This window comes from Erythrolamprus reginae, chromosome 1, assembly GCF_031021105.1.
Source record: "Erythrolamprus reginae isolate rEryReg1 chromosome 1, rEryReg1.hap1, whole genome shotgun sequence".
NCBI lineage: Eukaryota > Metazoa > Chordata > Lepidosauria > Squamata > Dipsadidae > Erythrolamprus > Erythrolamprus reginae.
Window position 1 is genome coordinate 308,506,142 of NC_091950.1, and position 121,896 is coordinate 308,628,037.

The 121,896-nt window shown below is 39.3% G+C and overlaps 1 protein-coding gene across 1 annotated transcript; it reads left to right on the forward strand.

The window, feature by feature from the left end:
- The first annotated feature begins 53,131 nt into the window (after positions 1-53,131).
- On the forward strand, positions 53,132-118,177 carry RSPO3 (R-spondin 3). The gene is made up of 5 exons (XM_070739687.1): positions 53,132-54,191; positions 96,413-96,604; positions 98,036-98,182; positions 99,632-99,820; positions 116,711-118,177. The coding sequence occupies exons 1-5, from the start codon at positions 54,092-54,094 to the stop codon at positions 116,893-116,895; spliced, it is 813 nt and encodes a 270-aa protein (XP_070595788.1). The 5' UTR covers positions 53,132-54,091; the 3' UTR covers positions 116,896-118,177.
- The last annotated feature ends 3,719 nt before the right edge of the window (positions 118,178-121,896 follow it).

Here is a 121,896-nt window from a genome sequence, read left to right on the forward strand (position 1 = left end):
AGCCTGAAATCCCCAAACTCCTTACCTGCACGCTGATAAGCTCGCAGGGTACTAGGAGCTACCGATAAGGCGATCGCCCTGGAGGCCTCGTCTCTCCAGCTCTCGAGAGCCCGCCCAGGCTCCACAGGTGGGCTGGAAACACCTCCGGCGACTCTCGGGCCCACGGGGCCAGGGTCCGAAACCTGGACAACTGACCACGGGACAAGGCGTCAGCCACCCCGTTATCTAAACCAGGGACGTGCCTAGCCAAAAACAAGGCGTTCAAAGACAAGGACCTGTGCACAAAATGGCGGACAAGCCGCATCACCCTATCACTCTTAGAGGACAGGGCGTTCACAACATGGACAACCGCTAGATTGTCACACCAAAAATGCACAGTCTTATCCCTGAACTGCTCCCCCCAGAGCTCTAAGGCCACTATTAAGGGGAAAAGCTCCAAAAAAGTTAAGTCCTTAACCAATGAACAGGCACTCCATTCCGGAGGCCAGGCCGACCAGCACCACTGGTCACCTAACACTACCCCAAAACCGCAAGTCCCTGCGGCGTCGGAACACAGCTGCAGCTCCGCTTCCAAAAGAAGCTCCTGCCGCCAAAACGACAACCCGTTAAAACGTTCCAAAAACTCCCGCCACACGCAGAGGTCAGCCCTGACCCCTGCACATAAGCGGGTACGATGGTGGGGCAAACTTAGCCCCTTCATCGCATCATACAACCGGTGAGAAAAAGCCCTACCGGGCACCACTACCCGACAGGCAAAATTAAGAATCCCAGCCAACTCCTGGAGCTGCCGAAGAGTAACCTTCCTGCAGCCCAGGACCGCCTCAAGCTTGGACCTGATTTTAATCAACTTATCCAGGGGCAATCTGGAAGATTGCTCCACTGAATCCAATTCAATACCCAGGAAGGTAATCCTGGTGGCAGGGCCTTCGGTCTTCTCGGAGGCTAAAGGCACCCCCAATTGAGCACAAAGGGCTTCGAAGTCCCGCATCAAAGCAAAGCATTGCTCCGATTGCGCAGGCCCGGCCATCAAGAAATCATCGAGGTAATGAACGACAGACCCCAGGCCACTCCGCCTCCTGAGCACCCACTCGAGGAAGGTACTAAAGCTCTCAAAGAGGGAGCAGGAAATAGAGCAGCCCATCGGCAATGCCCTATCCACGTAAAACCCACCCTCGAAATGGAAGCCCAGCAGCTCGAAGTCGCCTGGGTGAATGGGGAGGAGCCGAAATGCCGACTTAATGTCGCATTTACCCATAAGGGCTCCCACCCCACACTCCCTAACCATAGCCACGGCCGCATCAAAGGATGCGTACCGGACGGAACAAAGCTCGTCAGGAATGAAGTCATTCACTGACTCCCCTTTTGGAAAAGACAAATGGTGAATCAACCTAAATTCACCACTCGCCTTTTTGGGGACCACACCTAAGGGGGACACACGAAGATTCGGAAAGGGCGGCTCCGGGAAGGGCCCAAGGACCCTGCCCTCAGCCACCTCTTTTCGAATCTTAGCCCGTACAATGTCTTCATGTCCGACAACCGACCTGAGGTTGTCGGACATGAAGGCCCTCCTAATACCCACATAAGGGATCCTAAATCCCTCGGAGAAGCCCCTCAAGAGCAACTCGGCTCTCGGGCGAGGGTGGTAGTCGATCAACCAACCCTCAAGCACAGAAACATTAATTGGGCTGGGCCCCTTTTCCCCCAGCTGGTGGGGGAGGTTTTCCTGGACCCCCGCCCTTCTTCTCCGCCCCTTTCTTGGGGCGGGGACAGACTGAAGCCGCATGGGACCCCCCACAATTCCCGCAGGCATGCTTGTACTTACAAAAGGGACGAAAACACGCCCCTTTTGCAGCAAACTCATGACAAGCGGGCGAGGCCCCCTTGCCAGCCACACCAGGAGTCGCCTTGGCCGGCGAAGCCGCGCCGGGCTCCTCCTCCATAAAGTGCCCACTATCCGTGCGCTCACACCCTTCCTTCCCGGACATATGCGTGGCCCGGAACCACAGGTCCGGGACCACCATATCCCACGGCAAGTTGGGCTCCACAGACATCCTCATGCGGAAACCCTTATCATAATGGCGCCAAATGGTGCCCTTATATTCAAAGTGGGCCCTGGCAATTAAGTCTATATACTTAAACATGGCAGAGGCCATAGCCGGCTGCCGTTGTATCACTACCGACCCATAGGTAAGAAAGGCATACAGCCAGGAGCTGAAGCATTTCGTTACCTTGGTCTTCTTCGTTTTCTCCCCCGGGACAATCTCTTTCTCCTGCTTGGGAACCTCACGGTTCAAAAGCGAAAAAAGATCGACGTATTCGCCCCGCCAAATAGCCTCCTTGACCGACGGGTGAAGGTGGCATCCTAGAGGGGTGGACGGCAGCCCGCACGGTATGGCCCCCGCCTTAATACAAGCGAAGGGGTCCCATACCGAGTTGGCCGCCACACCAAAAACACCCGCCCCATGGGGGTAGGGGAAAACCGGGAGCGGGGGCATGACAGGAGGGGCCGGAGGAACCCACCCCCCTGCCCCTGGCACCGCTGGTGTCCCCGCAGGACCCGTCCCAGACACCGGAGCAGCGCTGGCCGCCGGCGGCCCCGGAGGAGGTACCGGCGGAGCCCACACCTGCCCACAGGTGCCCGCGGGGGACCCCAAAAAGCTGGACCCACTCCCGACCCCCGCCGGGGGAAAACCCGGGGCGGGGGGAGGAAGAAAAGACAGGGATGTGTTGTGTGGTGCAGCCTCACCTGCCCCGTACGGGGTTGAAGACATCCACGGGGGGCCCAATGGTGCGGGGCCCGGGAAAGCCGCCATCGGCCCTGCAGGGGCCTGCCGTCCGAACGGAGCCGGCTGCCCAGCCTGGGCCGCCGCCGGGTCTCTCCCCAACGCCGCGGGCACTTGATTGCTGGCCGCTCCGGGGACTGCACCGCTCCTCCACTGCTCGAGCTCATCGAGCCTCTCCAACACCCTGGCCCAAGACATAGCAGGAGAAAAATCAGTTTGAGGGGCAGGAGGCAACGAGACCACCCCCCCCTGGTCAGGGACCACCCCCGCAGTCCCCTCCCTGCTGGCCCGGGCCCGGGCAGAAGGCCTAAGGGCCCTTCTGGGGCGCACCGCTGGCGGAGCCATCGGAGTAGTGGCAGGCCTCTTCTTAGGAGCCATCACACTGTTCCTTGTATGCAATGAGCCACTAAAACCACCTAGGCCGAAACCCCCAGCACGAGTGGCAGGCCCAACTCCCCCACCGCAGGGCCCAACCTAGAGCCTAAGAGCCCCAGCTACCCTTCACCCCCTTTATTGGGAATAATACTAATTATAGTTATATAACACAGTATTTATTGATTGATATCTTATCACCAAATGGCAAGCCTCCCTGCGCCGGCAGGCCTCAAAGGCCTGCAATCCAGGCACGACAACCTCCCAAGACCGGGGGCCCAGACCAAACACCCCCCACCACGCCCTCCTCCCAGCCGGGAGGAGGTTACCAGTCCCCCTCGGGCCCGAGGGGGATCCTGAAGACTGCAGCCACGCGAAGAGGAATAAGGCCACAACGTCGTCTTGCAAGGAGAAGAGCCGGATAACCTCGTTGCGCAACGAGCACAGCACTTTTCGCCCCCTCGGCAGGCCACAAAATGGCGGCCGCGACACGAGGGAGACCCAAAATGGCGGCCGAGCAGCACCAAAGAAGTGTCTGCTCAGGCAACCAGGTCCGGGCGAAAAGGCTGTTTCCCGGCCTGCTGCCCCTTAAATAGGGCCAGCAGGCCCCGCCCGGACCTGACGTCATGCCCAGCCACGTGGGCAGGGCATTCCCGGCCGAAATCTCGTCTCGCGAGATTTCGGCCGAAAACAAGATGGCGGCCGCCATCTGAAGGGTCCGAGTCTGCCCGGCCCTTCAGCAACATCGCCGTGGGGCCGGTGAGTCAGCCGGCGTTATTCCTCACATCAACCGAAACTACAAATTTTCTCCTTTATGTGTATCAATTGGCATCAAACTGGATTTTTTTTGAGGGCCAGATCAGCATTGTAGTTCATTGTGGGGCAGCCATGGAGGGTGGGAGACAGGCTGGATGCTTCCTGCAGCACTTTGCAGGCCAAAATGGAGCACAGGGGGAGTGCACCCCATTTTGGCTTCCAGAGGCACAACGGGCTGCTCCTTTGCTATTTCCAGGCTGGTACCATGGGCCAGATTTAAGCATCCTGCAGGCCAAGGTCTGCAGGACTTGAGTTTGACTGTGCAAAAGGATTTAGACTTCAATTTTAGTTTCTGATGACTGTATAGTTACATTCATATCATGACCTTGTCAACCATTCCTTTGAATTAATGTAATGCCTAGTTACTAACATCACAATCCTCATTTAACATACTTGGAAGTAATATGAATCCAGCGACCGGTTAAGTCCCACAGAGTCGGCTTTCTCCAGGTCGCGCCAACTAGACAATGTCATTTGGCGGGGCCTAGGGGAAGAGCCTTCTCTGTGGAGGCCCCGGCCCTCTGGGATCAGCTCCCCCCTGGAGATTCGTGCTGTCCCCACCCTCCTTGCCTTTCGTAAGAGTCTGAAGACTCATTTATGTCGCCAGGCTTTAGCTAATTAAACCTTAGCCCCTTACTAATGAATGATTGTATGGTTGCTGTACAAATGGGGTAATTGATTTTAATAAAACCAGGGATTTTAGATAGTTATGTAATTTTAATGTAATTAGATTTAATTTTATTGTAACCTACTGTTTTTTATATGTTGTAAGCCGCCCCAAGTCTTTGAAGAGGGACGGCATAGAAATCCAATCCATCCATCGATAGATAGATAGATAGATAGATAGATAGATAGATAGATAGATAGATAGATAGGTAGGTAGGTAGGTAGGTAGGTAGGTAGGTAGGTAGATGGGTAGATGGGTAGATGGGTAGATGGGTAGATGATGGGTAGATGGGTAGATGATGGGTAGATGGGTAGATGGGTAGATGGGTAGATGGGTAGATGGGTAGATGGGTAGATGGGTAGATGGGTAGATGGGTAGATGGGTAGATGATGGGTAGATGGGTAGATGGGTAGATGGGTAGATGGATAAATAGATGGATAAATAGATGGATAAATAGATGGATAAATAGATGGATAAATAGATGGATAGATAGATGGATAGATAGATGGATAGATGGATAGATGGATAGATGGATAGATGGATAGATAGATGATAGATAGATAGATAGATAGATAGATAGATAGATAGATAGATAGATAGATAGATAGATAAATAGATTAGATAAATAGATAAATAGATAAATAAATAAGGAAGGAAGGAAATGGTGTGCCATTGTCTTTTTCTGGGATAAAGTCTAATGTAGTTTTCAGAAATCTGGCATTTTCCCATTCAATATTAATCATGTCCCATCCTACTCTTTGAATAAAAGGTCAGCTGGTTGCTTATGCCAATTCCAAGGATACCAAAGGTATTGGTAAGAAATGCCTCGTGCTTGTTAGTCAGCACATGTACTGTCTACAATAGGGAGCCGAATGATAACTTGTCAATCTTTTAAAGATAGCATTTGCGATACGTTGTGTTTGGGATACTTTTTGAGGCCATGTTAACATATCCTGAATTCTTGATGCCACACCTATGATGAATTTTCCCAAACAGCATAAATGGAATTCCTCCCGCACTTTTGTTTTAAGGGTCAAGTCCCCTTTTTTGCGATGCCCATGCTTTAGCCTATCAGTAACATTTGTCTTGCTCATCACCAAAATATGTATGCAGCCATTTGGTTTTCTCTTAACTTCTTGTTTTACCTTAAGCTGACATTCCTTGTCATCAGATTGAACACGTATGTTTATTCTTTTTGAGCCTTATGGAAGTGGATAACGGTACTAATATAGTAACGTATAATAAAATGAATAGAGAGGAAGAGATGAAATAAAACAGAACTGCCTTTCAATACGTCTTCAGAGAAAATGGGATTCTTGAGACCAGGTCTGCTTTCTGTTCCGAGTTTGAACAGTATAGCATTTGCTGAATTTCTGCCTCTCCTTGGGAGAATTGGACTGTAATTTACCATTTGTGAAATCTCTATAAATTATCCAAAGTAGATGTTTATGCACAATAAATGTCATGATTCTTAGTTCTCTTTCCCATAGACATTACAGGTTTAGTATTCAATTCAGCAGAACCAACTAAATATGCGTGGCTCTCTTTTTCTCTCTTGGTGGTATAAGCCTCTCTCTTCCTCCTCTCTCTCTCTCTCTTTTTGGTTCTTGTCATAATGATCTGCTAAATACTGAACCTTTAAAACCTGCCACCAGAGCAGAACTAAATATCATTCATCTTTCCTGTCATGCCAATGGTATTTTGGGAAGTAAATGATGGTCAGAAATGAAATATATCTTGCACTGTTTATTTTCTTTTAAAGACACCATCTATTGGAGGCTGCTTGCAGAGCTAGAATTATGAAGAGGTGAAAGATGGATGAGTGGTGGGAATGCATGAGAGAAAATCAGAGATCCATAGAAAAACCAGTTCATCACATTGTTTTGTAATTCATCACAACACCATTGACATGCCTTATTAGATAAGGTACCTTTGTTCTTTTTTTAAAGCTTTTCCTTGAAATTCGTCAATTCTAACAGTTAAATGATATTCTACTTTTCTGCTTATTTAGAATATTTGGAACCTTTATTGTTTGGTATTAGTTTTGATAAGTTGATATTAAAATATGCTATTCAGCTTCAGACTGGATCTCAATATTTTCATTTCCTGTTCAAGGAACTTCCTAGACAAGGAGTGTAGAGGAAACATGGGAAAGGAAACTAGCAGGTAGAGATAATAAATAGTGCAAACAACCACTGAAGATGAGAGGGAAGAATTGAAAGCCAAAAACAAGTTGAAATGATTGTGCAAAGTGGCAGATAAAGCACAGAGTGCAAGGGTAAATAATTTTTAGTGGCTAAAATTTTTTGACCCTCTAAAAAAATTTTAGCCACATAAAAACACTTTTCATGTTTATTCTTTTGGTCACTTGGGGCTGCAGTAAGCAGGTTAGAGATATCAGGATATCTCTGGAGGAAACATAAGTACATTTTTAGTTCTTCTTTGAGACAGGTGGTTGTTTGTTTAAATTGTATAGTTATATTAAGGCTAATTGAGACTATTTATATTTTCCCCTTCAAACCTCAGATGTATTATCAAAGTGAAGGTCATCACAAAATCAGAGGCTTGGTGACTGCATGGGTTGCTAATTATTTGGGTCCATGGGTTGCTAATTATTTACTCATATGAAAAAAAAATGGAACAGAAAAGGAAAGACATGTTTGTGAAAAATGATGCAACCAGAGAGTAAATCTTGGAACTTAGGAAAGTTTGTTTATTTATTAAATTTATATAGCGGGCTGAGTGTAGAGTTGAGAAAATCTGTCCACCAGATGGTATAGGTTTTCAAATTCTCAATATCCCAATAATATGGCCAGTGGTGAAAAATCCTGGGAATTGGAGCAACAACATCTGGGAAGGCTATTATTTCAGGTTTTAAAAGTGGCAGGCTTGGTACTGAAGTATTGAGAGGAAGGCCATATTCTCACTTATGGATACTAGGAGCAATGAGATAATTGGACCTCTATACTGACCAGCAGAAGCATCAAGACAAGAGGCAACAACTACAGGATACTATGGAGCAAAGGAGATTCAGACCTAGCAAGACAGAAAGTAAAGAACACTTGGCGCCAATTTGGGCTGAGTTCTTGAAGTCTCATCCTTACATAAAACACTGATTTATTGAACCCCACTCAATCTACTTACACTGTTTGGAGGAGAAACAGTTTGGAGGAATAGAAGCCTTCAATGCTGAGTTACTTAGATCTACTCACCATGATAATTCGTTATGAAGAATGAAATTATGTTTTATGAAACAATGTATTAGTTAGATTTGTTCTTCTATCCACCATGGACAATACATGCAAGTTCTTAACCCTAATTCTCAGATATGGGCATGTGCAGTAAATATATACTTGCTGATATTAAGATGTATGTACAATGAACACTAAAATTTGTGTATAATTAACACTGGGAATGTATAATTAACAGTACATTTAAAATTCTACCTACTTTCTTATATTGGATATGCCAGGAGAAATATGAAAGTTGGATGCAGTGGAAATGGGATACTTAAGAAGCATAGGTGATGAAACAAGAAAAGATAGCATCAAGAATGATTAGGTGATAAGTGAACTAAATCCAAAGTAAGTGAACAATAAAAAATAACTACATTAAAAGGGTTTAATCTTAAAGTGAAAAAGGACTAAATCACAAAAAATATATGAAGAAGTAAATGTGTAAAAGAAAGGGATAACATAGAAAGTCATGATTGGATGGAGTTGATGAGATTGTTTAAAAGAGGGAATTTAATGAATTAAAGGGAATGTGTGTAGTATGGTGTAGTGATTATGGATAAGGTAGAAGCAAGGGATGCTTTCCAAGGACAGAAACAGAGAGAGGCATAGTAAATAATATTTGGTGTTCACAAAATTTTTCTTATCTGTCATCTGCTGCCCTTAAATCAATTAAATAATAAATATCGATCTTAAATTTAAAATGCAATTAAAATTAGATTGACCAAGATGGAAAGGAACAAAGTGTACACAGAGAGGAGGTAATGTACTTGTTGTGAGCTTCCAGTGGAGCTGGCAGCAGATTCAGACAACAAGGAGGTTGGGGAGGAACATGGGCCAGTCCTGGAGTCTGGGGGAAGCTCTGACGAGGGCTCTGCATCAGAGGCAGAAAGGGGGCCAAGGCCATCTGATAGTTATCAGCTGCCTCAGGAATCAGACATCAGCGAGGCAGAAGAACAGCTGGAGCCTATTTGCAATGTGTGCATACACAGAGTTGCCAGAAGACAAGAATAATTAAGAAAGCAGGATCAGTTTGGGAGTAAGGCCACACCTTGGAGATGATTGGCCTCTCCCATAAACAAGAAAAGACAAGTGAATGAGAAGTGAGTTTTTGCAGGAAGCAAAAACAATACCATTGAATGATGCTTGACCAATTTTTGACTACAGCTGTTATTGTATTGTTTGATTTGGTTTTGGGTTTTTTTTAAGGTTGTTTAGTACTGTCACTTCTTGTTTTACCACTGTCCCAAGCTCAAACTCTTCTTCTGCAAATAACACATGCAAATATTTATACCACTAAATATTGATTTTAAGGAAATACAATGATTAAATTTGACTCATATAATTGATCTACGAGTGCAAGTTTTTTTTTCTGGAGAAAAAAAGATTTAATTTTTATATTTATAGGCTAAATTTCATCTTGGAAGCACAAGATGACATAGTTGGAATATTGGAAGGAATATTGGACAGAAAAAATTGTCGAAGGATTATATCACATCAATTGCATTTTTTAGAGAGAGAAGACACAACTTTCACAAACCTAGGAAAGTATGAAATGCATCCAAATGTACTAATCAGAAAGCTTAATCAGGAATAATCTGACTGATTGTGTGACTGAATGATTGACTGACAGTCAGCCTGTACATAGTTATTTTTCCATTTTATTTGCCCAGAATAAAAATGAAAATGTGATTGGGGGAAATATGAAATGGCACCAGCTCTTTCAAAGAAATCTATATGTAGTTTAATATCTGGCTTGGATACTTCGATCAATCTATCTGATCACTGACTGAAATAAACATGATCATATCACCTGAATCATATCACTTGAGTATTAGATGAAAAGTAACTGACCAGCCCTGTTTGGATCTTTGTAACCTGGATATGGTAGGTCTAGTTATAAGGGTTAAGACTGTTTGGATTGTAAAACAGCATTTTAGAAGTAAAGCTGAAAATCAGGAGTTGTAGGTATATTTATAATGAGCTAGGAGTGCATGCTATTTGTTCTACATTCTACATCAAGCCACAATAAAACCATTTTCCTTTTAAGTGGAGTCTCCTACAAACTTTAATAATTGGGCAGATTTGGAAAATGATTCCTCAGATATTGGGTTCTAAACAGTTTAGAACATGTAAAGGCAACTCCAACATATATAAAATGAATAAACAAAATCTCACAGCCATCCCCCACTCAATAAAAGACCTTGGAATACTAATATCAAATGACCTAAGTGCTAAAGCCCACTGCAACAATATTGCCAAAAAGGCTTCTAGAGTTGTTAACCTGATCCTACGCAGCTTCTGCTCCGGCAATCTCACACTACTCACCAGAGCCTACAAAACTTTTGCCAGACCCATCCTTGAATACAGTTTATCTGTCTGGAATCCATACCACATCTCGGACATTAACACCCTAGAAAATGTCCAAAGATACTTCACCAGAAGAGCCCTTCACTCCTCCACTTGAAACAGAATGCCCTACGAAAGCAGACTATCAATCCTAGGTCTAGAAAGCTTAGAACTACGATGCCTAAAACACAATCTAAGTATTGCCCACAAAATCATATGCTCCAACGTCCTGCCTGTCAATGACTACTTCAGCTTCAACCGCAACAACACAAGAGGATGCAACAAATTCAAACTTAATATTAATCGCTCCAAGCTTGACTGTAAAAAATATGACTTTAGCAATCGAGTTGTCGAAGCGTGGAACTCATTACCGGACTCAGTAGTGTCAACCCCTAACCCCCAACATTTCTCCCTTAGACTATCCACGATTGACCTCTCCAGAGGTCAGTAAGGGGCGTACATAAGTGCACTAGCCTGCCTTTCATCCCCTGTCCAATTGCCTCTCCTTATCTCATATATCATATATCTTTTCTTCCTTCATATATCTTCTCCTCTATTTTTATATCTTCTCTTTATATATAATACTTCATGTCTATTCTCTTCAATATGTATTGTGTATTGGACAAAATAAATAAATAAAATAAATAAATAAATAAATAAATCTTGAATCAAGTAGTGAATCTTTGTGAGTGCAAAACCTTTAAAATTAGAATAATGTGACCACAAAGACACTCTACTGCCACGTATTGCCCTGTTTCTATTTTTTATGTGCTCTTCGAGGATAACTTGAATATATTTCTTTAGTCTAGACAGCATGTCTAGCTTAGACATCTAGTGAATTAGAAGAAGTCCAAAAGGATTACTGATGCTTAATGCCATCAGCAAAAACCTCAGTAACAATATAAGATTAAGAGAGATTGCCTAGATGCACACCTGATCTTCAGTGGATGACACAGTCACTTCTAAAATAGACTGAGACTCGATCTCCAAACCAGAGCTTCTACACAAGATCAAAAGAAATCCTTATTGACTTAACACAGTTATTTAGGACTAATCAGTTAAATAAAAGCATCTAAAGCTGGCAGTTATCGCAGTAATGGGAAGCTGCCGTTTTAAGGCAGCCAGCATCTGTGAAGTTGCTGGGTTCTAAGAATTTTGAGGGAACATCTGGTAGTCATCTGTACAGTACTTGTAATCCCCTCCCATGACTACCTTTAATTCTTTGCCACAAAAAGTTGAGAAGATATATAGCTGGATAGATACATCTGTTCATGGAGAAGTGCTTCTTATTTAACTGGGCACACCTGAATGGTGACGTAAAGCCATAAGAAAGCTGTTTGCTTTGCTTACCAGCCTAAACATATACAGGCCACAGTAATATATGAATAAAAATGTCCATTGACAGTGCGTTTTGTTTAAACAACAAAAACTGCCAACCATTCTTTCAGCTAATATTTGTAGGATTGTAAATAGAGTTCTTTCTGACTAGCAAATGAAGCACATTGTTGACATAGGGCTCAAAAGAAATAGTAATAATTTTCCACAGGATATGGGAAAAATCCATAAATCAGAAAGTGTGGTCTAACAAGTCTCTTGCTCTCCATAGCATAAAGAATGGGTGGGGTTCTTCAAAGGCAATAGGAAATAATATCTCAGAATACAAGATGACCCACATAGTTTGTCAAACTTGGAAGAAGCTTTGAATTTTGGCCCCAGGTCTTATTATACAACAATGGATGGCTAGATTACTTATTATTATTATTATTGTTATATAATTATTCTGCAATTACCAGTAGCATTGTTAAAACTTATGTGAAGAGTGAAGATGAAAAATGCTGTCTTATATTTTTCTTTTACTCCATTTTTACCCTGCAGTGCTCTTTTTCAGATAAACTGAGTTTAGAAGCCCTTTGCAGGCAGCATTACTCTATCTGTGATTACAACCATATGGAAGGAGCATGTTAAAATGATTTATTTATGACAATGCAAGTAGACTGCTCAAAAAAATAAAGGGACCACTTAAGCAACACAATATAACTCCAAGTAAATCAAACTTCTGTGAAATCAAACTGTCCACTTAGGAAGCAACACTGATTGACAATCCATTTCATTTTGTTGTCAGCACATTCAACTTGGTACAGAACAAAGTATTCAATGAGAATATTTCATTCATTCATATCCGAGATGTGTTATTTGAGTGTTACCTTTATTTTTTTGAGCAGTGTATATTAACATGTATAGAAATACTAAGATCTCACTCAGAATAGATTGTTATAATGTTCTAAACTCATCCTTTCCTTCGGTATTAAACAAACAAACACAAACTGTCTGTGGAGGAAAATATTTTAGAAAATAATCTGAAAACCAGAGAGTATTATTATTATTATTATTATTATTATTATTATTATTATTATTATTATTATTTATTAGATTTGTATGCCGCCCCTCTCCATAGACTCGGGGAGGCTTACAACAATGGTAAAAACAATATATAATGACAAATCTAATAGTTAGAATCTAAAATAACAATAATACATTTTAAAAGTCTAAAAACAAGAAACCCCAATATATAAAAACATACATACAGTCACATCATGCACAAAAAACTACATAGGCAGGGGGAGATGTTTCAGTTCCCCCACGCTTGATGACAGAGGTGGGTTTTAAGGAGTTTACGAAAGGCAAGGAGGGTGGGGGCAGTTTTAATCTCTGGAGGGAGCTGATTTAATCTCTGGAGGGTCGGAGCCGCCACAGAGAAGGCTCTTCCCCAGGGTCCCACCAAACAACATTGTTTAGTTGATGGGACCTGGAGAAGACCAACTCTGTGGGACCTAACCGGTCACTGGGATTCGTGCGGCGGTCTCATAGATAACCTGGTCCGGTGCCATGAGTGCATTTCATGCAGTGGCTATGTTAGAAATTGGGAGACCATGAGTGCTAATCTAGCCTTAAGCACAAATCTACTTAGAAGACTCTGGAACAGTCACTCTCTCACACACTCTAGAATAAAGCAGGAAATGGCAAAGCTCTTCCCAAAACCTTGCCAAGATAACTGCAGGAATTGGTCTAGGCAACAGCCAGGAATCAACATTGACTGGAAGGCACAAAACCAAAACAAATTCTGACAACACCTGTTTTGCCTTGTTATGCAAGATTTTGTTTTCTGAAGTGAAATGTTTAAACAGCAATGTTTCATGCTAGCCCTGGCAGGATTCTATTTATACATTCCTGGGATTAAATCCTATTGAATAAATAGGATTCTATTTATTAAATTATGGATGGGGACAGCCGAGAAGGGATATTTATTTATTTGTTTGTTTGTTTGTTTGTTTGTTTGTTTGTTTGTTTGTTTGTTTGCTTGCTTGCTTGCTTGCTTGCTTGCTTGCTTGCTTGCTTGCTTGCTTGCTTGCTTGCTTGCTTGCTTGCTTGCTTGCTTGCTTGCTTGCTTGCTTATTTATTTATTTATTTATTTATTTATTTATTTATTTATTTATTTATTTATTTGTATGCCGCCCCTCTCCGTAGACTCGGGGCGGCTAACAACAATAATAAAACAACATGTAACAAATCTAACATTTAAAATAATTTTTAAAACCCTTATTTAAAAAACCAAACATGCACACAAGCATACCATGCATAAATTGTATAGGCCTAGGGGGAAGGGAATATCTCAGTTCCCCCATGCCTGACGACAAAGGTGGGTTTTAAGGAGCTTACGAAAGGCGAGGAGGGTGGGGGCAGTTCTGATCTCTGGGGGGGGAGTTGGTTCCAGAGGGTCAGGGCCACCACAAAGAAGGCTCAAAGAAGACATTGTTTAGTCGACGGGACCCGGAGAAGGCCAACTCTGTAGAACCTAACTGGTTGCTGGGATTCGTGCGGCAGAAGGCGGTCCCGGAGATATTCTGGTCCAATGCCATGAAGGGTTTTATAGGTCATAACCAACACTTTGAATTGTGACCAGAAACTGATCGGCAACCAATGCAGACTGCGGAGTGTTGGTGTAATATGGGCATATTTAGGGAAGCCCATGATTGCTCTCGCAGCTGCATTCTGCACGATCTGAAGTTTCCGAACACTTTTCAGAGGTAGCCCCATGTAGAGAGCATTACAGTAGTCGAACCTCGAGGTGATGATACAGTGAAGACTTTTAGCAATTTTCCTAGAAAAGTGGGTGGATACAGAACAGTTAAATGCAGGTAGAACCATGTATAGCTTCATCACTTTTCACATTTGATCCAAACCAAGTATAGACCCAGTCAGGGCTCATTCAGTGAAGCCAACAATAAAGCCAAAATCAGAAACTGCAATAATAAAATAAATGCAAAAGGCAGAATGTTCAGAAAGAATTGCTCAAATCCATAACAGAACAATATAATAGTACTTCTTTTGCATACAGATCTTACTGTTCCAGCTTTCGGCAATAATTCATTGCACTGAAAAAACAAACTGAGGAAAATTTAACACAAAAACCATGATGCAAAAATGATTGAAAAAGGGGGGGGGAGAAAAATCAGAGTTTCACAATTTCCAAAACATTCCTACATAGAGTACAGCCATGGTCATTAATATGATTAATAAAAATAGAAGAACCAGAGGGAGAAAATGAAACATTAAAATAGAAAAAATGAGGGTAATATATTGCAAACTTATTAATATATTCCCAAGGTTCCCGCTAAAATTCCCACTTATTAATATTGATTGTTTCCTCATTGCTTATTTAATCCCTATGACAATCATTAAATATTGTATCTCATGATTCTTGACAAATGTATCTATTTATTTTATGTACACTGAGAGCATATGCACCAAAGACAAATTCCTTGTGTGCCCAATCACACTTGGCCAATAAAGAATTCTATTAAATAAAACTAAAAAGTTAGCAGGGAATTTCCCAGCTGCCTCCCATCTAACAAACAACCAGTTGCAATTCAATACATTTTTATAGCAGCTGTATCCTTCTGGTCTCTTCTGATAATGTGGGAAGATCTTTTAATGCATCAGTTTGGTCATGGTGCCTTGCATGAATGCCCTATTCAGAAGCAAACACCTAGAACCTGATTCCATGCCCAATTCATGGTCAATTCCAGTCAATAGAAAGAACCATTCCTGGAGATATGTTTTGTCCATTTTGCAGATTAGGACCTACGTTGACAAAGCTAGTAAAAAATTTCTTCATTGGGGAGAAAAGCTAAGAAATCCTCTTCCGTCTAAGCCAGGGATGGACCTGACTCCTGCTGGTAAGCAAAGTATCAGTAATTTAAAAATACACATTGATATAGGAATGAGTTCACAAAGCCTTCATTTGTGCAATATGACAAGGGAGCAAAGATTAAGAATATGCTAGCAATGCAAAGAAATAAATAAATAAATAAATAAATAAATAAATAAATAAATAAATAAATTGAAAAGACTCTTTGTAAAATGGAAAGAGGCAGAAATACATTCATAAACATCATAGTATGTATATTCAATGTATGGAGATTTCTAATTTATTTATTATTAGAGTTGAAAGGGACCTTACAGGTCATCTAGTTCAACCCCCTGCCTGAGCAGGAAATCCTACATCACCCCAGCCAAATGGCAGTCTAATCTCCTCTTGAAAGTGTCCAAAGTTGGGGAGTCCACAACCTCCGCTGGCAGGCCGTTCCACTGGTTGATCGCTCTCACTGTCAGGAAATTCTTTCTTATCTCCAGGTTGAATCTTTCCTTGGTCAGTTTCCAACCATTGTTCCTCGTCCGGCCCTCTGGTGCCCTGGAAAACAGTGTGTCCCCCTCCTCTCTGTGGCAACCCCTTAAGTACCTGTATACAGCTATCATGTCTCCCCTAGCCCTTCTTTTTACTAGACTATCCATGCCCAGTTCCAGCAACCTTTCCTTGTATGACCTGGTCTCTAGTCCCTTTATCATTTTAGTTGCTCTTTTCTGCACCCTCTCTAGAGTCTCTATATCTTTTTTGAAGTGTGGTGACCAGAACTGGATGCAATACTCCAGGTGCGGTCTGACCAGGGCCTTATAGAGTGGTATTATTACCTCTCTGGTCTTGGAGTGTATCCCCCTGTTCATGTTATAAAAGGTTATATTTAAAAAGGAGGTATATATTACTTAATATTTATATATCAATAATCCTCCCCCCCTCTCCAATTTATAAGTAATCCTTTATTTATGACTACAACTGAGGCAGGAACTTCTATTATTAAGAGATGTAGTCATGAAATGAATTGTGCCTTATTGTGTGTCCTTTTTTGTTGCAACTCTTAAGCAAATTATATGGTCATTGAGTGAATCTAGTTTTCCCCCTTTGAATTTACTTATTGGAAGCCCCCTGGGAAGGTGACAAATGGTGATGACCTAGGAATGTGGAAACCATTGTAAATAGATGCCAATTGCCAAGTTCCCAGCTTTAATCATGTGACCACAGGGGTATTATGATGACTGTACATGTGATAACTGTAAGCAACTTTTGTCAGTATCTTTAAAACTTCAAATGATGGTAAATCAAGGTCTGCTGGTAGAATTAGTACTATTTTAGAAACATGCTGCTTTGGGCAGATTTTACAAAATCTGTATGATATCAGCCATATTGTAAGTAAATTAAGGCCTATGTCTATTTATTTAAGGCCTATGTCTATTTATTTATTTATTTTGTCAAACAAGTATAGGGTTGTAGTTTGTATAAGCATAACTTAAGTAATAAATAATGATGAAAGAAGACAATAGGACAGTAGAACAGGGACAGTAGGCACAATGGTGCTTTACCCTTAGATTATCCACGGTTGACCTATCCAGATTCCTAAGAGGTCAGTAAGGGGCGGGTACAAGTGCACTAGAGTGCCTTCCATCCCCTGTTGAAGGTGAAGTAGTCACTAATAGGAAGGACATTTTGGTATATGCTTTTATGAACTACTGTTAAATCAGATGGGAGGCGACGTAGTTGTAAATTGTCTAATCACAGTATTTCAAGTCTGATGGAGGAAGGTGTTTTGCTGTGAGATGAGGACTGAAAGACTCTTCTTGTGAAATATTTCTGGGCTCTCTCTATTATATTTATGTCTGATATGCAATGCGGGTTCCATACAGGTGAACTGTACTCTAGAATTGGTCCGACAAAAGTTTTGTAAGCTCTGGTTAGCAGTTCAATGTTTTTGGAAAAGAAGCTACATCAGATAAGGCCATCCTGGAAAGTGTAAGGGGCGTGGCTTGGCCTGGTCTACGCAATGCGAAGAGGAAATATTGGGCCAGCATGGCTTCGACCCAGTCTACCCAATATTAAAATTAACCATGCCAGTACTTTGGGGAGTGGTGTCAAGCTGGCCACACCCACCCAGTTGATCATGCCCATCCAGTCAGCCACACCCAGTTGGTCACATCCAGTTGGCCAGGCCTGCCCAGTCCCTTGACATCAACCACAGCCCTGATGTGTCCCTCAATGAAATTGAGTTTGACACCCCTGGTCTAAGATCACACAGCATACATCTAGAAACAGAGACATTTGGACCTTGGGAGGGGGCGGGGAGGAACAGTTATCATTTGGAATGGGCCAAGAGGGCACAAGATTGTCTGCCAATCCAAGCACAGAAATTAAATTAAATTAATCTTGTAGTGCTTGTGTTATAGTACATAGTATTCACTAATTTTTGAATTACCTCTGCCTGAATTAAGTTATATCTTACTTGCCATTAAAAATCCCTTTACCTTAACAATAGCGATACTAATTTGGCAAAATGCCTCTGTAGAACTGTCTGATCAAGGCTGAACACTTTCTGATCTGTTTATATGATTATCTATTGGACCGTCTCTTGCCTCATGTATCCCTTCGACCGGTTAAGGCCCAAAGGGTCACCCTTCTCCCAGGCCCATCAGCTAGACAATGCTGACTGGCGGGCCCTAGGGGAAGGGCCTTCTCTGTGGTTGCCCCTGCCCTCTGGAATCAACTCCCCCCCGGAGATCTGTACTATTCCCACTCTCCTGGCCTTCCAGAAGAACTTAAAAACACATGACAGAGTTGTATGAAGTGGGCTGTCTGCGATATGTTTTAAGTTAAAGAGTTTTTTATAGTGATATTTTATAGTGTTGTTTTATTTAATTTCGATTTCTTCCATTGTTATGTATCAATATACTGTAAGCCGCCCTGAGTCTCAGGAGAATGGTGGCCAAGAAATAAAAAATAAAATAAATAAAATAAAATAAAAGAATAATAAAAATCAACAGGCGTATGTACTTAACTTTCAATGTAATGCAATATTATCAGCCTCAAGTCTCATTGGTCTTAGGCTTTCTTTTCTGAAAATATGATTCACTGACAATACTTATTTCTGACAGATGCTTTATTAACATTAGCATCAATGGGGGGGGGGAGTAATAACATACAGACATGTTAAAAAAGGACAAGCAGCCAGCGAGGCTCATGGCTCAGTCCCAGGGGTTTTTCTAAAAAACATTCTTTATTTAACCAGTAAATCAAGATTGATTGGTTTATTGGCTATTATTATTATGTGCTGAAAAGTAACTTGCTTATCTTACATAAAAATCATTGCTTCACAAAACCCTTACAATTATAGTTCATAACTATGGGTCTCCATCTTTTCACCCTCTAGAGGAGCGAGGGACCAATTCATATTCATATTGTTGTGGTTAGCTCTGGCCCAGCTCCTGCCTCAAGGACTGTGGATGTGGGGGAGACATCCACATGCTGCAGGCCTGGTTTGCCCCTGGTGGAATCTGAAGATGAAGGCTCCTCTGACCAAGAAGACATGAGTGACAGGGAGGAGGAGAGTGTGGCAGAAAGCTCAGGAGGAGATCAATTATCTAGCTCCTCCTTGAACAAGAGTTAATGATACAGCCACGCATGCGGAGAGCGATGCATAGGCAACAACAACTGAGAGATTATTATCAAAGAAAATGAGGCCACCTGTGGTTGGGTGGGGCTGTGGTAATTAGTGAGGCTGCTATAAAGAGCAGCCTGTGGGTTTGGCCATTGTGGAGGATTATCTGATCGTTGTGTTTCATGACTACTTTACTGACTGACTTGTTGTGTGCTGATTTTTCCCTGCTTTAAAACTAAACCAGAGCAAAGTGTGTTTCACTTTGTGAAAGAAGGACTTTGAATTGCCTCACAGCTGCAAGCTAAGTATCACAGGATTGATAAGGGACTTGTATAAATTACCAGTTTGTTTGGAGACGAGTGCTCTTTGCTATACCAAAAGAGGGCTTGGTTTAAGTGAATTTTCATTATAAAGAACATTGTTTTGAATTTTCAAACGTGTGTGTGTCTGAAATTTGTACCTGTGAATTTTGGGGAGGATTCTACCAGAGAGGCCGACAGAACACATATTCATATTAAACTACCTCAAAAGAAAAAAGGGACCCCCCCCCCCCAAAAAAAAACCCCTACAAGACACTGTTTCTCTGTTGAAGACTCTAAATATCCTGATTTGTGGCTGCAATATTGGGCAATGAAGTACGTAGCATTTCAAATGCAAGTACAATTAATGATTGAATTCAGACAAAAAATAAGTCATGTGTGTATGTGTGCATGAATAAGTGATTAACAATGCTTTTAATATATGGTGATCTCATTTGCTTGTGGAGAAAAAAGTCATTGCAGTCTATTGATTTTCTCTCTGATTGATCTGTAAGGTACAAATTATAGAAAAGGAAGCGAGACGTTATAAGCATTAGAATCGATGCTTTTAAACATTAGTGTTGGAAAAGACTCCTGAAAATGATGTGGACAGTCAAGGGAAAAAATGGATCTTTGAAAAAATTCAGTTTAGAGTACTCACTCAAGAAAACTAATGACCAGAATTAAGTAATCATATTTTGGATGTACAGTAATATGTGGAGAACACACTCTCTCTTCCTCTTCATCTTCCTCTCCGTCCCTCCTTCCTTCCCTCCCTCTCTCCTTCTCTCTCTCTCTCTCACTCACTCACTCACATACACGTACAAACTTGAAAGGTGGAAAGATAATAAATTAAAGGTGAATAGGCTCAATTACGAAACGTGCACTTTTGGAAGACATGAAGCCTTAGGTTAGGGAACATATTTTCCTGGAAAAATATATTCATATGGTCAATGGGAGTCAAGACCACCTTGATAGCACATCATCAATCAATCAATCAATCAATCTTTAACTTAATTTTCTTTATTGACTGCTCACTTGACGACGTTTCAATGAGGTCCCCCTCGTCATCTTCAGGCTGGTGCTTCTGTCCTTCTTTTAGGGTGAACACCCTAGACGAAACGTCGCAAGGGAACACTTAAACAACACAATATAACTCCAAGCAAATCAAACTTCTGTGAAATCAAACTGTCCACTTAGGAAGACAATCAATTATATATATATTGCTCAAAAAATAAAGGGAACATTCAAATAACACAGCCTAGATCTGAATGAATGAAATATTGTCATCGAATACTTTGTTCTATACAAAGTTAAATGTGCTGACAACAAAATGAAATTGATTGTCAATCAGTGTTGCTTCCTAAGTGGACAGTTTGATTTCACAGAAGTTTGATTTACTTGGAGTTATATTGTATTGTTTAAAGTGTTTCCCTTTATTTTTTTTGAGCAGTGTATGTGTGTTTGTTTGTGTGTGCGTGTGTGTGTGTATATATATATATATATACACACACATATATATACATACATACACATACATATATACACACACACACATATATATACACACACACACCTGTGTGTGCGTGCGTGCGTGTCTGTGTGTGTATTAAATGTTGAACTCTTGGGAGTTCATTTATCTAACAGCTACTATGTATATAAAACAGGAAAAATACTCTATTATTTATTTATTGGTCAAATTTATTGGCAGCCTAGAATGCGGTTTCAAGCGACTCTGAGCAGCTTACATCAGGACCATAAATCTCTTTCAATATGTATCATTTGAATAGAAAAGGAATAATTATTGCAATATATTTGTGTGCGCGCGCATGCACGCACAGGCATTAAAAATAATCTAAAACCTGTTTCCAAACACCTACTAGAGCTAAACATTTATTTTCATAATATCCTTAACTTATACACTATACCCAAGGGAAGCGACCTCACTTGAAAATAATAATCTCACGCCATTTATTTGGTTTATTCTTTTTAGCTGACAAAAGTTTCTGTTCAGTTAAACTTGAAGCCAATCCTTGTTTCTTTAAAAAAAATTATCAAACACTACTTAATCTTCTGAAAGAGACATGCAACTTTAATAATGTCTTTCTGAGTGCCATGAGTGCTTGTCCAATCTGAACATGTACAAATATGTACAAACAAAAGCTACTTATTAATAGGCAGGGATAACATAGATAAACAGGAAGCGCATAGAATGTGTTTAGAAAGACGCAAGAGCTCAGATTCATGAAACATAAATAAACTTTCTTAGATTTGACTCCCTCTAGAGTATTTTTCAGGGAAAAGCTCATCAGAGAGGTTTCATTTTCATTACAGAAACATTCCAGCAGCAATCCCACAAGAATGTCCTGTTTTTGTCTTTCCTAAACATTGTGTAAAAACTTCAAGTTTGGGATGTGTGTATATGTGCATGTGTTTTCACTCATACATGCGCAAACACACGTGAAGGTACAATTACAGTGCAGAAGTATTGCAAGAAATAAAACCTGTAAAGTCATCTTCTTCATAGTATTGTTAAGCATCCAGGCTTGTACAACAAGCAGTAAAGGATACAATCTGTTACTTTAGGCACATCACTTATGATTTACGGTAGTTCACTTTCTTCTTAGATAGCACTCTTCAAATTGTAGTTTGAATCTGTAGTTGCAAGATATCTAAAGGGGCTCAAACTGAAGATGAGGAAGACTGGGGTAGAGGAATAATATTAACAATGATTTTATATATATATATATATATATATATATATATATATATATATATATATATATATATTTGTTTTCGTAAATTTTCACGGGTATATGTATGTAGATTGTTCTGAGTTCGGGTTTTGCCCTGTGTAATGTTTTGCATGTCTATGCGACGTTTCGGTGAAATCACATTCACCATCATCAGGCTGGAGTTCCAATCTTTGTGTTTTTGCAAATGAATATTAGCAACTATATATATATATATATATATATAATTAGCCAACTATATTAATAAACTATATATAGTTAATCAACTATATGAAACTCGGGTATCTGAAGCAACTAAAGTATATTTAACTTGTACATATAGGACATGCAGTTGTCAAAAACTGCAGGGGAAGGAAGATGTTTAGTAAAGTCAATCCTTTTGGTATTACCTTTTTCAGTGAATTTCTCTCATTTTCCTTCTCCTCTAGTCCAGGAGCATCAGAGGGGAAAGATAGGAAGAATAATAAAGTATTCCAACTTAAATGGCTTTGTGGAAAAATTAACTCAATCACACCGCTTATCTCACACTGATTAACTTGGTCATAACTCCCTGAACTAATCATCCAGCCTAATCATCACATTGGCATGTATTCATATCTTAATTTATTTTAAAGTATTTCCACCCCCACACAAAAAAAAAGCTTTTGAAACCCTTTCCTGGGTTATTAGGGAATGTTTTACATTAAAATATAGAGAGAGATGAATTAACAAACAGCCTAACTCTTGAATTGGGATAAATAGAATAAGGGAGCATAATCTTTATGTGCACGGTAGCATTACTGGTTGCCGATCAATTTCAGGTCACAATTCAAAGTGTTGCTTATGACCTATAAAGCCCTTCATTGCATCAGACCAGAATATCTCCGGGACCGCCTTCTGCCGTAGGAATCCCAGCCACCGATTAGGTCCCACAGAGTTGGCCTTCTCTGGGTCCTGTCGACTAAACAATGTTGTCTGGCGGGTCCCAGGGGAAGAGCCTTCTCTGTGGCGGCCCTGACTCTCTGGAACCAGCTCCCCCTGGAGATTAGAACTGCCCCCACCCCCCTTGCCTTCTGTAAACGCCTTAAAACTCACCTCTGCCATCAGGCATGGGGCAATTAAGGCATTCCCCCCCCCCTCTCCCCCGGGCCTATACAATTTATGTATGGTATGTCTGTGTGTATGTCTGGTTTAATAATGGGGTTTTTAAATGTTTTTTTTAAATCTATTAGATTTGTCATGAATTGTTTTATTGTACGCTGTGAGCCGTCCCAAGTCTATGGAGAGGAGTGGCATACAAATCTAATAAATAATAATAAATAATAATAATACTGAAGTAATTTCATGAACCAGAAGCTAATAAGGGAGTCAGTCTGATATAGTGGTTAAAGCATCAGGTTAGAAACGGGGAGATCACGAGTTATAGTTCCCTCCACCCCTTAGGCACAAAGACAGTTGGATGACCGTGGACCAGTCATTCTCTCTCAGCCCTGAGAAGGAGACAGTAGCAAACCATTTTTGAAATCTTGCCAAGGAAACTGCAGAAACCCGTCCAGGCAGTCGCCATGAGTCCAAAATGAAAAAAATATTATTTATTTTTAATTAATGAAAGTTGTTGTAAAAGTGGCTTCTTCCAGATTGGATTTATCTTTATTACCATTATCGACCAAGTATAACTACTGTTGCTGAAAAATGCAGTTGTGGTTTATTTCACTTTTAAGCTGATTCTTCTCTATACTGATGCTATTTGGCTCAAAACTAATTTAAAACAATTCTGACCAGATTAGGACATTTTGACAGTGACTTGGAGATGTTCAATCTTGACTGCTGGGCAATTACTCTGCAAGTCAGGAAAGCAATAGCCAATTGGTTTCTTCTCTGTGGCTGGCTTTTACTGTTGTATATACACACCCACATACAAAGTTAAATTAACAGAGTTAAAATATCAAAATATGCATATACAGTATGCATGCGAAACAGCCAGATTTCACATTAAAAGAATCCTTTCTTGCATTTTCCATGCTTTGATTTCATAAAATTCGCTACAGCTTCTGTTATAGGAAAACTTTGTAGTATAATAGTGAGTATAATGTTTGCCTGTATGCAGAGTCCCACTGGTTCAAAACATGGCAGAAATTTCTCTATTTTAATTACCATTTTTCTTTGTGATAGTTATCCATTCTGCTGCTTAAAATAATACTTTTGTTGTAGTAGCAATCCTGGTATCACCAGTGCATCACTTCAATTGTCCAGTCACTTGAATTAAAAGAGTTTAATTCATTGTGAATTGTGAAGTATGAAATTTGGATGTGGATTTGTGGAAAAAAATGTTATGATGTTTAAAGATTAAAAAACAATAAAAACATTTTTTTTAAAAAAAAAGTTTGATTCCACATTCCAGATTCCATACTATCTCAGTCTACAGTCCTTGAATTACAGTATGATCACAAATGAGCCCAGAATGTGAAAGCCACTGTGATCATTTAGTGTGTCACCATGTAACCTGCTTTGTCTTTACAATTCTTTTTATAATTGTTGTTAAATGGGTCAACATGGTTGTTAAGCGCATGACTTGTTCTTTAAACAAATCCAGCATATCCAATTGACCTTTTTTTCTGTTTTCTTTGCTGGAAAAATGCAAGAAATGACACAAATTACAGTCACGTGATCCCAGTATCCTGTAAATAGTTGTAAATGTAAGTCAGTTGCCTAGCTTTTTTGGGGGGGGGGAGTGTATTGTAACTTTGAATAGTCATTAAGCAAGTGTTCATTAAGTGATGACTATCTGTACTTACTTATTTGAGATATTTGGAAAATAAGGGATATTTGGAAACTCAGATGAAATACTTTGACCGTACTTCAGGTACAGTAAAAGCCAACCAACAAAAAAGCATTAAACAAGTCGGTAGAAGAAAACCATAGGTTGCTTATGAAAATATCCAAGTATCATCTTTCTGCCTGCCTGTCTGTCTACCTAGCTTCTCTCTCTCTCTCTCCCTCCCCCCCCCTCTCTCTCTCTCTCTGTCTATCTATCTAGAGTCTGTCTGTCTCTCTGTCTATATCTCTCTCTCTCTATTCAGCTATCTAGCTATCTAGCTATATCTTAGTCAGTCAGTCAGTCTGTCTGTCTGTCTAGCTAGCTAGCTATTTTGATATCTAAATATCTGTCATTTGTTGGGTTTAGAATGTGATTTTTTAATGTATTCCACTAATATTATACTTGAAATATCATTGGTAATAATTAGAGAATAATAATAATAATAATAATAATAATAATAATAATAATAATAGAGATTAGATAAATAAAGAGTGTCAACCATTGACCCAGGTGAACAGATGTTCCTGCCTCTGCACAGTAGTCAATCAAAGTGCAAAATTTATCTAGAAGAAAATAAAACACAACTGGAAAACTGCAGAGCACTGCTTGAGTCTGTAAAACCAGCAAAGCCCACTTCAATGCAGAGTGGAAAAGCACAGATGGAGGTTACATTGACAGTGAAAGTGAACGTGGGTTAAGATGATGTTGTTCTGTTCCTGCCCTGTGGAAATGATTAGTGAATGGTACTTGAATGGAAGAGCATGACTGGGTGGACTGGGCAGCGAAAAAACCATCAGGAAATCAGGAAATGAATTATTGGGGTGGGTATGATGATATGTATGAAATGAATGATTGTTATGGGTGGGCTGGGTGGAACTTTGGTATGGATGAAATAAATGGAAATGGTATGAATGATTTAATTAGCCTACCTGACACTGGAGAGGCAGGAGGGGAGGGGGCACCGATATCTGAGGTGGTAGAGGGTCGGAATATTCCGGTCCTGCTGGGGAGAGGCAGATATGGCGGGGGCCACAGAGCTAGCCGTTCCAGGGAAATGAGAGATCGTTGCTTAATAACGATCCCTTGTTCTGGCTCTGTGAACCCAATCCTGGGTGCTGGTGATGAGTGTAATTCTGGCCCTGGGCTCAAGCTGCTGCTACTCAATGCCAGGTCGGTGGTAAATAAAGCTCTCCTCATCTGGGATCTGATCCTGGATGAGGAGGCCGACCTGGCATGTGTTACTGAAACTTGGCTGGGCCCAGAGGGAGGAGTTCCTCTCTCTGAAATTTGCCCAGCTGGGTTTCAGATATGGCATCAGCCTCGACCCCAGGGAAGGGGGGAAGGAGTGGCTATTATAGCCAGGGAGAGCCTTGGCTTGCGTAGACTCATTGCTCCAGAGATTGCGGGCTGCGAGTCCCTCCTGGTGAAGTTGGACTTAGGGGTCCAGGTGGGCTTGTTTCTCACGTACCTGCCTCCCAGCTGCGTGTCACAAGCCCTGCCTGTGCTACTCGATGAGGTAGCCGGGTTGGCGGTGGGGTTCCCCAGACTTATTGTCTTGGGGGACTTTAACCTGCCATCGCTCGGTGAAACCTATGGACTGGCACAGGAGTTCATGGCCACCATGACAGCCATGGACCTGACCCAAGTAGTACAGGGTCCGACTCATGAGGGGGGGCATGCACCCGACATGTTATTCCTCTCTGAGCAACTGAGTAATGGTCTGAGACTAAGGGGCTTAGAAGTGTTGCCTTTGTCATGGTTAGACCATTTTCTACTGCGGCTTCTACTGCGGCTTGACTTCCTGGCTCCAATCCTTCCCCGCAGGGAGGCGGAACCGATTAAGCTGTTCCGCCCCAGACGCCTGATGGATCCAGAGGGCTTTCAGAAGGCGCTTGGGGTTATTCCAGATACACTCGTACACAGTTCGGCAGTCTCTGGCTGAGACCTGGAACAAGGCTGCAGCAGAGGCTCTTGACCGAATTGTGCACGTACTTGTCCACCTGTCTGGGAGGAGTTTGATCTGGTGAAACCTGATGAAGTGGACAAGGCCATTGGAGCTGTGAGTTCCGCCACCTGTTTACTGGATCCGTGTCCCTCCTGGCTGGTTTCGGCCAGCAGGGAGGTGACATGGAGCTGGGTCCAGGAGATTGTCAATGCTTCTTTGGGGAGGGGGGCCCCCTTCTCAAGAAGCCTTCCCTGGACCCAGCCATTCTCAATAACTATTGACCAGTATCCAACCTTTCCTTTATGGGGAAGGTTGTTGAGAAGGTGGTGGCGCTCCAGCTCCAGCGGTCCTTGGAAGAAGCCGATTATCTAGGTCCTCAGCAGTCAGGATTCAGGCCCAGCTACAGCACAGAAACTGCTTTGGTCGCGCTGATGGATGATCTCTGGCGGGCCCGGGACAGGGGTTTATCCTCTGTCCTGGTGCTTCTTGACCTTCTGGGAGTGGGAGGCACTGTCCTTCAGTGGTTCTCTTCCTACCTCTCTGGTCAGTCGCAGACAGTGTTAGTGGGGGGTCAGAGGTCGACCTCTAGGTTACTCCCTTGTGGGGTGCCTCAGGGGTCGGTCCTCTCCCCCCTACTATTTAATATCTACATGAAACCGCTGGGTGAGATCATCCAAGGGCATGGGGTGAGGTATCATCAGTATGCAGATGATACCCAGCTTTACATCTCCACCCCTTGTCCAGTCGGCGAAGCAGTGGAAGTGATGTGCCGGTGCCGGGAGGCTGTTGGGGTCTGGATGGGTGTCAACAGACTCAAGCTCAACCCGGATAAGACGGAGTGGCTGTGGGTTTTGCCTCCCAAGGACAATTCCATCTGTCCGTCCATCACCCTGGGGGGGGGGAGTCACTAACCCCCTCAGAGAGGGTTCGCAACTTGGGCGTCCTCCTCGATCCACAGCTCACATTAGAGAAACATCTTTCAGCTGTGGCGAGGGGGGTGTTTGCCCAGGTTCGCCTGGTGCACCAGTTGCGGCCCTATTTGGACCGGGAGTCACTGCTCACAGTCACTCATGCCCTCATCACCTCGAGGCTCGACTACTGTAATGCTCTCTACATGGGGCTACCTTTGAAAAGTGTTCGGAAACTTCAGATCGTGCAGAATGCAGCTGCGAGAGCTATCATGGGCTTTCCTAAATATGCCCATGTCACACCAACACTCCGCAGTCTGCATTGGTTGCCAAATCAGTTTCCGGTCACAATTCAAAGTGTTAGTTATGACCTATAAAGCCCTTCATGGCACTGGACCAGAATATCTCCGGGACCGCCTTCTGCCGCACAAATCCCAGCGACCAGTTAGGTCCCACAGAGTTGGCCTTCTCCAGGTCCCGTCAACTAAACAATGTCGTTTGGCAGGACCCAGGGAAAGAGCCTTCTCTGTGGCGGCCCCGACCCTTTGGAACCAACTCCCCCCAGATATCAGAGTTGCCCCCACCCTCCTAGCCTTTCGTAAGCTCCTTAAAACCCACCTCTGTCGTCAGGCATGGGGGAATTGACATGTTCCCTCCCCCTAGGCTTATAAAATTTATGCATGGTAAGCTAGTGTGTATGATTGGTTTTAATTTGTGGTGTTTTTTTAAAAATTAATTTAAATATTGGATTTGTCTTACATTGTATTGCTATTGCTGTGAGCCGCCGCAAGTCTGCGGAGAGGGGCGGCATACAAATCTGATTAAACTAAAACTAAACTAAACTTAGCTGAATGTTATCTCTGTCATACTTTAGCAAATAATAAATTACAATAATATTCCCATCTGTGCTTTGACATACCAATAACAGGTTTTCTGTAAAATATAACAATGTTATCTTCCAATATATGGGGAAAAAAGTTCAGAAAATAATAATAATAATAATAATAATAATAATAATAATAATAATAATAATAATAATAATAATAGCAGCAATGGTCCTTAGACTTATATACCACCCAGTACTGGGCTGCCGCATGGATGGTCTGGTATGCCGTCCCTGTAGGAAAACTGGAGATGCACACGCATTCCAACTTCTGCGCATGTGCAGGAAGTGAAATCTCATGTGAGGATGCTCATGCATGTAAGATTTTGCTGATTTTTGGCTTCTACGCATGCGCAGAAGCAAAGAAAGTCCCAAAAATCAGTAAAATTTCACATGCAAGAGCGTCCGGATGCAAGATTTAGCTCCCTGCACATGCACAGAAATCAAATCTTATGCCGGCACGTATGCACAATGGACACATACACACCTACGCTGATCACTGGGAGCACACTGGGAGCGCTGGCAATGGGGTTCACTGATACCACCCCATAATGCTTTAATAACACTCCAGTTGGCTTACAATGTCAGTACATTGCTTCCAAACATCTGGGCTCTCATTTTATTGACCTTGGAAGAATGGAAGGCTGAGTCAACCTTGAGCCCCTTAGGACCAAACTCCTGGCCTTGGCCAGACATTAAAAAGGGAGTGTGTATTCTTATGTATACTGAATTGGAATGTAGTTTGTCCTTTACACAAATCTTTTTTTTTCTAGACCAAACTTTATCTGATCCCCAATTTCTTGTTCAGAGTAAAAGAAAAATATTGCTAAACTTACTTCAAGTAATTCATGTCATTATTCCTGTCATTACAGCCTTCCTCCACAGAGGAAATTGACAGCGAAAATTGTACTGATCAAAACGCTACCTACAGTGATACCTCTACTTACGAACTTGATTCGTTCTGTGACCAGGTTCTTAAGTAGAAAAGTTTGTAAGAAGAAGCAATTTTTTCCCATAGGAATCAATGTAAAAGCAAATAATGCATGCAGTTGGGGAAACCACAGGAAGGGTGGAGACCCTGTTTCCTCCCAGGAGATTCCTAGAGAGGCGCCACAGATGCTTCTCCCCACCTTTTCTGGCCCTGTTTCCTTCCAGGAGATTCCTAGAGAAGCCCCACAGAGGTTTCTCCCCACCTTTTCCGGTTACAGTTTCAGAGGCTTGGGTTTATAAGTGAAAAATGATTCTTGAGAAGAGGCCAAAAAATCTTGAACACCCGGTTCTTATCTAGAAAAGTCCATACGTAGAGGCGTTCTTAGGTAGAGGTACCACTGTATTTTTTAGCCTCTGCTTGCTTTGAAGAGTAAAGTTTTTAACAATGACCCATGTTCTGAGGATTCAAATAAATGAACAGAGAAAGAACAAATTATAACAATGGAGATAGAAGTAGCTAAACTAACTGAAATTACAGGCTAACTTTTCCAAGAACAAATTCCACACTCTGATTGTGGATCCTTCCTCCTTTATCCCTATGCCTGGCATAAACATGAGAGGAGGGGATCACTTTATTCTCCAGGGCACTGGAGGGCCAGACAAGGAACAACGGCTGGAAGCTGACCAAGGAAAGATTCAACCTGGAAATAAGGAAGAACTTCCTGACGGTCAGAACGATCAACCAGTGGAACAACCTACCAGTGGATGTTGTGAACTCCAATACTCTGGACATTTTTAAGAGGAAATTGGACTGCCATTTGGCTAGGATGCTATAGGGTTGGACTTGATGACCCGCATGGTCCCTTCCAACTCTAACAATAAATAAATAAATAAATAAATAAATAAATAAATAAATGAATGAATGAATGAATGAATGAATGAATGAATGAATGAATGAATGAATGAATGAATGAATGAATGAATGAATGAATAAACAAACAAACAAACAAACAAACAAACAAACAAACAAACAAACATGATCCTGGGACACTTTTAAAAGTACTATATCATGTGGCTGAAGCAGAGTATATTTGTTCTTAGGTGTCCACTTACCAAGTTTAAAGAATACATCCCAGCAGGCTTTATTAAGCCTTTGGTTATGTGGTGAGGATTGGTATTGACTCACTCCCCACTGACTATTTGAAGCTGCCATTGGCTTATGCCTCTCCTCTAGCCACTGCCGTCCATGGCTATTTTGATTTGGTTACTGGAGAGGCCAAAAACTGAGGTCTCACCAGCACTTTCCCAAAAACTGTCCCAAAGATGCTTTTTCAAGAGGCAACTGGACTTCCTGTTTTTTCTTTCAAGATATTTCAAAGCTCAAAGGTGAAAAGAAATAAAACCCTGTAAAAAAAGGCCAAGGAAATCCTCAGAATTTGTAGCCATTCCAACTCGGCCTTCGTCAAATCCAGAAAAAGTCCCAGCAGTAGATCCCCCATTACAGACAAAGAAGAGAACAACAAACAAAGCAATATTGTCATTCCATACATTACAGGGATATCTGAAAAGTTCTGGAAGGTTTTCAATAACATGTGTGCACACTTTAAACCTAAGAATACACTAAGACAGAAGCATGTCTTAGTGTATTCAAGGACAAAACACTCAGGCACAAACTGAACAATGTCATATAGAATAGAATAGAATAGAATTCTTTATTGGCCAAGTGTGATTGGACACACAAGGAATTTGTCTTGGTGCATATGCTCTCAGCGTACATAAAATAAAATATACATTTGTCAAAAATCATGTGGTACAACACTTAATGATTGTCATAGGGGTCAAATAAGCAATGAAGAAGCAATATTAATAAAAATCTTAGGATATAAGCAACAAGTTACAGTCATACAGTCAACATGGGAAGAAATGGGTGAAAGGAATGATGAGAAAAACTAGTAGAATGCAATACAATATTGCAATATAATGCAATAAGACATGCACATTTGTGAAACAAAACAATCACTTCACAACACATGGCACAACATAGCACAAACCTATCAGGACAAGAGACTGCAGTCCATCTGCATTTGAAAGACAAAGGTTACTCTTTTGAAGACAACACATTCTGGATAGAGAGAACCCACTGGTTTGAAAGAGGGGTAAAAGAGGCCATCTTTGTTAAATCTCAGCAGCCATCTCTCAACAGGAGAAGGAGAAGACACCATCTATATCCCATCTGCAATGCAATCTTTTTAGCAGTTCCAGGAAGATTCCATACCCATTTGCATTCTGATTCAGGTGACTTTAAGCAAGGAAATATGATGATGATGGTGGTGATGATGATGGTGATGATGCCATTATTATAAATGGTATGAATATTGTAACAACAACGAGAACAGAGTTGGAAGGTACCTTGGAGTTCTTAGAAACATAGAAACATAGAAGACTGACGGCAGAAAAAGACCTCATGGTCCATCTAGTCTGCCCTTATACTATTTCCTGTATTTTATCTTAGGATGGATATATGTTTATCCCAGGCATGTTTAAATTCAGTTACTGTGGATTTACCAACCACGTCTGCTGGAAGTTTGTTCCAAGGATCTACTACTCTTCTAGTCCAACCCGCTGCTTAGGGAGGAAAGCCTACATTTCTTCAGACAAATGGTTATCCAACACCTTCTTAAAAACTTCTAGTGTTGGAGATTTACAACTTCTGGAGGCAATCAGTTCCATGGATTGTTTAACTGTCAGGAAATCTCTCCTTAGTTTTAAGTTGCTTCTCTCCTTGTTTAGTTTCCACTCATTATTTCTTGTTTTATCCTCAAGTGCTCAACTGGAGAATAGGTTGATTCCCTCTTCTTTGTGGCAACTCCTGAGATATTGGAATACTGCTATCATGTCTCCCTTAGTCCTTCTTTTCATTAAACTAGACATACCTATTCTTTCTTCAACCATACTTCATATGTTTTAGCCTCAGTCCCTAATTATTTTTGTTGCTCTTAATGAGAGAGAGCCAACAATCAGATGACTGCAAAGAAATATAATCCTTCCATTCCCCCACCCCACCCCCCAGCCCCATCATGTCAGAACTGATGAAGCTTCCTGGATGAGACGCGAGACATTTTCAAAGAAAAAACATTGTCCAATTGCCTTTTAGGGGGAAAAGTGCCTTTGAAATTAGCACAAGGATTCTTTGCAGCTGGGACTCCCATCAAAGGATGTTCCTCCACCTACTTTCTTCCTAAGACCCCATACCACAATATATTCAGTATATTAATTGGGAATCCTCTAATCTTAAAGAGAAAATTTGGGAAAGGGCTCAAAGGGCTTATGAGGGAAGTCTGGAGCAGGAACTCAGACCCAGCGATCTTCATTCTGTTGGCTAGACATGGCTACAACTCATTATAATGGATCTAAGCATTCTTGGCTCCTGGATTGGAAGATTTTCAGAAGCTGGCCACAAATGAAATGTTATGAAATGTTTATTGGAGAGTTTCTTTCCTCCCGCCACATATTACATATTTCTAAAATTGTTGACTTCATTTAAAGATTAAAGCAGACTCCACTTTCTTTATTCGCCATAGGAAGGATTGTTCTGGGTCTCAAAAGCTAAATGTACTAAACACTGCTAATGCTATGATACATACCAGTGAGTTTAAGAATTTTGTGGGGACTGTTAATGCTAATAGAGCTTCCCCACCCACACCAGGCTACAATTTCTTCTCTTTTCTGTTTATTTAAATGACACTGTTGTTTGAAATGATGGGGTGGGGGCTTCTTTGGACCCTGAGTCATGCATCCTCTCTCTGGGATGCTTTGCTTAGCCACTCTTAGCACCTCATTAATTACCACTGAAGCAAAGTCAAACTGTTTTGCAATTCTGGTGCCTTTGTTAAGAGATCTCAATCCCGTAGTGGAATGTTAAAAAAGTTGATTATCTTCCCTATGTCCTATTTGATTCCATGTGACACCACTGTCGTTTTAACTCCTGTAAATATAAATATAGTTCTTTCTAGTTCTTTTGCACCTATCTCAGTTCAATTCAAGGCTCCAAAAATATTTTACGTTTTCCATGCAATTCTATATATTCTATCCTAGTTTAATAACCAATGGGTATGTATTGGATGCACAGATCTGGAGAGTTAAGCTGCAGGTTTTTTTCCTATAAAGAAAACAAAATATAATTTAGCTAAATCTACTATACATTGTAATACAAGAATAGCAGAGGAGAAATAAGTTATGAAAAATTGTATTTATTTGACATATTTTAAAATAAAATATCATAAAACACACTTTGAAAGAAAAACAATGAAGGCCATAAAGAATCTTCTTTTCTTAAAAAAATGTTCACAAAAACAGGCATGGAATGAGGTCTTTTCTAAGAGGTCTGTAAGGGGTGTGCATAAATGTACCTTTATGTCTACAGTTCCTGTCTTAATGTCTTTTTATTTTTTCTATCTCTATACTTATATTATGTTAAACATACTACAATACAATACTATATTTGTATGACAAATAAATAAAATAAAATAAAGAATTCTACTGATGTATTTAGCTGCTCCGAATCTGATATATAGTCCAGTCTTTGGAGAGGGGCGGCATACAAATCTAATAAATTATTATTATTATTATTATTATTATTATTATTATTATTATTATTATTTAATAACTGGCGATACGCATTGCACACTTTATTTATGGTAGCAATTAATTGTTCTATTTTTCATATATCACTAATTTCCCATTGAGTTTTGAGATGATTTTTTTTTTTAAAAAAATACTTATTATTAAATTTTATGATTCAAGGCAACTCTGAGCAGTTTTCCTAGATTCCATTTTGGAAGCTGTGAACTGTGGATGAATGAGATACATCTAACATAAATGTTGTACTGATTTGTTTGTATTTGTATTTGTATTTATTAGATTTGTATGCTGCCCCTCTCCGAAGACTCGGGGCGGCTAACAACAATATAAAAAGACAATGTAAATAAATCTAATATTAAAAACAATCTAAAAAACTCCAATTTAAAGAACCACTCATACATACAAGCATACCATGTATAAATTCTATGAGCCTAGGGGAAAGGGAAATTTCAATTCCCCCATGCCTGGCGGCAAAGGTGGGTTTTAAGGAGTTTACAAAAGGCAAGGAGGGTGGGGGCACTTCTAATCTCTGGGGAGAGCTGGTTCCAGAGAGTCGGGGCCGCCAGAGAAGGCTCTTCTCCTGGGTCCCGCCAAATGACATTGCTTAGTCGACGGGACCCGAAGAAGGCCAACTCTGTGGGACCTAAACGGTCGCTGGGATTCGTGCGGCAGAAGGCGGTACCGGAGATATTCCGGTCCGATGCCATGAAGGGCTTGTTTATTTATGATTATGATCAGAGGAATTATCTTTATATTCTTAGAAGTGGAATGCCATTTTTTTAAAATGACCACTCAGGTGCCTAAAGAACATTATTTCTTATGATCATAAGAAATCTATTATTAAATGTTACTTATCTACCCCTTAGTGGAAAATTACTACAGTGACCCTGGTTTTTCCCATTTTGGAGGACTCCCTATATGCAGGGTTAGAATATCTGCAATTTCTAGAGTGCCAGTTAAATTTTTTCTAGAAGATTCTATAACATCTGGAACAGATTTTGGAGAATAAAGGAGGCAGAAGAGGTATCTGTGGAAATTCCCTCTATATTGGACAAATTGGGTACCGGTTGTGTTTTTATTACTATTCATTGTATACTATATGATTCCCGTATTTCTCACAAATAAGAAATTAAACCTTCCTTCAAATTGAATTTGTCTAATTCATTCTTATTGAATTACAAAAAGCTAATACTGTATTACCATCTACAGTCTTTGTTCCTTGAGATGTACAAAAACTGTGGTGAGTCCACATATTCTATCTCTCTTTTAATGAACAAGATCAACAATATAGAATTTTCTTTGCTTCTTAAATACTGGTACATATTCTTCCATGGCACTGATTTCACCTTCCCCGGGTTTTTTTAATCTTCTAAATAAAACACAATACAATTTAATTTGGAGTAGGCATGATTATCCTCATCAACTTTTTGACTTTTGTGTGTGTGTGTGTGTATGTGTGTGTGTTGTGTTTATTTTGCTCTGTTGCTTCTACCTTCACAATATAAACTGAGCTACAAAAAAGTGGAAGAATAGTTATTTTTGTGATCATATTTTATAAAGATTCAGTTTGTTTATTTTTTTATTTTTTTATTTATTTATTTATTTATTTATTCGATTTTTATGCCGCCCTTCTCCTTAGACTCAGGGCGGCTTACAACATGTTAACAATAGCACTTTTTTAAACAGAGCTAGGCTATTGCCCCCACAATCCGGGTCCTCATTTTACCCACCTCGGAAGGATGGAAGGCTGAGTCAACCTTGAGCCGGTGATGAGATTTGAACCGCTGACCTTCAGATCTACAAGTCAGCTTCAGTGGCCTGCAGTACAGCACTCTACCTGCTGCGCCACCCCGTAAAATATCAGTGTCACCAGGTTTAAACTTACTTCATTCCCTGCAGTTGTATCTCTAGACATATATTCAGATCAAAAATTGGTGTTGGAAACTGCTTGAAATCTTGCCAGAAGCCCAGCATTTTTGCTGATCCTGGGGGGAGGACTCCTAATAAAACAGACCAAGTACTGTAGCTAGTAATCTCAGAGTTGCAGACTAGACCATGAGAAAAAGAACTTAAAGCAAAAAAATAAACCACTTCGTCTTGTTGCCAGTAAAACTAAATAGATACCAGAGATGAGTCTGACTGAAGAGTAACTTTATTTTTTAAGATTATGATTTTTTCATCTCTACCGATTCCAAAATAACACTTTTCTATTTCTGTAATAGAGGTGTGGTCTAAATTAGGATTTTGGATTCATAAATCAAATAACACTATATCTACATTAGTTTTACCCATTGGTAAAAACATTGTCATAAACTTACTCAACTCTTTGCTGCTTTTAAACATTGCACAACTTTCTTATCCAAAAAGATTATACAAGGCTATAGTACAATAGGAAATAACTATCAGAAATAGAAGGACATGATCTTGGCTGGCATTCCTTTTTATGGGATGATAAACATGTTGCACATCGATATTTTTCAGGGCATCATATAAGACGATCAATAATAAATGTGTGGTTAAGTATTAAAAAATCAACGTACAGGGACATATCCAATTGGTTTTCATCATTAGAAGTTTTTGTACATCTCAAATTTTAAAAATCTGGCAAAACAAAGAATTGATAAAAGAAGAAGAGACTATAAAAACTAGACTCGAATTAGGAGAGGAAGGGGTCGATTTAGAATGATGGGAGTATATTCAAATAAAATCAAGATATGAAATGATAAGAGAAAATGTGAATAGAGAAAGGAATACTAGATAAAATATTATTAGGAACAGATGAGAAATCAATTTTAAAAATTCTGTCAATATTTGTTAAACTGTAAAATGGAAGAGGAACAAGTTAAAGAAACAATGATTAAATGGGCTCAGAATTTTGATTACAACATTAACTTGGCAACAATTTGGACAAAAAACAAAAAACTGACATGAGCCACAGCGAATGAAGAGAATTGGTATAAAATGTTCTATAGGTGGCATATAATACCAATACAATTAGCTAATATAGGTAATGAATATTCACCTAGATGTTGGAAGTGCAGAAAAGAGCCTACTAGGACCAACACTCTTTATATAAATGGCCTTTGCGATCACATTACAAGTGACTGCTACCCTTCAAAGAGACCTTAACTCTGTGTCAGAATGGTCGAGCACCTGGCAATTCCAAATCTCAAACAAAAAATGTTCTGTCCTATACACTGGCAAAAAGAATCAGAACACCAAATACAAGCTGAATAAACAAGATCTTGCAGATGACCCTCACTCTGTCAAAGATCTTGGAATACTCATATCAAATGATCTAAGCCAAAGCCCACTGCAACAACATCACTAAAAAGGCTTCAAGAGTTGTTAACCTAATCTTTATTTTATTTATTTGTTTGTTTGTTTTGTTAGGTACGTATTGGTGGTATACAGAGATATAATAATATTTATGTATATGCTACTAGTAAAAGAGAAACATTAGGACAGGGGACAGAAGACACTCTGATGCATTTATGCATGCTCCTTACATGCATCTTAGGTAGCTTCTTCTCCGGTAATATCACACTACTAACCAGAGCATAAAAAACATTCACCAGACCAATCATTGAATACAGCTCATCTGTCTGGAACCCACACCACATATTGGACATAAATACATTAGAAAGTGTCCAGAGATAATTTACTAGAAAAGCCCTCCACTCCTCTGCTCACAACAGAATATCTTACCCAACCAAATTTGAAATCCTGGGCTTAGAAAGCTTAGAACTACATAACCTTCAGCACAACCTAAGCATAGCTCATAAAATTATCTGCTACAACGTTCTATCTATCAACGACTACTTCAGCTTCAACCACAACAATACATGAACACCCAACAGATACAAACTCAAAGTGAACTACCCCAAACCAGACTGTAGAAAATACAACTTTAGCAACAGTGATTAATGCCTGGAACTCATTACCTGACTCTGTGGTTTTGTCACCAAACCACCAAAACTTTACCCTTAGACTGTCCACTGTTGACCTCACCCGATTCCTAAGAGGTCAGTAAGGGGCGTGCATAAGCGCACCAATGTGCCTACCGTCCCTGATCAATTGTTCCCTCTTATCAGCACCCATCTTGTGTCTATAAACAATGTTATATCTATATATATTAGAAACACGTACTTGACTGACTAACAAACTAACAAACTAACAAACAAACTAACTAACTAACTAAACAAACAAACAAACAAACAAACAAACAAACAAATAAAATAGTTCTTACTATCATATGTGGTGGCATTGTGATAAAACAAAGAAATAGTGGATAGAATCCAAAAATGGCTAGAAGAAACACTGGAAAGGAAAACGGAAAAAAAGCTGGAATTTTTTTTATTGGGAATAATCCATTAAAAATATGGATTTATTTAATTTTGCATATAATAACAGTGGTGAGAATTATTTTTGCACAACAATGGAAAAGTGAAAATATACAATCCAAAGAAGACTTAATAGAAAAGATAATGACTTGTGCAGAAATGGATAAATTAACAGTGGAGATAAAAGATAAAGATGAGTACGAATATTATAAATGTTGGAATAAGTTTTATTTTTGTTTGGAAAATAATAATAACAATAATAGAGTCAACTAAATTAAATATTAGAAGCCAAAAGAAAAGTGGATCAGTCAAAAGTGGGAAAAAAGAGGTACCTATGTAATATCTGGAAAAAAAGAGGTACCTATGTAATATCTATGCATAATACAATGTATATAATGTATAGTATATAATGAAGGTAATATGGAAATTACACAATAAGAAATAAGAAACAGGACTGTCACACATTGTCCAATGTTTTTTAAATTTTTGTCCATGTATGTTTATATTGAAATAAAGACAACTATTTTTTTTAAAAAAAAAAACATTGTCATAAACTTTCTCAACTCCTTGCTGCTTTAAAAAATTGCACAACTTTCTTATCCGAAAAGATTACACAAGGCTATAATACAATATGAACTAACTATCACCTTTCTGACATAGAGAATCCAAGGTTGCTCATGCAACTGCAGATAAATGATGACTGAAGATTGGAGGAATAATTTACAGCACTTTCGCTTTTCCAGTTTTAATGCATATGGAAATATACATACTTATATTTTAAAGTACTTTCAATAACATTGGCGTGACACTCTCATACAACGATAGTGAAAATGTTGATGAAATCTTTAACTGGAAATTTTGGCTTTGTTGACATTAAAGCTGTTTCTCTTTCCCTTTGCTCTCTTCCTGTGTGTTCTACTCAAAGCAAAAGAATGTACCATCAATTTTATTTCTTTCAGAAATGGAAAGGGGAGCCAGCCTTTTCTTGGTCCATGATATAAAATGCAATTTGATACATGCAAGATTTACTGAGCCTAAACTGTAAACTTCATGACCACAACACCAGGCCTAATTTGGGGATTTTGTGTATCCTTCTAATGACGAGTTCTGGATGTCTTGAGTTCCTGTGGTTCTAATGCTAACTATGGATTTAAAATAATTATTTTTAAAAAATCAAAACCAAACTTCAAAACAATGTTGTTTGTTTTTAAATTTGGATTAATGTGTCTTTCTTAAAAATTAGGTTAAATTTTTATCTTCTAGAGCAGGGGTGTCAAACTCATGGCATCATGGTTATTTTTCCAAATAGAAAATTTATTTTTCTCCAACATAGAATAAAAAACAATACATAAGTATAAACACTAAAACCATGCTTAAAGTAAAACATATATAAATTTTTTATTTTTATTTTTCTATTAATCATTCAGTGGAGGCTTGTTTTCTTCCATTATAAACAACATACTATAGAACTTATGTAATATTATCAAAATTAAGAAAACCTCAAAAAACAATCTTTTTCCCAGCTTACATTGAAAAATTACATTACATCAGTATAAACAATATCAAACTCTATAGTGTACCCATCTTAATTCAAACTTTCATTTCTACATTAAATTAATTAATTCAATATCAACTTATCCAATAATTACTATAGGTAATTATTGGATGTACAAAAGTACTTCTTATCATATATCACATAAACTATATTAGAAAATTCTATATGTTTAAATTCTTGTTAATAAATGAATTTGTGTCATATCATTACATAATGCTACCACCAATTCATATCTTGCCATGTGGCTAGAAATATTTGATTCAATTTTCACATCTCATCTTTCCCCAAGATAACTAAGTATAATATTTATTAAGTTTTTAATTTTCCATCCAGTCATAAAATTTCCCCCAAATTTTATAATAATCAGAGTCTTGTTTATCTTTCATTTTCAAAGTCAATCTATTCATTTCTGCACAGTCCATAATTTTCCTCAGAAATTTCCTTTGAGTTGGTACCCTATTCAATTTCCAATTTTGTGCATACACAATCCTTATACGTGGTATCATGTTGTCATCACATGATGTATTGTGACTTTTTCCTCCTTCGCTAAAACGGGTGGGTGGAGCCAGCATGTGAGGCATCTGGCCTGTGGGCCGTGAGTTTGACACCCCTGTTCTAGACTAACTCTGATTATTCAGAAACAAATTTAATAGTGTAAAATTTGCACCCAAGAATATTTTAAATTTTAAGCCTCGATTAACTTACCATTATAGTTTCATAATAAATTTTACTAGGTTTTATTATTTTTAATAGATATAAAATGCATCCATCTTGTCTTTAAATAATGAAAGGATCCTTTTACAGTAATGATCACAAATGATCAGTGGACCAAAGCTCATAATTTGCAGCTACTCAGTTATATTATATTGACCAAGTTTTTAAAGCACATTAGACAATGATATCTCATTTTAATCCTTTGATTAAGATGTTAGAATTAATACTGGTAGTACTGAGATTATTTCTATCATTATAAAATATTTTGTTCATGATCATACTGAAATGCAAGAAGACAGAGAAGAGAGAGAAAACCTGGTAGGTTACATTAATAACAATATGGCTAGATTTCTCACGGTTCAAAGAAAACTTTTAGTTTTAATAACAAAATAAGACAGAATGCCTATGTTCTGAGATAGAGTACTTTTGAATATCACACTTGGGGACAATCAGCAGCCTAAAGAACCAGCTGCCTAAAAGTGTCTATTTATTGAATTTGGAACTTATCCCTTCCTTCCTATCTATCTATCTATCTATCTATCTATCTATCTATCTATCTATCTATCTATCTATCTATCTATCTGTTTGCCAAGCATGTGCAAGGTAGTAGGTATTGGCATAAACATAAATATTATCAAGGTACTGTAGGTACAGGTAAATTAGACAATAGGACAGTATGACAGGGATGGTAGGCACAATGGTGTGCTTATGCACTGTTTTTGACAAGGACATGCTAATGGCAAATACGAGTGCTTCATGCATGGATTGTTCCAAAAAACTTTTTCAGTGTCAGACACATGATGAAAACAACTGTAGTTATTTTGCCTTAATCATTTTCACTGATCACAGTTCCCACTTGGTCAAAACCACAGTGGAGTGTTGAGAAATCTTTAGTTCAAATCAAAGTTGTTGTCATCGTGCCTCTTCCAAGCTTTAACATGATCTTTTTGTACCTGCTGGCATCAAATGGGGAAGCTGACCGGATGTTTGGAAGGGAAATTAAGTTTGCCTCTCTTTGAGCCTTATATGGTGAGTTTGTTTTAGGAAGTGTAATCCACCTGCCCATCCTCAGATTGTGAGGTAGAATTAAATGGCAATTTCCCCAATGATTCAAGTCCATTTTTTTCAGCCTTCTTCATACTGGAAAAGAAAAATAGGGCTGAACATTTACTCCAAAAACTATTTGTTTTCTTTTACCCCCACATCTGACGAGAAAGCTGTTGCAACTATGTTACTCATTTTTCACAATAGAAAAGGAATTAAAAATTTTGGACTAGTTATACAAATAAAGCAGGTATATTTTTATTATTTCCATGGAAAAACTTCATTATAAAAACAAAGTCAGTATTTATAATGACAGCAAAGATTCCTGTAGCATTAAAGGATAAAATAATTTTAAATGATATTTTACTGGAAAATTTAAGAGAAAAACAAATTAGGACCTATGTTTAACTTTGTTTAACACTGGTAGTAATTAGTTACTTTGTTCTGGGTTATATAATAAAGTCATTGTTATGTTTCTTTCCAGCAATTACAGTTACAAGTTATGAACTATCCACTCAAAAAAATCGTGTTGATTTAAATTATTTATTTTAAATCTAAACAATTAACGGTAAATCTTGCTTCAAGAGAATTATTAAAGAGTACTGAATTTTTGATAGATCATACTCAATACAGTATACTATACTAATGCCCAATATTGTTTGGGACCTGGCTACCTGAGGAATTGTCCTTTTGTAAAGGGTTTCTATCCATTGTACTCAATCCAATAGATTGGGTATGATGCAGATAGCATCAGCCAAAGAGTATTGACTGGCTGATGGAATCTGCAGCCAATTAATGATGGCTTTCTCTGATATAACCCCTGCCTTATGGAATATTCTCCCCTCAAAGATTAGAATGGCCCAAGGGTGTTAAGGGTAGTTAAGGGTAGTTGATTAATAATCGTGGGTGTGTTGTATTTATTTATTTTGTGGATGTTTTCACTGTTTTAATGGTTTTGAATTGTTCAATTTGTTTTTATGATTTTAGTATTATAAGCTGCCCAGAGTTGGGTTGGAAAGCCAGAGAAGATAGATAGATAGATAGATAGGTAGGTAGGTAGGTAGGTAGGTAGGTAGGTAGGTAGGTCGGTCGGTCGGTCGGTCGGTCGGTAGGTAGGTAGGTAGGTAGGCAGGCAGGCAGAATGAATGAATGAATGAATGAATGAATGAATGAATGAATGAATGAATAGAATTCTAGAAGGGTATGGCTAGCTGATGAGAGCTAAGTAGTTCGAAATAGATGTATACTGGTCTGCCTTTATTTCTTTATCAGTTATTTGCAAGTTTGGAATGAATATGTGTGTGTGCGTGTGTGCAGTGGGAGTTAAGGTCTAGAACTGATGGAGGTAGCAACATAGGTAATGGAGCTAGATGTTTCCTGGCTATAAAGGGAATAGAAGAGAATTATATGGGTGGATTGTTGCTAGTGTAACACTGCAACAGAGAGCCTGCAATACAATGGTGCCTCTACCTAAGAACGCCTCTACTTAGAGAAATTTTCTAGATTTGAACCGGGTGTTCAAGATTTTTTTGCCTCTTCTTAAGAACCATTTTCTACTTAAGAACCCGAGCCCGGAAAAAATTCCCAGGAAATTTGAGAACGGCACGAAGGTCCAGCCAGTTTCCTGCCATTCCCCCTGAGTTTCTCTCTCTGGCGCAGTGTATGGGAGGCAGATTTGGATTTTTTAAAATTCCCCTCACATCACCTTCTTCCTTCGGTAGCGACTGTCTTCCTCCTCTTCTTTCTCCTCCTCCTCCCACTCAAATTCCGAGCTTTTATTTCTTTCCTAATGGGTTTGCACGCATTATTTGCTTTTACATTGATTTCTATGGGAAAAATTGCTTCTACTTACAAACTTTTCTACTTAAGAACCTGGTCACGGAATGAATTAAGTTCTTAAGTAGAGGTGCATAATAATAATATTTAAGTGACAACAAAGAACAGAATAGCTAAAAAGATATTTCTTGAGGTAATATGCAACTTGTATATCTAATATATCTTTCACTCTAATATATCTTTCACATCACATATTATGATATGTAAATTAATTCCCAATTATTTGGCAATTCTGAGGCTCTGAGTATTTCTTCTTTAATTTCATATTCCATGGACACATGAAAGCTTCCAAGGGGGGGGGTGTATGTGATGAATAGTTTCAGGAAAAGAGGTATTGCCGTAGTAAACATGCTTATTTTATTTTATTTTACAAAACACAGATGTTAGAAGCTCTCAATAAATGCCTCATCTTAATGTTTAACGTTTTCCCATTTCCATTAGATATCAGGTGCAACTGAAAGACTTTACCCCATTAAGATGTGTATGACATATTTTTATAACTGTATTGGCTTCGACTTCTAATGTCATTCTGAATTTTGCCACTGCTACTTTAGCATGATGGCTAACATTTTTAAAAATATCAACTGCTCCATGCCTGATTACTGCAGAAACAACTCCTTCACATGCCACAGCCTGGCTTTAATAAGAATTCTCGCTTCACAGTCACATAATTACAGTAATGAATAACAGTAGTCCAGACATGCTCCAATATGGAGAAATTGGTTTTGTTCCATTTTCCACGAACTTATAGTTGACAGTGAAATAATGAAGGTGGTAGATAATTCATGAAGTTCAGAATAAAGAGAGACAGCATTCCAGAGAAATGAAGACAAAATTAATTTCAAGGCAGAAGGCAAAGGTAAACTTAACAGGAATATAGAATGTGTTATAATAATATTTAAGTGACAACAAAGACCAGATAGCTAAAAAGATATTTCTTGAGGTAATATGCAACTGTAAAAACTGATCTTACAAAGAAGATGGATAGCTTAAGTTACCCACTGGAGACAATATTAAAGTCTGCAAGAAAGATCAATCAATCAGACCTGGGCCAAATAAAGGCTGAGTTATTCCTTGAAACAATGTTCTACAGGTACATCAAATATTTTGGGCATATAATATAAATTGATGATGGAGGAGGAGAAATTATTATGTTTACAAGGTTAAGGGAAGTAGTGAGAGAAAAACAATGAATGGGTAGTGTTGTGGTTAGCTCTGGCCCAGCTCCTGCCCCAAGGACTGTGGATGTGGGGGAGACATCCACATGCTGCAGGCCTGTTTTGCCCTCGGTGGAATCTGCTGATGAAGGCTCCTCTGACCAAGAAGACATGAGTGACAGGGAGGAGGAGAGTGTGGCAGACAGCTCAGGAGATCAATTATCTAGCTCCTCCTTGGATTCATAACAAGAGTTAATGATACAGCCACGCATGCGGAGAGCGATGCATAGGCAACAACAACTGAGAGATTATTATCAAAGAAAATGAGGCCACCTGTGGTTGGGTGGGGCTGTGGTAATTAGTGAGGCTGCTACAAATAACAGCCTGTGGGTTTGGCCATGGTGGAGGATTATCTGATCGTTGTGTTTCATGACTGCTTTACTGACTTTGACCTTTTGTGTGTTGAATTTTCAAACGTGTGTGTGTCTGAAATTTGTACCTGTGAATTTTTGGGAGGAGTGTACCAGAGAGCCTGACAGAACAGGTAGTATGAATGGATAGGACAAGAATTCTTGGAACACTCTTGGAACAGGTATAGATTATTTTAATACAGACAGGCCAAGACAGTAAGCATTTGTCCATGCAATTTTGAGGAGTTGAATCTGAATAAAGGCACATGACTTCTATACTTTCTATTCAGGGTGAAATTTTTCCTTTAATCAACTAAACATAAGATTCAGCTCCAGTTCTTGATTTTTCCATAGAATCATGTTTATATCCATGCATCATTCTTTCCCCTCAACTCTATATTCTAATCCAAGATATAGAAAGAAAACACAAAATGAACTTTTTTACTCTATCTATATATGTATTTTGAGATGTATCTCTCTTACTTTGGCCCTGTCGTATGGAGAAATTCACTGGAGAAAGCAATTATAATTGGAAGAATTAGCAGTAAAAGGAAACCAGGCATTTAGGAACATGGTAGCTGGACACCGTCAAAGCTGACACCAGCCAGAACATAGAAAAGCTCAAAGAAATAGTGCAAGAGCAGATGTGGAGAGACCTGGTCTATAGAATCTCCAAGAATCAGACTTTACTGAATAATATCATCACCATCATCAATGTAGTTTTTCTTATACTTGCTTATACTTCTATTAGAATTATTCTTCTGTATTGGCTAAAGAATCATATTTGCAATGACCTCATTGTAATTAAAAAATTGATTGATTGATTGATTTGATTTGATTTCTATGCCGCCCTTCTCAAGGCAAGTCAGGGTGGTGTACATTAAATATAACAATATATAAGAAATATAAATAACTATAAAAATTATGAACATTTACTAAAAAACATTTAAAAAGACCCATGTACACTCATACACATTCATCCAATCCAATCATATGACAGTCTCATCACTCACAGCCCCCATGCCTGCTGACAGAGGTAGGTTTTTAAAGCTTTATGAAAGACCAGGAGGGAGGGGAGTGCGTATGTCCGGAGGGATTTCATTCCAGAGGGCTGGGGTCACCACAGAGAAGACTCTTCCTCTAGGCCCCACCAGTCAACATTATCTGGCTGATGGGACCTGGAGAAGGCCGACTCTGGGGGACCTAACTGGCCACTGGGATACATGAGGCAGAAGACAGTCCCAAAGATAAGTTCAGTATCTGACTCCCTTACATTTTTTGTTTAAGAAAAGGTAATGGAGCCAGAAACTGAACTTTTTAATTACAAGAAGGGTGATCTGGATGGTTGTAGAAGGATAAAAATCCAACACGTTTCCTCCTTTGATAAGAGGGATCCTTTAGCACTATAGATATCTGCAGAAAATCAGGCTGGGCAATGGGAACAAATGATGAAATGTATGTCACAGCATCATGCCACAAGTATCACACCTTAATACGAACTCATGGCCTGCAGGCTGGACACATCACATGCTGGCTATACCCATGGCCAGTTTAGCAAAGTGGGGGGAAAGTCACACTGCGTTGCATGACAACACTGTGACGATGTGAGTTTGACACCCCTGCCTTAATATGAGTGTTGTCTCATGATATCACAATGCATGCACAGTTATTTCAGTATCATCATGGTTAGGACCATATGTGAATGCTTAGCATTACAGGCACAAGCAAATAGCATGATTGCCAGAGAACTGGCCAATAGTTTTTATTTATAGGAGCACTGATAAATCCAGACGTAATCAGTTCCAAGATAGATCAGCTGGTTAGAACCTGATGTTGGCACAATGCCTTTTTAAGAAACCCCCCCCCCACACACACCTTTATCTGGTTGTTTTTTCATTCCATAGCTTTGCAGTGCTCAAGTTAATTAGTTCTAATCCAATCAAGCAGATTCTCTCAAATGTTGTCTTTCAATCTAGAGGCCAGATATTGATTTCTTTGTTCCATTACATCTGAGACAAGCCTTGTGATATTAAATTCTTTGTGTAATCTTCCTTCCATGGTCAATAGGTGTTTTTCAGCTGGGCATAGGCATACTCCCCTCGGCTTCTTCTCCATACATGAACCTATCTAGGGTTTACTTGCCTTCTGTGCTCCTGTTTTCATAATTTATAGTGATTTTTCCACTTTATCCATAACCCTTTGACTGTAGTACACAGTCTTTATACTCAAGGGGCTATATTAAAATTAATGATTTTACAACAAAATATTAGTGATTTTGAAGACACCTAATCACAGTAAGATTGTTTTGGGAATAGGGGAGGGAGTTCTCCTTATTCATAGTATAAGTGCCAAAGTTTATCCTGGACTGATTCGTTTGTTTTACCAATAATAATAATAATAATAATAATAATAATAATAATAATAATAATAATAATAATAATAATAATTATTATTATTATTATTATTATTATTATTATTATTATTAATTAGATTTGTAAGCCGCCCCTCTCCAAAGACTCGTGGCGGCTATGAGCTGTTCTTGCCCACTTTTGTACTTAAAAGAATATCTACATCATTTGAAATAATCATTCTGCTTGAAAAGGCTGAGTACTAAAAGGGAAGCATTAGCCTGCTGAGAGTATCCAAATATTCATGACTAACCAAGCAGATTTGTATTTTGCAACAACTAAAAATAGTGCATTCCTCCATGTGGTAGAAGATTTATATACCAACCAAAGTATTAGTTATTCTTTGGTAATACATTAACTCTGAAAGTTGAAAATCTCCCCCAATATACAGCTGTGAACATATGTGTAGAAATGTGTACCAATTAGCATTGTCACTATGGCAAAGATTACAAATCATAGAAAGCCAGAATTATTTTATTCAGATGGACATCATGATATTATATTAGTTTTCTTCAACAGTACTGCTTTTAATAGTAATATAAAGGGTAAAATATTTTCAACTTCCCTCTTGTGGAAATAGAAATATAGACAATTACTAATTTTAAATGATATTTAGAAGGGTTTCTTTCATTCTGATAATTTAAATCTTTCCTATATCCTATCCAATATTTAATAAATAGTTCTCCATGCTCTAGAGACTGCCAGAGATTTAAACTAAATTTACTTTACTGTTTTACTTTACTGAATCCTGCCTTTTGTGAATCCAGAACAATTTCATAAGCCTTTATCTGAATTATTAAATGTTATGTGTAAACAGTGGTACAATAAAATAATGCCATATATCTGTTTGGGTGAAGATTTATCTAGAATACCTTGTCAATAATGAGAATGTAAGTGTACATCCTCTCTGTTTTCCTTATGCTTTTTCAAGATCCATCTTTTCTTTAACATTCAGGCAGCTGAACCGCCCAGGTTTGCTATGGGTCGATTAGTCTGTACATTCTTTTTGCCTCCTATTTTGCTTCTTTATTAACACCATCCCTATAGTCAAAACTAACAATTCATAGGCTGAATTGATATTTACTTATATCTACCTCATGCTTCCTTCCCATCTGTTTTAGTAAACCAGATTAGGAGGATTTTTCTTTGAGCCCAGATCAAATAAAATCTCCCACAGAAATTTAAATTCATCATATTTTCTGATAGAGATACTGTATTTGTCAATACAACAAAAAGGAGAAAGCAGAATTCTCAGGATGCATACTTTAACTTAATAACTTCTGATTTAATTGAAAGATCTGTGTATTATTTAACTGTGGGCAATAAAAATCTTATTTTTTTAACAGAAGCATATTGATTATAGGTAAAAGAGAAGTACCATCACTGTTTATTTGTAAAAAATACTAATATTTTCTTGAATAAATATTAATATGTAAAGGCTAGCCGTGCCTGCTAAATAAGGAAAGGGGTTAAAATCAATGTGTTTTGAATAAATTAATTAGGGATTAGAAACAGTAATGCTATTGATTTATAAAACAATCTTCTACTTTGGGTAGCTGTCCTGACTCTGTTGCATTAACTAAATTAAATCTGAATATTTAATGAGGCAGGGAGAGAATCCTTTTTCTACTTTTCAGGCACTGTCTTTGTTTTACAAGAATGTACACTTTTAATGAGGGATGAAACCACCTATACAGTATATGTAATTTTTAATTCATTTATTTAAAATGCATAAATTATACTATCCATGAAAATGAAATTAGTTAGATGAAATATCCTCATTAAGAAAGATGGGGACAATTAAAACAATCATTTCTGGGCAATCTGGACTGCAAATAAAATGCAGGTTGGGGAGAGAAACAGTTGTGACTAAATTATATTAAAGAAACCCAGCTTTTTCTTTCAAAAGATTCAACATAATACAATTTCTACTTCAGTAAGTTTTACTTACAAATAAATGCACTTAGCATCAAAAAGAGTTTTATGACAAGCATTTGCTAAAGTGCACCTTTATATTCAAGCATTTCTTCCAATATTTCCCTGTATATAGTAGTTATTCCATCCTCTATTGTAAAAGTTTTTGATAACATGCAGAATTTAATTAAAATGTTACCCTTTGGTTTTAAGTTAAGAATTCTGAAATTAAAATACAATTTTATGACCAAGTTATTATTTTTCAGCCATGTTGTAACTTACCATGAAGTTACATGGTAAATGTTTTTATATTTGCTTTCTTTTTAAAATATGTCATCTCAAGCTTAAACTTCCTATAAGAAAAACTTTTCAGCTGAAAAGACTGACAGTATTTCAGCTAGTTACCCTTTGATCTTCTAGGTGCTTTATGTTTGATTCCAAAACAGATATTCTGTTTCTACATTTTTTTTTAACATGGAGATGCTGTGATGGAAAATGGAAAAGCTTAACCTATTCAGTAGTCTATCAGAAGTCTATTAATACTGACTTATGAGTGTGAAAGTATATGCAGATATTAATATGTTTCGATGTACTTAATTAATTATAGAATGAGTCCATTTGAATGTGAATTTTTATTTGCCAAAGGTGGCAGGATTCAGAAAAATCTGATCTAAACATGAGTTTATTTGAACCAATATATTCTATTGATAGAATAACCTATTTGGGTTGTAGACTAAGGCAGGAAAAGAGTCAAAATGTGTGTCGCCCCCCCCCCCCTCCCCACCATGAGATGGAATAATGAGTCCAATTACTGTTGTGTCTTCTGCAAATTTCAGTAGTTTAACAGATGAATTGTTAGAGATGCAGAAGTGAAGAGAGCACACAGCCTTGGGAGGCCCCTACGCTAAGTGTACAGGTATATGATGTGATCCTGCTTAGCTTCATCTGCTGCTACCTGTTTAGGATAGCACATCTCTAGCTTTTTATAAAAAAGTTGGGTAAATATTGGACCAAAACTAGGAAACCTTATGGTGAAGGATGGCTGAAAGTCCATAGTAGCCTTAGAGGTTCAGTGAGTGATTTTGGACTGGTCTCTCCCAAGCTTACAGAGTTGCTGTTATAGATACCAAATAAAATAAAAGGAAATGTAAAATAAGAGTCATCTGGTCCTCCAATAGGAAGTCAGGTCATAAATCTAATGAACCAACCAAATACTAACTAGACTGATCAGTCTTGGTCCCTTTTTCAGGGCTGAACTTCTAGTTGTGTTTGCAGGACAAACATAAAAGTGTAACCTTCTATCAGGACAAAGAAAGTCAAGATAATGCTTGTGTTTGGTCATTTTAAGAAACTAAGAAGAAAGTAAATGAAGTCCCAAGTAATATTTGCTAGCTTAACAAAATTCTGATAGGTAGATAATTTCACTCAGGCACCAACTATTTAGGACAGTACAAAGAGCATTATGCTATATGAAATTATGGTAAATTAGAGAATCACAACAGAAGCAGTAAACCAGATCACAAAGAACAGCAGAATAAATCTGACTCTGGCTTCTCCCTGTTAAAGCAAACCTTCCTAACAAATTCTATCAGTGAGAACAGTGAGAGACTCAAATATTTGACAAAGATGGAAAGGCAGGATTTATGCAAGTAATAAGACTTATTGACCACAAACGTATTCACACAACTCAGAATCCCAGCTAACTTTGTTCATACAGGGAAGGAAAATTTATGCATGGTATGTCTGTGTGTGTGACTGTTAGCATATGGGGTTTTTTTAAATATTTAAATATTTTAAATCTGTCTGATTGCTTATGATTTGTTTTTTACATGTTGTGAGCCGCCCCGAGTCTTCGGAGAGGGGCGGCATACAAATCTAAGTAATAAAATAAATAAATAAATAAATAAATAAAATTGCAATGACCTTTAAGGCTCTATAAATCCTAAAAGTGTATTGAATCATTCTCAATTCTCACTCCTGGTTTGATTCAGCACCTCTAAGGTTTGATTTCAACATCCGTTGAAAGAGTGTGTGGACTGAATCTTCTCCAGACCAAACAATCCTTTTGAAGATCCACAGAGCTTTATTAAAATCACAGCGTAGAGGCTAGTTTTTGAGTTTCAAAGAGCTATTTTTCAAACATATTATAAAAATTAAGTTGGCAGCACAGAATAAAAACTGCTAGAACAAAACAGAAGCCACAATCTCTAGAAGCTATCAAGACTCTATGATTTAAACTGTTTTTACAAAATCGTTTTTTTCCCTATATTAGGAGGGATGGTCATTAGAACAAATTAAATGGCCGCTTACTTTTATGTTTGCAGAGAAAAGTACCCATTACCCCTATGTTACTCTATATTACTATCTGTTCTGCTGCCATGTGGAATTGCAATGGATTCACGTTATTCTCCCTAATCTAGGAAAAGAAACCAACTGTTGTAAATTATCCTCACGTTAACCGAGGCAGGCCATACCGCTCCCTCATTTTCAATCTCCAGATACAGTTGGGAGTGATCTTATTTATTTATTTATTTATTTATTTATTTATTTATTTATTTATTTATTTGATTAATTAATTAATTTAGTAAAATTTATATGCTACCCAACTCCAGTGGACTCTGGCTGGCTTAAAATAATAAGAACATTTTAAAAACAGTGTAAAAGAAAAATTACAATACCAACAACAGTAAAAGTATAAAAGCATAATAATAGCCCATAAAACCATATATACCCTCAATCATTCATGGTCTCAGGCCCACTGAAAAAGTCAGGTCTTAACAGCTTTCCAGAAGGCCGGTAGGGTGGGGATAATACGGATCTCCAGAGGCAGTTGGTTCCAAAGCATCCATGCCACCACAGAGAAGGCCCTTCCCTGCGGTCCCGCCAACTGAAATTGTTTGACGGACAGGACCCAGAGAACTCTGTGTCCTTATTAGCAGCTGGGAAGTATGAGGCAGCAGGACGTCCTGTAAATAGATATTCTGATACCCAAAAAGATCCCTGGAGAGATCCATGTCTTATAGTAAAGGAGATAATTTGGAATAAAACAGACTAGGAGCCTGACTTGCTATATCAGACCTATTCTGTTTCCTCACTCCCATTAATGTTTTGTGCAGGACAAAAGGTGTCTCTAAAACATGAAAGGTCACTCCAGCTTCCCTCAGTTTAAAAAAACAAACCAAAATTCGAATTTACGATTTCCCTCAATGAATATTGCATCGGAAAAAGGGAGGGAAAACATGGCTCAGGTCACTCTGCGGAGCCACCACTTTGGAGTCCCCCTCCCGCCAAAACCAATTGGCCAGGCAGAAGGAGTCGCCAAAGGCGAGCGCGAGGCTCCAGCCTCACGTTCGCTCGCGCTTCTCCCCTCTTTTTTTTAAATTTTATTTTATTTTTTCCCTCCCTTCTCGCCCGGCGCCCCTCCCTTCTCCAGCGGGAAGCAGAGCCGCCCGCCCGCCGGCCGCCGATTGGAAGTTCCTCGCCGCGCGTCCTATTGGAGTCGGCTTTCCACATTTCATGCGGGCTTCAAAAATGGCCCTGGGCAGCAGGGGAGGGAAGAGAGGGAGGGAAGCGCGGCGGAGGCAGCTATCAGTCCTAGCGGAGCCTCGTACAACCGGCCCTTTTGGAGCGGAGAGGTGGTGGTGGGGTGTTTGTGAGAGGATGTCACCGACTTTTGGACTGTCTGGAATGGAGCCTTTTTTCTAACGGGGCCGTCTCAGTCCCTGAGGGGCAAAGCGCGCCTCCTCAGGAGCTATAAGTCTTGTTTATTCAAACGCGCGGCTGCCTTTCCCTTGACCGGAGATGCTACGAGGCGTCGGGACGTCCGAGGCAACGACCCTCGGGACAGCCCGAGGACCCGCTCGGCGCTGAAGGGAGGGCCGGCCAGGAGCTTCGGGCTGCTTTTTTGAGGCGCTCCCCCTCCTTCACCTGCCCAAAAGCCTTTCTCCCTCCTGCCCCCCCCCTTTAAAGTGGGATTCTCTCCGGGAGTCCTTTCGACGGGCGTGAGCGCCGGAGCGCGAGGCGAGGCGAAGGAGCACACCTGCCTCATGGAGTTCCCGAATGGGACGGCCGTCGACCGGAGCAGAGCGTGAACCCCGAGCCAGCCTGGCTCTTCCCCTCCCGCTTTTTTATTAACCCCCCCTCTCCCCCCCTCCCGCCCCGTCCCTTTTCCTTCGGCAGAATGGTCTCTGCCCTGAAGTCCACCGGGTCTATTGGCTCCCTTCTCCGGGCCGCTGCCTTTCCTCGCCATCCTTTCGACGAGACGGTCAGGAGGAGATAAAACCGTCGGGGCGATCGGAAAGCGCGCTAATCGTTCTCGGCCGCAGTTTTCGACGCCCCGACCCCTCCCCACTCCCACCCACCCCCTTTTCAAGAAGAAGATACCGGGAGCCGTTTTGTCAGAGACAGGTATTCCTGCTGCTCCTCCGCAACCTCATCCCCCCTCCCCGCGTCTCCTTCTCCTCCTCTTTCTCCCCTAAAGAGACACTAGACGAGAACTTTTACAGGGTTACTATGCAATTGCGACTGGTTTCTTGGTTTTTTATCACTTGGAACTTAATGGAATACGTTGGCGGCCAGGAGCAGCCTTCCAGAGTACGGCGGCAGGGAAGAGGTAAGCGCGCTCTTTCCTCCACGCGCCTCTCTTAAAATAAGCCTCGCTGATCCCAGCCAACGCTGTGGTCTTCGATGAAGGTTTTAGGCTTTTGTGCTTAAGGGTCACTATTAAATAATATAAAAAATAAAGGGAACACTTGAACAACAAAATAGAAGTCCAAGTCAATCAAACTTCTGTGAAATCAAACTGTCCACCTCGGAAGCCACCCTGATTGACAATCTATTTCATTTTCATTGTACAGAACAAAGTTATTCAATGAGAATATTTCATTCATTCAGATCTAGGATGTGTTCTATGAGTGTTCTTTTTTTCTTTTTTCTTTTTTTGAGCAATGTATTTATTTAGGCTTCTGTGGGAGAAGGATCTCTGGTACCTTGAGCGCGGTTGCTGTGCCAGGTAAAAGACACCTAGGATTGCAGTTTTTCTCCGCCGCGCACAGCGATCCTATCAATGCTCTGAAGCAAGTGTAGCGGTGGGGGGTTTGATGGGAGGTACAGTTTTCCTGAGGCTTGCAGTAAGCAGTGAACATGTTTATGATTGTTCTATGGGAGTCTTGTTAAATGAGTGGAGGAAAAGACCACAAATTGCAGCCATTTGGGGGGGGAAAGGAATTTGTGCATGTATGGTCTGCGAAGGAAAAGCTTTCCTCGGCCTTTCTTTGTTCCTCAAAGGCTTAGAAACGAATGATCCAGATGAAATTTGATTAACCAAAGCTTAACCTCTTCCTTATGTATTAAGGCTACCCCTTTCCTCAAGCTGGTGTGTCATTTGGGATCCGGGAAGGCTAACTGTGCCCCGCAACCAATTATAGGATGTGTGCCTGATTAACTTCTTTTTTGCTCCCGGTGCAATGGAGCTCTGGTGAGGCCCAGCTAGGTTCCAGCAAGTGCCTGCTGATCCTTTTGCAGAGCTATTGGAATGAGGTTTGTCTTCCTCCTGAAGCTCCTAGTGGTGTACTGATGTACCTTTGGTGAACTGGTTACCCACTGTAGCCAGTAAAAAGGAAAAGAGAGAGAAAGGCAGACACACATACACATAGGAGATGAATTGGGGGGAACGGGTAGGCTTTTCTGGAACTACAATATTGGAAATGTCGAAATAAATGCCCTAAGACAAGATTCCTATCAAAAATTTAATCAGAGGCTGGAGGAAGGCAAGAATCTTCCAACCTATCCAGCCTAGGATAACTGGTCAATCTAAAGGTCACAAAAATATCCCATATTAATATTGTACAACAAACAAGCCCAAAAGCCACAGCACACATAACTGAGTACTGCTGAGCAGTGCAACCTAAGCATTTTCAGTGAGAAATAAGTTCAACTTTGTCACATGGAAGTATTTATAGATTTGTGCCTGTCACTGATTTCAATAGTATATTTTCATTTACGCATCATAAATCTTGCTGGCTTAATTTTGGCTGGATCATGTTTTGCTCTTACCCAGAAATATGCAGAGGCCTAGGAACTTTGTAGTGACAATGATGGATGCTATTTTTCCAAACATAGCTATATCTAACTTTGGTGTTTCAGTCTAGGATATCGGTTGATGATCTTGTCTCATGGCTTCATTTTCAAGGCAGTGGCTGATGCAGTCTCAAAGCGAAATAAAATATATGACTTAAATGTGTGTATTAATTAGTTTGTAATGTTAAGTCAGGTGGAAGAAGGGGATTTTTTTTAAAAAAATGTACAGTAAGTTCAAAAGAGTGGGAGTCAGTCAGTTCTTGCTTTTCATTTCTGGCACTTTTTTGAGAGATGCTCTTTATCTCATTATCATACCCCATTCTGGTGCACTCCAGACGGTTTGGATTAAAAGTTATGCACCAGAGGGGCACCAGGTTGAAGGAGGCAGAAATACCTTTTCCTACCTCATTTGTGAACAACAGCAACAATTTATGGAAAATAAAACAGAAAACAAAAATGTCCATCTGGCCTAGTCCTCCCTCAAGATTTATATTTCTAAGACCTTTCTGAAAGTGTCAGCAAGCCCTCTGGGACCACTTCATCTTCATGAGTATTTCTCCCTCTGCCTTTGGACACTGTTTGCACTTGTGAAAAAGGGCTGCTTATTTCCCTCTTGCTTAATGGCTCAATTCCGATAGGGAGAGGGGAATGTCAGAACACACAGCAGTCTGTATTCATATATTTTTTTTAAAATACACTGGGTTATTTCCTAGGTTTTGCCCAACCTTCCCTTTCCCCACCATGGCATGCATATCTCTTGAAAGGCTTCCTTTGTGGCATTGGGCTCTGAAAGAGAAGATTTTGTCTGATTTCACTGAAGGTTCCCTGGAAACATCACTTTTTGCAAGGGATCTTCAGACATTCTACACTCCAGTGCACTGAGAGAAGGAAAGATAATCAGGCTTTGACAAACAAGCCAGGTGATTTACCTTGGGCAATGGACTACTATGCTTTCTTAGCTTTTCTGCAGTCTAGCTAGTAAGACTGGTCTCTAGAAAGGTTTGGTTTCAGAGTTGCTGAAAAGTCACCAAATAGATTTGGGTGCTCTTTCCCCATTGCTCCCTCTCTCAATCAAAAATAAAGCAAATCAGAGGATTAAATGTATCCAGTGAAAATATTTAAGTGTGTATATGCATTATCTTATTGCCTGCTAATAAATTCAGTCATATGTCCAATACGAAGGCTGAAATAAGCCAATTTCTTCTGATTTCTCTCTTGTTCCTCACTTACAGCGGAATGGGGAAGTTATTTTGTACTTACTTGTTGATTGATTCTGGAGTATGCCCAAATTGGCAGTCAGAAATCAAACCCCAGAGTCTACATTTGCACTGCAAATATTTATCTACTATTGTTTTATATACACTGACTTGCATTGGTACCTTACTAGTATCCTCTAAAATTACTGTGCTGATTTATTACAGTGATATTTAGGCATCAGTCTCTATCACTAATGAGAAATTACCTAGGGGAAGCATATCCCCGTCAATGAAGTTTGCATAGGATTACGTTTTCAGATTATGCTTGTTTGCAATCAAAGATCCCAAATTAATAGGAGAATTGTATTTTCATACAGAAGTCTGCAAGAATACCTATTCATGTTTTATTTATATCTCCCTGAGATTGAAAAAAGAATTCGAAACAAGAAAACAGGTTCTTCAGAATCTACGAGTTAGAGTTACAAACTGAAAATAGTTTCATTTGCCCATTTGCCCAAATGAACAGATAATTATTTAAGAAAGAGGAAGGACTTCTCTGAGCATTACCTGCTCAGTTCAAATTTCTCCAAGGTCTTCCATCTCTCCCTGAATTTTCAGTTGTTTGCACGCAGTTCTAAAACTGTGAGAGGTGCGACCTCTGGTGACTGCTGCAGAAATCCACTCAGAACTCATATACACACTTAAGTCACTCTCCCCTTTGCAGATGTGGGCTTGATTCTTGCAAGTGTGCTCAAAGAATACAAGGATAAAGTGCTACCTGGAACTTTGTGCAATTATTTAGAAGGTCTGTACCTATCAAAGAAAGCAACATCACAGACCCTAAACTTATATTGGGAAGCAACGAACATTTGGGTAGAAGAGAATGGATCAAATGAGATGTTTCTAAGATCAGCAGGTTTTTAACCAGCATGTTAGATAACAGTTTATCATAGTTATAAATTATAATATAAATGTAATGTAATGTAAAATTCTCCACTGTTGGACAAAGATCTACTATGCTACTCCTGTTATTTGGGGTCAGAGCAAGGGAAGAAAAGCATACAAGGAAAGTCAGGGGTACAATTTTGAAAGTAACTAAGAAAAGATTCCATTTAAATGAAAGGTGGTAGACATCCAGCATTAATATTTATCACTCATCCGGTGCTGCTATTTTCTAAATTCAGCAGTTTTGCTAATGAAACAACAGTTTCAGCCAGTGGTGGGTTTCAAAATATTTTAATACTGGTTCTGTGGGCATGGCTTGGTGGGCGTGGATTAGTTTGATGGGCATGGCAGGTGAAGGACACTGTAAAATCTCCATTCCCACCCTACTCCAGGGGAAGGTTACTGCAAAATCCCCATTCCCTCCCAACCAGCTGGGACTCGGGAGGGTGAGAATAAATGGGGGCATGGCCAGTTAGAAGTGGAATTTACTGGTTCTCCAAGATACTCAAAATTTCCGCTACCGGTACTCTAGAACTGGTCAGAACCTGATGAAATTCACTTCTGGTTTCAGCATATGAACATCCTGGAGTTGTGTACCTTCTATTTTTTTTATTCTTCCATGTAGTATTTTATCTGCCTCTGCAAGAATATTTGTACAAAACATATTGGTGAGGAAAATGGAATGTGGGAATATTTCAAAATTGGCTTGAAATTTAGGATGGGATTTATCTGTAAACCATCACTTTTCCTGGATATACAGTAAACGAGTGCAGGAAGACAGGGAGAAAAAAGGAAATGTACTCACTTGTCTGCAAGAGTGAGTTGGAAATTGGGGTTTAGGTCCTTTTAGGTCCTTCTCCTATTTTTTTCAACTTCACAACAAAACACAATAATTGGATTTAATATTTCCTTCTTTTTAAATTAGGACAATTATAAAACAACTTTTGAGTTTCAGACTATGAGGCTTTCACTTATGGGTGACGAAACCAGAAAAACAAAGGAAAAACAAGTTGTGGTGAACAGACTACTGGTATGTGGTCACATTTTCTTCTAGTGGGCAAACTTCATGAGAACCTTAAACTTCCTGTGTAAACCAAAAGTGATATTTGGTAATGTTCTTTCCAGAAAACAATGTTCATGTAATCAAGTAGCTTATTCATCATGAATAAATTAATGGAATACATTTAAAATGGAAAATGGTTTCTTCTTTTTCTGAAAGAACAAGAGTTTCTTTTGTGGTAAACCTCATAGTCCTGTTTTGCCCTGCATGAAAGTGAAGTAATCACCTTACAGGCATACATCATTCATGTTTAACTTATAAAATATTTTCCTGTCAGAAAGAAGACACTTATTTTATCATTTCTGGAAAGATTTCTGTGTTAGGTTCATATGAGGATCAGTTGAGGACTAACTTTGAGAAAATTCAGTAGTATAATTGAACTGTCAGCAGAAACCCACTTTTACAGCAGAAAAAGCCAATATTTCAGCTATTTATTCAGATAACTAGCTGTACCCGGGCACCTTTTGTTCTGGCTCAACCTTGAAGGTCTTATAGTGCAACCCCCTAATCAATTTATTCAGACTTGGAAGGGACCCTGGAAGTATTTTTGTCCAACTCCCTGCTCAATTTATTCATAAAAACAGAGTTTGAAGAAATTAACATTAGAGAGCAAGGTAACATTTGGACCTCTCTCTCTCTCTCCCCCTCTCCCTCCCTGTCCCCCCCTGCTTTAGGAGACCGTCCTGACCCATGTGCCAAAAGACGATAAGAGTGGCCTATCTCACAGGGTTCTTGGTTCCACCCAAGCATGTAATACTTAGGAAACAATCCCATCAATGGTTCCTTTATGTTCTGAGGAGAATTTCCTGTGACAGTTGACACAATTATCAGCAGCCAATCAAAACATGCCTCCTATGTTTGTGACCAGTCTCCATGCCAAGCAGCTCCCTGTTTTTTCACCAGCCAATCAAAACATGGCTCCTATGTTTTTCACCAGTTTTTACCTGTTACAGGTGTGACGCCTATATAATATAGATATATAAAAAGGGCTGTGATTGTATGCAATGCAGTGTCAAAATTTCAAAGCAATCAGTGAAGAACTTTCAGAGATTTGACGTCCTGAACAAACATACATTTACATTTTTATTAATATAGATATATAGCATGCAATAGAAAGATTGAAAGACATTAGGGGTAAAGTATTCTGTGTTTTATTTGGGTAAGATTTCTTAAGATTTAACACAGTTTGATAATTTGAAAGGAAAATAGTGTAACAATGAAAGAGCCAAAACAAGTCCTTTTTGAAATATATTCCATTTAATTCAGTAAGTCTTATTTTCTACCATTTTACATGGAAAAATATTATTAAACCATTTAAAGAGATTCTCTGTGCTAAAAATCAGTCAAACAGCTTCTTTTATTTTCTAAGGAATTAGATGAAAAATAAAGAATCAAGAGACATATAACAGACATTTCCCCCAAATTTGTAACCAACAAACCTACAGTAAATAAAAACATTGTAGTCTTGAAGTACAATAATTAATGCAGCTGCTTTTTGTTTCTTGGTTTGCTGCTTTTGTGTGTCTATGTCCATGCATGTGTTAATTTACCTATGACCCAGTAAGTAATACTTATTCTGGTCTTGAGACTGATTTTCACATCTCCTACCTAAATGGATAGTTACTCTGGACAAAGTGGGGGAATAATCCCCCCTCCCAACCTTTATTTATATAATTACATTTGTTTCAACCCATCATTTTTGCTGCCATCCCTTCTTGCTTTGTTTATTTGATATTATTTTTTGGTATGCATCTATTTGTAGGCTTCCTTGTGTACACATTTTTAAACATTGATTAGCTATTTTAGAAAATTGGGTAATTGAAAACAGACATCTAGTAGAAATATATGAATACTGTATTTTTTCATCTTTTTTTCTCCCTCCTCTATAAATGTAAGAGAAGCCTTGGTTCCCATTGTACTTAGCATAGGGGTGGGGAGAGAAGGGGGAGAGATTTTCTCTCCATGCTACTAGTTATTTTGACAACATGAATAAGGAGAAGGAACAAGATATTTATATTGAGAAGTGTCCCAAATAAATGTTCTTAGATTTGGGTGAGCAAAACAAATTCCATGTTATATCTCCAGTCATAAGGAATCCTTCTTTAACATATTGGAGCTGCAGTTCTACACTATCAAAATTTCTTTGTGTTTGTGATCCTCAATCTATAACAGGTGTGCAGAAACATGGCCCTTTTATGACCTGTGGATTTCAACTCCCAGAATTCCAGAGTCCCCACCCTTCAACTATATGATTGTACATAGCTCCTACCAGTACAGGCCGTGATTTGAAACCACAATGTTTTATTTATTATTCATTATTTATTTATTACATTTATGTGCCACTCATAAAGTCAACACTGAGTGGCTTATGAACATTAAAACTGATAGACCAGTGATGGTGGACCTTTTTTTTCCTCGGGTATTGAAAGAGCGTGCATGGGCGCTATCGCGCATGCACGAGTGCCCACACCCATAAGTGTGGAGGGCAAAAACAGCTTCCCCCACTCTCCGCAGGCCCTCTGGGGGCCAGAAACGGCTTGTTTCCCAACTTCTGGTGGGCCCAGTAGGCTCGTGTTTTGCCTTCCTCAGGCAACAATCATAAGTCTTAGGCTTCTCCTATTAGGAAAAGCTATTGATAAGCAACAGAAAATTATTTCTCCTAACTTCTTATTGATGCTACATTGTTAAGAACATTAGTCTGATATGACCTGTTATCAGGAGAAATCTACTGATATTCTCTCTGAGAGGATAACAATCACTCCAGCTTCCATAGCATCTCAATCAAAAGATTGAAATTTCCAAGGACACACACACACACACTTAAAATATAATACCAAATCCATCCCATCCCATAGTCAGGAAAGCGACTGATGATCAGTTTTTCTGCCATAAATAATAATGAGTGAAAGGAGAAACGATGACAGGGGATTTACTCATCTCTGCCCTGAAACTGTCCTTCAGTAAAAACTACAAGGACCATGTGAAAAAGCAGGCTGCAAAGCATATCGCCGGTATCTGTGCTGCCTTTTCTCCCTTCTATCTGAGTCTTCTGACCAGCGGCAGGATGGCAGAATTGCATACAAAAGATGCAACTTTTGCTGGTTTCTTTTGAAAATAAGGATATTAAGGACAATGCCCTCTACATGGGGCTACCTTTGAAAAGTGTTCGGAAACTTCAGATCGTGCAGAATGCAGCTGCGAGAGCAATCATGGGCTTTCCCAGGTATGTCCATGTTACACCAACACTCCGCAGTCTGCATTGGTTGCCGATCAATTTCCAGTCACAATTCAAAGTGTTGGTTATGACCTATAAAGCCCTTCATGGCATCGGACCAGAATATCTCCGGGACTGCCTTCTGCCGCACGAATCCCAGCGACCGATTAGGTCCTACAGAGTTGGCCTTCTCCGGGTCCCGTCGACTAAACAATGTCGTTTGGCGGGTCCCAGGGGAAGAGCCTTCTCTGTGGCAGCCCCGACTCTCTGGAACCAGCTCCCCCCGGAGATTAGAACTGCCCCCACCCTCCTTGCCTTTTGTAAACTCCTTAAAACCCACCTTTGTCGTCAGGCATGGGGGAATTGAGATATCTCCCCTGGGCCTATACAATTTATGTATGGTATGTTTGTGTGTGTGTATGTCTGCTTAATAACGGGGTTTTTAAAATGATAAATTATTAGATTTGTCATGAATTGTTTTACTGCTGTTGTGAGCTGCCCCGAGTCTATGGAGAGGGGCGGCATACAAATCTTATTGATAGATAGATAGATAGATAGATAGATAGATAGATAGATAGATAGATAGATAGATAGATAGATAGATAGATAGATAGATAGATAGATAGATAAAAATGTACATAACATTTAAAAAACCAATATGATATCAAAATATATAAAACAAATCAAAAATATTTTGTATTATAGTTAGCATGTTTAAAACATGGAATAGATTCAAATCTAACTTTGCTCATGGTCACATATATCTGCCATGTTTTCTTGGTAACAGCATGGAATTGGTTTTCCATTGTCTTCTTCTATCATTTTTATTTTTACTTTTCAGTTCAGTACTTATAGGTGGATAACTCCCTAGAGACTGCTGTGAGTGCTCCTGGTCCACCTCAGGTCATGTCAGATTCTGAGGAGGATGAGCCAGGCCCCTCTGGATATTCTGGGTCAGGGGTGTTGCCAGCTGAAGCAGAGAGCGAGAGTGAGGGAGAAAGTGACCTGAGTGAACCTGAGGAACCACTAGAGGGAGCTGATGTGACAATGGGGAAGTGGTCCCGGTTGGAGGATGAGGAAGACATTAGAGTGGAAAGTCAGTGGCCTGACACCCTCACTATAGAAGATTGTTGAGAAGAGGAGAGGAGTTGCATAATGAAAGTTATTAGTGTAGACTTAGCCTTTTTGGGGTGTGATGTCACTTCCAGGGGTATAAAGGCAAAGGATCTTGGGAAATTGGGTGTGGAGTTTCAACATCATTCAATGGGAGAGATGTGAAACGGGGGATGTGGTTGAACAAGGCTTTAAAAACCACGATTTCTGCCTCAATAAAACACATTCTCTACTGGATGCTTCTTGGCCAGGACTTCGGTGAGCAAATTCATATGCTTAAATGATGAATGGACTTGTTATCTAAGGAATGCTGATTAGGCCGAGGTTGGCACCTTTCCCAGACATTGTTTATGTTTAGCTCGGAAGAAAAAGATAACTCATTTTCCTTGTGGTTTAAAATCTGCTTTTTGTTATGTGTGCTTATATCAATAAAGAGTTTGATTTATTCATAAAATAAAGAATTTTTGAGTTGGTGGGGTTGCTCCAAGGGCTGTACACAGAACAAAGGCTATATTCTATAATTAGGCCTGTTGGGTCTTCTAAACAAATATAAATTCCTAATAATTTTTGAAAGGACAATAGAAAAGAACTTTTTAGATGTCTTAACACAATTCTGTTCTGTTCCTCATTTATTTACTTACTTACTACTTCAATTAATTTTCATATGGAATATTAGTGAACCAGCTGGAAACTAATTGTGGATTGGTTTTCATTAGTTACTATGAATTCAGGGGCACCTACTGTAACTATGAAGACTAGGCTGGAAGAATCCCAAAGACCACTAGATGACAGCAAAGAGATAGAATAACAAGATTTCTGGGTACTTAAGTACCCAGACAATCATAAATTCTTTCTTTCTTTCTATTCTGCTCATTTCCTTTCCTTTTTTTTTTCACTTGGTACCACTATCTCTTAATATTTGTTTCTCTCCAAAGTCACTTCCTTTTCTTCGTGCCTTCCATTTAAGGAAGTAACCAATATTCACTCTGGTTTTTAGTAGAATATAACTCATTTATGATTTCATCACAAGACCTTAGAACTGGACAAAATTCATACCTGGGAGGGAAAGGATACACGGGGGGGGGGGACAAAACAAAATAACAACAGAACAGCTACAACAAAACAACAGTGTGGCCACTGTCCCTGTCCTAATGTTCCCTCTTATCAGTACCCATCTTATAGATATAAACAATGTTATGTCTATGTATATTACCAATACATACTTGACAAAATAAATAAATAAAATAAAAATAAAATAAAGAATAATCTGATTCTTAAATGTTGACAGATTTCTACATTTTATCTAGCTTTCACACCTACTGCCAGGAGCATTCTATAGTGAAGTCTGCAGTAAGGGCTACCATATCTCAACTGGAAAATCTTGATCCCCAAGAAATGGCACCCAAGAAATACCGAAAATTCTAACTTTTTGCTGCCATCTCACGGTGATCTAGATTTTTGCAGCTAGATCTGATAGTCCTTACTTTAAGTAGCAATAGCACTTAGATTTATATGCTGCTTCACAGTGATTTACAGCTCTCTCTAGGTGATTTATAGAGCCAGCATCTTAACCTCAATAATCTGGGTCATCAATTTACCAATCTCAAAGGATGGAAGGCTGAGTTAACCTTGAGCCAGTGGGAATCAAACTACTAGCAGTCAGCAGAATTAGTTTGCAATACTGCATTCTAACCACTGAACTACCACGCTCAAGTATTCAGTCTTGGCTTAGTTACTATCAAAATAAAATCAGATACCAATTTTTAGTACTGAACAAATATTTCTAGCTTGGTTACAACGCACTTGAAAAACAACTGATCACAGCTGATGATAAAATTGTAGTCATAAGAATGTTTCAGAGCTGGGAAGGGTTAATATTTTCTTTTAAGCAATGATACATCTCCTAAAATGTATTCCTGCATTTAAAAATTAACATTAATAATATTGCTAATAACTAAAATGTGTAGGCCAATTAAATGGGCTTTACCTGGTGCCGAAAACATAAGACAGGTACCAGTCGAGCCTCTATGGAGAATGCATTCCAAAAACTGCACCACCACTAGAATAACCTTATTATGATTTAGCATCTACTTCTGAAAATAGGTCAACTCCCCCACAATGTGCCATGAAAGTTAATGTCTTAGCATTTGTGTATATAAACAAAGCTATCTGAATCTATATAGCAAGGTGGTACAAACATTTTAGAGTTTTGCTTACAATAAAGATTTAATGTGATTCAAAACAAACAAAAATAAAGATTAAAAAAATGTTGATAAAATCTGTGGAGATGTCCTACAGTAAGTAACCTCTCACAACTTGTGAAAATTCTTCTTAGTTTAAAAAATAATAGGAAGCCTGTTGTTTCATGCTACAACAGACTAGCATAGATATCATGCAGTGAATTTAATGAGTCCAACAATTATCCATCCAATTGCGAATATCCACTTAATAGTCCTGATATGAGAGTTCTCACATTCACTTTAAAGTCCACCACAGCTATGGAAGCTCATTGTCTGATTTTGGGCTTGTCACTAAGGCTGTGGACAATACGTAACAGATCATCGACCTGCAACTTCTTAAACAAAGCACTAATTTTTCAGTTGGAAAAATGAAACCTTATAATGTGTGTGTGTGTGTGTGTGTGTGTTTGTAGCAACTGCTTTAAGGAATTCAGGACATTGCTGATCTTCATTTTGCTCTTAAATCACAAGTACTGATAGCTCTGTCATCCACCTTCTTTCAGACCAACATACTCCAGAGGGTGATTGTTGTGAGAGTAAAATGATATAGGCCACCTTGAGCTCTTAGAAACAAAGTAGAATATAAAATTTAGCATAAATAAATACCCAATATATATACAGAAAGGGAGAAAGACAGACTAATTCACTCATAAAACAGATTGTTTCTCAAAAAGATTCCTTTTTCTTCCTGACAATTACAATAACATCATTTCTGTCATGACAGGCCTATAATTTATTGAGAATTAAAAACTAGCTATATTAAGAATTTGTAGTTTAGGCACTATCCATATAGGTAAAAATATTTGATGTTACCTGGCAACACCACATTTTGTTATACTTTGGAGAGTATTTGAATTGAATCCAAATATAAATCACAAATGTAGCAATAACTAGCTAATGTAAAAACACCTGCATTGCATCTCTGAATCCCCGTGCACAAATTTAAGCTGAAAAATCATGACACTTTAATGTAGTTTATGAAACGTATGTGTGTTATCAGCACATTCACTGAACCAACACAATTTATTAAAGAAAATGATATTTGATTCCTATCAGCTCTATTGGTCAGAAGAAAGAAATTTTAGCTATATTCCATGAAGCAAATCTCCCACATAGCAACAGTAAACATTAGTCTATTGCTTCTTCATCAAAAGGTACAAATGTCAGATTCTGGAAATATTTTATGACTTGCATTACTCCATCTTCACATTGTCATAATTCACCCATAACATTTTCTCTCATTCCTAAGTCAATGTTTGAAAAAGTTGAATCAATCCTAAAATTACTTAAAAATAGACAAATTGGGTTCATGGAGATTATTGATACAATGTTAATAGTGTACGATAGTTGTCTACATAAAGTAAAACAACAGAATCAAGTTCAAGAAAACTTGTAGAGGACTGTAGTATTATGTTGCCAATCTATACTGGTTTCTTTTCATTAACTTTATACAGTATGTTGCTTCAATCACCAAGTGATGCTAAACAGTTCACAAACCTTATTCAATAGCACAAATTTTAAAATGATAAAAGCATAGTAACAACGACAAAGCAGAAAGAATATCTAACATGCATTCCCCTATCATAGTGATGGCGAACCTATGGCACGGGTGCCATAGATGGCACACAGAACCACATTTATTTTATTTTATTTTATTTTATTTATTTTTTTTATTTTATTTTATTTTATTTTATTTTATTTTATTTTATTTATTTATTTTATCTATTTTATCTATTTTATCTATTTTATCTATTTTATCTATTATTTTATTTTATTTTATTTTATTTTATTTTATTTTATTTTATTTTATTTTATTTTATTTTATTTTATTTTATTTTATTTTATTTCATTTTATTTGTGTGCTGCTTACTGCTGGCACGTAAGCCGTTGCCTTAGCTCAGCTGCAATGTGCCTTTGTGTGTGCCGGCCAGCTTATTTTTGGCTCGCACACAGGCTCTGGGAGGGCATTTTTGGCTACCAGAGAGCCTCCAGGGGGATTGCGGAGGGCGTTTTTACCCTCCTCTGGCTCCAGGAAAGCCTTTGGAGCCTGGGGCAGGTGAAATACGAGCCTATTGGGTTCACCAGAAGTTGGGAAACGGGCCATTTCCAGCCTCTAAAGGGCCTCCGGAGTGTGGGGGAAGCTGTTATCGCCCTTCCCAGGCATTGAATTATGGGTGTGGGCACTCAGGCAATAGTGCAATAGTGCACTTGAATGCTCTTTTGGCACCCGAGGAAAAAAAGGTTTGCCCTCACTGCCCTATCAGAACAAATCAATCTATCCCTCATATACCAAAAGTTATTTTTCATAGTTTTATAGAATTACTGAGTAACAGATTTGGAACTGACTTTAAAAGTCTTCTAGTCCAATCCTCTGCTTAAGCAAGAGACCCTATGCCTGTGATGGCAAACCTATGGAAAGCATGCCAGAAGCAGCACAGAGGACCATCCTGCATGGGACTCGTGGCCTCGCTGGCTCCTTTTCAGTGTTCTTGTGCACACATGTACGCTGGTCAATTGGATTTAACGCGTGCTCAAGCGCCAAAACCTTGGAGAGTGCGGGTTTCCGTCATGCGCATGAGCTGTCCATCAGGTGCGCCTCCACACTGAAAACCAGAAATTTGGGTCCCAGTGCGCGCATATGCACTGGAATGCTGCTCTTCTGGGTTTCGGTGCACAAAGGCCAGCAGTCTAGGCAGGATGGTTTTGTGTGCCATTTCCGGCATGCAGGTCAGCATGCAGGTACACCAATGGGTTGCCATCGCTGCCCTATACCCTTGTTATAGATAAATGGCTGTCCAATCTCTTCTTTAAAACCTCCAGGAATGGAATACCTACAACTTTTGGAGGAAAGCCGTTCCACTTATTAATTGTTCTCACTGCCAAAAAGATGTTGGATCTCTCTTTGTTACATTTCCATCTGTTATTTCTTGCCGGGGTAGTGCAATGGTTATAGTGCAGCACTGCAGGCTACTTCAGCTAACTGCTAGCTGTAGTTCAGCAGTTCAAATCTCACCACTCAGCCTTCCATCCTTCTATCCTTCTGAAGTGGGTAAAGTGAGGACCCAGATTGTTGGGGGCAATATGTTGATTCTGTAAACTGCTTAGAGAGGGCTGTAAAAGCACTATGAAGTGGTATATAAGTCTAAATGCTCTTGCTCTTGATCCCAGGCACTCTGGACAACAGGTTAACCATCTCTTCTTGTGATAGCTCTCCAAATATTGGAAGATTACTATTATATTGACCCTAATTGTCTGAACTGTGAGATGGGCAACAACGAAATTTGATAAATAAATCACTTAATTAAATTAGACATTCCCCGTTCCTGTAACCGTTCATTGTGAAGTTTAGCCTTCAGTCCCCTAATAAGTTTTGTTGCTCTTTGCACTTTTATGGAACCTCAGATGAACAAGGAACAATAATAATTCCTAGGGGTGCTTTTCTAAAAAGAAGAGAATATAAACAAAGAATGTGTGCCTCTAAGGACTCTGTATATAACAATCTCTAAGAGTAGACATACAGATTTATCCAATAGGTAAAGGCTACTGTAAGAAGACAATCCCCAAAAAACCATCTGCTGAGCAAAAAGCTGAAAACCAACACTTGAACACAGGAATAAACTGTAACTAGTGCAGCTCTCAGACTAATTGTTTTCTGAGTAGTATGTATAAGTAAGTACAGTAAACCATTCAGGATTCACTAAATATTGTAATGCCGTTTAAAGGCAGTCCCATGTAGTGGGTGCTGCTATATGCCAGATCAAGACATGAATGACCTAAAAGAGTAGGGCCTCCTAATTCAGAAAAAGTTGTTAATTGGTGTTCTGCCAGCTCCTGGCATCAGCCTCAAATTAAATGTAAAAGTAGCGAAAACAGACACATACATAGGAAAAGGCAACAATAGTTTCTTTATCCAAAGAAAAATAGAAGAAAAACCCTCTTTTGAATTCAAAGGGCTCAGTTGTGAAAACAAACAAACTTGAATGCAGTGAAATAACAAAAACAACAAACTCAAGTCAATTAACCAGTAGCTGTGAATTTGTCACAGCTACTCCTCTTCAGATGTAAACTTACAACAATTTATGGTCAGAGTCCTGATATCCAAACACAAGGTCCTGGGAAAATCTGGAATGGCAATGCAAAATCCACAAGCACAATCAGATAATCTTCCACACTGCGAGTCCGGCACGCTGCCCATTTAACTGCAGCCCTAATTAGTTGAACCCCACCCAACCACAGGTGGACTCTCTTATCTCTTGTAATACCTACAAAGCTGTTCTCTTCTATGCATAACTCTACGCATGCGTGGGTCTATCACTGCTTCCTCATCAGAGTCTATTGAAGATAAGGAAGAGGATGAATGGCTTCTTCCTGGGCTGCCTGCCAGGCTCCCATCTGAAGGTCCCATCTCACAGTCACTCCTTTCTTCAGACAATAATTTGCTGACCGAAGCAGTCGGCAGCAAAACAGGCCTGTGACATTTGGATGTTTCACCCACATCCACCCCCACAGTCCTTGGGGCAGAAGCTGGGCCAGAGCTAACCACAACAATTGGTATATAAGATAAAACTTTGTAAAGACACTTCTAGGCACAACTATCCTTGAACAGGAACTAATTGTCCAGGAAGAACACCAGATTATGGAACAGTTCTGCCTGACACTCTGTGAAAAAGATGGGATATCACCAGAAGCAGAGACCTTCCAAATTCAGCCCTCTTGACTGAATGTGAGCCTGTTTGTCCCATGTGGATTGTAACAGCTTCCAGGCACATAGTAGAACCTCATTTGCATCTTCTGTTGGGCCTGGTGTCAAGAGATAAATGACAGCAGCATAACCAAGTATGAGGGGATTCTACCCCTGATTCTACCTCTATGCTCTTTGCTCCGTTTAGGCTACTACCTTGCTGTAACTCTGCTTCTATAATAATAATAATAATAATAATAATAATAATAATAATAATAATAATAATAATAATAATAATTTGAGGGAGGGAACCATTGGCTGTGATTGCCAAGCATCAGTTGGCCTGCTCTATAAAAATGCTACACCATTCAAAGATGTAGTAGCTACATAACATTTTAATGAAAGTAATTCAAGGTATGAGTAACAGAGAGGGGAATTTTGTTCCTGATGGGGCAAATGAGGACCCTGTGATTGTGACAGTGTTTATTTGTATTTTGTGGCTTTTGTAGGCTAAATATTGAAAAGATAGTTTTTAATTAATGTAATCATTGATATTTAGACAAATTGCATGCAGTTGATACAAATATGACAAGGTGGCAGTTATAGTATGCCCCAGTGGTGGCGAACCTATGGCACGCGTGCCACAGGTGGCAAGTGGAGCCATATTTGCCGACACGAGTCGTTGTCCTAGTTCAGTTCCAGCATGTATTGTATGTGAGCACCAGCCAGCTGATTTTGGGGTGATACAGAGGCTCTGGGTGGGCATTTTCATCTTCCAGAGGGCCTGTGGGGATGGAGGAGGGTATATTTCTCCTCCGCAGACTCCAGGAAAGCCTCTGGAGCCTGAGGAGGGTGAGAAACAGGCCTATTGGGCCCATCAGAGATTGGGGAATGGACCATTTCTGGCCTCCAGGGGGCCTCCAGGGGACGTGGGAAGCCATTTTCACCCTCCCTAGGCATTGATTTATTATTTATTTATTTATTTATTTATTCTACTTCTATGATGCCCAATCCCAAAGGACTCATGGCAGCTATGGGTGTAGGCACTTGTGCATCCGCAATAGTGAACACGCACATGCACCCAAGGAAAAAAAGGTTCGCCATCACTAGTATACCCTGTTGGTTCCTGCCTCAAAGATTGAAAATATTTCCAGATTGCAGAACTCCTCGATTATGTCCTAAAGTTTACCCATGATTATTTGGAGAGAAATTTGTTTATATTTAACTGGGCTTACTCTAAGAATACCCCAAAGTAAACTTGTCTAGAACCAGAGTGTTGATTTCACAAGACCTCTAGAATTGAAATATTGGGGTTTTTGTTTGTTTTTAAAGCATCAGAATAAAAGAGAGAAATATAGTTGACCTGTTGAATGAAATCTACACTTTTAGTGGAAAAGATTAAAATTCCCTCATATTTATTTTTGCTATAGCAGTGCTTCTAAGCTCTTCTGAAAGCAGAACATTCTTATATTAGATGACTATATAAGGATACGTATTAAGAAGTATTGCTTGAACTGAAGCTGTAAAATTCAAATAGCTTGCAAAAGCCAAACACTGTGTTGGTTCATATTATTCAAGCCTTTTTTTTCCCCAAAAAGAGCATATGTTCAGGAAGTCACCCATAAAATGGGAGTAGTTGTGGTTATATATCAACATGGACAAAAAACATGTGTAATCAAGGTTTGAAGAAATGTGGATCCTTTAATAATCCATTAATTTATGGAACTCTCACAATCCTGAACATTCCATTTTTAACCACTTTTTATACCTCAAATGCTAATACAATAAATTTGCTATTCTTATTTCAATAAAGTGCTGTCATTGTGAATATAATACAAACTATGGTTTTCTCAGTAATAAGGTAGGGCTGTGAGAGTTGGACAGGGGAATCTGACATGCTGTGGTCCATAGGGTCATGTAGAGTTGGACATGACTTAATGATTGAATAACAAATCCTGAATAGATTATATTTACACTGAAAATCAACACAGGAGTAGTGACAGAGAAAGGAGAAATACAAATGGTATTAACTATTTTGCCATTTTCCATTGGCACAGATGCAGGGAATACCTATGCTGCCATGTTTCCCCACTGGGAGGAGGGACACCAACAATTTATACTTGCCCCGACCCATTCAGAGTGGATTGAAAGTCATGTTTCCAGTTTCGACTAGTTCAAGTGTTGCTTTCTAGCTAGCCTACTGTGAGTTTTTTTATTATTTGTTGATAGGGTCACCTATCTAATGATTCTAGGCACCTCACAATATCAATCAAAACATAGCTAAAACCAAAAATATTCTTCCCTACAGACACCAGACCAAACAGCCACTCAGCTCAACCTTCACCCTAGCCCAGGGGTAGGATTTGTTGACTGTTCTATGACACATGGACTTCAACTCCCAGAATTCCTGAGCTTGCATGATTGGTTCAGGAATTCTGGGAGTTTAAGTCCACTAATCATGGAAGAGGCAACTTGGCCTATCCCTGCCCTAGCCCAATGCTTGGAGGAAAAACTGGATCTTCACAACCTTCCAGAATGCTAAAAGCATAGAGATCCCTCAGAACTTAGGTGCAAGTGTGTCCTAAAGGCAACCTAGGAGGCACATCCCAATGATTTTTTTAAATTTTGGATTAGGCTAATCTCTTTGATTGGCTATTGGGTTGAGGTAGAAGTGCTCATCATAATTTTCCAAGCTTTACTTAGCTAAGTTCTGACACAGCTTCTGTTAGAGGTCTTCTTATTAACATAAAGATTATAATGCTTATCTGGCACATAAAATATATTTGTGACAAAGAGGTCCTTTGCACATGTTCATGTTGTGCATTAATTGTCACCTTTCCTGGAAGAGGAGGATATATTCACTCTCACTTTCACCTTCATCATCCTTAATTGAAAGTGGGACTGTCCTTGTAGAATATTTGGAAGCTATAGCTAGACCAGAATGTGTTGGCTCACGTAGTTATGAGCGCCCTTTCAGGTGGCCACATAAAAGTATCTACTTCATTTTTTTTATTTTAATAATATTTTTTATTAGTTTTTAAATGTTACACACAGACTGCACATCATACAACATAAAACAGTGCCCTGTGAAGTTGCACCCACCACCTAACAACATACATACCCCACCACCGATTGGAGGGTTTGTACAAACACCTTAAGTATCTACTTCAAGAACGGTTTTGGTTGCTAGTTGGCATCAAGGTGCCAGTAATCATTTTCAAAATTCTTCATGGCTCAGGGCCTGGATATTTGCTAGACTGTCTTCTCCCAGCGACATCTGTCCATCCAGTCAGCATTAGTAACTCAGCACTAAATCTATCTAAAGTTAAGAAAAGTGAACACAAGAACAAGGGGGCACAATCTGAGGTTAGTTGGGAGAAATATCAGAAGCAACGTGAGAATATATTATTTTACTGAAAGAGTAGTACTGTAGATCAGAGGTCTCCAACCTTTTTTGCACCAGGGACCGGCTTTAAGCTAGACCAGTTTTCCATGGCCCGGTGGGGGGGGGGGAGCTAGCTGTCAGCGGCGCCGTAAAAGGGGCGATCAAGAGAGGAATGGGTGAATGAATGGACGGAGGGTGGGAAGGAAGGAAGGAAAGAGGGAAGGGACAGGAACAGAAGAAGGGTGCAAAGGAAGCAAGGAAAGGTGTGAAAGGGGAGAGTAAGAGAGGAAGGAGTGAAAGAAGGGAATGAGGGAGGAAAGAAGGGAGGAAGGAAAAGGAAAGCAAGAAATGGAGGGAGGAAAGGAAGGAAGGAAAGAAAGAAAGAAGGGGGGAAGGGACAGGAACAGAGGAAGGAAGCAAGGAAACTTATGAAAGGGGAGAATAAGGGAAGAAGGTAGGAAGGAGAAAGAAAAGAAGAAATAGAGGAAGGGAAGGTAAAAGAGAGAAAGAAAAAGAGCAAGAAAGAAAGCAAGAAAGAGAAAGAAAGAAAGAAAGAAAGAAAGAAAGAAAGGCAACTTCAAAGAAAGACTCACTGAGCATCTCTCACTCTCTCTCTCTTTCTATCCCTCTTTCTTTCTTTCTTTCTCTTCCTTTCTCTCTCTCCTCTTCCTTTATCTCCTCTCTCTCTCCCTCTCTCTTTCTCTCCCCCCTCTCTCCCCTTTCCCTCTCTCTTTCTCTCTCTCCCTCTCTTGCTATCTCTCCCCCCTTTCCCTCTCTCTTTCTCTCTCTCCCTCTCTTGCTATCTCTCCCCCCCTCTCCCTCTCTCTTTCTCCCTCTCCCTCTCTTTCTCTCTCTCTCCCTCTCTTTCTCTCTCTTCTTCTCACTTTCTCTCTCTTGTTTTCTTTCTGTCTCTTTTGCTTTCTCTCTCTCTCACTTTTTCTTGTTTTCTTTCTCACACTCTTTCTCTCTCTTGTTCTCTCTCTTGCTATCTCTTTCTCCCCCCCTTTCTCTCACTCTCTCTTTCTCACTTTCTCTCTATCTTGCTGTCTGTTGCTATCACTCACTCTCGTTCTCCGTTCTTCTCAGCGGTGACGCGCGCACGCCCTGCCCGCCTCACCTTTGCGAGAGCACTTTCGCCCCGGGCTCTCAGCAAGGGGGTTTGCAGGAGAGGTGGGGCCGGCGAAGGTGATATTCAATGTCGGGGGCGCACAGGCGGTTGCACGCGCTCCCTATCTCCCTGCTAGCCCACTCGGAATATTCAAAATAAGAAAAGCCTTCGCCGGCAAAGGTTTTTCTTATTTTGAATACTCCTAGCAGGGAGATAGGGAGCGCGTGCAACCGCCCGTGCGCCCCCGACATTGAAGACCTCCGCTGAGAAAAGCCTTTGCCGGCATTTCCTCTTGGCGTCAAGGAGGCGCAGCGGCGGGCGGAGAGAGGGAAGGGGGGGCAGCGGCATCCCTCCTGGCCTTGGCGGGCCGCCCGACCCTCCCCACCTCCTGCAAACGCGGCGGGCGGCGGGGGGAGAGCGAGGAGCCGGTTCCGGCGGGCGCGGGGCTTGGCTGGCTGGCGGGGGGAGCGCCGCTGGTGGTGCGGAAAGGCCAAGGGGGCCCTGGTGCCGCAGACCGGCTGAAAACCCCCAACGGCCCGGTGCCGGTCCGCGGACCGGCGGTTGGGGACCTCTGCTGTAGATGCTTGGAACAAACGTCCAGCAGACGTGGTTGGTAAATCCACAGTAACTGAATTTAAACATGCCTGGGATAAACATATCCATCCTAAGATAAAATACAGGAAATATTATAGGGGCAGACTAGATGGACCCTGAGGTCTTTTTCTGCCGTCAATCTTCTATGTTTCTATGTTTCTTAAGTTCTGCTGAATTACCTAATTTTAATATAGATAATAAAAAATAAGTAATAAATGTCATTGAAATTTATCATTGTTGTTCTCCATGCTGGGCATTAATTATCACTGGAATTTAACAAGTGGTCCATTTTGTTTTTCACTTCAGTAGATTTCACTAAACTGGAATTTTTGAACAGTGTAAAATTAATATGCCCAAACCAACATGAAAATTTATAATATTAACACTTAAACAACAAAAGGAAATACCCAAAGCCCCAGAAGAAACCAGCTGCAGGGGCATCTGTTACTTCCATGAATCTGAGGGACTCTCCCTACGATACTTTACTGTTGTCTAAAGTATAATTGCTTTTCTTAAGCCATAAATATATTCCCCATGCTGTAAATAAGTGATTTAAAACATCATAACATTAATATATAAGAATAAATCTTAACAATCTAATGTCAGGTCAGAAGTATAAATCTTACCTAATTTGTTAGGTCAGAAGGGAAACATACTTTTTAGTGAAAAAAATAGCAAGCATCTTCCAGTAACAGTGGTACACTCACACACACACACACAAAATAAGCCGTTGCCAATAAGATTATTTAAATGGCCTCCGTGTAGAATTTCCAAAAGAAAAATAAACATGTGGAATAGAATTAATTTATAAAACTCTCTAAAGTTTATCTTGGCAGAATTATTTTCAGCACTGAGATTTTTCTTTCCCTTCCTTTCTTCCAGCCGTACACATTTATTTTCATCTGCTCTTCTCATAAAACAGACATGTTATTTAGCTATAATAAAGCAAGAGTAAATTCTTTTTAGACCTAATGGGAGAAGCCATAGTGTTTCAATGCAGAAAGTTCTCATTTCATTTGAAATGGAATTTGTTACCACAGGGAGTCCCACCCAGACCAATCTTCATTGATTTCAGCAAGCTTTGAAATTGGATTCATGCTTTCATCTTTCCAAGAAATCATTTCTAATTACAAGGCTTCCTTTGAATAACATTAAGCCCATATTTAAGAGTTTTGTGGGATCAGTTGCACTGCTGCACCTTCATGTCTTCCCACCTATGAAATTCTTGCCACATGGAATATTTCCAGAGTTAATTTCTTATATTGCAATTGGCATTCCAATGTAAACCTAAAATATGATATGGGAACAACTGTCTACATTTCTCCTGGCGTTTAAAACTCTACTGCAAAGTCAATCAATCCACATGTCAATGTCTATAAGATTATTCAGATACTTGAAATGGTAAATCTTAAACCCTTATTTTGAAGTTTCTGTTCTGGTTTGATGTATCACAGTACAAACATACTCGTTATGCTATTTTCTTTTAAGGTAACGTTATACAAAGTACAAAAAAGGGCTATGAAATAGTAAGCAGAGAAATCAAGTCACACAATAGGAGAAAGAAAAAGAAGTAGAGATGGAACTAAAACAAATTCTTTCTATTTACCTGTATTTTTTAATGTTTGCAAGCCGTTTCTACCAGGCCCACACACTTCATATACTTCAAACCAGAGGTGAAGTTCAGCAAGTTCTAATAGGTTCTGGAGAACAGGTAGCCCAAACTTTGAGTTCAGAGAACAACTAGCGGAACTGGTAGAGGAAATTTTGAGTAGTTCGGAGAACTGGCAAACACCACCTCTGGTTGGCCCCAGAGTGGGGTGGGAACGGAGTTTTTGCAGTATCTTTCCCTGCTACGCCCACCGAACTTGTAAGGAAAAAGTTTGAATTTCACCCCTACTTCATACACTTTCATTTAAATTTCTGTTTTTAGAGGATCTTATTAATTCCAGCCAGCTATGACTTTCTCAGTGTTCCCCTTATTGGCTTGTCTTTCTTTCTTTTCTTATTATTATTTTATATCGACAAACATACAAACAACATTAAACATCTATACATAATAATTAATATTTTACAATTCTGTTTTTTTTACATTATATTTCCTTAATACTAACTCCTTTTCTTGTTTGGCTTGTCTTTCATTTACTTGTTTTGCAGTTCAGTTTTCATTTATGATCAAATCACCTCAATATACTTCTTTTATGTATGTCACTAGTTTCATTTCAATGCTCACAATTTCATCTACCTGTTGTAGACTTTCCTCATCTCAGTATAACTTATATAAATTCACCCCATTTTTTGTATTTTACAACTACTTTGATCTTATATATTAATTTTCAAATCCATAATTCGTGTTGTATCATAGAATCTATTTGACATTTTTTTGCAAATTATTTGGATTTTCAGTTAACAACGTTGAACTATTTCTATAAATAAAATGACTTTTAAAGTCATTACAAGCACTAATTAGACATTTATATATAAATATTTTAAATATCTAAGAGTATGTTAAACATCTTTGTTTTAATCTCTGCTCAGTATAGAACCTTTTGTTCAGTACAGATAGTCCTTGAGTTACAACCATAATTGAGCCAAAAATGTATGTTGCTTATGAAATATTTGCTGACTTTGCCTCATTTTACGACTTTTCTTGCCACAGTTGTTGTGAATCATTGCATTTGTTAAGTTAATAACATGGTTGTTAAGTGAATCTGGGTTCCTCATTGACTTTGTTTGTCCCAAGGTCACAAAATGAGCTCACATGACCCCAGCCCACTGCCACTGTCATAAGTATGAACAACTTGCCAAACATCTCAATTTCAACCATGGGGATGCTGCAATGGTCGTAAGTGTGAAAAACGGTCATAAGTCCCTTTTTTCAATGCCGTTATAACTTTGGACGGTCACTAAATGAACTGTTGTAAGCAGAGAAATACCTGTATTCCATTTATTCTCATGCCTGGTTTACAGCCATCATGAATTGTTCTTATCATATTCAATCAACCTTCTGTTATACACTCATGGAAAATATACTGCTCAAAAAAATAAAGGGAACACTCAAAGAACACATCCTAGATCTGAATGAATGAAATATTCTCATTGAATACTTTGTTCTGTACAAAGTTGAATGTGCACAACAGCATGTTTCAAGTTTATTGGTTTCACGTTTTATTGGATTTATATGCCGCCCCTCTCCGAAAACTCGGGGCGGCTAACAGCAATCATAGACAATATACAATAATAATCCAATACTAAAAGCAAATTAAAACCCCTTAATATAGAAAACCAAACACACATACAAACATACCATGCATACCATTGTAACGGCCTAGAGGGAGAAGAAATCTTAATTCCCCCATGCCTGGCGGCAGAGGTGGGTTTTAAGTAGTTTACGAAAGGCAAGGAGGGTGGGGGCAATTCTAATCTCTGGGGGGAGTTGGTTCCAGAGGGCTGGGGCCACCACAGAGAAGGCTCTTCCCCTGGGTCCCGCCAAGTGACATTGTTTAGTTGACGGGACCCGGAGAAGGCCCACTCTGTGAGACCTAACTGGTCACTGGGATTCGTGCAGCAGAAGTCGGTCCCTGAGGTAATCTGGTCCGGTGCCATGAAGGGCTTTATAGGTCATAACCAACACTTTGAATTGTGACCGGAAACTGATCGACAACCAATGCAGACTGCGGAGTGTTGGTGTGACATGGGCATATTTAGAGGAGCCCATGATTGCTCTCGCAGCTGCATTCTGCACAATCTGAAGTTTCCGAACACTTTTCAAAGGTAGCCCCATGTAGAGAGCGTTACAGTAGTCGAGCCTCGAGGTGATGAGGGCATGAGTAACTGTGAGCAGTGACTCCCGGTCCAAATAGGGTCGCAACTGATGCACCAGGTGAACCTGGGCGAACGCCCCCCTCGCCACAGCTGAAAGATGTTTCTCTAATGTGAGCTGTGGATCGAGGAGGACGCCCAAGTTGCGAACCCTCTCTGAGGGGGTCAATGATTCTCCCCCCAGGGTAATGGACAGACAGATGGAATTGTCCTTGGGAGGCAAGACCCACAGCCACTCCGTCTTGTCTGGGTTGAGTCTGAGTTTGTTGACACCCATCCAGGCCCCAACAGCCTCCAGGCACCGGCACATCACTTCCACTGCTTCGCTGACTGGACATGGGGTGGAGATGTATAACTGGGTATCATCGGCATATTGATGATACCTCACCCCATGCCCTTGGATGATCTCACCCAGCGGTTTCATGTAGATATTAAATAGCAGGGGGGAGAGGACCAACCCCTGAGGTACCTCACAAGGGAGAAACCTAGAGGTCGACCTCTGACCCCCCACTAACACCGACTGCGACCGGCCGGAGAGGTAGGAGGAGAACCACTGAAGAACAGTGCCTCCCACTCCCAACCCCTCCAGTCAGTGCAGAAGGATACCATGGTGGATGGTATCGAAAGCCGCTGAGAGGTCAAGAAGCACCAGGACAGAGGACAAGCCCCTGTCCCGGGCCCGCCAGAGATCATCCATCAACGCGACCAAAGCAGTTTCCGTGCTGTAGCCGGGCCTGGATCCAGACTGTTGAGGACCTAGATAATTGGCTTCTTCCAAGGACCGCTGGAGTTGGAGCGCCACCACCTTCTCAACAACCTTCCCCATAAAGGGAAGGTTGGAGACTGGACGGTAGTTATTGAGCACGGCTGGGTCCAGGGAAGGCTTCTTGAGGAGGGGGCGCACGTGCCTCCTTATAAAGGGCCGGAAAGGACCCCCTCCCCAAGGAGGCGTTGACGATCTCCTGGACCCAGCTCCGTGTCACCTCTCGACTGGCGGAAACCAACCAAGAGGGACACGGATCCAGTAAACAAGTGGCGGAGCTCACAGCTCCAATGGCCTTGTCCACTTCATCAGGTGTCACCAAGTCAAACTCCCCCCAGACAGATGGACAAAGACGTTTAGCCCCAGTCACCTCGGTTGTCAGTCGACTCTGTTTTACAATTGGAGTCGAGGTCCGCTTGGATCCGAGCGATTTTATCAGCGAAAAACGTGTTAAAATCCTTGGCACTACTCTGCAAGGGCTCCCCAACTCACCCTTGATTAAGAAGGGAGCAGGTTACCCTAAACAGAGCGGCTGGGCGGGATTCCGCTGATGCAATCAAGGCGGCATGATACGCGCATCTTGCCATCTTGAGCGCCACTTTGTAAGTCTTAATATGAGCTCTTACAAGTGTTCGATCGGATTCGGACTTACTCTTCCTCCATTGCTTCTCTAGATGTCTCTTCTGGCGTTTCAACTCCCGGAGCTCCTCGTTGAACCATGGAGCTCTACGGGGTCTAGCGCCACAGAGAGGTCGCAGCGGCGCAATTCTGTCAAGGGCCTCCGCTGCTGCCTTGTTCCAGGCCTCAGCCAGAGACTCTGCCGAACTGTGGACGAGTGTATCTGGAAGAACCCCAAGCGCCTTTTGAAAACCTGAAAGCATGTAGAATTGATTGTCAATCAGTGTTGCTTCCTAAGTGGACAGTTTGATTTCACAGAAGATTGATTTACTTGGAGTTATATTGTCTTGTTTAAGTGTTCCCTTTATTTTTTTGAGCATTGTATTTCAAAACATATACCATACTTCTTCCATTTATTATGTGCTTTCTCTGAATCAACAGATATACAATATTTCTCAATGACCTACTTAAGAGCAAAACTCTGCACATCTGTTACTGGTATAAACCTTCACTTTACTTTCCAAATTTTTCTTATTGTCACCTCTTGTATCTTTTCAACTAGAATTCATCCAAACATTTTTTCTGGTATACTTAACAAAATAATCACTCTGTAGGATTTGCCCTGAAACTTGCTTCTTTCCTTACAGTAATAGCATTCTTCCAATAGTCAGATACTATCTTCACACACATGTTAAACAAGTTACACAGCACTTAAGAAAACCGCAATCATAACACTTCTCCAATTGCACACTCTACACCTGCAACCTAGTCATTTTTTAAACATTCATTGCACTTACTATTTGTTTTTTGTCCTTTTTTCCTTTGACAGTAAAATTTATTTCAATTTCATTCTTAACATATCACTATCATTCCTGTACTCCTCTCTAAAACATATTTCCAGCATTCTCTCACTTCAGTTTTATTCCAAATGATTTCATCGCTTTTATTTTTACTTTTGCAGAGGCTTCTTGGCTAGCCCTCTTCACCCAATTTCAAAACTACTTTTATTTCCATTAAAACTTCTTGCATTTTTGTCTACCTCCTTTCATCCTTGCCTTCTTTCCTTTGAACCATTAATTGAAGTTATCATTCATCCTCATGTTCAAGGTAATGGTTGTCTTATATTTATATTTTTCCTATTCACACTTTTTTCATTTCCTTTTTTCACCCAGCACTTTTTTTTAATTCTTTCAAATCTATGCCTTTCTGTGAACTGCTATGGTCAAACTAGGCTCACCTACAGCAGGCAGATTACTTTGAAGATTCAGCTTAACATTTCTTTCCCTCTCACTACTCAGGGCCAGTTCAGCTTGCAGTAAATGTTTTCTTACAGAGGCATTAAGAAGTTTCTATGTATGTGGAGAGCGGCATCTCCTAGGTTGATGCTGAATGCAGTTCATATGTGTATGAAAGGTGGAATAACACCGTATTTTCCTCTGATTCTTCATTTTTGGTTGTTATTGTTGTACAGTGTTCCCTTGCTTTTCGCGGGGATGTGTTCCGAGACCGCCCGCGAAAGTCGAATTTCCGCGAAGTAGAGATGCGGAAGTAAATACACTATTTTTGGCTATGAACAGTATCCCAAGCCTTCCCTTAACACTTTAAACCCCTAAATTACAATTTCCCATCCCCTTAGCAACCATTTAGATTATTATTCACCATGTTTATTTATTAAAGTTTATTTTAAAAAAATGTTTTTTAAAGGCAGACGAAAGTTTGGCAATGACATATGACGTCATCGGGCGGGAAAATCCGCAAAGTATTTTTAATTAATATTTTTGAAAAACTGTGGTATAGACGTTCCGCAAAGTTCGAACCCGTGAAAATCGAGGGAACACTGTACAGTACTTTTTTTTTAAATTCCATGTTAACTCTTTTTAAAGTCCTAATCTTGACACTGCCAAATAATGTTCTGTTACAAATTCAGCCTCTCTCATTACCCTTGTATTCTTTACTAATTTTCTTCAATATTTCATTATTAACAAAATCAAGCTTTTAGATTTATATTCATTCAAGTAGACTTAAAACCACACCATATTTTCAAAACACCAATTTTTTAAGCAGATGTTCACCAGTTACCATTCACGCTTAATACTTTATAATTTTATACTTTATACTTTTTCTTCATACTTTACATAAATGATCTTTGTGATCACATCATAAGTTATTGCATTCTCTTTGCTGATGATATTAAACTATTTAATACCACCGACAACATTGCTATCTTTCAAAAAGACCTCGATCGCGAAGCTGAATGGTAAAAAATCTAGCAAATTCAAATCTCTACCACTAAATGCTCTGTCTTACACATTGGTAAAAAGAATCAGAATACTAAATATAAACTTGGAGGAATTGAACTTATTGATGGCCCTCTCTCTGTCAAAGACCTTGGAGTACTCATATCCAATGACCTAAGTCCTAGAGCCCACTGCTTTAGCAATAACATTGCTAAAAAGGCTTTAAGAGTTGTTAACCTAATCCTTTGCAGCTTCTTCTCTGGTTATATTGATCTGCTAACCAGAGCTTACAAAACATTTGTCAGATCAATCCTTAAATACAGCTCACCTGTATGGAACCCACATTGCATATCTGACATTAACAAATACTGTATCTTACTCCGCCAGACTTGAAATTCTTTGATTAGATAACTCCGTTGTCTCCGTTCCGACTTAACTATAGTTCATAAAATCATATATCAAAATGTCCTTCCTGTTAATGACTACTTCACCTTCTACCGCAACAATACACGAGCACGTAATAGATTTAAATTAAATGTCAGCCACTCTAAACTAGACTGCAAAAAATATGGTTTCAGCAACAGAGTAATCGAGGAATACACTACCTGATTCTGTGGTTTCTACTCCTAATCCCAAAACCTTTAACCTTAGATTATCTACAATTGACCTCTCCCCCTTTCTAAGAGGTCTGTAAGGGGTGTGCATAATCGCACCATTGTGCCTACCATCCCTGCCCTACTGTTCTGTTCTATTGTCTTAATGGTCCAGTCATTTTTTCTATCACTCCGATTTTGTCGTCTAACAATTTTTTCCTACTCCTGGATCACATTAATCCAGAATATTTAACATTTTTCCACTCAAAACTCATTTCTGATCATTTCATTATGGTCATTCATGGAATGTAATATACAACTATCATTAGCCTATGGTTTCTTAATTTCAAAACCCATAACCCATAATTACAGCCCAATGCCATTTCATTCAAAATTAAACGTCCACTGCATGTATCAACCTCATTCCCAATAATTAGTCCACTTTCATTCAGTTTTATTACACCATTCCCTGTCTCTTAATTACATAGTCATCCAACATAACTATTTTTATTTATTTCATTTTTGTTAATTGTTTTGTAACATGTAGTCTTCATGTTCAAGTCACAATCTTCCATATGCTGTGGTTGTCACCTGATAGGCTCTGCTGTCTATCATAATTGTGGTCAATTGAGGCATTCACAGAACTTTTTTTTTTTTTTTTTTTTAGAAAAACAGAGATTTGAATGAAAAGGTAATTCAATAAACTGATTTCACTGAAACTTATTTCTCAGTAAACAAATATGACGTTGTGCCTTCTGGAGATGTTGAAATCACTGCCGAAGTTTATTGAGCAAAAGTCAAGACAATTAGATATGTGTCTACTTGAACCCACCAAACTAAACAAAGCCATATATGGTGGATCCCATGGACTTACTGAAGGCTTTTGCTTAGGTTTTCTGTCTGGGGCTTTAAAAATAAATGAGAGTGTCAACATGTATCTAAAAGACCATAACACATAGTGGACTGTTTCAGTTAATCAGACTGTTCAGTTTTTGTAATAAAGCTGAATGATTGCATTAAGTCTTTTTTCTTTAACAATAAGCAACAAAAATGCTAAAATGGAATTACAGGATTTTTTGGTAATAGTATGTGCAGGAATAATAAAAGAAGGTTTAAAGCTAAAAAAAATAATTATTGCTATTATTTCTGTGGCTTCTATAAAAAAACCCATGTATAACAAAAACTTAGAAGGCTGTAAGGAAACCGTGCTACTGGTGTTTCATAATGTTAATGGTATGAATTGAGTGACTCCCATATAGTTTGAGTGCTGATGAGAAAATATGTAACATTTAACAGTGGAAGTTGTTAAATTTCTAGCCAAGTATTTCAGCTCAGCTTTTGGTTACAATAGTCTACCATCAGTGATTGCATAATGGTTTCCTAATATTACATTTTAAAAATTAAATTTTGCCAAATAATGAATGACATCTGTAAAGTCAGCTCAAGCAAGAGCTAATAACAATTGATATAGATCTATCTATCTATCTATCTATCTATCTATCTATCTATCTATCTATTTATCTATCTAACATATTTTTGCTGATCATAGAAAAGAAGACTAGCATAGATTTATTTCAAGCTATTTTGCTCTCATCAGCTAGCAATACCCTTACTGGGATTTGAACCTGGGCAGTCTGCCTGTAAAAAAAACAACAGAAAACCCACACACATACACATATGCACGTGTGTGTGTGTGTAAAACATATTTTTGCTGATAAGTATGCTTTCTCCCATATTTGAGTATACCAGGGTGATTCGACAGAAAACATACAAACACAAACACAAATTCAATGCAAGTAATATAGAAATGTATACTTCCCATGCATTATTTAGTTCAGATTGCACATAAGGATCTATAACCCATGTTTTAAACATGGTTTATGAACAATCATCTGTTCAGATTCAATATCTAAGATATAAAGCATGCTTTACAAGGCCACAGTAGATCAATTCATATCTAATTTAAAGCCAAAACTAGTCAATTCATACTATAGCATGGCAGGGCGGAATGTTTTATATCTTTTTATAAATAAATAAATAGAAGCTGCCATACTGCAAAACAACTGAATTTACTTGCAGAAATATCTTTGGGCCCATAAAGGTCTGACTAGGAGTGTCTAAAGAAGCTACCGTAATCCATTTTGTACTAGATGTGTGTTTGTAATTAACATAACCACTAGGACAACACTTTTGCTGGTGTGCAGATCTGCCTCAAAATTATTGCACATACTTGGTACAACATGAGGTATAGATGCAGTCATATGCTAACATCTGAAAAGCTCTAACATGTGACAGGAAATTGTGGTTTGCCACTATATAATTCTGCCTCTTGAAGACCAGACCAACATCCTTTTCCTTACTCCATTCTTTTTCTATGCCTTGGAAGATGACTACATATGCTTCTGATTTGAAACCAGGAGTAAGCAATTTTTTTCTTACACGGGTGCACAGATTGCACTGTTGATGATGTGAGAGCACCAGAGTTAATATTTTCCTTTTTGGGGCTTTCTGTCCCTCCCATAAATGCCTTTAAGGTCTCTAACAGTGAAGGAAATAATTGGATTTATTTTGAATTTTCGGGGACTTAAATTCAAACTTCTAAATTGGGTTAGATAATCTGAAGCTTCATTGGAAGTTCAGAGTTCTGTTTCATGTGAATTAAATTCTCTTTCCATTTATTAAATTGTTTGTTAAATTGGAATTTTCAAAATAATTCATAATATAATTGCTGCAGAAAGGGAATGTTGTGAATTCCAGAATTCTCAAGTACCGTATTTTGGGGGTATAAGACACACCTTTTTCCTTCCTAAAAGAGGTTGGAAATTTGGGTGCATCTTATACCCGAATGTAGCTTTTTTTAAGACTTTTTTTTCCAGCCCTAACTAGGTGCTAACTATCTTCCTGGCTTCCTACTCCCTCTGAAGAAGGTTTTTTCCTGCCCTGAGTCTTTGCAGGCTTGTTTTCATCCCTACTCCCTCTGAAAAAGGCTTTTTCAGCCCTACCCAGGGGATAAAATAATGTGCTGAAGCTGAACAGATTAAGGATGCTAGCTAGATGACTACCTAATAGATAGATTTCCCCCCCTATTTTCCTCCCCCAAAAGTAAGGTGCGTCTTCTACTCTGGTACGTCTTATACTCTGAAAAATACGGTACTTGGAAATATCCAACTGGTGGTATGGATATAGTATAGTATAGTGGGACCTCCTTCTGCCGCACGAATCCCAGCGACCAGTTAGGTCCCACAGAGTTGGCCTTTTCCAGGTCCCGTCGACTAAACAATGCCAGCTGGTGGGACCCAGGGGAAGAGCCTTCTCTGTGGCGGCCCTGACCCTTTGGAACCAGCTTCCCCCGGAGATTAGGATTGCACCCACCCTCCTTGCCTTTCTTAAACTTCTTAAGACCCATCTCTGCCATCAGGCACGGGGAAATTGAGACATCTCCCCTGGCCTATATATTTTATGCATGGTATGTTTGTGTGTATTTTTTATTTTAAATAAGGGGTTTTTTTAGTTCTTTAATTATTAGATTTGTTAGCGTATATTGTTCTCATTGTTGCTGTGAGCCGCCCTGAGTCTACAGAGAGGGGCAGCATACAAATCTAATAAATAATAAATAATAATAATAATAATAATAATAATAATAGTAAAAGATAGTGATGGGCTACCAAAATTTTTACTACCAGACTGTGGCCGTGGCTTATGCAGGACACCCTGCACTTTCTTTCAACATCTTTCAGTGCAAATTGGGTGCTCTGGGGTGGAGCTCCATTTTCGCTACCCCACTGCGTCCCCCCTCCCCATCCGGGCAGTAGCCCACTCCTGGTAATAGATTTAACTAAACATCTGTTGTGGTAGCAGCATTACTATTTCTTGGAGGCAGCTGAAGGAGTTATAGAAAGAGAAACAAAGAAAGCAGGTGGATAGCAGTATCCTAAAATCGGACCCAAACTATCCTTTCTACAGTGCCGTAACTGGTGGATGCTTCTTCTCATTGGTTAATGGCATGCTGACAGGACAGTAGTATAGCCAGTAGTACAGCCTATTATAAATGGTATACAGTACTCACAAATCAAGAGGATGCCATTCAGCATCGACCAGGACTTGATACAAATTAAGAATTAGCAAATAGGAAAAAAGATATTTTTTTTTAATACCGGCATTGTTTGATGCTGCTCAAGGATGGCTAGATAACACCTTAACCCAATAACCAATTTAAACACTTTTCCCAGGAACATGAGGACAGGGAACAAAACCACTGGTTAGGAACATTAGCATGGTGCTTAATTAATCGGGTATAGAGATACTACTGTGATATATGTAGCATGTCTGAATAGCAGCTACCTATTAAAGCAAACCAAGACAGGTTGGTACAAGCTAAACAATTAATCTGCTTTTTCACAATGTGCAGCTACCAAACTTAGAGCCAGGGTGGCTCAGTGGTTAGAGTGCAGCACTGCAGGCTACTTCAGCTAACTGCTAACTATTGTTCAGCAGTTCAAATCTCACCACCAACTCAAGATTGACTCAGCTTTTAATCCTTCTGAGGTGGGTAAAATGAGGACCCAGATAGTTGGGGGCAATAGGCTGATTCTGTAAATCACTTAGAGCAGTGATGGTGAACCTATGGCACAGGTGCCACAGGTGGCAAGTGGAGCTATATCTGCTGTCATGCGAGCTGTTGCCCTAGCTCAGCTCCAAGATGCATGTGTGTGCCGGCCAGCTAATTTCTGGCTCACAGAAGCTCTGGGAGGGCGTTTTTTGCTTCCAGAAAGGTTCCTGGGGGGTGGGGGAGGGCGTTTTTAACTCTCCTCGGACTCCAGAGAATCCTTTGGAGCCTGGGGAGGGCAAAACATGAGCCTACTGGGCCCATTAGAAGTTGGGAAACAGGCCATTTCCGGACTCTGGGGGCCTGAAAGAAGCTGTTTTTGCCCTCCCCAGGCATTGAATTATGAGTGTGGGCACTCGTGAATGCTTGATAGTGCACGCTCACACTCTTTCAGCATCTGAGGAAAAAAAGGTTCGCCATCACTGACTTAGAGAGACTGTAAAAGCATTATGAAGCAGTATATACATCTAAATACTAATGCTAAATGCTATTGCTAATGTCTGAATTATGGGCGTGCATAAGTGCATCAACGTGTCTACCGTCCCCTGTCCTTATGCTTCTCTCTTACTAGTATCATATATATATATAAACATTGTTATATCTTTTGTATACTACCAATACATACCTGACTAAATAAATAAATAAAAAAATAAAATAAAAATAAAAAAAAGTAAATACCATTGTTGACTTTATAATCCTTTCTGTTTCTCCATAGAAGATTGCAATTAAACTTAGCAGACAAATAACTGTTAAAAGTATACCCAGAGGTACTATACATTTATTTAAATTTATGAAATGGCCCCTCTTGCCAAAATAACGTTTTGTGCAGAACATAGCTCTATTTTGTGAGTTTTTCATTCAAGTAAGCTCCAAGATACATTGATAAATAAAAAATATTTATCCCAGACTCATATGTATGTGTGCATGCACATAACTTTGTCAAAATGAGTTCCTATAAATTTTAGAAGAACAAGGAGGAATGTACGGAGGAGGAAAAAAGAACTGTTCATTCATTCTGTAGACAGAAAATTATTCTCAGTTTATTTATATGAAATATTCTTGGATGGAAAGCAAACCACTGGCGGCTCATGTGGCTGATCTAGAGGTTATTTCTGTTGTGCCAAAGAAATTAATAGACTGAATAAATTCTGCATCCTTCCATGGTGGGTTTCTCTTAATCTTGAAACAGTTTCTCAACAAGTTCAGGGTCCATGGGAAGGGGATATTTTCATACTCAATGAGTCTACTATTTTCTATTTAATATTGAACTACACGTGGAATATTCATGTATACTGAATAATGTTGGATATTTTCAGTTCCAATCTAATTTTTATGGACCTATACCATACTAAATTCTTAGAACATATAATCACAGGGATGGAAGGAACCTCAAAGGTCCTCTAGTCCAACCCTCTGCTCAAGACAGGAGATCTTATACCACCCACACAAATGGTTATTCAGTCTATTTTTGAAAACCTCCAGTAATGTAGCACCTACAACTTGGTTTCATATGTAAATTTGATGAATTCCCCTTCTATCACCTCATCTAGATCAGGGGTGTCAAACTCAAGTCATCATGGCATTGGGACTTTCCCCCCTTCGCTAAACTGGGAGTGGGCGTGGCCAGCATGTGACACATCCAGTCCATGGGCTGGAAGCTTGGCAGCCTTGATCTAGATCATTTAAGATCCTTGGGTTACACCACTGCATGCTTTTTTCCATGTAGACGTAGTTCCACACTGAGTGTGGTTGTTCCACCAACTGCAGATCCATCTGGTGGTGGTTCTGTCTACTTCACATTTTTCTACTTTATTGGGAAATAGACTGTAGTCTACTTTGCCAAATTCCTTAATAAAGTTAAGTGTACTATATCTATAGCTTTTCATTGTTCCAGTAATTTAATCACTTTATCAAAGAAGAACATAAGTTTTGCCTGGCGTGATATGGTTTTGACAATGCTGTCTTCTAGTAAATCACCTTGTTTATTTTGAGATGTCTACAAATCCTTGATTTCTTTGTCCAGGATTTTCCCTGGTATTGATGACAAGCTACTTGGCTTATACTTTTCTGAATTCAGTTTTTCCTCTTCTTGTAGATTAGTAATCTGAGTATTGTATTGGCAGTTCTGTTATAGCAAAAACTTCAGAAGAGAAGGATTTAGGAGTAGTGATTTCTGACAAAATGGGTGAGCAGTGTGGTTGGGCGGTAGGAAAAGCAAGTAGGATGCTTGGCTGCATAGCTAGAGGTATAACAAGCAGGAAGAGGGAGATTGTGATCCCGCTATATAGAGCGCTGGTGAGACCACATTTGGAATACTGTGTTCAGTTCTGGAGACCTCACCTACAAAAAGATATTGACAAAATTGAACGGGTCCAAAGACGGGGCTACAAGAAGGGTGGAAGATCTTAAGCATAAAACGTATCAGGAAAGACTTAATGAACTCAATCTGTATAGTCTGGAGAACAGAAGGAAAGGGGGGGACATGATGGAAACATTTAAATATGTCAAAGGGTTAAATAAGGTTCAGGAGGGAAGTGCTTTTAATAGGAAAGTGAACACAAGAACAAGGGGACACAATCTGAAGTTAGTTGGGGGAAAGATCAAAAGCAACATGAGAAAATATTATTTTACTGAAAGAGTAGTAGATCCTTGGAACAAACTTCCAGCAGACATGGTTGGTAAATCCACAGTAACTGAATTTAAACATGCCTGGGATAAACATATATCCATCCTAAGATAAAATACAGAAAATAGTATAAGGGCAGACTAGATGGATCATTAGGTCTTTTTCTGCCATCAGCCTTCTATATTTCTATGGTAAAACATTAGCTCTTTTCCAGTTCTCTGGTAGTTCCCCTGTACTACAGGAACTTTGAAAGATTATATTCAGTGCCTCCAAGATTACAACTGCTAGCTCTTTCAGAATCCAGAATTGAGAATTTCAGAAAGAAGTATCTGCCCCTGGTCATTTGTATTCATATAGGGTAGATACAGTAGGTATTCTCTTATTATGTCCTTATCTATTTTGATATGCACCTGTTCTTTCTCCCTCAGTGCTACTTTTGCTAGGTTGGGCTATATCTTCTTTTTGTGTAAAAAGAGATGCAAAGAAGGCATTAAGTAGTTCTGCTTTCTCTCAGCTGCCTGTCACTTTCTTTCCATCTGTTCTCATTGGAGGACTTGTCAGTTCATTGACTTTCCTATTGGAAATAAGGATTTTATTCTTCTTACTTCTTGTTTAAGTACAACATTAAAATATGCAATATAATGGGATCCTTTACAGTGGCAATATCTCATAATAGCTATAGAGTACACTGTGTGATACTTATCTCATAAAAAAATTAGAGCATTCCTGGAGAGAGAAGCATGGAATTACACTTTAAGATATTTACAAGTGTGTACCTACTCAATGTGAGTTCCATTTGTGAATTTTATGATAGATTAAATGTTACATTTGATTAAAAAATTGGTTTTCTGATAGCTTGTTGATAGATTTTGTTCTGTGCAGATTAAAATTAGTGCCCTAAGTGTTTTTCTCAATCCAACCTGTGAAGTAGACATAATAACTTCATCATTGACATATTGTAATTCTGGAATTGCACAATCAGCTAGGATAATTAGGTGATGATTTTAAACAGCTTGATTTATTTAACTTAAATATAGATTTAAAAGTTACAAAGATAATATGCAACCTTTTCTTACCCCTCTATAATGTATAGTTGGCTACTAATTTAGATTGGAGGATAAAATTTTTCTCTGTTTGTAAATTAATAACTACATAAACAATTGTATATTAAATATCATGAGAGAATATTTTCAAGTGGATACAGTCTTACTAAGAGTAGTTCATAAAAGACCACACAGATGTCCCATTTAATGTTCTTGAAGGACATTTTTGTGAGAGGACATTTTCTTGCTCATGCTCAGAGTTGGAGTCAATTATCTTCATAATTTTTGGAACAGAAGCTCAAGTGATATTTTCCATCTTATTTCCACCTATGTCTTGTCATTTGCATGGTGCTGTACTTTTGCATCAGTAAATAGATAATACAATGGTGGGTACTGCCCACCGTTTATTGGCCACTTTTACCTATTGCCTTCTCTCCAATTCATTGTGGTGGGCAAGTAGGTTTAGGACTCTTTGTAGCATTATTTACTCCTTGCTCCCATGTAATCAGCAGAACAGGCAGTGGTTGGTTACCACATTGGCTAATGTGGGAAAAATGCAACTATTAATGTTTTTTTGTACATAATTTGCAATTCTCTTCTGGTGAATATAAGTTCAGGGGGTGGCTAGTTCAGGAGAGCTCTAGTAAAAGCAGGTAAGATTGTGACTCTTTGAAGTTTATGTGGTACTATGTGGTAATATCCTAACATGGTTAACTTCAGTCAGACTCTTTTCCCCAGGCCAAAGTCAAGTGAATTACTGGAAGCGACAACATATTTAAGGAGAAGCGCATAAGCTTTTTCATTATAAACCTCTGCAATCTTTTTCCAGCAGGAAAAAAATGAGTACCTGAACAAGAAAATAAAAGAGGAAATAGCAAATGCATATCACTGATGATTTTATTTTCATATATGAATGGTTGCTCCTCTTACTTTCTTTTCTTTCTTTTGCAAAAGAACAACCTAAGCTGTGTAGTTAATTGGTTTCATAGACAAAGGAAGAATCCTGAACAACCTAACCAATTCTGTTATTTAATAATAGCTGTGCACTACCATCCCCAATCCATGAATGTTTAACTCATGATACTCAAGTTTAAAGTAAAACCAGAGGTGGGATTCAGCAGGTTCTGACCAGTTCTGGAAAACCAGTAGCAAAAATTTGGAATAATTCGGAGAAGTGGTAAATACCACTTCTGACTGACTCCGCCCCCATCTATTCTCTACCTCCCGGGTTCCAGCTGATTATTTTGTGGGGGTGGCTTGATAGTCATGTGATGGTGGGCATGGCTTCATGGTAATGTGACCGGGTGAGAGGTGTTTGGCAGTCATGTTACTGGATGGGAGTGGCTTCGTGGTTATGTTGCTGGGTGAGAATGGCTTTCTGGTCATATGACTGGGTGGTCATGTGACTACCTGGGTGTGGCCAACTTGACATCAATCACTTTAAGGGTTAGGGGGCTAGGGTACCTGGCCTCTCCTCACCTTAAAGGCCTCAACGAGATACAATTTCTCTATCTATTTAATACTACTGAACATCCAAAATATTTAATCTTATGTATATATGCCATATATGTACATACATATTACACACAGGCACACAAAAAGATACATTATATGTCTGTGTGTGTATGTACACACACACACAAACACACTTAATTACATTTGGAAAAACACACCCAATGTCCATTTTCTGTCACCATTTAACTATAGCTTCTGTTCATTAGAACATTACACATACCTTTAGATGTGGTGAAACTCATTTAACAATGCTTTCGCTTAGCAACCAAGATTTGGGGCTCAATTGTGATCATAGGTCAAGGATGCCTTCCTCTACATGGCAGCCTTGTCCTAGTAAACTTCTCCTTTTTGGCAATTTTATTTTCTGTTAAGGGCACCAAAATAATCCAGACAATGTAAGGTTTCCTGCTGCAGCATGGGGTTGGACTAGATGACCACTGAGATCTTCTAGCCCTTAATTGCTGTGCTGTTGCAAAGTGTCTTCTGAAGCCACGTCTAGAGGCAGGGTTTGTAGTGCTTCCTTCCTCTTCTTCCTCTCTCTCTCTCTTTTCTCTCCCTCTTTCCCTTCCTTCCATCATTCCTTCCTTCTTCCTCTGTTTTTTCTTTATCTCTTTTTCTTCTTGTCTCTCTCTCTCTCCCTCCCTCCCTTCCTTCCTCTCTCTCTCTCACACACACACTTTCTCTCTCCCTCCCTTCCTGTGAAGAACCCTAGAAGGTCTTTGGGAGCAGGAAGAAAAACCAAACATTTTGAAACTGAGAACATGCTCTTTGGCATCTAAGATCTGGCATTCTTAGAGCTCCACTGTTAATTAGCTTAGCCTGAGCAAAGATAGTTAACAACACTTTCAATGAACTCTCAACTCAAGTTCAGTTCATGTGGGGATCCCCAAACTGTGAGGATTTCTTTCTTTTCCCCTTGAAGACCCCCCACACCTCTTTTGGGCCTAGCAAGCCTCCCTACAGCCCCCTGGGAGACAAAAGGTATGGGGGGCATCACACATCCCTGTGCCCCAATTTGGGCCCATCAAAGAAAAAAGATGGCGGTGCCCATGGACCGACACCGACCAATCTGGTTGCATGACATCACCAGCAGGTTGCTACCAGTTGGAGTGAACCAGTCCGAACTGGGAGGAACCCACCCCTGGCTATAGTCCAATGCTAAACTTACTGGACCGAAACCATGTTTCTGGATCAGGTACCATCTGATATAAGATCAGGGTTGTGAAGCACCTGAAGTCTATGATATGTAGTAAGACAGTGCCATCTTTAGGCAGTATGACTAAATTACCTCTGCATTGACATATTGACTCTTCCGCATTTTTGTAATACTGAAGTATTCTTTTTTCCCTCTTTCATTCAATTACTGTACATCTAATTCTTGGAGACTGCCTAGACAAGTTCCTGCAGGGTCTTGGCAAGGTTTCTACCGGGGAGGGAGAATGACAGGCCCAAGGTCATCCAGCTGGATTTATGCTGAAGGTGGGAGTAGAACTCCCAATTTCCTTGATGCTTTCACCACTACACCAAACTGGTTGTCAAAATATTTGTGTCAAATCTCAGAAACATGCTCTTAAATGCATTCAGAAACCACTTCAAGTCTAAAGTCTAACAAAAATTAAGTTAAAATTTTAAAAAAAAACATTGTATGTTTTCTTCTTAAATGCATTATATATAAGAAAAATGTTATGGAGGAATAAGCATATAATAGTTTCAGACATATATAATTGTGCTTCTCATGAAACATGCATTTCACTGATTACATTGAAATTGAAACAGACAACTCTTGGTGATTACCTTTAATCAATGTTATGGAACAAGGAAGATAAGAGTTCTTTGGGAGGATAATGATAAAAAGGGGATATGGCTGCAAGGTGAATTTTTATTTTTAGGGGTTTTTTTTACTAGTGTGAGAGAGCATGTGTCGTGTCTGGCAGTTTTATTTGGTTTGTAAAAATTGTGTCATCTCTATTTTATTCTAAACCTACATTTTCCAGCTATTTTCCATTTAGAAGCAGCAGAAAACTGAAAACTATCAATGCATGTGTTTAAAAATGAAATTCGTTCTATTTTATCTGCTATTAAGATATTGAAGAAACATAAAAATAGAAAGTATAAATTCATAGTTACAATATTAGATATCCAAGACCTTCCATATTTTTGTCCTGCTACTTTAACTAAAGATAATTTATTAACATAACAGAAAAATCTTATGAATATTTTTATTTTTAGATTTTATTGGTACTGTAATCTTTATATTGTACATCTATTGAAATTAAGAGACCGGGCGATTTCGCCCAGTCGATAGTTGCGCCGGCAGGGAGGGGCGAGAACACCACCTCCCAGCTGGGCGCGCCTGCGCAGAGCGCAGGCGCGCCCACGCGCTGCTTTAGGCAGCAAAACAGCTTGCCCGGCCGGCCGGGGGAAGAATCGCCCCGGCTGGAAGTCCGTCGCGGCTGGGAGGGGCAGGACGCCGCCTCCCAGCTGATTGGCGGGGCGGCAAGCGTCTGAGCCACCACGAGCTGTGGTTGGCTCGCAGGGGCCGCCGGGAGCAAGGGGAGGGGTATTTCAGGGTCTGCACCCCTCGCCCTCGCCCCTTTGCTCCCGGCTCGCCCTCCAGATCGGTCACCCACCCACCCTCCACTCTATCCAGGGTGTCTGGCAGAGGTCGCCCTTTGGGGCCGAGAAGGAATTTTTGGCAGTCTGGAAGCTTTATTTCGGATTGTTTTTTTCGCCTTCTCCATCCTGGTCAGATGTGAGGTTTTTTATTGGGTTAGGGGGTGTATCGTTGTAAATAGGTTGATTGAATTTTCTTTATCTGGTCACTATTGGCAAAAACGGGGTGGAAAGGGTGTCAGTTGCAACCGTGTGTTCTCCCTTGGGCATCTGTTAAAAGGTGATGGGCTCCTTCGTCTCACAACTCACGCCTCCTCCACGGACGGAGTGGTGGGAGGGAGGAGCACTTGGGGCTCATCTACGTCACTTCCGGTTCCGGGTCATGGAGGTGAGCCCTCCCACATGCTGGGCGTGGCTTTCAATTTGGGTGAAGGCGGGGCTCGCTTCACCCTTACCAAGCTAGGAGTTCGCCCATTGGTTGCCCAAGTATGTTTTGTTCAGGGTTTTTTCACCCCATTTAGCACCCTGTACAGGTCTATTACTGTAATCAATAAAGTGACCCATTTTTCATCCAGCTCTTGTGTTCGAGTTTCATTCCCTGTCCGGCGCAACTAAATTAAACCTCATTATGCCTTATACTGTATACAATTTCTTGCATTTTTGCTGCCTTTCTGCTCTCTATAAAAACATTGAAATTCATTGTATTAAATTAAATTAAATTTTGAAATATGGATGAAAAGCTATAATATTGATGCTAATGATAATACTTGTGATTTTTCTTCTTAGTACATCGCAATATGAGCCAAGCTTGTCAAGGAGGATGTGCAACATGTTCTGAATACAATGGATGCATGTCATGTAAACCTAGACTCTTCTTTTTCTTGAAGAGGAGTCACATGAAACAGACTGGGATGTGTTTTTCATCCTGTCCTCCTGGGTATTTTGGACAACGATCCCCAGAACGAAATGAGTGTATGAGTAAGTTGACAGAATGTTGCAACCACTGCTTTCTAAATTTTGCTTAATAATGTATTTGGAAAGCTTTGAATTTTGAAAGCACAAAAAACCCATAAGTTGCTGGTAAATTCGTCAGATAGTAATAGCAGATATGACTGCTCATTTGAGCTCGCTCCAGTAAGTTTGTGCTTTATACTTGTTGTGACCTAAGTATCATCTCATTTATTCAATATTCTCACATTAAATACCATGTCTCTTCCAAGGTCAGCAAGATGACAACAATAAATCAAGGTTTATTTAGAATCAGAATCTAAAATACAATGTTTCAAAGATAATATTATTATATTCACAGTTTAAGGCTGGTGGAAACTTAATAATTCAAGTCCTGATCAAGGACCTAATAATTATTAAGTTGCTATCCAAGATTTCTTACTATTAAAGAATGTCTAAGATTTAATATTAAATATTATTATTTCTATTTACATTATGGATCCCATCTCCAGGAGAATCTAATGTGTATTCAGGGACTCGTCATCTTCAGCCATCTCTGCAGTTGATAATGTTGCTTATAATAAATCCTAGAACATGGATTTTACAATTAATGTTATGCATGTATATCTATCTATCTATCTATCTATCTATCTATCTATCTATCTATCTACCTACCTACCTACCTACCTACCTACCTATCTTCTATCTATCTAAATTGGATCAATTTTAACTTCTTTTATATTTATTTAAAATATCTTTAAGTTGTTGACTCCATAAAGCCTATGGTAATTTACAAATACATACAATTTGTAAAATATTACCTTTACAAAACAACACAAATGTGGAAACCCTTTTTTAAATTTGTCATTCGTACATAGGATCTTCTTTCCAAAGAATTAAATCCATCCATCTCATCTTCCCTGTATTTATTTACATCTATTTTCCTTCCTTCCTTCCTTCCTTCCTTCCTTCCTTCCTTCCTTCCTTTTCTTTCTCTCATTCATTCATTCATCACATTTCTATGTTGCTCATCTTTCCTAAGTGCCTCTGGGAGGTTTTTGTTCTCCCTCAAATTAAAATAATACATAGAACATCATCACTATAATTTTATAGGAAAGTTCATTTTAAAAATATCAAAAATTAATATACATAATCTAAGACAAAATGCAAACCCTAGTTTTCTCAGATATATTAGCATAATGTATACTTCCAGAGATGTTTTATCATTCAATTATGTGTTTATGCACCCAGTTTTAGAAAAAAGCCAGTTGATAATATCATAAAATTTTATTGAAAGGCATAATTTGATGTTTCACTACCATAGACTATCACAATTTTCCTCCTACAATGATCCATGTTGTAGAGACTATGTATGTCTCATAGTCATTTTATATGTAAATCAGATGCATTATTCTGGGATCAAATATGACCAGGAAATGATTGGTTTTTCTTGTACTTCAGAATGTAAAGCTGATTGTGAAGCCTGCTTTAATCAAAATTTCTGTACCAAATGTAAAAATGGATTTTACTTACACCTTGGAAAGTGCCTTGAAAATTGCCCTGACTGGCTGGAACCGAACAATCACACTATGGAATGCAATGATATTGGTAAATAAATTGTTTATGCTAATAACTTTATCCAGTAAACAATTCTAGGGGTATACTATTTTGCTACTATTAGCTTTCTGTAAAGGCATGCAGCGAGTTAGCAGAAAAGAGCCTCACAAAATGGGTATACTGTATCTCATTTAATGAACTGGGTATGTCTGTTTTAATTAAAAGAAGGACTAGGGGAGATATGATGGCAGTGTTCCAATATCTCAGGGGTTTCCACAAAGAAGAGGGAGTCAAACTATTCTCCAAAGCACCTAAGGGTAGAACAAGAAGCAATGGATGGAAGCTGAACAAGGAGGGAAGCAACTTAGAACTAAGGAGAAATTGCCTGATAGTTAGAACAATTAATCAGTGGAACAGCTTGCCTCCAGAAGTTGTGAATGCTCCAACACTGAAAGTTTTTAAGAAGATATTGGATAACCATTTGTCTGAAGTGGTATAGGGTTTCCTGCCTAAGCAGGGGGTTGGACTAGAAGACCTCCAAGGTCCCTTCAAACTTTGTTATTCTATTACTGTATATCCTAAATAAAAGATGTTCCTCTTTATATTTTAGAATTTTGAATTTCAGAAGGATTAAAGTAGAAGGACAGTGAAAGAATCACTGAAAACCACAGGAGATATTATTTGCCCAAAATATTCTGCTCCAGCTTTCTCCTTACCCATGCTAGGAGTGGCTTTGTATATAATATTTTATTATTATTTTCAGCCCAGAATTTAGTGGTACCCGACACATGTTTAGCTGAATTAAGAGCCCTCTTTGCTGCTGCAATACAATGATATAGTCAGCATCACATTTTTTATTATTCATCCTACTTACCGTACTGCTTTTTTACTGTATGTAGAAAAGTTCTGGAAATCACAATGCAATTTCATACGAGACAATGAAATTGTCTTTAGATCATTTCTCCACTAGTAACTCATAGTCAGTGGAGTTCAAACTTTTGAGGTGACATATTAACTTAAAAAGAAATCCTGAAATTCCCAATTAAGAGATAAAGTTATAATGTTAGAAAACTTATTATGTTAAATATTTTTGTTTGTTTCAAAATCTCTGACTTATAGCCTTTTCTGTGGTCCATACAATCCTTTATTGTGATAAGAACAGACTTTACATTACTCCAGTGATTGCTGGGTGATGCTATAAAGAGGATTCATGTCACCAAATAAGAACTGCAGCCATATTTGAGCGATCAAAAAAGACTCTTGGCTCTTGAGGTTTAATTTTTATGATTATTGTGAGCTGCCCAGAGTCCTGCTGGAGTTGGGTGAGATATAAATATTACAAAATAAATAAATAAACAATTTAAGATGATACATATGTATATATAGGGAGATTTTTCCTGTCTATATTTAATTTACAGACTAAATATCTGCTATACATTGAAATGGGTGTATCTCATTGGCTATTGACCCATATTTATTGACACCATGTTTTTGTTACAGTGCATTGTAAAATTAATGAATGGAGCCAGTGGAGTTCTTGCACAAAGAATGGAAAAACATGTGGTTTCAAAAGGGGAAATGAAACAAGGGTCAGAGAAATTCTACAGCTTCCTTCAACAAAGGGCAAATTATGCCCACATACAAGCGAAACAAGAACATGTGTTGTACAAAGAAAGAATTGCCAGAGAGGTACTTATATTATTATTGCCAAATAATTTTACATAATGAAAATCAATTCCGTATAAAGTTTATTTCACCAACACTTTTATTGATCCTTAATTGTAGTTCTGCTTTGCTAAAAAAAAATTAACATGATGTATTGGTATTGTTGATTGCCTTTGCCTCTTCCAGGAAGCAAAAATAGTTTTTGTGTTTGCCAAAATACCTTAGAATCATATATTCTCTTTATGCTACTATACAAACACAGTGCCACTAATTTTAATAAATAGCTTAGCATGCAGACTGTAAAAGAGTTTACAAGAGTTAACTGATGTGCCTTTCAGATATTTGTTGGCTACATTGGGAAGCAGCAGCATTTGCTATTGAAAAGTTTACATTTTATTTTTTCCCAACCTTTTAAAATATGTGCATTTCAGCGATGTTCATGTTCTTTTAATAATTACCATATTTTTGGACTATAAGATGCACTGGACCATAAGGCACACCTAGGTTTAGAGGAAAACAAGGGAATTTTTTTTTTTTGCCTCTGCATATCCCATTTTTGCCCCTCTTTCCAAAATCCAGAAGCACTCTGCAGGCCAAAAACAGGCCCATTTTTGGCCTCCCAAACCCTCCGCATATCCCATTTTCAGCCTCCACAACACCAGGGAGGGCCAAAACGGGCCTGTTTTTGGCCTGCAGAGTGCTTCTAGAAGCTGGGAAGGGAAAAATGGGACATATAGAGGCCAAAAACAGGCCCGTATTCACTCTAGAAGATACACAACATTTCTACCCACTTTTGGTGTGTGTGTGCATCTTATAGTCTGAAAAATAAGATACATACTGCAAAGAGCCTTACATTTATTGGCTAAAATGGAAATTTCAAAGTAGGTTGCACTGAATGAGTGCAAAAATGAATATTAACTGTTTTATGTTCTATTTAAATTTTATTCCAATGCTTACAGTAATTCAGCTATATGACCTTACATGATATGCCTATGTATCTGCTTACAATTAATATATTTTTGTTAAATACTATTGGAAAACATGATGTGGTCAAGTTATGAAATACCATTTCTCACTTGACAATTGCTGTAAGGGGAAACAGGTATTCAGGATAAGTCCAGATTTAGTCTTAAAGCATTCAGTTCCTTCCAGGAGACTGACTGGATGCATGGAAGGGCCTTTGAATACATATAGCAATTCCTTCTGATCTACAATGCCGCACTGGATTTCACTGTGTATAGAAGGTCTGTCAAAATGACAGACGGCACAGGCCATACCCACCCAGGCAAAAAACATCATGATATGTCATGATATGGCCTGTGATACGAGCGGGTTTGACACCCCTGATATATAGCATAGGACAGTGATGGCGAACCTAGGGCACGGACACCACAGGTGGCACACGGAGCCATATCTGCTGGCACGCAAGCCGTTGCCCTAGCTCAGCTCCAATGTGCATGTGTGTGCCAGCCATCTGAATGGGAGGGCGTTTTTGGCTTCCAGATAGCCTCCAGGTGAGATGGGGGAGGGCGTTTTTCCACACACCTAGCTCCAGAGAAGCCTTTTGGAGCCTTGGGAGGGCAAAACACAAATGTACTGGGCCTACCAGAAGTTGGGAAATAGGCCATTTCCGGCCTCCAGGGAGCCTCTGGAGGGCAAGGGAAGCTGTTTCCACCCTCCCCAGGTATTGAATTATGGGCGTGGGCATTCGCGCAGGTGCGATAGCACGTGCCCATGTTCTTTTGGCATCAAAGGAAAAAAAGGTTCACCATCACTGGCATAGGGCAAAGAATTTTTACTACTGACTAGTATGTATGTATGTATGCATGAATGCATGCATGCATGCACATGCATATATATATATATATATATATATATATATATATATATATATATATATATATATTTACTTATTTATTAAATTTGTATGCCGCCCACTCCCAAAGGACTCTTGACAATTGTATTGACAATTACAGGTAGTCCTCAACTTATGATTATAACTGAGAAGAGCATTTCCATTGCTAATGAATGAAGGCAGTTAAGTGAGTCACACCACAAAATGTTATTATTATTTTTTGCTTTTAAGCAAATTTCTGCAATTGTTAAATGAATTTAGTTCCACTTAAATGGTTATCATGTATTCCCAAAATCTACAACTGTTGTAAACAGATGCAGCTTGCTATTTACAAATTTTCATAACATGAACATGCGGATGCTGTGATGGTCGTAAATGTGAGGATGAGTTGTAAGTCAACTTTTCAAAGCCATTATAATTTCAAGCAGTCACTAAATGAATGTTTGTAAGTCGAGAATTACCTGTATACCTGTTAGGTCATCATCTCTTAGAAATAGATTGTTAATAACTAGTCATATACTCAAAAGTTGTATTTGGAACATTGGGATCTCGTAGGTTGTAATTTGAATCCAAATACTTTTCACTGAAATGATATAATTGCTTGCTGAATATTTTTGCAGTCAACCAAAAAAATAAGAGTGCAAATCAGAAAGTGGATCACTACTGTCTTCTGCCATCTGCTACAAATTCTTATGCACAGCAGAAAGTTTGAGTACACCTATAATAAATTAAATATACTTCTTAATTTGAATAATATTAGGCCCTATGTTGAAGAAGATACTTCTTTGCTAAAGATTGGAAAGGGAGAACATTTTATTCTTAAACTCACCCTGCGATTTCAGTGGATCTAATAAGATTTCTTTAAACACAATATTTAAATATTTAATATTCACTGCAAGAGGCTTCATCATAATCCCCACAAACCCAGTGTGAAATAGCAGTCTAAAATGTGCCAAGTGCTATCTTGTAGGTGTGATAGAAGGATAGTAATAAAGAAAAAGTTACATTTCAAAAAACTGTTATTTCTTATTTTATTGCTCAGAAACTATAATATGAAAACCATTAATCCATTTATTATGGTACAGCAAAACAATATTTTTAATGACAGTGCAAACATAAATAGAGTAGTAAATGTCCAATTAACCTTCTGCCTTTTATAAAGCCAGGGCAGAGTGTGGAAAGATAAGTACAGTATTCTGTATTCTTCTGAAATTCTGCCTGCCTTTTTCCATTTATTATTCATTTATTTTATTTTTTGAATGTATAGGCCGCCCTTCTCCTAACGGACTCAGGGTATCTTACAGCAATAAAATAGTAACAAATGTTAAAATACTACAATACAATGGATTAAAAAAAAGTAAAAATACCCCCAGTATACAAAACATTCAGTCATCCCTCATTCATACCAATGGCCGGAGAGAAAACTATCGCTCACGCTGCCGGCATGTGTGTTTTAACACCTTTCGGAAGGGGAGGAGAGTGGGGACGGTACGAATCTCTGGGATGAGCTGGTTCCAGAGGACCTGGGCCGCAATAGAGAAGGCTCTGAGTATTTCTATGAGTATTCCACAGACCATGATAATCAAGAATTTTAATTTGGAACCATAGAAGGGTACTGAAGGAGCTTTTAATTCTGCAGACCCAAAGCTATCTCAGTTTGCCACCACAGGTGGAATTCTGGATTCAGTATGTATCCTTAGCGGTATGTGAGAAGGGCGGCATATAAGTCTAAATAATAATAATAATAATAATAATAACAACAACAACAACAACCATCAGAATTGACAAAATCTCCATCTGACAATTGCAAAAGGCCACTTTACTGGGATCAGCAAACATAATTCGCCGCTACATCACGCAGTCCTAGGTGCTTGGGAAGCACCCGACTGGTGATGAAATACGAAATCCAGCATAGTGATCTCGTTTGCTGTGTTGTATTGACATAATAATTACTCTGTCTACGGAATTTCTACATATTTGGAGGTGGACATCATCATCAAAACAGAGACACTTCCACCATTCCACCCCTAACAGAACAAGATTAGGATAACTTCCTGTTATGTTTAAACCATGTCTTTGAAATCATAGGAACATTCATATAATTAGTATACGGTGAAGTACAGAATTACAATAAAATTACTTTATACAGAATCCAGTAGAATGCTCTTTGGTGCTTTTCTAGAACACTCTTGAATTAAATTCCACTAGCCCAAACATTCATTAATGTACTATAACTGTGTTTCAACATAATGACAATGTGATATAATATGAACAGATTTAAATTATTAATATATTAGGTCAGGGATGGCTAACCCTTTTGCCATTGTGTTCTGAAAGTACACGTGCGCTGAAAAAGTGCATGTATGTGTCTGCATTCATAATGCAATGAGCGTGTGGCCCCAGCTGCGGCCCCATGCATGCATGTGTGATCCCCGTGTTGCCCGTGCCATGCATAGGTGCATATCCCCATGCTTCCCTGCCCCCTGTGCATGCACGCATGACTCCCCATGCTCCCCATGCCCCGTGTGCATTCATACACATCTTTCACATGCACCCCACCCCTTGCGCATGTGTGGCAGAGACCCAAAAACCAGCTGGCAGGAGGCACACGCGCATGTGCGGTGGAGCTGAGCTGAACTGGGGCAAAAGCTTTGCATGCCATCAGAGAGGGCGCTGCATGCCACCTCTGGCACACATGGCCTAGATTTGCTGTCATGGTATTAGGTGATTTTATTTACATCTATTCAGACACTATCCAGATGTAGACAGCATTAAAATGTAACACGGTACACATTTAGTGTTTCTTTGGAAGCAATGAATGTGTACTTCATCTCTGTTCATTTTCCTTTATTTATAATAAAAAATTTCTAGTAGAAATTAAGATTTGAAAACATCTTGTGGGAGCCATTAAAAGGAGAAAAAGCTGGAAGTCTTAAAAAGTAGCTTGCTCACTGTACCTAACTTGTATTGTTTCACACTTATTTGTTAATAAGATATTATTATTATTATTATTATTATTATTATTATTATTATTATTATTAATTGAATTTATATACCGCCCCTCTCTGAGGGTTGTTGCATTGTCATGTTTATGATAACATGTAGTGTTAAATCACGATCATAGTACTACTGGGTTTTTGCTTTAGCCAGTTTAAAATCATATTTTTGGTGTATTATAGTGATTGCAACAGCAGCTTAGTGTGATGTACAAATAAGGTTGCATAGTTTATTTGTAGATTCTTGGCTTGTTTCTTGGCTTTCAGGGCAGGGGGCAGAAAACCATCATGAATAAAATATTAAAAATAAAATAGGAATTGGCCAAACAAGTTCCAAAAGAGGCTTGTCCTTTAATTCTGGATTCCTCACATAATTTATTTATTTATATATTAGATTTGTATGCCGTCCCTCTCCGTAGAATTGGGGCGGCTCACAACAGCAATAGAACAATTCATAACAAATCTAATAGTTTAAAAACATTTTAAAAATCCCATTATTAATCAGACATATATACAAACATACCATACATAAATTGTATAGGCCCAGGGGAGATATCTCAATTCCCCCATGCCTGGCGGCAAAGGTGGGTTTTAAGGAGTTTACGGAAAGCAAGGAGGCTGGGGGCAGTTCTAATCACCGGGGGGAGCTGGTTCCAGAGAGTCGGAGCTGCCACAGAGAAGGCTCTTCCCCTGGGACCCGCCAAACGACATTGTTTAGTCGATGGGACCCGGAGAAGGCCAACTCTGTGGGACCTAATCGGTCACTGGGATTCGTGCGGCAGAAGGCGGTCCCGGAGATATTCTGGTCCGATGCCATGAAGGGCTTTATAGGTCATAACCAACACTTTAAATAATTACTGTACTTTAAAATGTTAACTACAGTAACATATGAACTCATTCCAGTACTTTCTGAAGTCTTTGCAATTTTTGTCTGTTGTAATATTACACTGTAAGCCCCACCCCTTAGGGAAGAGATTATATTATTATGCATGTAGATAAGGGGCCACCATCACTCTGACCCTATCATTCTGATCTCATGTTCACTGCTGACTCGGCCTATAAACAAGGATCTATATGCCCTGCATCTGAAACAGCATATAATGCTACAGTGGGAATACTACAAGTGGTAAAGTAAAGAGTTTATTTTGCCCTGAACTCTAATGCATCTTTCATAGCCCTTGGGGTAATGTCAATATTGTACTTTGTAATCGAGAATAAGGCTGTTAACCCTTTCAGATATACAGTGATCCCCCGCTCGTTGCGAGGGTTCCGTTCCAGGACCCCCCGCAACGAGCGGGTTTTCGCGAAGTAGCGCTGCGGAAGTAAAAACACCATCTGCGCATGTGCAGATGGTGTTTTTACTCCCACAGCGCTAGCGAGGAGCCAAAGATTGGGGGCGGGGCGGCTGTTTGCCGCCGGCATGGGGGGCTTCCTAGCAGCCCCCCAAACCCGGGTTGGGGGTCCGGGGGGTGCTGGCTCTCGGCGCTTTCGAGCTGAGTCCGGGAGCGAATTCGCTTCCGGACTCAGCTCAAAAGCGCCGATAGCCAGCGCCAACGAACGGCTTGTCCACGCTGGCTCTCGGCGCTTTCGAGCTGAGTCCGGGAGCGAATTCGCTTCCGGACTCAGCTCAAAAGCGCCGATAGCCAGCGCCAACGAACGGCTTGTCCACGCTGGCTCTTGGCGCTTTCGAGCTGAGTCCGGGAGCGAATTCGCTTCCGGACTCAGCTCAAAAGCGCCGATAGCCAGCGCCAACGAACGGCTTGTCCACGCTGGCTCTCGGCGCTTTCGAGCTGAGTCCGGGAGCGAATTCGCTTCCGGACTCAGCTCAAAAGCGCCGATAGCCAGCGCCAACGAACGGCTTGTCCACGCTGGCTCTCGGCGCTTTCGAGCTGAGTCCGGGAGCGAATTCGCTTCCGGACTCAGCTCAAAAGCGCCGATAGCCAGCGCCAACGAACGGCTTGTCCACGCTGGCTCTCGGCGCTTTCGAGCTGAGTCCGGGAGCGAATTCGCTTCCGGACTCAGCTCAAAAGCGCCGATAGCCAGCGCCAATGAACGGCTTGTCCACGCTGGCTCTCGGCGCTTTCGAGCTGAGTCCGGGAGCGAATTCGCTTCCGGACTCAGCTCAAAAGCGCCGATAGCCAGCGCCAACGAACGGCTTGTCCACGCTGGCTCTCGGCGCTTTCGAGCTGAGTCCGGGAGCGAATTCGCTTCCGGACTCAGCTCAAAAGCGCCGATAGCCAGCGCCAACGAACGGCTTGTCCACGCTGGCTCTCGGCGCTTTCGAGCTGAGTCCGGGAGCGAATTCGCTTCCGGACTCAGCTCAAAAGCGACGATAGCCAGCGCCAACGAACGGCTTGTCCACGCTGGCTCTCGGCGCTTTCGAGCTGAGTCCGGGAGCGAATTCGCTTCCGGACTCAGCTCAACAGCGCCGATAGCCAGCGCCAACGAGCGGCTTGTCCACGCTGGCTCTCGGCGCTTTCGAGCTGAGTCCTGGAGCGAATTCGCTTCAGGACTCAGCTCGAAAGCGGCGAGAATGAACGGCGTGGGCGGGCGAAGGGCGGGCGGCAGCGAGGAGTTTGCGTGGGCGGTGGGGAAACTCCTCGCTGACGCCAGCAAGAGGGGGAAGACCCGGGGAAGCCGCCCAGCAGCTGATCTCCCGGTTGCCATCTACGCATGCGTGCCCATAGAAAAAACGGGCACGCATGCATAGATGGTATTTTGACTTCCGGGTTGAAAAATCGCGAAGTACCCTGTTCGCAATGGTTGGGGACGCAATAAACGGGGGATCGCTGTATTATATTTATAGATAGGAAAATAAAGTATTTCACACCCACAAAATAAATATAAAGCTTTGACACCCTGAAATAAATAAGAAAGTAAGTAAATAAATAAAATAACTTAGGGATTCTGAAGCTAGAGCATATCGTTCCTGAATGATTTTCTAGCAACTGCCTGTGAATGACAGTAGTACAGTTACTGGTAATGCTTTTTCTTTATAGTTATTCCTCAAGCTGTAGAGAGGATTCAAAATTAACATGAAAGTAATTATTGTATCTCAATGTTGACATTTTTACCTACACTGCTGGGTCATCATAACTTAGATCTGGAATTGTAATTCTACTACTATAAATGATTCATTAAGTACTGGGTTTTAAATTGTGTGTGTGGGGGGGGTTTCCTCTCCTGCTAACAAATTCTCTTACTGCATGTTTTTCCCCCTTTCTGTTGCAAAGAAGGTAGCATATTTCTGCTTCATATGAACCACTTTGAAGTAATGAAGTTGTGAGTTTCCAACATAAAGACATTTAGCTGAATTGGTAGTAACAGCATGTCTAAAATGTAACCAGGAGAACAAAAAGAAAGGAAAATTCTGCTATTGTTCCAGACATCCATACACATTATGTATTATTAACTATAATTTTAATTTTCCCAATGACCCAGGTTTCTGGGAATAATTACATCAGTGTTTAAACTCATGAAAAGCAAATGAATGAATAAGTAACACAGAAAATATAGCAAAATAAAATCCATGATTTCACTGGTCATTTAGGATCAAATCAAATATCCATTTATAGAAATGCCTCCAGATGGGGCAACTTGCCTTAAGTGCTATTACTTGCGTGGATTCAATGGATTTTAAGTTTATAAAATGTAAATAGCTATCCTGAAGAGACTCCAGCATTTATGGAATTGCATAGATGGAAGAGTTGATTAGACAAAGATGCTTCTCACCAACTGCTTTTTGCATTAACTCTCTCAGGCTGCCAATCTGTCTTAATACAACTGGGTTAGAACATTCATCATCTAATGCAACTTTCATACCCAGTAATCATCTATGACAGTAATACTGCTACAGACTAAATTTACCCTATTTCTATAACAAAATTGGTCCTTCAGTTTCCTTCTCCTTTGAAAATGCTTCCTGTTCTCCATAGTGGGTGGAGCTAAGAATGGGATGACACTGTCCCTTCAGCCAATGAGGACTGAGTCTGTCAAATTGTATATCTTCTTCCTCTTGACTTAATTCCCCCTCTTTGACTCCGTCCTCGGCCTGACTAGGATGTGTAATTTTCCTGCTCCCATTCTTGCAAGGTGTTTTCCACCATATCAGTCATTAAGTTGGTTCCTATACATGAGTTTTGCATTTCATCCTGAGTCACTGGGTTGATTGTGAAGAGGGCTTCGGCTCTTTTGCTTACCTAGCCTCCAGCCAAAGGCCATTAGAAAAAAATAGGTATTTTTCCCTTTCCGATTTTGGATATTTTCATGCAATTGCCAGAGTTAGGCTCGACTTGGGGAGGGGGTCTTTACACCGGTTGCACGTTATTTTTGGTTTTGTATCTGATTTGCTTCAGCAGAAGTAAAAGAGCCTCTTTGTAAAACGATGCAGGAGTAATGGAATCTACAATTCATACTTGGTTACATTGCTAGGTCCACAGGGACATTTGTTTGATGTTGATCTTCCCTCTCTTTAAATTACTCTCATTTATAAATTCTCATTATGTATTAACTAGACAAAGTAAACCAATAATGGCGAACCTTTTTTTCCTCAGGCACCGAAAGACCGTGGGTGCATGCTATCACACATGCATGAGTGCCCACCACCCATAATTTAATGCCTGGGTAGGGCAAAAGCAGCTACCCACCCCCCACCCTGCTGACCCTCTGAAGGCCAGAAAAGGCCTGTTTCCCAATTTATGTTGGGCCCAGTAGGCTCGTGTTTTGCCATCTCCAGGCCCCAAAGGCTTCCCTGGAGCTGGGGAGAGTAAAAACACCATCCATCATCCCCTGGAGGCTCTCTGGAAGCCAAAAACACTTTCCCAGGGCCTCTGTGAGAGCCAAAATCAACATGCACGCTGGAGCTGAGCTAGGGAAACTGCTCATGTGCCAGCAGCTATGGCTTCACGTGCCACCTGTTGCACCCATGCCATAGGTTCACCATCACTGATGTAGACTATTCTGTGTCATTAAATATTGCTAAGTTTTTGCAATACAGCGTATCAGCTCTATCTTCCTATGAATCATGATTATTAATAGCTATGTCATAATGTTTTATCATGTCCCCAACTCTGGTGACATAGGTGGGTTTTCAGAAGTTTGTGAAAAGGCAAGGAGGGTGGGGGCAGTCCTAATCTCCGGGGGGAGTTGATTCTAGAGGGCCGGGGCTGTCACAGAGAAGGCTCTTCCCCTGGGGCCCACCAGACGACATTGTTTAGTCAACGGGACCTGGAGAAGACCAACTCTGTGGAACCTAATTGGTTGCTAGGATTCGTGCGGCAGAAGGCGGTCCCGAAGGTATTCTGGTCCAATGCCAGGTAGGGCTTTGTAGGTCATAATCAACACTTTGAATTGTGACCGGAAACTGATCGGCAGCCAGTGCGCACAATTTTTTTGCTTCTGTGTATGCGTAGAAGCAAAGGTATAAGCGAAAATAGCGAAATGTCACTATTGCAACCGCGATGGCCTCCGAGGGAGCTCTGGTAGCAGGGAGCTCCGGTAGCAGCTCCGGTAGCAAGTCCTTCACTGCTTAGGAGATGAGAACCTGGCAGCACACGGAAACAACTATCAATGAGTTAATAACCAGCCATCAGCACTCCAATCTATATTTAAAAAGTGGCACACCAGAGGCACGATATAAATACTACACACAGAATAGTCCAAAGCACACACTGTGACAGGAAGAAGTTTGCTGAGGATGGGCTCCAGCACAAGTCCAAAAAGAAGTCAAAACTGCCAGTCCAAATTGGCTCCTACAACAAAATATTAAAAATTTAACATAAAACAATGGTGCAATGGTGCAAAAAACAAAAAACAAAAAAACCCAGGCAGCAAATGCTGAATTTGGCATTAAAATTGGAAAATAGCAAAGCATTAAAATATTTACTGTATTTTTCACAGTATAAAATGCACCAGAATATAAGATGCACCTTAGTTTTGGGGGAGGAATATAGGGGAAAATACCTGCCAGGTATTCATCTGGCTAGCGCCCTTAGTGTGATTAGCTTCAGCACATTATTTTATCCCCTGGTTAAGGCTGGAAAAAACATTATTTGGAGCAAGTAGCAATTGTTAAAAGCCTGCAAAGACTTAGGGCTGGGGAAAAAAACTTCAAACAGATTAGCAATGAAAAAGCCTGCAAGCCCATAAGAGTTTGTAAGATCGTTAGCATATCATTAGGGCTGGAAAAAACATTATTCAGAGCGACTAGCAATGAAAAAAAGCTTGCAAGTTGGTAAGAATCGGGAAGATAGTGCCTGGTTAGGATTGGAAAAAAAAAAGCTTCGAAAAAGCTACATTCAGAGTATAAGACACAACCAAATTTTCAGCTTCTTTTAGGTGGAAAAGGGTGTGTTTTATACTCTGAAAAATATAGTATAAATGACCATGTTTACAAAACACCAAATTTAAATCAGAAGAAAAATCACCGAGTCTTATCTACACTTGAATTCCAACTTTGCAGCTCATGGGCGGGGGAGGGGTTGGGAGGATTCAGCTTCAAGTGTTGCATGAAAATACATTTCAAAAGATATAGAGAACAGTTTTTTAGTAGGTATTAACTGACATGTATTTCAGACATGTTTGAAATTGAAAAAATATGTTTCTCCATAACACTTACTATTTGGACTATTTGTGTGTATCCCTATAGCAACTAACAATAGCACATTCAGTTTTATCCAATAAAACATTCATTCAAGGCAAATTGAGACTGGAGACTGAGAAATAATTACACCTCGGCACTTGTTTAGGTAATATATTATTACAATGCTAGTAACCAAACTGCTGCATTCATAAATGTAGAAGAATTGTATCATCTATTAGTGTTTTAAGTACAAGGGTTTATTGTATCTGACTCTATTCCCATAAGATACTTAACTCACTCAGTCATTTAACCAGTCAAATTGCATCACTGGTGATTCTGGCAGTGCACCGTAACCACAGTAAACCAACAAAGCACCTTTTTTTTTGAGAACATTGAGACCCCATTCCCTTTCTTCAATGGCATCAGAAATCTGAATGTGGCAGCCAAAGGAGCACTGGTCAACTGAAAACGGTTAGAAATGAATGATCTTAGAAGCTACATTTTGTTTACTAGTTCTGTATGTTTATGCTGGATATTAGAAAATACCTCTCTCGATAAAGAGGAAATAGCTTTTCTATTCCCCCCACCCCACATAAAGTTTTACTTATTTTACCAACTCAGATGGAGCCAGGTGCTTTGAAAATGCTATAGTCACAGACACAGTAGCTTGCGTATTTCTAATATGTAAGTTTGCTAGGCAGTGCACACATTAGTCAAAAAAATTATCATAAGACTTTGGGGGGATGGTAATAGACTTTATATCACCTATTCTTAAAGGTCCTAAAATTATGGAAACAAAGTGTTATTGGCATAAGAGAAATCTGTATTACATCACAAATTATTTGAAATATTCGTATTTTATTGGGGAGGGATAAAGCTACTTTGCTTTTTTAAGTGCATTTTTAAAAATATTTTAGAGGTGTCTAAATTAAATATCATTTAAACATGAACTCAAATAATTTCATCTGGCTGCTCTCTTACTATAATATTGTACTTGAAATAATTTAGATATCTGTGGGATAGGAGCATCTGTACCTTATCATGTATAACTTTTCCTGATTATTTCTTGAAATGCAGACTAAACACACAATTCTGACATAAGGCAGCATCACATTTATATTCCTAGTTTACTCAAATGCCTTCACCAGCTGAACTAATGTCTTTTAAAGAACAACTATGACTTCAAGGGAATCTTGTAGGAGGCACTAAACTGTTGAAGGCCAAAAGAAGTTACAACTATTTATATCAAAATTCCTGATCCTAAAGTTATACTATATACATATATTATCCCTATCTTATATTGTATACAAGTCATATATAAGTGAAGATTGTTTAAGCAGCAAATCCCACTATCATATTTCAGAACTTTTCAAAATTCCATCATGTTTAATATAAGTTTCAAGGATATGGTCCATATAAGTACTATTATTCCACATAGAAACCATAGCTTGATTTCAAGTTCATGTTTTATAAATGGGTGGCTAAATGTGCAAAGACAAACTTACTTGCAGGGACATTGTGTTAAAGGTTAGGATGATGGGAATTGCTTACCTACTAACAAGCATTTTGTAGATGACTGGACACAAAATTGGGAAATCTGGTTTCCAAACTCCACTTGAACATAAAAAGTCACTGCCTGACATTACCCCCATACCTCAATCTCCCATTATCATAGAAACATAGAAGATTGACGGCAGAAAAAGACATCATGGTCCATCTAGTCTGCCCTTATACTATTTCCGGTATATGTTTATCCTAGGCATGTTTAAATTCAGTTACTCTGGATTTACCAACCACGTCTGCTGGAAGTTTGGTCTAAGCATCTACTACTCTTTCAGTAAAATATTTTCTCACATTAATCTTTTCCCCAACTAACCTCAGATTGTGGCCCCTTGTTCTTGTGTTCACTTTCCTATTAAAAACACTTCTCTCCTGAACCTTGTTTAACCCTTTAACATATTGAAATGTTTCGATCATGTCCCCCCCCCCTTTCTCTTTTGTCCTCCAGACTATACAGATTGAGTTCATTAAGTCTTTCCTGATAAGTTTTATGCTTAAGACCTTCCACCATTTTTGTATCCCGTCTTTGGATCCGTTCAATTTTATCAATTTCTTTTTGTAGATGAGGTCTGCAGAACTGAACACAGTATTCCAAAAGTGGTCTCACCAACGCTCTATACAGCGGGATCACAATCTCCCTCTTCCTGCTTGTTATACCTCTAGCTATGCAGCCAAGCATTCTACTTGCTTTCCCTACCACCTGACTGCACTGTTCACCTATTTTGAGACTGTCAGAAATCACTACCCCTAAATGCTTCTCTTCTGAATCATTACTGTAATAATAGTAATTATCTGAGTCCTTGGAACGAGGAGGGATGTAAATCCAATAAATAAATGTATAAATAAATAATAAATAATTAATACTTAGAACTGCAAAATTCCAAAACAAACCCCAATCATTGGAAAATATAGATTCTACTCCCTGTACTCACGGGACTGTTCTAATAAAAACACTCCCATCATGATAACATTTTTTTAAAAGCAGGGAGTCTGACATTTCCTCTTCCTTCAGTAAACGCACAAATCTCCGTACGCTTAAAATATAAGAAGCTGGAGCTATTCGTTGACAAATGAAATTAAAAGGTTTGGACACGTACCTTGTAATGGGAGGGATCAAATGCTTAAAATTTTGTTTTGGCCAGGATCTGTCAAGTTCGGCCTCAGAATATTTGAAAGTGACTTGTCTCCAAAAATATTGGTCCTGCTTCTAGAATGCTAGAAAAAATGCATAATTCTGCATTAATGGAATGTATGTGGCTTGAAGTGACCTGCAGGTAATCAAGAATTGTATCAGTACAGTACTTTCTTTGAAAAGCTAGTTATTCAGGTGCATGTCTTCTTGAATTGTTCTCTATTTTCTTTCTTGTTTGTGACACAATAGATGGCCTGGTAAGATGGAGAACATAAGTCTTTTCAGGTATGCAGCCTAAGAAAGTGGTTTCACACACACCTGAATTACTACCATGTCCAGACTAAATTACAAACAAACAAACAAATAATGCTTTCCTTCCAGCACATTAATTTTTTAAAAAGTAAAGAATTGTTATTTAAAAAATCTCTATCTGTGAAGACTCATAATGTTGGATCAATATGAAATCATAGTGTCCAATGCATAATTCTGTCTATCTTCTTATTCTTGTATCCAAGAATCTTAAAATATAATGGCACTCCACCTGTTTATTCTCATTCATTCTTCGCTGTATAGCATAACCTATAGGACAACATGACATTGTATGTCTTTGTTGTCTGTCTCTTTATGATTGTGTTGTATGATAAATCAGATGGACTCAGAGAATACGGACACCATACAAATGAAACTGAACTTAGAGTTCATACAATTCAGAATCAGAACAGAGTATGTCGCAAATAGAAAAATGAAATTTACAATGTTCATTTAAAAAAAATAATATTTGAAGGCATTTCAAAAGATAGATTTAAAAAGCACAAGAGCGCCCCTTAGTGGAATTTTATCTCCCCTAACTAAATGCAATGCATTACAGAATTACAGAAATTGTTCGTTTGATTTTATTTTGATCATTTGAAGAAATCTGCATACACATTTTCCCCAACTGCATTAAACACACTATAAATTATTCTTCTAATTTTTAAATCAGTTTAGTTTATTCGTTCTTTTGTGTCCACAGTCCATCGGAATCGTTAGGGAACTAAAAAGAGAATATGTTGGACTTTAGTATCAGATTATAATTATGTTAGTTGTATTTACCATTTTCATTAAGAGCAAGTAGAGAGTGGTTAATGATTTAAATTTAATGGTTTTAAATCCTGGCCTTGGGTTTGTCAAGTCTTAACCTCATTTCATTTATTTTAATTAGATAATTTCCTTAATAGGTTGTAAGAATATAACTTAGCCTAAGCAAAGCATATGTAAAAGTAAATATATTCTTTAAAAGGGAAGTTTTCAAGTTTCTGTTTCTATACCCTATAACAATGAACTAGCATTACAGAAATCAATATGGCAGTGGTTCTCAACCTTTTTTTCATCGTGAACCCCCTTTAAATACCTTTTGTGGTGACCACGGACATCCCCCCTTCAAACTTAACTCAAGATTTAAATCATAACATTTCTTAAGACTTTGCAGATCCCCTGTGATGGTATCGCCGCCCTCGCAGGGTCTGTGAATCTTAAGCTGAACCACTGCCTTATGGTATTAGTTTCTTCACCTGATCTACTTGAAGGACGGGCATCAACTTTGAAAGCCACCAATCCATGCTTATCTCTTAATGTTCCTTCCCAGGATTTTACAATACATCCCACGACATTCTGTTTAGCAATAACCTAAGCTGGGTGGCATTAACAATTATGTGGGATATATAGTTGTCCCAAAGTTGTACTAAAAGACATCATCAACAATTCTTAATCAAACTGGAGCCACTGTTTGCGGCTGAGTTCCAGTAAGCTTCGGCCATGGATTGTCTATTTTTTAATATGTTCTTAATCGTTTCAACAAAGAAGTGGATGGGATGTTTATTTGTAGATGATGCAAAATTAGATGGGATTTTGAGAAAGAGATTTCAGGGATGTTTGATCAACCTGTCTTGATAGGTTAGACAGGTTGAAAAATAATAGAATGAAATAGATAACAGAAATCTATGCATTTGGAAGACAAAAATTGTATGCATGTATTATGAACAATAATAGTATTATGATACCTGGCGGGGTAATAATATTTATAAAAACGATTTTAAAATAGTTGATTGAAAATTGAACATTATTTAGCAATGTAATATGGCAACAAAAAGACAAATTTAATTATATTATATAATTTCAAAATAATTGGAATTAACAGTTATAGTATTCTGCATTTGTCAGACTCCATTTAAATGCTGGGTCAATTTCTAGACACCATATTTTAATACGTTTCTGATACATAGTTTTTCTGAAATGCAGATGAAGATGATTTACAGCTAGTAATTATTATGATGAAGATGACTGGAAGAACCTTGAGTAGACTGAATAATATATGATGACACTGTGCACAATGCCTCTTAAAGCACTGTTTATAATGAAAAGACAGAAGCTATCATCTGTATTTTCATTTTTCATTTCATTTATTCATTTGTCCAATACACAAATACATAGGAAGAAAAATAGACGTGTAGTAATATATATAAGGGTAAAATGAACTTAGAGGAGAGGATATATGAAAGAAAGAAAATATATATGATAAGTGAGAGAAAGGAAAGACAATTGGACAGGGGACGAAAGGCACACCAGTGCACTTATGTACGCCCCTTTAGTTTGTCAAAACGGTGATAATGAAGTGAGTTCTCTATATTTCCAGGTCTTCTTAATTGTGCTATTGGAAGAGGCCAATGCCAGGGATTTTTCTTTATTTAAGAGTTTGGGGTTTGAGAATGTAAATGATATATCTTGTAATGTTGTTGTTTTTTAAAAATTGCAGAGAGAAAAAGGGACAGACGAAAAAAACCAAAGGGAGAAGAAAGCAAAGAAACCAGTCAGGAAAACAGAGGCCCAGAATCCAGAAGGCAGGGCAGAGATCCAGAGAAAAAGAACAAAATGCAACTGAAGAAGAGAAGAGGCCAGAATAAACAGCAGAAACCAGTTGCCATCAGCACTGCACACTAACCGCCCTTCACCACTGTTTAAGACTATTGCTGCTGCTATCACCACCAGACCCCGAGGATCAGTGTTCCCCAGTTATCACCAATAGACAATATTGCAAGTTATACTTAAACAACATTCCAATACTTACTATATTCTTCGTGCAGTCGCAGTTTAAGACTGACATGAAGCAAGATTTTGTTTAGTTTATTTTTTTTCTTTAAATGAGATACATTCAACCTTATATTACATTCTTCCATGCATCTCTTAAAAGAGTGTCTCAGCAGGTGGCACTACCTGCTTGATCTTGTCAGGCTTGGAAGCTCAGCAGACCTGGCGACCTGGCTAAGTTCTACAAGATTGGCAAAGTTGTTGTGTCCAGAGGACAGTTAGGCCTTGTACCCTTGGGCGGGAAAATACTATAAGGTGATTGGTTGGCTCGGCCTGACAGCCCGGCATATGGTAAGCAAAACTGGGAAGTCATTAAATAATAAAATCCCAGAAGAAGGGAACGGTAAACCTATTCCGTACTCTCGCTGAGGAAACTACGTGGATGTGTCCTTGAAGTCACCAGGAATCAAGTGGATTCAAAGAGACTTTAGCTTTTATCTCTAAGAGTCAATTTAGAAGCTTGTATATAATTATCAATATGGTATATAACAATATATTGGATGACTACTTTTTCTTCTGTAAAGTATTTTTTCAACCCGTTCTTCATGAAGCAAAAATAAATAAATACCTAAGGTAAAAGATACAGTATCCTTAGGTGCATCGTTACAATATATATGTTGCTTAAGGAGAAGGAAGAAGAAAATGTTTTTAAGAACTGAATATTCAATACTGCAGTCTTATTAGAATTGCGTTCACTGGATTTTGCCACAGATTCATTTTAGAAATTCCAGACTGAAGAACTCAAAGGCTCTGAAGCAAAAGCACAAAAGGAATGGAAGCCTCAGTAAATGTACATTGCAAAAACAAGTATTAGGTAGCACTATTATTTGCAAGATAGCAGAATATTTTCTGTCCAAACCTTGGTAATACAGCTGTTCTATGTTTTATATCATTCTTGTAACTGAAATCTTCCAGTGACTGACAAATCATATAGGGAGAAAAAAAAGCAAAACACTGAGATAATAAAGGACAGAGATGGGAGATCACACAAATCGGACATTTGCACTGATGACTTTTTCATCCCTCTTGTAATGGAACATTGTCACACAGTCTGCTTTGTAAAAATGGAGAAAAGTATGCTGTTCTTTAGAAATGTTTTATCTAATAAACTAAGGCCACTTTACCAAATATAAAAGGGGAATATCCAATTAACTCCTCTAACTGATGGACTGATGGAATGGCCGAACAGGCACAATGGGGGTTACCATACTATCTGTAGGGGTTGGACAAAGAATAAATATTTGTATACTATATCTGAATTTACAGAGATTCCACAAGCACATCAACAATATCACTCATTTTTTTCTTTTTTTTACATTCAATGGTGCCAAGGTTGATTTTATTCACTATGGACACAAACATGCTCTGACATTTTTCTGGTCTGTTTTAGCAATAGTAATAGCATTTAGACTTATACAGTAGTACCTCTAGATACGAGTTTAATTCGTTCCAGAACGGAGCTTGTATGTCGATCAACTCGTATCTGGAACAAATGGCTTTAGACTTTGTTTTTCCCCGCGGAGATAACCAGAAGCAAGGATTCTTGTGCCACCTAGTGGAAGCTCGGCTCATATCCTGAATTTGAGCTCGGGTCTGGAACAGAAATTTTGCTCCCGTCGTGGCTCGTAACTTGGAATACTCGCATGTGGAGCAGCTCGTATCTAGAGGTACTACTGTATACCACTTCATAGTGCTTTTACAGCCCTCTCTAAGTGGTTTACAAAATCAGCATATTGCCCCCAACAATCTGGCTCCTCATTTTTCCCACCTCAGGAGGATGGAAGAATGAGTCAATCCTGAGCCGCTAGTGAGATTTGAACTGCTGAACTACAGCTAGCAGTTAGCTGAAGTAGCCTGTTTTCATAACATGGTCTTCTCGGTTCCCCAATCCATTCCCAAGGCAGCCTTGAATCATTGTCAATGGTACTCTCTAGAGTGTGGTTATCATATTTCTCTTATCTAGACAAAGTTTTGCAGGGGATACAACCTGGCTGACTCCAATTATGTTTACTAGTTGACCTTAGGCTAATGCTAGCATGTGTTCTTCCCCTGATTCCCAGCTGTTGTGCTTTGGGAAGCAAAATAGGCTGGTTCTTTAAAATTGAGTTCTCTGCATCCCCATTTCTGCCGGATCTCTGAGTCAATCCCTCATTCTGCTTCTTGGAGCATCCTTAAACAGCAGCTAGCCTATAGCAGCAGTAGTAAGGGTGCCACTGTAGGATAGCTATCTGTCTGTGCTGCTTCATGGTACAGTCCCTCTCATACCTGTGATTTTGTCATTCGGGGCGGGCTGCTTTAGAACACTTTTCTCTGAAATAATTCAGTCACTCACCTATTGAACATGAGTTCAGTAGAATAGCACTAAATCTGTCTCCCATTTTATTCAGATACAGGTGTAGCAGGCAACAGCACTAAACTCACCTCTAAAAAGGAGCCTGTCTTCTGTCACTTCCTTTTCTAAAGCATAGACAAACGGAGAAAGCATTTTGAAATTCCCTGATAGTTCCCTGACATTTCCCTGTATCTTACGATCTAGTTAAGGTACAGTCGTAGATGATGTCATGCCAAACAGCTAAGCCATGGAGAAATATTGGAAGATGAGGAAGCAAGTTGTTGCCACTGTTATGCTCTGCCAGGCAACATGATCCGTTATTTTGTTTTTTTAAATGATTCTTCCCTGACTTTTAAACATTTTAATACAGTTTGTTTGTTCCCAATTTATTCAGGTTTTTTTTACAAATTATCTGATAATTCCCTGATATTTCCCAAACCGCTGATTTCCCTGATAATTCCCTGTTTTCCAGGTTTGCTGGACACCTGGACAAAACACTAGACCACTATCAAATTTGCCTCCTTCCCAGTCTTAGCCCACATTGCCTTTCACAGAGGACTCCAACAATGTACTGTATGTTTTAATGTGCCTTTTACATTGAATAAGTGTCAGCCATCTGAGGTAGATCAGGTCAGGAAAGAAACCATCACAAGAACACTAGAACTCTTATTTTATTTAGACAGTAATAAAATCTTGAAAGCCTGATATAATTTATTTTTCCTTCACTCTTATACCCAAGTGTCCAGTTAAGCCAGTCCCAAGTTTCTCCCTCAGACACCGCTGTCTATCTTGGTTTTATTCCTGTACAATAAGGACTGTTTCATTTGTTGGCATCACGTCTGGATCAAAATAGGCATTGCTACTAAGGATGGCAGATTGTATGAAAGTACAAAGACAGATGGGTCACACTTCAACCATGAGAAATCCCTAAACAATTTTCAGAATGGAGTTATCACAAATTAGGAAAATTAATTTCAATTAATTAGTGTTAATACTATTTTATTTTGTGAAAGGCCTGCTGCTTACAGGGCAGCAGATAGTAAATTGTTTTTGAATACAGCAAATCAATTATGTTCTGACAACTAAAAACTGACCAGGATTTCTCTTGAGCTGGTTAGATTTTGCTAACCAACAAAATTGCTGTTTAATGAAATGTCAGCAGTTCCTTTTTAATTTAACCATATTTTCAACCGCATAACAAAAGAAGCACCTACTCATGCTCTAGCTAGCCTACAGCATTCACTTCAAGTTGAAGTACAGTGTTCCCTCAATTTTCGCGGGAGATGCGTTCCGAGACAGCCCGCAAAAGTCAAATTTCCGCGAAGTAGAGATGCGGAAGTAAATACACAATTTTTGGCTATGAACAGTATCCCAAGCAGTCCCTTAACACTTTAAACCCCTAAATTACAATTTCCCATTCCTTTAGCAACCATTTAGATTATTACTCACCATGTTTATTTATTAAAGTTTATTTTAAAAATGTTTTTTAAAGGCAGATGAAAGTTTGGCAATGACATATGACATCATCGGGCGGGAAAAATCGTGGTATAGGGGGGAAAACCGCGAAGTTTTTTTTAATTAATATTTTTGAAAAACCGTGGTACAGTCTAGACGTTCCGCGAAGTTCAAACCCGCGAAATTTGAGGGAACACTGTACCTTGTTTCAAAAACTATATTACTAACTATAATAATGATAACTGTTGATTTGGATACCCACATTCCTTTTTCTTCTTTCTTCAGTTTAAGTATGAAGATCAAGTGGCTTTGGAAATTACCTAATATTTGGTTTCCACACTATTACTATTACAAGTATTTTTCTAGTTAAGTTAACTTAGTCTTGAAATTGAATGAGTTCACTATGATGATAGGACTTGGTTTTTTTCTTTTAAGGACTTGGTTTTTTTCTTCTAGAGAAGAGTAAATCTTCTCTACCTTTCATTTTCAGAATGTGATTGATGCTTTGGTGTGAAACTAATGATGATTATGATTAATAATTTCTAAAAAGAAGTGCAGTCAGAACACTGCTGATTAATGCATGACTTGGGTGCAAAAAAAATAAATCTTAAATATCTCAAAGGTGCCTTTTCAAAAGGCAATGTTCCTTTCTTGAGGAAGACATTTTGCTTCTCATCCAAGCTTCTTCAGTTCTGATTGTTAGAACTGAAGAAGCTTTTGGATGAGAGACGAACCATCTTCCTGAAGAAAAAAAACCCTAGTCCAGTTGCCTTTTGAAAAAAATTCCTTTTGAGATAACTATGATCTGGATGACTAAGAATCTCATTAGACGTGTTATCATATAGCACTACCAAAGTGTCTGCATCTCGAGAGAAATCCCAACTGCAATGTCTGTAATTGGAAAATGGGCATAAAAGTAATATTAATACTATAAACATGTATTAAAATCTTAATTTTAATAACTCAATGTTGCTTTTTCATAGGATTTGGCATTTTCTAGTAACTAACAATTGTTTCTTCCATCTCACTTAAGGCAACTATGAATTCCCTAGAGAGGAAGCATGTAA

Bases quoted from the DNA above. Each gene is read 5' to 3' on its own strand.
- RSPO3 (XM_070739687.1), top strand. From the start codon at position 54,092: ATGCAATTGCGACTGGTTTCTTGGTTTTTTATCACTTGGAACTTAATG. The intron at 54,192-96,412 runs GTAAGCGCGCTC...TTTTCTTCTTAG, and splicing joins AGTACGGCGGCAGGGAAGAG to TACATCGCAATATGAGCCAA. The intron at 99,821-116,710 runs GTACTTATATTA...TAAAAATTGCAG, and splicing joins AAGAAAGAATTGCCAGAGAG to AGAGAAAAAGGGACAGACGA.